The following is a 136,450-nucleotide window of genomic DNA, read 5'->3' on the forward strand; positions in this document are numbered from 1 at the left end:
TGGAAGAAGTGTAACTTAAGTATGGAAGTTACGTGACAAAAACTATTTAGTTAGGTTTAGGTGACAAAAGTACTTGGTTATGTTTAGGCAACAAATCTACCTAGTTAGGTTTAGGCAACAAAACTACTTAGTTAGGTTTAGGCAACAAAACTAGGTTCAGGAAAAGATGGTGGTTTGGGTTAAAATAACGATTTTAGCCCGTTTCTGGCCCAAATTTTGAGCCACACGACTCATTTTAGAGTAGGACTGAATTGCAGCTCTTTTGTATGGCGTGCAGTGTACAGGGGGGGACTGAGGACCGATTAACTCCTCCTGACATGTCAGAAATTTTGGTCGGCCGACCTGCATGACCTGCTACAATTACAGCTCACAATCTCCTCCAATGGCAAATAGACCACTTAACAGACATACCTCACATCACAATGAGCAAATTGGCCTTTGCATGCAAATTCAAAAGCATACCGGGAAATAAAATTGGCTTAAGTCACAGCAAATCAATTTGTGGTTTAATAATTTATTCGTCCATCCCTGAAGTAGTTAATAGTGTTAAATATTTGTCAAAGCCTCTGTACACAGGTGTCTTCAGTTAATCGAGGTGATAAGCCTTCTTCTCAGGACTGTGTATGTGTATGTATAAACTAATTGAGCTACATCCTCCTGAGTATCCTGTTAGCTACAGTCGATCCTGTTACACCTTTATCATTCTTATTGGTAGATGAAGATATGTGAATAAATTCCCATCAAAACTCGGGCCCACCTTCAATCTGAGCAGAGGTCTAACCAGCCAGAAGAACTGAAAACACCTGTGGGTGTTCAGAGTCTTTAAAGCTTTTAAAAATGTCTCTATCAGTATGATGCACATACAATAGTCTTCCTGTGGCACTAGCTGAAAAACAATATAGACAACTGATGTGACCGGGACCAAGTTGCATCAGTTCCAGTGGTCTGATTGAAGCTTTTTCCAATGTTTCCAATACATTTAAGTTGTTTCTACTTCTCTTTTAGTCCATCTTTACACAATTTATCCGACCAAAGACTATAATAAATAAAATCTGTGGGCAAAAAAATGCACTATTCAGAGTGTTAAAACAGACTTACATGTATTTCCATTGGCCAAGCTTTAATGATTACCATGCCTTTGTCATATTTATGGGTATTTATGTGGCCAAGGGAATCCTAATTTAATTCAAGCCTATTTGATTACAGTACCATAGCCTACATGCTGCATCATGAATGTCATTAACAGTTGGTGAAATTACTTTAATGCCTTCAAAGTACACTATTGATCGCAGTTGGTATGAAATCAGAAAGTCTCTGATGTCTTTTCAAAAATGCCTGCAAATGAAGAGTGCTTTGCTGATGTGGCAAATTTCCCATTTTGGTTCTAAAGAAATCCATGTGAACCTACTAATTTAGTTCCCTTCCAACGGCCCGTTTTCTTTTCAGACTCATTAAATCCATGTGTCTAATGAGCAGCCTGTGTAGGAGCTCTCTCTCTCTCTCTCTCTCTCTCTATCTCTCTCTGTATGTGCACATGTGTGTGTCATGTTAATTCTCTGTGTTTGAAACTTTAGTTTAGGCTCAAAGAAATAGTTTGCCATTTTGGGAAATAAGCTTATTTGCCGATTTGTACACTAAATATGTAGCTGGAGCCAGCAGCCGGTTAGCTTAGCTTAGCAGGGAGACTGGAAACAGATGGTAACAGCTAGCCTGGCTCTGTCCAAAGATAATAAACCTGCCCACCAGCACCTCTAAAGCTCACTAATTAGACGTTCTACTTTCTTTCCCGGCCATGAAATAGTCTGCCATGTAAAACGCAGTTTTTTTACACTTTGGTTTTTAATTAACGAGATATAACTTGTTAAATAGTGAGCTTTAGAGGTGCTGGTTGGTGGATTTTGTTGCACTAGAGAGCCATGCTAGATGTTCCCCCAGTCTTTTCCAGCCTGTTAGTAGCTAAGCTAAGCTAACTGGCTGCTGGCTACAGCTATATCATGGATGTATTATAAGAACTGCATACTGGTCCCCAAGATGGCGCTTATTCATTCCAATAAGAATTGCTCGCCTGGCGCATATGGCAAAAAGGTTTTCTAGCTTCCGGGTTTACTTCCCGGGTATGCGGCCCACTGAATATGAGCAGTAGTGTTTCTCCCGCTGGCCCCGCCCGCAGAGCTCCCGCTCGGCCCGTAGACTTTACATCGTGATGACGTCACAGATTTCGAATAGCTTTTCTCAGCTCGAGGAAAGTTTTACAAATATAAAACCTTCATGGATCAAAATAGAAAGAGTCATAATCAACCTTATTCGCAGGTCGAGGTGTCCTGTCAACAATTATACAGACCAGGGATGCTAATTTAAAAAAATGTCTTAACCAATAACCGACCCTCGTTAACCGATTATTAACCGTTAACCGACAAGATCTGTGCCTCGCATGCAGCGGTGTACCAGCTGCAGGAGCACAACAGATATTCGTTGACGGGATTCCCCAGTTCACCGTACGAGAGCGTTAGCTTAGCAGCTACGATGCTGCGTGTAGTGTCGCGGACATGCAGACACTTTTCCAGTAAAAGTCTCCACCGCACATTTAGTTTAGTTTTGCAGGTTGTCAGCTGTGTGTCTGTCCGGCGTAACGATACTTTGTCTGCCCGGCATAACTTTAGCGAGTGGTCAACAAACAGTGTGTGTATTTCTGCTACGTTAGCATTGCCGGAGGCTTTGTGCTCGCCGCCGCACACATAATCTGCGTAACTTTAGCGAGTTTCCAACAGAATGTGTGTGTGTTGGTGGTGAGTGTGAGGTTGTTGGTGGCATTCTAGCTGTGAACGTAGGTGTAGCAGTGTGTGTACAGTTTATTTGTCGGTGAATAAATGCTGCGAAACTACAACTCATCCGCTCCGCTCAAGCGAGCCAGAGACCGGAGCCAACTTCCTGTATCCTGCAACTCCGGCTTTGCCTCTTAAGGTGGGCTTTTAAGGTGGACCAGCTTTTTTCCTTAAAGAGAGGAGCCGCTCCTCTGAGCTTATTCGGTTAAAATGCTTAGTATCGGTTAATGGTTAAACGGTTAATTATGGACATCCCTAATACAGACGTCTCTTTTACAATGGTGGTCTATTGGGAAAATGCTTTTCGGGGGGATTTTTCACTGCAATATCGCAAGTGGCCACTGGAAAAAAATTGTAAGAAAGACTGAGTGGCGGTACCACATCAGGTCTTATTATACATCCATGAGCTACATATTTAGCATATAATGAGGGTGGTATCAATATTCTCATCTAACTCTTTGCAAGAAGCCTATTTCCCAAATTACTGAACTATTCCTTCAAGCGGAGTCATCAGTCTACCCCAAAAAGAAAATATGATATAATATCCATGGCGTTCGACATGCAAAGATAATGCTTTCACCACTTACTTTCCACTGCCAGCTTTAAGTATCTTTATGATGAATGGCATGGTATCAGATTTGTACAAGGAATATAAATTGGACCAAATGGGTCAGTTTTATGATATTTCATAGTTAAGTATTTCATTGAGCCAAAATTGCTGTATAAGTGTAAGCGAGCAAGAGACGGCGAGTGAGAAAAGTGGTGGAGAGAGGGGGGGGGGGGGGGGGGGGGCTGTTAGTTCATGAGCTGGTGGCCCATCTGGTTTAAGTTACTGAAACCCCCCCTTCTCAATTAGACTCAGCATGATGTCAATAAAACGTCAGACTGGAGGAGCTATCACTTAAATTGGGCCTGTCAAGTATTGTTCTTTCCTCAGCATTCCAGCAGGGACGATCAGTCTGAAATGATTTGTAGTTTGATTAAGGTTACCACAATGTGCCATTTCTGATTTGATATGGACACTTGGCTTGAAAACGTTGCCATAAAAGTTGGGATTAGTGGGGATATACAGTATATACACAGAGAAAACGCACTGAGGAAGGAAAACTAATGGTATTGAGTGAGAAAGTTCAACTTTGAACTGTTCTGACAATAATTTTCCATGTCTCCCCTCTCAACATTCCTCTTTTATTCAACCAATCCAAAGTTTTGCCATCTAACTCCCAGATTTATGCCTGAGTATTAAAGTTCATACCGGAGGGAGGTTTTGGAGAAACAGTGGTGACATTTATGTTTCTCCTCTCTCCTTATTGCAAAGCGAATTTATTAGGAGTTCCCTGGTTTTTAGCGACGGGAGTTTCCCCGACAAGACCGTCTCCTCTCTCCTACAAACCATGCATCATCCTGCGGCGCCCATTCGTGCTGATATCCACAATTATTAATGTCATTTTACATTTCTGAATGTTTGCACCGATTGCAGGCATGTTTCCACAGAGTCAATCCAGGGCCTGAAAAACGGCGATCCGTGGAAAAAAGGTCACACATTCCCAACCGCTCCCAGTGGGAAAACAGGAGAGTCCACACCTTCTCAGGAACGCAGAGGCCTATACTACCCTGAAATCTGACAACAATTACCACATGAATTTTGGCATATTATAATGACACTTTACTGCAAACCAATGGTGTTCAGCCAGTCTGGAGATCATGTGTAGGCTATTTGGTCGTTTTCACTGTAAAAGCAAAGTATTTAGGCTTCAGTTAAATGTATTGGAGAGCTCAAAATTCACATTACAGATGCTTAAAATTCCAAGTGCAATGATACGCAGGCTCAAAGCTCCGTAAATCACAAACTCCAGGCCACGCGTCTATGTCACCGAACCACCGAGCCTCTATCAACATTGCATCTCGAATTCCAACGAGCCTCACGAACATAAAGATTTAATCAAGTGTTGTGAAAATGTGACAGCCACGGTTTAACAGCAGCGCACTGAGAGCGTAGACGACCTACTCGCTGCCTCTGAATCGATGCCAGGGCGCTCTTGACGCTTTAAGAATGCTGGTGATTGCGGTAATTGCTGTGCAGCAGGGGCCTGATACTCGTACGGAGATATAAAAAAAGGTTCATACTCATATGTTTCTATAGGAACCTCTCTAACATTGTAAAGATGTGGTTTACTGACAGCCCATACACTTAGCTTTTATATTACAAGCGTGACTGAAACGGTTCGTGTTAAATTAGATTGTTCTGTAGCTCATGTTCCTCTGGAATATTCTTTATAAACCATAGATGCAGGGGTGGACAAAATAATGGAAACATTTTAAGATATGTCGCTTTATTGCTAACATGGCTACAGATGTTCAGCTGCTGATTAGCTGAACTGTGTGGAACAATGTGCTACATCAAATACTGTACTCCCTATTGCTTCAGCTTGTGAATGCGATACTTGCTTTCCGTTGCAGTTTGCACATGTTATGATTTCTGAGATTGTTCCTATTACATATTAATTTTCCCGCACCTGCACCTTAGGCACACAGATGACTTGGTTTCCATGGAGCTCGGTTAATCGTCTCCTATTGCGTTGAAACTTTGATATCAAAGAGCTGATTGCCAGATCTCTTTTATAGCCGACAGATGCGGCTGACTGGTATTCAAACCTTGATGACCTATTTTTGAAGCCGTGTGTTGTAAATGTGATTAAAGTACCGCAGGAATTAAGTTCTTTTTCCATGTTTACATTATGTTGTCTAGCACCCCGGGGATAGATAGTACACACAGTATCGCTTTTTATTAAGGACACTGCCTTGTTTATGCAGACGGCTCAACCATCGGGGCTGTGAGTCACTTTTAAATAAAACAATAAGTATAAAGCATGAAAAGATGAGGTAGAGAGGTTCAGTAATGTAATTCTCGGCTCATACATTTGAATAAATCCAAGATTACGAGAATTCACAATCTTTTGATTATTTTTCCATTCCTAAATCCTGCACGCAGCTAAGGTTGAAGTTATTTCACAATACGTACATTTGTTATTATTAGTAAGAGTTTTACAAAAGCATTATATTTCAGTCTGACATCCCATGGATTCAAAGATGCTATTTCCCTTGAGGCTTGCCCTGATTTGCACTTTATTTCATCATAAGGCTCAAAGATCTGCATCATCCCTAAATGTGAATTTCAATCACAGTTTAGATACACTTTTACACTGTTAGTATCATAGCAATGCACCACCTTTTGAGTGATTTCCACATCAAATATACTGCAAACAACAATCGAAATTTTCCCTGTTTGGGTCAATATAGCACTGACAAAGTACTGCTTTAATTTAACCCAGTACCCATGGAAAACCTGGGTAAAATATTACTGTTTTTACCTTAAAATCAAAGAACGTATATAGCCAAGAAGTGAAAGTCAATTGTTTGTTCCATTGCAACATCAGCGCCCAGCAGCAGAGCTACACCTCCGCCATTTTGGACTGAAATCGACTGCCGGATGCCAGTAAAACGTCCGACTAAAAAGTTCCATACAAAAGTAAAACAAAATGATTTCTATTCTATTGTCAAATTGTACCCAAATGGCCTGTGTTGAACAATAGAATATTTTAGATATATTAAGTGTCCAAAATGGCGGCTGTTGTAAAAAAAACACTGGAGTTTCGTCTCTTTGCTTCTATGCTCTTTGTTAAAACTGCCACAAATTAATTCTGAGTTGTTTAAAAGTGCAACACAATTATTAAAGGTACAGTGTGAAGGATTTGGCGACATCTAGTGGTGTGGTTGCAGATTGCAACCAACTGAGTTGGTTCACCTTGCTCAGAGGCCATCCTTACCATAATAACACTTCTTTAGGAGCAACAGAAGTCAGACAGCGGCTGGCGGTACCATGGTTTTGCACTCGGCGGCTCACGTTACCGCGGTTTCACAAGTGTGTCAGAGATCTACGGTGGCCTTCAGGTGACGTAAAAACATGAAAGTCTCTCTCTAGAGACAGTGTCTGGTTTGTCCGTTCTGGGCTACTGTAGAAACATGGCGGAGCAACATGGCGGACTCCGTGAAGAGGACCCGCTCCCTATGTAGATATATAGGGCTCATTCTAAGCTAACGAAAACACAATGATTCTTAGTTTCAGGTGATTATACACTAATGAAAACATAGTTATGAATATTATATTCCATTTCTGTTAAAGGGACTATTTGTAACTTTCAGAAATGCTTGTTAACAGCGACACTTTTGGCCGTTAAGTCAACGAAAGTCAGCGTCGGGCTCGCGCTTGTGCTCGCTCTACATAGACATGAACGAGCATCGCTCAAAACAGTGAGGAGACACACGTCAGCTAAAACCACAATATCACTCTATATTTCACCTGCTTGGCAGTAATGTTAGCTGACCAGATGAAGGTCTCTCCATGAACATGATTAAGATCTGGTCCTAGTGTTGGCTTTTCCTGCCTCAGCCTCCGGGGCTGAAGCAAGAAAAGCTGGAATATACTTTATAAGCTGCTGGAGCTGAAGTAGGAAGAGAAACGTTATCGCTTCCCGACCGCAGCCGCAGGGAGACACCGGAGTTTTGGTCGGAGACGATAACGTTTCTCTTTGCGGAGCCCCGTCACTTCACAAGACACGGGAAAACTCTGTTGGTCTGGAGGAGCTGCAGCCACATGCAAGCACGCATATGCGAGAGCGCATGGGACACCGACCCGGTAGAATTATACCTGTAAAAAGTTACAAACAGTCCCTTTAATATGATCCCTGAAATTTTACACACTGTTCCTTTTAAAGGTCCCATATCGTGCTCATTTTCAGGTTCATACTTGTATTTTGTGTTTCTAATAGAACATGTTTACATGCTGTAATGTTAAAAAAAACTTTATTTTCCTCATACTGTCTGCCTGAATATACCTGTATTTACCCTGTCTGAAACGCTCCGTTTTAGTGCATTTCAACGGAATTGCGATGGAATTGCGATGGAATTGCGATGGAATTGCAATGGAATTGCAATGGAATTGCGTTGCAAGGCAACAGATTGGGTCCATGTTTACTTCCTTGTTGTCAGCTGATGTTATTCACATACACTGCAACAGCAAATAAACTGGGACACATTTAGAATGTTTACGTTTAAAACCATGTAATGGTCTAAATATAGTATATTTGTGACATCACAAATGGACAGAAATCCTAACGGCTTGTTTCCAACGCACAATTTCTGAATACGGGCTGTGTGTATTTCTCCGTATATTGAGCGTTTTGATAGTTTAACAGTATTTATAAAATACTTAAACCTGCTATATAATATAAAAGACATGAAATCTCACTTTTTACAATATGGGACCTTTAACAATCGGTAACAAATAGTGACATTTAAGTTTTAAAGGAGCTCATAAGAGTTTGCAACCATATTTTTAGTGAGTGTTTATTAAACAAACATCCAATGGTTTCATGTGTATTTAAACTAAATCAAGGCTGACATTCTGCATGCTCTTCTATTTAACTAACATGTGTCAACTCTGGACGTGAAGCAGTACAAATCTGTCAAACATTACAGGCTATGACGTGAGGCATGTACTAATTTTGCTGGTAGTGAGGTTAGTGCAGATTGAGTCACGAACCATACCAAGTTCTCTGTATGTCAACAAGGTGAGCTCATGGGAAGTCCCTGATTCTCCCATGTCAGACAGACAGAGAAACACATTTTCTCTCCAGCTCTGGCAGCCCAGTCGCAGGCCCTTTTCTTTTTAGAGGCTTCTAATCCTGGCGGGTCCCTGGTCTGACGTCACAACCCCCCCCCACCCCTCCGTCTGCCGATGTGCCGTATACCCACGCTCTCATTTCCTCCGCAGCTCACGAACACCAATCTATGCTCTGGTCTTTTTGGCTTCTGACGTCTGAGCATCTGATTAAAACGGACTGCCTCATCTGGCCAGCTGAGAGGGGGTTAAGCTTCGGAGCAAGGCGGTGCTGAGTGGATATGTGGGCTGGCGTGGGTATGAGGCTCTACTCCCCTCATTCGCTCTTCCCCACTTCCCCTGTTGTATGTCTCTTAGAGCTGCATCATGTGACCAGGAAGTGTGGCTCCCCTCCATTTCCCCTCCTGACAGAAAGGAAATATTGTAACAGAGGGGGCCGGCGCTGGGCTCTGTTACGTCGCTGGTTAAAAATAACTGGCATATTTAAGGCTGCCGAGGAATCCCAGGGCAGGCAGAGGCTGGACAGCCTGCCGCCCGGCAGGAGCTCTCTCCTCCCTCTGTCTGTTCCTCGCTGACTTCTCCCTCTCGCCGCTTCCTCTTCTTAACCCATTTTAAGCCCTTGCAACATGACCACGACCACCACCCCGTATACCTCCACCACATTTTCCAACGTCTGCGGAAGCCCACCGCTGAATTATATGACGTGATGAAAGCTCAGTGTTGGTTGGTCGCATCCCAGCCTGACCGCAGCTCTGTCCAGCTATAGAGACTTGGCTGGGATTGTCCAAACAAACAGCCCCCACTGAGTCAGACCTCATCCATATGCATACCATCACACAGCTGGACTGTCAACCAGCCCCGTCTGTTAGGAAAAACAAACACAGAACTATTCTGTGACCAGAGGTAATTTCTTTCACTGTGATGATTTATATACAAGGCTCCACTTGCTGGTTGGATGTCTGGATCAAAGTAACAGGTGTGGTGAACTCTTTGGGCCTAAAAACTGTGTTGAGCTGAACACCCAGCCTGGTCTCACCAAATAGCATATAAATAACACAGCAATTTGTAAGTCATTTCACGTGCAATTACGACGCCGTTCTTGCTTTTGTCATTTCACGCCATGTAGTCTGTACTGACTGTGATGTAAACGCATCCGTGTGATTATGCTACGCTCAGAGCTAGTGATGTAGAATAAAAAGTGAGAAAGACTTCTCATGGTGGGCGGCTGGGGAGGTGAATGGGTCCAATAAACACAGGACTTTAAACCAGGAGGCCGATGTTCGTGTCCCAAAGTATTATTGAGTTATTTTGAAGTGACGTTAGTGACGTTTGTGACGTTTGTGACGTGTTTTCCATATGTCTGTTAAGTTGTTTACGTACGTATTTTACTTAGTTTACATACTTATTTTAAGCCCGACCATGACTTTTTTCCTAAACCTAATTAAGTGGTTTTGTTGCCTAAACCTAACTGCAGCCGTTACATGGTAACGACGTGATGTTAAATGACACGCAAAAAACTAAAATGCGTTATCATCATATCGTAAAAGGTAAAAGAAATATTAATAATTAATTAAAAAGCTGAGAAAAACTCAGAGGAGCGGCTTCTCTCTTTAAGGAGAAAAGCTGGTCAACCTTAAGAGGCGGAGCCGGAGTTGCAGGATACAAGAAGTTGTCTCTGGCTCGCTTGAAGGAAGGAGTTGTAGCCTCGTAGCATTTATCCACCGACAAATAAACTGTACACACACTGTCTGCTTCACCTATGTTCACAGCTGTAACACCTCCGACAAACCCACACACACGGTCTGTCGGACACTCGCAAAAGTTGCGCCGCAATGACAGAGCGGCGGCGAGCACAGAGCTACCAGCAGAGCTACAGATGCTAACGTAGCACAAAAACACACTCTGCTTGTCGGACAATAGCTGTAGTTGGACGTGGCTGCATGTCCGCGACACTACACGCAGCACCGTGGCTGCTAGGTTAACTATCCTGACGGTGAACTGGAGACTCAGTTGTCTGTTGTGCTCAAACAGTGCAGCTGGTACACCGCTGCATGCGAGGCACTAATCTTATCAGTTAACGGTTAATAATCGGTTAACAAGGGTCGGTTATCGGTTAAGAACTTTTTTTCAAAATTAGCACCCCTAATCAGGTGGTTTTAGATCACAGAGCATTTTAGATCATCATAAATGAAAAAGTTCTAAAATGTACTACTAGTAGGTATTACAAAACAAATCCAATGTCACTTATCAGAAAATGTTAACATGTAGTAGTTTTTAGAGCTAAAACAATTAATCAATTAGTCGATAGTTTGCAACCATTTTGATAAGCAATTAATACTTTTTTTTCAAGCATTCACTGGTTCCAGTTTCTCAAATGTGGTAATTTACTGCTTTTGTGCTGTTTTATATCGCTGTTATAATTGCATTTCTTTTTGGTTCTGGGCTGTTGTTAGGATAAAACAAGCACATCTGTCACCATGGGCTCTGGGAAATGCTGATGGACATTTTTGTACCTAAAACGTTTAATCAATTATAAAAAATAAAAAAAATGTATAATCACCCTTGAAATTTGTATCAGAATTTAAGGATAATCTGATCAACAGCATGGGGTTCTTTGTGAATTTGTCATGCCTGAATATTAGTGTATGATATTTGAACAGATATTGGTGTCAAATATGAAGGCAAAAGGAGGTGTTAAAGGGATAGTTCGGGTGTGAAGTGGGGTTGTATGAGGTACTGACCCATAGTCAGTGTATTACCTACAGTAGATGACAGTCGGCACGCCCACAGTTTGGAGAAACAGACAGGAGTTACCGACACGGGTGCAAAGCAATGTACTGCTGTGGACGGGGCCTGCAGCAAAACTTATTTTAGTCACCTCATAGAAAGGCCCGCCTAAAAAAATCAATATTAGTTTAAGTGTACGCTATATTTAGAATATTTTCACCGCTTTACCTTGCCGTGAGACAGCCTTTTCCGATGGGGAACTGAAACCGTTTTATCCACCAGACTCCATTGAAAAAAAACAGTAATTTCATCTCGCAGAACATGTGGAGTGCTGGTCTACCTCTGCCTATAACACTAACAAACTAACCAGCAACTCCCGTGTTCTTCGAAGTAAAATTACTGTTTTTAAACTGGCGAACATATTCCAAATATACTGATTTCTTTAGGTGGTTAAATTACGTTTTGCTGCCGGTCCAGTCCACAGCAGTGCATTGCTTTGCTTCCATGTCGGTAACTCCTGTCTGGTTCTCCGAACTGGAGGCGTGCTGACCGTCATCTATTGTAGGTAATACACGGACTATGGATCAGTTCCTCATACAACCCCACTTTAAAACAACTTCAAAACTTCAAATTATTTCTGAGATGAGGAATTATGACTTTGAACTAAAACAAAAAACTGTAGTACCAGAAGAAAAGATGATGAAAATTAGACCTGTAAGTCCTCGTTGCCTGAGCCGTTCAAAGGTTCCTTGGCTTTGCACTGACAGAAAGTTCCTACATCTATAATTACATTAAGGCTAATGTGAAGTGGAGTTGAGGGGGAAGTGCAGCACGGAGAATCAAAAAAAGCTTGACTCAGCTTTCAAGAATTAAGGAAAGAATGAAAGCTATTTTTTAATTACTGAACAGCATCTGGAAGAGAGCACTGAAAACCTCAATATCTGGAGTTATGATCCGCTGGTACTCATATTCACTTGGGTTCTTTCCAGGAGGGGGGAACTTAAACTGAGGGACACCAGTGGAAACCATGTCAGTCACATGCACACCAAGAGAGGGGGGGAAAAGCACTCGAGAGTTGTGCAGTCGAGTTACTTACACTCTTTTTGATATCAATATTCACAACCGTGTGACTGGATTATAGACTGTGTTTGATCTTGATTTTGAATATAACCACAGATTATGTCAGCTGCACGGTGACTGGTTTGAAAATATTCAACGCCTAAGCCAGGGGTCAGCAACCTGCGGTTACAGAGCCAAATGTGACTCTTTAGCTCTACTCCAGTGGCTCCCTATGGATATTTAAAAAAATGAGTGGAAATGAATAACTGTGTTTTTGTTTACATTTTCGTTCTTATTTATCATTGTTGTAGGTCTATGGTACGACGGTACGACGGAGTATCAGGGCCACATTGAGGGAAAAAAATTAATCTGAGATTTCAAAATAAAGTTATGACTTTATTTTCGTAACATTACGACTTTTTTCTCATAATATTATGACTTTATTCTGGAAATCTCCGTGCTCCGGGCCCTCACTGCATTAGACTTATATACTATATACTTACACAATAAACTGTGATACCTTCATCACAATGCTCAAATGTTTTGCAGCTCCAGACAGATTTTTTTTTGTTGTTTTTGCCTAAAATGGCTCTTTTGATAGTAAAGGTTGCTGACTCCTGGTCTAAGCAGTCGAAACTCTCAGCATTGCCAAGAACAACACCTCAGCTCACCTATAAAACACCAATTATTATCTGAAGGTGCTTCTTCGAGTAGGTGGCATATGACATCTACACTTGATCCACGCTGATAAGCTGAGAAACAACATGAGGACGCTCATTGAAGAGGAAAATATGACCTCTAAAGTGTTGAGTGATCCTTGTTTATACAACATTACCTCAATCTCTCCACATCCGAAACTTGCAGTGATGTCACCGACGGCGTTGATATCATGTCGATAACTGGAACTGTGTAACACTTGATATGATTCATTGTGGGCAGCTTTCATATTCTCAGCACTGCATCCAGTTAATACTGCAAATGTGAGGAAGATACACCTGTCTCCAGATTCGATACTATCACGATACTTGGGTGCCGATTCGATATATATTGCAATTTAATATTACGATTTATTGCGACTTTTTTTTTTTACATTTTTAACACTAGACCATGGGAAAAAGTTGAATCATACACTTCTAGGGACTTTTACTTTGGAAAATATCTAAATTGATACAGTAAAAATGTTTGATTTTCAGCATGTATGTAGTCAGAGATGTCCTGAAGTCAAATATATCAGTCATAGTCGGGAATTATTTATACATTTTTTTCCTGTAACCCAAAAATCAATGAATAAAGACATTTCACTCACAAAATGTGGTATTTTCTTTTTAATTTATAAGGGACGTGTAATGTTTTATACTTCTGGTAAATATAATCCAATCAATCTTATTTCCATAGATGTATTTTGTATATACAGTTCTCTTTGTTAACATCTTATTCTGAAAACCGGACGTAGTCCCACGTGTATACTTCCTCTAACTTCTCCAAGGTGGTCTCTAGCTCTCCCGTCAGCTCCGTTCTCTTTATCCATCCATGGTCAGCTCCATCAGGGCTGTTTGAATGCAGAGAACACAAATGTCAGTATCTGGGTGCTCTACAGTTGTAGCATCGGCCCATTTGACCACGGAGATGAGAGTGACGGCCGGCTCGACCGCCACGTTACCGCAATACGATAACATTTCCTGTCCGTGACAGAGTTAGCATGCAGCTTTAGCCGTGATGTCTAGCTCTGCTTTTCCTGCAATATGTGAAACCCAAAGTGTTTCCATCCTTTACTGGATGTGTAGTGTTTACCACGCTGGATTTAACATGGGAGGGTGCAGGTCGTATCCACGACGACCCTCCGACGTTTTATACTTTCTGGGGTTTGTTTTGGTTGACGGATACGGTCACGTTATTTTGACTACAACAATAAAAGCGTTAATTTCCTTCAACCTCCACATAAACTCAAATGAAGAAAATATATCTATTCTGGCATTAAAAAATCAATTTCAAAATCGTAAAAAAAAAAATTGTGATACATAGGCAAATCCAATTTTTTTTCCCACCCCCAGCAAATGTTGCATTAACATATCCCACACAAGGGTTTGGTGTGAGTTACTGAATTACCATGACTTCATTGTGTCAGGAAAAGCACACAGTGGTGTCATCTTCTCTTCCTTTATCTCCTTTCTCTACTCCTCATCTCTCCGTCATTATATGATGCAAAGCAACTCAGTTGTCAAAGTCAGGCCTTTGTTTTCCGGATCATTTTCAAAACCATTATCTCCCACCATAAAGAATATGGCTATAATGACACAGCTGCCATTGTGCTCCTATACGCGCTGTAGGAAGCAGGTCTTCAACAACAAGACACACAGTTCAAACATTGTCGGTTTGATCACTTCTAACCACGCAATTGGAGAAGACAATACACATATTACTGTTAATATAAGCAAATGATAAATAATGAGTCGCCCAACAGGATGCGCTTTCTATTTACAAAGTTCCATTGTATTTTCGCCCTACCACTGTTTGTTTGCCAACCCAAGAAACGTGCATTCGTGCAAATTTAAACCTGTGAATGAAGACACCAACAATACACCGACAGTAACCTGTTAAAGTGACGGCATGTTTGTTGACATGCCTAACGGACAAGATCCTGATGCAGCAGGATCAGTGGCAAGCTCTTTGTTTGCTCTGAACTCTTGAGTCAATGTGTCTAATTATGTTGGAGAGAGAGAGAGGTTTGTGTTAGCTCGCTAGCTCTGAGCAAACACTGCCTGAACCCAATTCAAACTCAACACTGAACACTTCTCAGCAGTTTAATGTTCCCAGGTCAGGTATGTTTCTTTATTTTTTCCCCATACATAATTTTCACAACTATACAGTTGTATTAAATTTAAGTCTTTTTTTGATAGTTGGCAAGAGTGTAATTGGCAAGGAAGGCCAATAAATATTGTTTAATAAAAATGTTTTTTTATAATATTGTTGTCTCAAACACCTGTTTCAAGAAACTAAGATGTAGACACACAGCACTGCAAGGTATAGATTATTATTCAGATTATATATATATATAATATTTGTTCAAAGAAAATAAAGACTAATTATGTTTGAGCATTTTGGCTATGCATAACTTAAATGTCTGCTATGTATATATGCATATACAGTTTGTCTATACATAAAAAAGAATAAGATGAAAATAAAAGGATATTATAATAATAATAATAGTGTTTTGATTTTGTCGACTAATCGATCAGTTGATTTAATCCACAGATCTGTGAAACCACAAAGAATCATACAAAAGCACCACTTTAAATCTGGTGTTTAACACAGATTTAATGTCCTTCTAATATGCCTAAATGCTTCAAAACTATTATTCTTTATTGATTTATTATTAATTATAGTCTTATTGTTTGTTTGATGTTGTTCAATTCTCCATGTAACATCCACACATGAGCCTAGGTTTTGTAACAGCAATAACATTGCAAGTGGTAAAATTACTGAACATTGGGTAGCACATTTAGCCGTGAGTGTTTCCTACATTAATTTTGGTGATTTTTTGGTCTTTTAACAGACTCTTCAGTGTCCCACATTTCGGACATGACTGTCCCACGTTAGAAAAATCAAGATTTGTCTGAGAAAACTAGGCATTAGAGTACTGATATGTCTACCATTTCTGTTATGAGTGTGATATCTGCATTTTCTTTTTTTTGGGAGGGGTTTGATTAGGACACATCCTGGGGATTTGGGAATGGTTTGGATTTAAAGGTCTCATATCATGCACATTTTCAGGTTCATACTTGTATTTTGTGTTTCTACTAGAACATGTTTACATGCTTTAATGTTAAAAAAAATATATATTTTCCTCATACTGTCGGCCTGAATATGCCTGTATTTACCCTCTGTCTGAAACGCTCCGTTTTAGCACATTTCGACAGAATTGCAACAGGATTGCTTTGCTAGGCGACAGCTTGGGTCCATGTGTACTTCCTTTCAGCTGATGACATTCACATACACTGTAACTGGAATTAAACTTGGACTAGAATGTTTACGTTTAAAACTGCGTAAAGGGTCTAAATATTTTATATTTGTGACATCACAAATGGACAGAAATCCAAACAGCTTGTTTCAAATGCAGAGTTTCTGAATACGGGCTGTGTGTATTTCCCTGTGGATTGAGCTTTTCGATGCTTTCACAGTATTTATAGAGGACTTAAGCCTGCTTTATAATAAAAAAACATGAAAATCTCAATTTTTTTTAATAATATGTCCCCTTTAATGTATTGGCTTCATATCACAAAATATTCCAGAAATCTGAAATGCAAAAAAATTGCCCACATTTGGCTAGTTCACCCTATAATGTAAACCCAAGGTGTACCCACAATACTTTGCATAATTACCTATAAGCTCCAGTGTAATCATCAAATTCAAATAAGCTTTATTGGCATGAATGTTCAGGTTTCATTATTGCCAAAGCGAAATTACATATTAATGAATGATTACATTTCACAAGAAATAATCACAAAATAATCACAATCACAATATACCAAATCTATTTTAAATATACATTCATTTACAGATGTAGTTAATCAGAAACATGTTTGGAGCTTGTAGCACCTCTCATTCTATGGCAACAGTCAACATATTTAGCAGCTAATATTGCACATTGATTTTTCTCCCCACATAAATATGATATTTTGTGAGGACCGGGGAGATGGATGAACACAGGATATGTGTTACTTATTATTTCAAAGAAAAATTGTCACTCAAGTGGAGTAAAGACAGGTGAATAACAAGGTGTTATTGTTTCACATGAGATTTATTTTTTATAATTATTATTATTAGTATTAATATTCTAAGTAGGCTAGCTAATGCACCAGGCTGAGGTCCACCCAGGTGACGCCCATGCGTCCAGGTGACATGGTTAAAATAGTCCGCACTGGTTGTCCCGGTCTCAGTCTGCGTGCAGCGGCTCCCAGATGCACATGTCTCCTTTAACCCACATGTCTACATGTCTCAGGGACAACAGCAGTAGAGGGTAAGCGCCCGTTGCTATGAATACAAACAAACCTCTCTCTCTCTCTCTCTCTCTCTCACTCTCACTCTCTCTCTCTCGCGCGCCCCAGCCTCCTCCCCCCACGTGCTCCCTCCCTCGCGTCGCGTTAATGTTTTTCCGCGCCTTGTTGCCGAGCAACGAGGGCGTGTCCAGCAGCAGCTCCAGTGATTTAAGGATACCTCTCTCACGCGGTTTAGTCTCAGTTCAGGCTGCCGGTCCCGGTCGCTGCATGGCAACAGGGCGTTGAGGGGTTCCCCCGTAACGAAGCCTCTCCTCTCCGCTCCTCTAGGCAGTCTTCCCCAGTTCAACACCGCTACAGCAGCGCCTCAGCGTTACAGTCCCGGTTAGTCCGCAGCACGGCAGCATGGACCGGATTACAGCATAACGCGCGACGCGGAGCAGAAAGTTTGGACCCGGTGGAGCCACGATCCGACAGGACTCCGATTCTCATAGATGAGGTGTGGATCTGGAGAAACTTTGAACAGTTTTTTTGCTCATCTTGTTTCTTGTGGACTATAACAGGATCCGCCTCCATAACCCGGATTTATATATCTATATTCTGTGTTTATTTTCAGGCAGCCTCCAAATGACGTCGAGATGGCTTTAGGTGGGACTCTGCTGCCCTCCATATCCACGTTCACCAGCGGCCCATCTATCAGTAAACCCATAGGAAGTGCCAATACAGTGAGTCTCCTCATCTTATTACAGTAGGAATCATCTGTAACGTGCTGTTTATTTACACTGTTTGTGTCCCATGTTATTATTATTATTATTATTATTATTATGGGCTTGACACCTCCATCTACTGGGGCGGTGCACCACACATGGGATCCTGCACCCCTCCTTAGAAAACGCCCTGATGGTTATTATTTGTATTATTATTATTAAGAATGGCTTGTTCAGTAGGCTACACATTGATTGCAAGATGATTGAAAGAAGAAGTGTACCTCTGCCACCACTAGTGTTGAGTGAGGAGAATCTGTATTCTAGGTAGTAGCTCTGTGCCAAGGACACTTGCTGCACCAGACTGAGCTGTCAAAATAATCACTCTCCTTTTCTCCTTGAAGCATTGACTTATATCTGATGTTCCTTATACATATTCAAAACAAGCACTCATTTCTAAGTGAGCTTTTCTCATCTATAAACAGTAACGTGACACGAGCAGCTTCTTATTAATGCTTCTGTAACTTTCCCCCAGAGATGGAAGGAGGAGTTGTCCCATCTTAAGAGACCCAGCGTGCCAACCGGAAGCAGCCGCTCTGACCCGGACCGTCCCACCACCACCGGCACAACGAGCCCCAGCATGTCCAAGAAAGACGCCGAGCCTGACCTGGACTTGGACTACGACTTTATTCTGTCTAACTCCATCCTGCAGCAGCAGCAGCAGCGGCAGCAGATGGAGGAGGAGGTGGCGATGGCGCGCAGCAGCTCTGCCCAGACCTTGTCCCCGTCCCCCAGCTCTTTCTCCTCATTTCACCCTCTCCCCTCCCCTCAGGGCGCCGCCAGCGAGCTCCTCTATACCATCCCAGACATAAGCGACGTCTCGCCTTCCGGAGGCTTCGTGGCGGAGCTCATGAGACCCGAGCTGGACCCCGCGTACCTCCACCCCACCAGCCTCCACGGCAAGTTCGTGGTAAAGACGACAATGGACATGGGAGAATACAGCCAAGGCGTGAACGTGAGCAAGGTCTGCGTTACCGCCGTGTCGGACCCGACTCCTTCTCGCGCCTCGCCCCCCTTTCCGTGCCACAGGATAAAGCAGGAGAACCCCAGTACCTGCACCATCTCGCAGCCCATGGACCTCCACCTGGCTGGGGGGAACTCCCAGGGCCGAGGGAGCCAGCAGCAGCGTCCGTGTCAGTTAGAGCTCCACGACTTCCAGGGAGGGAGGTCCATGTCGGGCGGCAGGTTATCCTCATCCTCCTCCCTCTCTCCGGACCATCCTCTGAGCCGGGAGCACCAGGTTCTGGGTCACCAGGGATACCACCACAGCTTCCCTCAGCCGTCCCCCCTGCACTACCAAGGTTAGAGCACGTTTTCTTCCTCTCATTATTCAGACCTACTTTTCTTGTAATCTCTCTCGTGGCTACTGAATGCAGTAATTTAAAAGTGGGAAAGAAATTTAACACAGAACAGATTAGACAACAGGAATATCGAGTCCGTGGAGTCTATTTAAATACATCTCATACAACCTTAAGGGATTTAATTATACCCCCAAAACCAGCAGTTCAAAAGGATTGAAACCTACATGCCCTGGCCTTGGGCAACAAACCCTCTTTTCATCATAAAGTTCTTTTAAACCGGCCGAAAAAAGATGCAAGACTTTACCAGATGTTTAACAAAACATGCAGTTATTTAGTTGTTTTCTTACGATCCGTATTCAGTGGCCATTGTTGTTTACTGTTATACTGTAGGACTTGGACATTCTTTGAAAATGTGGCTGCTTTTTTACAAGTTTTTTAAGAAGAATGTTGATGTTTTCTTTAGCAGTTCCTTCTGTGTATCGACCATCTGAAGTCTCTCTTTACAATATGATCTGCCATGAAAGCCACGAATGAGGACCTGTGACCTTTTCACACCGTGTTATATCTGATACACTGAATATTTTCTCGGTTGATGATGACCGTGATCTTTTGACCCCCCCCCACAGACCCCCTCATGATCTCCGGCGGGGACTGCTTGCCGGAGGAACCGAAGCCCAGGCGTGGTCGGCGCTCCTGGCCGAGGAAAAGAGTCGCCACGCACACGTGCGACTACGTCGGCTGTGGGAAAACGTACACGAAGAGCTCCCACCTCAAAGCACATCACCGCACGCACACAGGTATGTAGCGGTCAGCCGTTTATACCTTGTTTAGATGAAATGATGCCACTGTATTCTTACCAAGAGGCATATTTTTAGTTTTTATTTACTATTTAATCCAGTTGTTTTATCGTCAGTCAGAGCTGATTACTATCCTAAACAAACACGTCCCAGTGGATTATTCAGTCGTGATGGGGGTTAGATGAGTGGGGGATGGGGACTGGTTTGGCAGGTGCAGTGAAACAGGTTGATACTGATCCCTGCTCAAATACAAACCTCGGGCCGATTACCTCGGCCTTTTCCACACTAGCTGCAGGACAGGACCGACCTCTTTTTCCTTCTCAAGGTGGAGAAGGTTGGGCCAGTTTAACCTCAGGGCCGCTCACTAACCGCTCCATGTGTGCATTGTGTTTCCATCAAAGGGGAGAAGCCTTACCACTGCGACTGGGAGGGCTGCGGTTGGAAGTTTGCACGTTCGGACGAGCTCACACGCCACTACAGGAAACACACGGGCCACCGGCCGTTTCAGTGTTCGAAATGTGACCGGGCCTTCTCGAGGTCGGACCACCTTGCTCTCCATATGAAGAGACACTTATGAGACTTTTGGATGAAGGCTCCCAGAAAAAAAAGATGTCCGCAAGAAACCTTTGAACAAACTTGTGACCTACACTTTTTAAAACCATAATTTGCCTTCGAGCCGTTGTCAAGACAACAAGACAAGCTGTGGTGTTCACGGCAAAAAAAAAAAAAAAAACACCCTCAAGAGCCTAGAATTTCTCTCAAGACTGATCCCGTCTAGGTGACTTGAAAAGACCTCTCAGGCGGGGGTTGTAAACTTTTATGAAAGGGACCAAACTGGAATTTGTCTTATTTAACCGACAGAACTTGGAGGACCAGGTGCCAACAACTTTAAACTGGAAATGTATTTTTTGTCAGGGAAACCAGGAGCAACAGACAAACATCTCCAGAGGCCTTAAACACCAGCAACACGCCAACACAGGCTTTCTCCTATCAACTACACACTGTTCCAAATACTGTATTAATAAATACATCTATATTTATATACACATTTCACCTGCAATGCCATTAATTTCAGGTACAATGTTAATTTATACTGAATGGTGCTCTGAAGAAGGTTTTTCTCTTTATTGAAGAAAAGGTACCAAAGATTAAGGAAAAATATACAAAAAAAAAAAACTATGAAAAAGTGCCATATTTGTGTGTTTCTCGGAAACCTCTCTTCCACGATCTGACGTAAATCAGGTGAACACTTCACTTTATAAACGGTGATGGCAATCTTCAACGCACTGCAGTCGCAAAAGTGCAATAATTTATACGAGACATTCATATTTTTGTATGGAATGAGTAACTCTGAACAAAGATTTCTTTTTGTTTATAGCCAAAAAATATGTAATATAATCTTGAATTTTGTACATTTGTAAATAAAAATGCTTTGTTATTGTTTTGTATTTTACACTATAATAAAATAAAAATGTATTTGAAATAAGAAAGCTATAATGACCTCTTCTACTACATCTACATCATTATCTCATTGGTTTCCCAGCTAGTGTAATAGAGAAGCAGGTTTAAATGGCAGCAATAGCTCACACACAATAATCCCCCCCCTGATAATAGCCACATCGCTGCAGGCAAACTAACACAATGTTGCTGTTAAAAAGATTTTTAAAAAAAAGCTACACTCCTACAATGTCCTGTTTGCGTGGGTTTCTCTTTCCACCTGTCCGTGGAGAGAATGGGAAGGACAACCGAGTTCCTGGCTGACATTCAAGGGTGACACCGAATCTGGTGCCGGAGCCGAAGCTCTCAGGTGCACAATATGAATAAAACCCCATAAAGATGCTGCAGTGAGATAGATATGTCTCTGCTATATGGTTATGAATTACGTATGTAATGTATCCAGCTACATGTTTTTTCACAAAAAAGTTACATGACGATATTATGATCTTATGCTTTATGCTTCACTCATCAACTGAGTAACTTACACAACACTGAAAACAATATCTAAAGTTGATTTTAACACTGTAATAACAGCATATCCTTTAATGTATGTTAAAAGAAATATGGGTTTTCTTCCACAAAATTCTTTACAGTAAATATAACGATGTTCCAAAACATAGAGGTCATGATTGCAGTTTGTATATTATTCAATTATATAGTGAATCATTTCGTAAAAATAAGATTGCACTTCTTCTTTTTCATAAGTAATACTTTAAAAGTGATTAAAAATTGACCCAACAATGATCAGTTATGTATTCATTTAAAAAAATGACATTTTTATATCCATACACTTCTACTGTATTGTATGTTAACATCATAACACCACACAAAACATGTCTTAAAATTCATAAATGGTACAAACAAGCAACTAAAACAAAGAATTGCATTCTATTAATAGTGACGAGTGATTGAAACAACATAAGAGCCTACCGTATGTTTGATGTCATAAAATATGTATTTGTTTAAAGTCGCCTGGTAGAAGAGGTAAAACTAATAAGATGGCACTCCTTTTTGATAAGTAATACTTTATAAAAGTGGTTCAAATTTGATCCAACCTGTGAGCAAATGATCAGTTATGTATTCATTTAAAAAAAAAAAAAAGACATTTATCTCTATACAATTCTACTGTACTGTATGTATCATAACATCCCACAAAACATGTCTTAAAAAATTCATAAATAGTAAGTGACTAAAAGAAAGAATTGCAATCTATTAATAATGACTTAAACAACATAAGAGCCTACGACGGTATGTTTGATGGGAGTCATTTGTATTCATGAAAGGGCTGCGAGGTCTTTAAATATGTATTTCAACTGTGTTCCAAATCAGCAAAAGAGGGAAACACTATTGCACTAATGTACTTGAACTTCTTATTAATGCAAACAAAGTATTGTATTTCCTTCCTACACAGTAAAGAATAAGAAGCACGCTTCCGATATTCACTCACCTGGTATACAGGTCACACATCTTCAGACTGGCAAATAGAGCTGAGTGTTGATGGTGTTGGAAACATGTTGTGGTCTATGTTGCCCCCTATAGGTCAGTTCAGCTTTAAGCACACTCGGGGCTCTTGTTGTTCAACTGTTATTCCTGGATGGAGCATTGTGGGAAGTCCCTTTTGGGTCGTTAAAAATAATTCTACATTTTGGAGTTCAAGCCTGAGACATGATGACTCTGATGAAGCTCACATGAGGATTTATTCTCTGTACTGTCTTTAAAACTTACTTACTTAACACTTTTTTGTGTTAGTAATTACATGTATGTATTACAGTATGAATTGATCCTGGTTACAGTATAGTGTTCATTTGCCACATATGTTGTTTGCCTTTTTGTTGCCTTATTATTTTGGGGTGTGGTGAATCAGGAAAAGACAGATTTCAATTTCTTTTGGGGGGGGGGGGGGTCTGGTGGATAAAATTAGTGGATTTTCTGTGAAAAACATTTTTTATCTGTCAAAATATATACCTTTTAAAGGAAGATTTGTCAACATGGCAGTGGTCATATGCTGCTTTATGCAAATATATGTATATATTTATTATTGGAAATCAATTAACAACACAAAACAAAGACAGATATTGTCCAGAAACCCTCACAGGTACTGCATTTAGCATACAACATGGCAAACTGCAGCCCAACAGGCAACAACAGCTGTCAGTGTGTCAGTGTGCTGACTTGACTATGACTTGCCCCAAACTGCATGTGATTATCATAAAGTGGGCATGTCTGTAAAGGGGAGACTCGTGGGTACCCATAGAACCCATTTACATTCACATATCTTGAGGTCAGAGGTCAAGGGCCCCCTTTGAAAATGGCCATGACAGTTTAGCTAAAAATGTAGCTAAAGTCTGGAGCGTTATTTAACCTCCTTCTTGACAAGCTAGTATAACATGGTTGCTACCGATGGATTCCTTAGGTTTTCTAGTTTCATATGATACCAGTATTTTTACTCTTTTTTCAACATACTATACTGTGTTTTTTTTTATTTTTTCGGCATACTATACTATGTATTTTTTTCATGTTTTCGAGAGACTAAAGTCTTTTTTTGACAGACTATACTATTACTTTTTTAAAAGATGTCGACATACTATACTATGACTTTTTTATTTTTTCAACACACTATACTATGACCTTTTGTTTTTCGACATACTATACTATGACTTTTTTTCGACATACTATACTATGACCTTTTTATTTTTTTTTACATACTATACTATGACCTTTTTTATTTTTTCGGCAAACTATGACTTTTTTATTACTTACTATTCTGACCTTTTTTTATTTATTCAACATACTATACTATGACTTTTAAAGATATTTTCGACATACAATACTAGGACTTTTTTTTTACATACTATACTATGACTTTTATTCAACATACTTTACTGTGATTTTATATTTTTGAACAGACTATACTAAGTCTTTTTTTGACATACTATACTCTTACTTTTTTAAAAGATGTCGACATGCTATACTATGACTTTTTTTTAATTTTTTCGACATATACTAGGATTCTTTTAATTTTTTCGACATATTAAATTATGACCTTTTTTATATTTACGGCATACTTTACTATGACTTTTTTTTGACATACTACACTATGATTTTTTTTGACATACTATACTATGACCTTTTTTTGACATACTATACTATGACCTTTTTTTACTTTTCCGACATACAATAATATGACCTTTTTAATTTTTTCTGCATACTATACTATGACTTTTATTCAACATACTTTACTATGATTTTATACTTTTTGAACAGACTATAGTCTTTTTTTTACATACTATACTATTACTTTTTTAAACGATGTTGACATACTATATGTCTTTTTTTTATTTTTCGACATATTAAACTATGACTTTTGTTATTTTTTTCGGCATACAATACTATGACTTTTTTTAGACATACTATACTATGACCTTTTATTTATTCAACATACTATACTATGACCTTTTTAAATTTGTTTGGCATGCTATACTATGACTTTTTTATGACTTACTATTCTATGACCTTTTTTTTATTTTCTCGACATACTATACTATGACTTTATTTCGACAACCTCCGAAACATTGAATAGCGGCCAGGCAGATTGTTAAGCGGCCAATTAAAAATAGCAAATTGTGTTAAAGAAGTTCAAACAAATTTGCCTTTGACAGTCCGGAGACTGTACACTCAATTTACTACACAAAAAAAGGTGCATTTAGTGTTAAGTTACTCTTTAAAAGCAGAGTACTTACATTCAGATGTTTGCAGTCACACACCATGTAAACACAACACAATAGGCTGTTTTCACTTAGTTTTGAAAACTTAATTTTTCTGTAAAAATGACGTCATTGCAACTAAACCCTACCACATGTATATCAACTATATACATATTCAAATGCCTTCACATATTAGTTCAAAGCTCCTGCACACACACCTGTTGATTTGCATGCAGATGAGGGATGTTAAATGATAGAAAAAGAATCATACATGATGCTTGTTTGTTGTGCACAACTTTAATTTTCTCCATAACTTGTCAACTTAGAAAAACAGAATAAGAGTGCATGAATACTGTCAGATCTAGTCTGAACAAACCTCACCTATAATGTGACACATACTGCAAACCATAAACTGAAGTATTAAAAAAAATAATCAATAGCACACAGGTGATTTCTGATGCAAAGTTATTGTACTTTAATTGTTCCTCCATTTCGAACTGATCACAAACAACAGCCTGTCCTCGTACACCGGCTGATAATGATCCAGTGTTATTAAGAAAGGTAAATGTGGAAGTGGTGAATAAAACTTCTTTTTTTTTTGGAAATGTAAAAGGCTTGTTGTACACATATATTTAGCAATCAAAAGTAGAGGAAGAAATAAGAAAAAAAAAAAAAAGTCGAAATGACAATTTAATCATCGTCAAAGTTCTGTTGTAAAAGGAAGTTGGCGGCCAAGTTCTCGTTCTTCTCACAAGCGAAGTAGGCTTGTATAACGAGTCCCTCTGGAAATCCTAAAGCTTTTAGCTGCAAGTAGAGAGAGAGAGAGAGGAGTTGCACATTAGCCAAACGATACTTTAATAAGCAAATGATCATTTGTGCTTCATGTTTAACAGTCTCGACTGTGATGTCGTTTAGTTTTTATCTTTTACAGAGTTCATAGAGAACATCATAATCCAACACTTCTGGTGAAGCTGGACTGAACAGCGGACTGAGAAGAAAAGGTTAGTGATGGCGTTGTACCCTCTCAATGGCCTCTTTCTCCTGTGGCGTGACCTGGATGTAGCTCATGTGACTCCCGCCGGCCGTATCACCTGCCGCCACTCCTCCAGCTCCCCCTCCTCCTCCTCCACCTCCTCCTCCTCCCGCTCCACCTCCAGCGGGCACTGCCTCTGGATTGGGTTCATTCAGCATCTGGATGAACTGCTCTTGGTGGCTGCTGATCTCCTACAGTGGTAAATGAACATTTTAAAAGACTGTGGAGGCATAGAAACTGTTCCTTGGCACTTAAAACCTCTGAAGTAGTGCAAAAATGTATTGAACAAATAATAATAATTGCCTTTTATATATTTGATTTTCCTATACATTTTTGGGACTCACAAAAGAAAATGGTCAAAGTCCTGACTAACTTTCTAGTATTGGTCAAACTCAAAAACACTGGATCCCACAATTCCCATAATCCCACAATGCAACTCAATACATCAGACCGGCACATATGTGTACTTCGCAAAAACTCAAGGCCGGGGGATAGGAAACAGAAGATCCCATAGACTTCAATGCAATTTAACGTGTGTTTGGATCGGAATTTTGACAAGTTCATACGCATTCATCTCTGGTCTATAGCTTGGAGCCATAAAGCCATGCTGGTCTGGTCTATAGCTTGGAGCCATGAAGCCATGCTGGTCTGGTCTATAGCTTGGAGCCATGACACCATGCTGGTCTGGTCTATCGCTTGGAGCCATGACGCCATGCTGGTCTGGTCTATTGCTTGGAGCCATAAACACCATGCTGGTCTGGTCTATAGCTTGGAGCCATAAACACCATGCTGGTCTGGTCTATAGCTTGGAGCCATAAAGCTCCTCTATTAGATCTTTTTTAGGACATGGCAGGGGAACAAATCAGAGATCATTGTTTTGGATTTATTGTTGGTGCAACCAACTACACAGCAACTCTTCAGCGTAGCGTTATTATTATGACCGGTTTATAGAAGTTGTAGAAGTTTGGAGACATGTTTCAACTTCTTCTCTTTACTCTGTTACCGTCTATGACGGACACGGGATTGGTTTCCCCCAAAAGGGGGCGTGGTCATGCAAGCCTACTCTGGAGGACGTATTGCCGGTCTGATGTATACCAGCCTCTTAAATCCCCTCGTCTTTCAAACCCCACACCTCCAGTTTGTAACGTTGGCGTGTTAAAACTTTTAAATCCAAACTGAGACTGAGAACTGTTTACAAAGATTGAGTAGTACTCCTCGTGACGTAAACTGAACTCCATGCGTAAAATCGGTGGCGTGCCCCTTTAAGTGAACTGTGACTGTGACAATGCTTAAACCATGAACTAATTTATCAGGACTGTGTCCCCCCCCCCCCCCCCCCCCCCCCCCCCACCTGCAGCAGCTCAGGGTTTTCCCTGCCGATCTCCTGCAGCAGGGCAGGAAGCAGGGCGGCGTTCTGCTGGATCAGCTGTCGCATCACGTGGAACTGGGGCTGACTTCTCAGGAAACTCAGGGGGTTGCCTGAAAGGATAAGTCAGAAAGAAAGACACACGGAAGGATGATAACGGAAACAAACATTTGCTCATTGAAGCTGCTGGAATATGCAGAATAGTACGGGCCACTTACCTCCGCTTGGTGAAGAGCCAGTGTTAGCGGGAAGGCTAATACCGCCTATAGGTGCAGAGTGAACTCCACTCACTGGAGGCACCACCGCATCGAGCCCTGCTGCAGGGCCAGAATCTCTACCTGGAATACCCTGAAAGAAAATACAACGATTAATACAAATAAAAATAAATCCCATCATAAACATAGTATATGGGTGTCACTGAGGACTGTTCTTACTGTGAGCAGGTACTCCACAGCTCGGTCTGGGTTGTTGAAGCTCGCTCTCAGAGCTGCTACCACCTGCTCCCTCTCGTAGCCCATCAGCATCATCTCGTTTACCATGGCGTCATATGATGCGCCCGTCACTAAAGGAACACACACACACACACCAAGACTAATCAGTAGTGGGACTAAAGAGCTTCATAGTTGGTCAACAGCACTGTGGCTGCGGTCGAAAAGTCCTTTTTCTTAGGAAGGTTCCTAACGGAGTGAAATGACCCAGAAGTATCTCAGTAGCAGCCGTGATGAGAGCCGTTTGAATCCTCTAAATGTTAAGGAAAGGTGCTTCAATGCTTCCTTTATTATCTCCTTTAGCATAGGATACACTAGAGCATCCTTTGCCAAAGGAAAGGAGATAATGCCGCCCCACAATTCCTTGCAGCCGAAACTTTTAAAGCGACGCACCATTCTACCGTTCATAATAACAAACGATATGCTTATCTTGCATAATATTTTCATACAGTCATATACTTATTGGGATTCATGTTGATAAATTTGAGTCGTTTCACTTTATTTCTATTTATTTATTTCGAACAAGTAACAAATAAGTCAAAAACAAGAATAACTAATAAAATGAACAGTAAACAAAGCAAACAAATAATCAACATAAATAAATATTACATCCGAAAAGGAAGAAATTTACATTTAATGGTTCTACTTCTTCACCAGGACTCAAAAAATAACTCAATATTTATTATATAAACTTTGTGGTAGCCTGTAGGTTATTCCTTTTTTATTTCAGTTCCAACCTTGGTAATGGTTTGTAACGTTAGGTCAGATGATCTTTTATTATATGTTGATAGAGTGTTCCAGCAGCAGGGGGATCTGTGGTATCTCTCTTTAACACACTGCGGATGAAGCAGCTCAGCACTGAAGGAGTTATTTAAGAACGCACGGGGAGGAAGCAGCCCCTTTTGTACTCCATCTTCACAACATTGTAGTTTCACCACGTCAATAAAATCCGCCGCTGTCGCATCATAATTACGGAGCCTAGTGTAAGAGCAGTCAGATTCTCATCACACCACGGTTGTCTTTTCCTAACTCCTTATGAATTCTCCTTCACGTCATTCCTTGACCTCATGACGTTTTCCATCGAGGTCGAGGAAAAGTGGTTAGGAAAAGACGTTAGGACGTCATTTTTGGCTTTTCGACCGCAGCCTATGATTGGTCACTAGGGGTGGGAATCACCAGAGGCCCCACGGTACGATATTATCACAATATTTAAGTCATGATACGGTCTTATTGCGATTTTAAACAGTTTGCGATTTATTACCTTTTTTCAACTGCAAATTCTGCAGCTTGTCAACATCTGTTTTATTTCATAATATACAGTTTTCACTCTGTTCATCTCAAGAGTTTATATTCACATATGAATTTAATTAAAAATGGCCATGCCCATTTTCCTCGCCAAAATTTAGCACAACTTTTGAGGCGTCATTTAGCATTCTTCAAGCTAGTATGACATGGTTGGTACCAAGCGATTCTTTAGGTTTTGTAGTTTCATATGATACCAGTATCTTCACTCCAGCAGAACAGATCGATACTTGACGTCCGTTTATCGATAAAATATTTCAACGCAGAGTATCGCGATACGACGCTGTACCCCTATTGTCCACATTTCAGAAAATTAGTTGAAGCCTAATCACTTTTGATTGTTAATGACCCAATATTTGCAGTACTCAGTGTAAAAATGTGCAAATGGTCATTTAATTTAAAACATGGGGGTCAAACTGTCAAGGCCACCACAGAGGTAGACATTAACATATGTTTTAGTTTGAAGAAAACTCCTAATCTCATTCATTAACATGGCACTCAGCATGCTGATGTTTTATATGTCATTACATTCTGTCTGAAGACATGCTGCTCAAAGAAAACAACTAAAATGTAATACTATGACGGCATAATAAACAAAACCAAGCATCAGTCGAGCTTTAACTTTAATGCTTAACAAGGGAAGAGCATTTTGGGAGTTTGCAGCATACATAAAGATCAATTTCTCTACGGTGTCCCATAAAAACACTGAAAATCCACATCAATGACTACACGAGTCAGAATAATTAAGACCTACAGGATTTGCTCTAAGCAAAGCAGTATTTGTGAAGCTGAGAGCATGAGGCTGTGGGGAACTGTGGGATTAGTATCCAGCTGCTTATTGATCAAGGAACATCTATGTCTGTCAGCATGATATGGATATCCACAAGAAATAAGGGGGACCAAAATGGGCCACAGATTTATTACATATATGATACAGCTTAAAGGCCACGACACGCCAAGCCGACGGTCGGACAGTTTGGGGCCGTCGATGAGCGTCTGTCGGCATAGTTTTTGACTGTCAGCTCTAGTCTGCACGTGTCGGAGGCTTTTCGGCCGATTCAGCATGTTGAATCAGTGTTGGCGCCCGTCGGTGAGAGAAATCACTCTCATTGGCTGTTCAGCTTAAACGAATCAGTACACGAGAAGAGAAACGGAAAGCAACGAGTAAAGTCAAGAGGAAAAACACAGAAGGCTCTTTTTTTCATCGTCATCTCATCTGATCGTTCCAATACACGGATATTTTCGACATGGCCATCTGGAATGAAGCTAAGTGGAGAGTGAGAGTGGAGAGTGAGAGTGGTGAGTGAGAGTGGAGAGTGAGAGTGGTGAGTGAGAGTGGAGAGTGAGAGTGGAGAGTGAGAGTGGTGAGTGAGAGTGGTGAGTGAGAGTGGAGAGTGAGAGTGGAGAGTGAGAGTGGTGAGTGAGAGTGGAGAGTGAGAGTGGAGAGTGAGAGTGGTGAGTGAGAGTGGAGAGTGAGAGTGGTGAGTGAGAGTGGAGAGTGAGAGTGGAGAGTGAGAGTGGTGAGTGAGAGTGGAGAGTGAGAGTGGTGAGTGAGAGTGGAGAGTGAGAGTGGAGAGTGAGAGTGGTGAGTGAGAGTGGAGAGTGAGAGTGGAGAGTGAGAGTGGTGAGTGAGAGTGGTGAGTGAGAGTGGTGTGAAAATGGTCGACAGGCGCTGCTTTATTTCATGAACGTATGTACGGCTTGTATATCCGCCGTCCTCGGTCTTCCGGTTTCCCTTTTTGAATGGTGAATACAGACTACCGCCGCCTGCTGGTTGGGGAGAGCTATTTCCTCTCACGCAGGTGTAAAATGTACGTGCTAACTGGCCGTCGGCTGTCGTCTTTGCGGTGTGTTCAAATGCAACTTGTCGTCCAAGACAAAGGGCGACGTGAGGCGCTAGTTCTTTGATGCCGACTTGGTGTGTCGGGGCCTTAAAGGCATCGAGGCAAAAAGTCATTTTTATCTAACAAATGGTGCGGGATTTGTGACAAGGTTCTTATACGGCTGACAAATTATGTTTACAAATGCAGCCTTACCCAGATTTGAAACTGCCTCATCAATCAGGTTTGTGTTCGTCGAAGCCTCGGAGCTTCTGCAAAGAGAAAACAGAGCTTGGGTGAGGCGTGATCTGCACGTCATATCTCAAAATGAAGATGCACTGAAACTAGTTAGTCAGTTAAAGACAAACATCTAGCCATCTTTACCCAACGGAGGTGGAAGCTGGTTCAGCGGTCGGAGACTGTGTCTCCTCTGGCTTGTCGTCTGAAGAGGAGCGTTCTGAAGTGTTCTCAGAGCTGGAAGACGAGGCAGCAGGTGCTGCGGGAGCTGCAGTGCTGGGAGCTGGAGTGGCAGGTGAAGGCTGCGGGGCGGCTGAGGCTGCTTTAGCCTGCGAGATCATTTTAAAAAATATAATATGTTACTTCTTCGATATCACTTGATGGTCACAATGGGTCAGTTGACATAAGTGGTTGGCGGCGGAACAATAGGGTTAAAAAAATCAAATTATTGTTAGCTCATATTTCTAACATTCACAAGCTCACTGCCATTTACTGAAGCAATTTCTAATTCACAAACCTTTGTCACCATGACGACCACAAAGTTCTTCTCAGTGATTTTGTATTCTTTGAGCGCTGCGTCATCGCTGAGGACTTTACCTGTGAAGAGACGGAAAAATGAGACACAATTTTCTATCGGCTTTACCCGGCGTGAACTCAGAAACAACAGGCAGGGATGGAACAATAGATGGTATCACATTTTAGCATGAATGGAGGGTTGTTGAGTGGATAAATCTGGTTCTTTTTGTTATATTGTTTTTGATTGTGTTATGTGTCTGAGGAAGCCGCTTTAAGTAGGTCACACAAAACCTCACCGTCTAAAATGCTACAATATGCTCCACAGTGACTACAACACGTATTCAGCCTCCCTCTGCGTTTGTCATGTTTGACTTAGGGATGCACCGATGGGCCGATACTGAATCAAATAGGTGGATCAGGTATCGGTGACAATGGGGCCGATCTATTCAATACAATTCTATGTTTATATACTATATACATTATAGACTGGAATTTGAATTCCTGTTTAAAGGTCCCATATAGTGCTCATTTTCAGGTTAATACTTGTATTTTGTGTTTCTACTAGAACATGTTTACATGCTGTAATGTTAAAAAAAACTTTATTTTCTTCATACTGTCTGCCTGAATATACCTGTATTCACCCTCTGTCTGAAACACTCCGTTTTAGTGCATTTCAATGGAATTGCAATGGAATTACGTTGCTAGGCAACAGCTTTGGTCTGTGTTTACCTCCTGTCAGCTGATGTTATTCACATACACTGCAACAGGGAAGAAACTGTGACACATTTAGAATGTTTATGTTTAAAACCGTGTAAATATCGTATATTTGTGACATCACAAATGGACAGAAATCCTAATGGCTTCTTTCAAACGCACAATTTCTGAATATGGGCTGTGTGTACTTCTCCGTATATTGAGCGTTTTGATAGTTTAACAGTATTTATAAAGCACTTAAACCTGCTTTAAAATATAAAAAGACATGAAAATCTCACTTTTTACAATATGGGACCTTTAGGTTTTGACCAATGTGTTGCCTTAAAAAGTTTTACACTTGAAATGTAATCTCTTCTGTACGCTTTATTATTTTAATAATAAATAACAATTCAGTTAATTTATATCCATGTATTTATTTGTTACATTTTGTTTACAAAGTTAGGAAAACATTGTTGCCCATGTCATTTATTTGGCCATATCTGTTTTTTACAATGCCACTATTTTATCATTTTTGTAAAATTGTAATGGCGTGCTATTTGTCAAGTTTCTCTCGAAAGAGATACTAATCTCAAGAGACTTCCTGATTAAATAAAGGTTAAATACAATAAAATGTTTAAGTCAAGCCTGATGTTGCCTTACACATAAAATAATAATCCAAGTCACTTCCACACAGTGAGACAAACAGCTTATTAATTAAACGCTGGTATCGAATCAGTACTCCGCATTGGCCGATTAACCAAAGCCCAGGTATCACTATCGGGACTGAAAAAGTCGATTCGGTGCATCCCTAGTTTGACTGTTTGAAAACACAAAGTACAGTGGTGTAATTGGGAAATTTTAGTCTGACAAAAATCCTAATTACTACCCGGTTTTCCCCAAGTTTTATCTATCTTTTGAAAGACAGATGACTGCAACACTTGTTTAAATAATGAAGGTAGGGATGATATGAAAGGCTTGCTTAACCAGGCTGCATCCTTTGCAGGTATCTGGCTAACTTTTTCATTTGTTTGACAGACTGGCGTGCTCTTTGGCTGGTTTCCTTGCTTTAGGCTTTCCACGCTATTGGCAACAGGAGAATAAACCAGCCCTTGTAACTTTAATGCATCAGCTTAACCTGCTACAGAAACGAAACTGCAGGCCTTCGGCACCTATTAACCAGCTCTACAGCAATACATTTGTATGACCTTCAGTAATATTGTGCATATTACTGAAGGTCTAGAATGACATGGATAAAATAAAGTAATTTAGACCTCTCAATGCAAAAGTAAAACAAATCCAATGTGTGGACCTTTGCATAACAATGCACCAGCTGTAATAGATGTGGAAACAGATTCTTACTTATAGTTAAATTACTGTAAGTTCTATTACAACAAACCAAAATTTGACATAAAATGATTGAGAGGGAAGCAAAGAGTTGGGCAACTTCTGTCTAAATGAAAGACATTTAAAAGGTTACAAATTGAGTCATCAGACAACATTAAAAAGTAAATCTAATAGTGATATTTTCCTCATCCTATTTGAGACTTGTTTATAGGGCTGCAACTAACGATTCATTTCATTGTCGATGAATCTGTCAATTATTTTCTCGAGGAATCGATTAGTTGTTTGGTCTATAAAATATCAGAAAATGGTGAGAAATGTCAATGAGTGTGTTTCACAAAGTCAAAGATGACATCCTCAAATGTCTTGTTTTGTTGCACAACTCAAAAATAGTCAGTTTACTGTCAAAGAGGAGTAAAGAAACCAGAAAATATTCACATTTAAGAAGCTGGAATCAGAGAATTTTTACTTTGTTTTTTCTTAAAAAATTACTCAAACAGATTAATCGATTATCAAAATAGTTGGTGATTAATTTAATAGTTGACAGCTAATCGACTAATCGTTGCAGCTCTACTTGTTTACAAAAAACAAACATGCATTTTAACTTTTCATGCTGGATTATGAAGAGATTCTTTCAAAAATTGACGTTTATCCCACACTGGTTAAAGAGTCACTCTCCCCTCTCCATTTATAGTATACAAAATGCTATAGGATATGTTACAGTCAACCATTAAAGGAAAACTGTGATGCACTCAGGCCACTTCGGGCTTCAAGAGCACTCAAATCTACTAACTTGGCAGATCTGTTAGCTTTTATGAGAAATGTACGCTCCCTGCGACCGTACAGGATGCAACATACAGTCAAGATAAACGTGGATCCTGGTATGAATCAGGAGAAACCACTAGCATGAAGGCAAACTGTTAAAGGCAGCTTGGTAATACAGATCTACATCCACTCATCAAGGTGAACACCATTTAATAGCTACGCTTGATTATCCGGAATTAACATTAGAGATATCCACAATTGCAATTTTACTAGTCGTAATTATGTTGTGACTAGTCAGAATTCTTATTGCAGATATCTATAACGTCATTCTGAATAGGGATGTCACGAGAACCGATACTCCGGTACCAAGTCGATGCCAAAATTCAAAAAACGTTAAGGTACTCTTTTTCTACTCTCTTCCTTACGATGCCTGTAATGGTCATTGGTAGTGATGTGACAGTGAGGAAAATTTTCCAACCGGTTAATAAACCTGTGAATATACCGGTGTTACCGATTACACCGGACATTTTACAAGAAATGATGATGGTCAACATGTGCAGAGCGCTGACTCTGATCTTTACCGTTGGGTGGCGGTGTGTCTGGCCTCTCCGGTAGTGCTTTTGCTGCGGGGCTCCGCTGCGGGGGTCCACCTCACGGTGATTACCTCATTAACGTTATGGTTTCCTTATAGCATTGGGATTAAACGTGAAATATTGCCAAATAGGTGCGTTTGCTTTTCAATTCGACAATAAATCCTCTGCCTGATGCTCCTGCTCCTGCTACTCTGAGCTGACGGACCAGATGCATTCATGGTCAGTATGTAGCGTCCGTCATCTGACTATTGATTGATAACATGCTGGTGATACGCCAAAATGAACAAAATGGGTCAATTCTTTTTATTTATTACTTAAAGGCTACATGCCTCTGTTTATTGTAATGTTCAAATAAAGATGTTTTTAATAAGAGTATGTGTTGAATTACATGGGATTTATTGTTGTTATTTTATTTTTTACCGTGGTATCAGATTGGTATCGAGAATCGTGGAAATTCACTGGTATAGGTATCGACTATTAGATTTCTGGTATCGTGACATCCCTAATTCTGACTAGTCAAACCGCCAGTTAGAGATATCTGTAATTCAGTTCTGACTATCCTAAATAACAGGTACAGATATCTCAAACGTCATTATGACCAGTCAGAATTGTTGTGCGTGACGTTGCTCATCAAGGGTTCCCATTGGATAAAAAGCATCTGAACAGTGTCAGCAGAAGCTTTTGCCGACTTGGATAGTTCGGTAAAGTTGGAAAGATATTCAGAGATTCAAACTTCCCGGATCTATAACTAATAAGAGAAACATAGTTAAGAGACCAACGAGGGCTCTAGCTAACCGTAGTGAGGTAAACAACGAGCTACAACCTTATTTTAATCACAACGAGCCTTTAGTCCTTCGAGCTGGACACATAACATCTGTCCCTACATGCAGCCGGGTGTGAGACGAGCGGTCGGGGACCGTTGTGGATAAAATAGTTAGAAAATGCCATGAAATATAAAGAGCTCATCATAGAGGAATTTGTGGCAAACGAGAGCTTTGTTCACTAGAGATATATGGTAGAAATTTACAGCGTGTCGTAGATTTACTGTCTCCAGACACACTTTATAAACCCCTACCGCTGCAGCGCAGCAGCCATAGTATGTTTGAATAGCTTCACCTCCCACTTGCCGTAGCTGCTTACATAATTACAAATATCTGCAACGTCATTTGGCCTAGTCAGAACTCTAACTCTAGATATGTGTAATTACATTCTGACTCTCCGTAACTCCAGTTTGAGATATCTACGACGTCATTCTGACTAGTCACAATTTAATTTTAGATATCTAAAAAGGACAATGTAGATAACTATAATTGAGGGGAATTAAAGATATCTTGAACTGGAATTATGACTAGTCATAATTAAACTGTACATATCTGAAACTGGAATTACGGATATCCGTAATTCACATTGCAGATATCCGTAATGACAAACCCCACACACATGAATGGCAAAAGTCATTTGAATCCTACTAGTCAAAATGTAATTACGAATATCTAAAATTAGAGTTTTGCCTAGTCAAAATAGAATTAGGGATATCTTGAATTCGAGTTTTGACTAGGCAAAATGACATTGCAGATATCTCTAATGAATATCCTGTCTAGCTATTAAATGTTAAAGCGGCTTTTTATACACCAAGAGAACACACTGGAAAGTGAGAATGGACATCCATCTCAACAATGAAAACTGTGTGTGCTTCCTGAATCACTGTCATCACTAAACAGTGTAATGACTTGCAGCACACAATACAGAAATACAACAAAGCATAAGGCAGCTTTTTGGAGGAATGTGTGTTTTTTTATCAAGAAATGTGAGGACTTAAGAAGGTTTTAACAAGCAGCCTGGAACATACCAGCATAGATCAGCTTCAGTCCAGCTACTGGGAAATGGTCCTTTCCTTTCTCCTCTTCAATCTTCTCTTTTATCTTCTCTTTTAATATCTTCACCTGTGGGGGGGACAAAAAGACACTTTTTATGAATCTTGTATAATATTATAATAACATAAACTTAATCAGCTTTCCCGCCACCGTTTGGCCCAACCCTGAACCCTAACTAACTATAGCACGAGTTAGTAACTAACTATAGCACGAGTTAGTAACTAACTATAGCACGAGTTAGTAACTAACTATAGCACGAGTTAGTAACTAACTATAGCACGAGTTAGAATAGAAAGTCCAAAGTGTGCTTCATAAAACTGGAGTTGAACTCATCAAGAAATCATGTTGAACTAACAGACCGATAGCACAACGAAGTTTAACATTTAAAACAAAGTGCATAAACGTCAGTGTGCATTAATAGAGTGTAACATTAACTATGGTGTCTGTAACCAACGAGGCTAATATCTCCCTCTGTACCATGAGAGGGCTACGGCTAAATGCTGACAACACAAACTCCTCTCCTCACTAGTATTCAATAAATCACGTGACTCTGTCTCAAACCCCACGTCCGACACAAGCCGAACTAACCCGAACAGTTGCTCCATCTGAAACATACATGTGGTGTTTACGCAGACTCATCTATCGATGGTTTTAATTTGAAATAGTCAAAAACTAAAGTCCTCGGTTCCAGGACATAGCCATCCCCCACTCCACCCCCCTCACACATGCATGTCTTCCTCTCTCACCGTCTCCTCTTCATCGATGTCGATCTTGAACGTCTGCTGTTGTAAGGTTTTCAACGTTATCTGCATCTTGTCGTCAGAGTTTGTCTCCCTGGCTCTAGTTTAAACGGTGTAGATCCAAAGCAAGAAGCTTCTCTGTGTTTGTTGGCTCATTACTAACTGTCAGCCGCCATGACTCTTCTCCTTTCTTCTTCTTCTGAGTCACATATTTAAGCTGCAGCGCCCCCAGCGGGCTGAGGTCAGCATCGGTACTGCAACGACAATACACAATGTTACAGTGGTGCTTTATTTCCTATTAGCAGTTTAGTTAGTAGTATTCTCATAATATCTTTAACTTAGATGAGTCGCAATACTTCAATTTGAAAATACTCCATAACAAGGAAAAGTCCTGCTTTCAACATTGTTCTTAAAGGTCCCATGTTGAAAAAAAGCGAGATTTTCATGTCTTTTATATTATAAAGCAGGTTTAAGTGCTATAAATACTGTAAAACGCTCAATATACGGAGAAATACACACAGCCCGTATTCAGAAATTGTGCGTTTGAAACAAGCCGTTAGAATTTCTGTCCATTTGTGAGGTCACAAATATACAATATTTAGACCATAAACATTCTAAATGTGTCCCAGTTTATTTCCTGTTGCAGTGAATGTAAGTAACATCAGCTGACAGGATGTAAACATGGACCCAAACTGTTGCCTAGCAACATAATTCCGTTGCAATTCCGTTGAAATGCACTAAAACAGAGCGTTTCAGACAGAGGGTGAGTCAGGCTGAGGAAAATAAAGTTTTTTTTAACATTACAGCATGTAAACATGTTCTAGTAGAAACACAAAATACAAGTATGAACCTGAAAATGAGCACGATATGGGACCTTTAAAGCCTCAGTAGCAAAAATTCTATAATAACCTTTCAGCATATTGTAATTCAAGTGTTCTGGGAGATAACTAGACTTCTGCTCCTCCTCATGGCTCTGTTTTACTGGCTTTAAAAAATCTAGCCTGTGAGGGGAGACTTTGGCCAATCACAGGTCATTTTAGAGAGAGAGCGTTCCTATTGGCTTTCTCATTTCACAGCTGAACAGTACACTACAGAGAGTAATGGGCATTACAGTAACAGCATATTAATTAATATTTGATCATCGCTGCCTAGTTTGACTGTTTGATCACCGCGAGTGATTGACAGCTGCTCAGAGACACGGCAGACTCCAGCTAAGCTCTGATTGGTTGTTTTCTTCCGGTCTGTGAAATCTTGCAGATGCCATTAGGAGCACCAGTCCAGCCTCTCTCACCCTCTTCTCACCCAACCTTACCCTTTCTTCATCATATTTTCCACAGTGCGTTATTACATGTTCAGCATTTTCAACTTTATTACAATGCACACATAGGCTACTTGTAAATTTACTTTTCCCCAATAGAAATAGTGTCTTATTTATAACTGTGTGTGTGTGTGATCAAACCTTTATCTTTGTAGAACCTCTTCTCTTCTCTTTCTTCCTTTAACACTCTAAACTGTCTTTTGTACTTTAGGTTCTGCCTTTACTCTCCTAATCCCACTTTTTGTGCCAAAATTCTGATATTTTCTTTTTGATTAGTGCTTTATATATTCCCCTTTACCAAATGCCATGCCCATTAAATGCCTCATATTTAGTGATCTTTAGTGTAATTAAGTAAAAAGTGCAATTCCTGCCTCTGAAATGGAGTGTAGTACAGGTGTGACATAACAGAAAATAAAAAATACTCAAGTAAAGTAATGTCACTTACTTACTTTCCACCATTGCTTTGAGTTGACTTGATTAATTCAATCCATTGACTTGACAAAAGTCAATTTGAGTGGGTGCTGGAAAATACTGTAAAAATACATTATTAAAATGTATTGATTGATTAAGATGTTTTATATATATTTACTTGTTTAGATATTTGCATTTTATAGTACAATTTCTCTGCAACCCTTCCACTTAAAAAAAAGAATAAAGACAAATACCTCCAACACTATAAATACTTGTAATATTGAACAACAGCATAAAATATATATTTTTTCATTTAGCCCTGTCCACCCCAAAGAGCCCCTTATGAGTTGAATTCTTAAAAAGCATTTTATTGTCAGTTATTTTCATAATACAGCACATGGCAAGGGAGGTCAGGTTATAATAAGAGTAGAGAAACATACTGTAATAGTGAACAATAATGTTATTTTATCCTACTGGGATAACATTACAAATATAGCCTGAATTCATCAGGCTATATTTGTAATATTATCCCATTCCCTCTCTTACTGTAGGCCTACAGTATAAGAAGCAGACAGACCAAAGACTCAGTCCCTCAAGCAGATACATTGCTAACTGGCTAATTGTAATTTCTGCTTGAATACATGGATACATACGATTTTTTGGTGCTTTTCATCATGCTCCTCTCAAGACTGACATTGGTGGAATAACCTTGCGTCCCTTATTGAACTTGAGTTGCTGTTATCAGAACCCCAGGTCCTTCAAGCACGGAGGAATTTCAATATTATCCACCCAGCACTCAGTATTCAGAGGCTTTATTGACTTCTGTCTCACATGCTGCACAGCCCTGACTCTGAGAGGACTGTTAAGTGCGAGAGATATTATGCTGGAACTCAATGGGGTCTCTTCTCCAGGCCACTTCTCATCACTGTATGTGTTAAAACCCGTTTTTTGTCTTTTTTAGGGGGGCCGAGGGGTCTTTAGGGGGAGATAGCAGGTTAACAGTAGAAGTCACATAGAAGTGGTGTACATCATCTGAAAGCTGGGAACCTGAAGATTAATTTGAGATGCAGCTCAGCACTGTGTCTCAAGTTCTTCTAGTCATAAATCAGAAATAAACATGAATAATTCATTAATGAATTATTTATTTATTTAAATAAGTTGGCACAGCAATTTTTGGGTTGATACCATTTGTTACACAGATTTGGTGCTAAATTTAACCATTTTTTTTCCACTGGAGAATTGATAAAAATGATCAATAATCCCTCCAAAATACCACATTAACACACCAAGACCTTGAGGAACACCATAGAAAAAGCCATGCTGTGATTTGGGATAGAAAACTTTTGACATTTGGAGATTTCTGCAAGAATTTCTTTTTTCGGCGATTGGATGGCGAGCACTTCTGTTGTGTAAACTACTCAGAAACCCCCTTGTTGTCAGTCTACCTAAGAAAGCCATCCATCCTCTGAATGCTCTAGGTCTCTAGTTTTGTGGCTGTAAAGTTTCACGAGGCTGTGATAATCCTAGAGGTCACCACAGGTAATTTTATACAGTGAGGTCAAGTTTATTAAAAAAATGGTCTCACTACAATGAAATGTCTCCTATGGGGACTAACATCATCACACATGAATACAGTTGAGCTCATTGGATCCACAAGAGTCTCTGTCTCTCCCTGTTCTACTCCTCTTCTATCCTGACTTTCCCTTCAATCTCTCCGCCCCTTCTCTCTTGTCATCCAGTTGTTACGACAGGATCAGCGTCCTTGCTTGCCTTGGCCCTAGCGTAGGCTCATCAGGCATTCCTTATGTTGCTCCACTCAGCAGCAGCAGCAGCAGCAGCAGCAGCAGCAGTGTCCTCCTTTCCCCTCTCCTCACTGTGGCTGTGCCTCTTGCTCCTGTCTCCAGGGGTCGTCAGTCTGCCATCGGCCCCCCTCTGAAGTGGCGAGCCACAGAGATTACAGTCTAATCCCTAGCGACTTGGAGATATTTTTAAGAGATGATGTTAGACATGTGAAATAAAGACTTGGCCCCCTCTAAAACAGGCAGGAGAGGAAATGCAGAGGACATGTGTCAAATTGAGACTTCCAATAGAAAGACACTACAGATCCTCTAAGTGCTGTTTTTTCTTTAGAGAGATGTTGGGAAAATAAAAACAATGAAATATAAAGCGGAAGCATATCCTGCTGATCTCCATGACTCGTGGTATTTAGGGCACAAGAGCTACAGCATTTCATGCATGTGCATCGCACACACACACACACACACACACACACACACGACCAGCATTTGCAGGGTTTGCGGTTTTGGTCAGCAGAGCTCTTGCTGAGTGTGGAGTGGAGTAGAGTAGAGAGAGAGAGAGAGGAACAGAAGGGTGTGACACAGAGTGAAGGCCACTGAGATGCCTTCTCAGCCCGAAGCTATTTCCTGTGGACGAGCTGCCGGGACTATTATTGGTTGTTCCAAGAGGGGCTCTGTGGACATGTTACAGAGGAAATCCTATATGTCACTGGAAATGGGAAACATGTTGCACAAAAGCTAGAATGGATAACCATTTTTAGACATTTTACCAAACAAACAAGTAGGGCTGCAACTAACGATTATTTTCATTATCTATTAATCGTTAAGTGTATGAATTGTCAAAAAAATACCCTCCACAACTGCCCAGAGCCCAAGGTGATGTCATGTCTTCTTTAGTTGAACCAAAAGTCCAAAATGATATGACAAAGAAAAGCCAGCCTATTAGACTGTTGTCAGGCTAATAAATAGTCGTTATCAGTCGCTATAAGCCCCATAGATCTGGGTTAAAAGGGGCCTACTACACCCACTAGTAGGTTTTATCATCTATTCACATGGTAGATAAACAAAAGAACATGACAGCGACCTCTAGAGACAGTAGAAATTATGACCGGAGCAGAAGCAGAAGTCGGGTGCTATAATATAGACAGTGTGATACAGTGTGATGGTCGGGGATTGGGCACAAAACACAGGGCTTTCACCCAGGAAACCTGAGGTGGCATCCTGTGTGAAACCAACAATACTTGTCCTTGTGTTTGTATTAATTTTAACCCAAAACACAATGTTTTTCCCGATACTTAACTAAGTGTTTTTTTTTTGCCTAAACCTAAAGTAGTCCGACGGCGGCTGGTTTTGCACTCTGTGGCTCACGTTGCCGCAGTCTCACAAGCGTGTCGGAGAACTACGGTGGCCTTCAGGTGATGTAAAAACACAAAAGTCTCTCTCTGGAGCCAGTGTTAGGTTTGTCCGTTCTGCTAATGCCTCATGGACCCTGGTTATACCCTGCTAATGCTACATAGATACTTTTCTTCACTTCCCTGAAGTCAACAAGTACCAGCGGATAGCCCACAGGAACAGTGCCACTCTGCTAATGCAACTCAAATTATCATCATTGTCAGTTTTTGCCATACTAACTTACAACACTAATAACTGTTTCCACTGGCAAAGTAACTGCTAAGCCGGTGTTGCGTGGACAATTATACAATTCTACACCCATAACATCTTAGTGCTACTATTAAGAAAGGAAAAGTCCCATAATTTAATTTATATGACAAAGTCTGTACAAAGAGGAAACCAACACGACTTAACCGTTATCTGATAACTTTATTATCAAGTTAAAAAAAGACAATGAATTACAATATTTACAGAATATCCAGAGATAAATGGAATAAAATTGTAAACAATCATTCTAGGCAACATCACAACCCACCATCAGGTAATCAGATTTATATGGGAAGAAAGGCAAGAAGGAGAGATTCTAGTGTCAAACTATGGAGACAACAGTCTGAAAAGAGAAATGCATCAGAAACAAACTAAACATATATACAAGTAATCCAGTGTGTTGTCAGCAGGGGCTTAACTTTGGGTAAACCGGGAATATTACAGTCTAGAGACTGCACACAGTGAGGGATTCATAGTCATTTTCTATTAAAATGATCACAGAAACAACAAACAATTTTGGGTTGACAGCTTCATTACCCAGATTGTCCCATTTCATCATCTGGTTTACATCATGTGGGCTTTCAAGCTGGGCAACAAGCTGCCGTACAAAGCTTATTTCTACAACAACAGTTTCACTTTCAAAAAAACTACAAGCTGGTCCTTTGAGATTCAGCACCAACTGAACAGGTTTTTAAGGTGTCACAAGGACTGAGGAGCATAGGAGGGCTGCTACATTCCCACCTCTTGTTGACTGGATAGACTACATGCACGGGCAGGCCTACTAGTGAGTCCTTACTGGTCATTGGTAGAAGATACTGGAGTGTCAGATGTTGGATTGGACATGAGTCAGCTAGATCTCAGAGGGATCTATACCCCAAAAAAGGACCAAGCAGTTTAGGTAAATGCCCCCAAAGTAACTTTTTTCTCTTACTTTGTCATGTTTTTTTCACAATAAAAGCCCTGGCCATTAATCAGAAGACAATTGCATCATTTTCCTTCACGTGTTTAAATATTGTACAACCACACTGCTCTTCCCATTACAGTACAAAAAAAGGAGATATTTTTCATTGTAACCAGACATTGTACAACAGCGTAATAATGTTGGGTTGGGGGACTCAAAAAGCCCCTAAGGGTTAGCTATCATCTGTTAAATTTCTTTTTTTTTTCTTCTTTTTTTTAAAATGAGAACACCTAAAGGAAAAAAGGGGTTAAAGTATCCTTTCTGAAACACCACGGTTCAAACACTTAACGAGTAGTTTTGTTTTCTATACATGGCTGCAAACATCTGGTTCGCCATGGGTTACAAACCCAAATTTCCATCAATGGTTCAATGCTCAGGAAAAGACAATCACAGCAGCAAACACAGCGGGCTTGGTAAATATTTTGGTACCAAGAACACAATTAACATTAATTGTGCTCCTCCTATAAATTTGATATTGTAGTTATCAGCCATTTTATTTCACCTAGTTTAAACCTTGCTTATTGGTCTTATTGGAATTGGACATAAATTTGACTTAATTGCGATTTATCATCTTTAATAAGGCTTTAGGGCATTCAAGCAGCAACTTCCAACAAATACAATCTCTGCCTTTTGTCAGTATGAACAATAACATGACAACTTTGTCTAAAAAGAAGCACACATATGCAGACTATGACAGTTGTGCCGTACAGAATTTAAAGGGGTTTAAGTTGGGGGGATTTGACACCCTTTTTAAAAATCTTTAACATACCGTCCCAGTGGCAAACAATCTCTATATACGTTGAAACAAATGCTTTTAGGGGCTTTCTGAGCTGGTTACACTTGTCTTTTCAGTGTATCACATCACATCAAAACTAAACCACAGACTGGAGATGGCTTATGGCTGCTCTGTGGCATCAGCCATAAGTTTCTGAAGGGATATCTCAAAGCCAAGTTTGAGGTTAATGCTTAATGCCAGCCTGTCAGTCATTTGGAGCCATAAATTCAGAATTTGGGGCGATGTGGATGGAGCTGAGGTAATCACCAGGGCTGACTGTGAAAGGCAGAGACATCTGTCCATCAAGCAAACATGGCTCCAAACATACCCAACTTGGCATGGAATTTCATTAACGGCGCTCACGGCATTAAAAAGCACACGCTGGGTACACAATCAAGAATCAAGCCAATTTTGGGCCCGATTCCCCCCCTCCCGATAATATTCCTGTGGTGTGATGTATGTTAAGAGTGTTTTTTTACATCACCCTATCTGCTTGGCAGTCCATCCTTGCCACACCGATTTCAAATTGTAAATATTAAACATGTTTAATATGTGTGGATGTGTGTGGGGAACCCCGAGGACAGCCGATGATGCAGCCAATGATGCATTCACATGGGAAAGAACGATAGCCAATAGAGAACCAAGTTGACGGAAGAACAACCTCCGCTGCCATGGCAGCCGCGGGTAACGCATGAGCTAATGCAATACGCGAAGCATAACGTAGTAGTAAGATGGAGCTCAGAAATGAAGGACCAACTTGTTGAGTTGTGGCAACAACACAAGTGTTTATTTAACGTATCTCCATGACTGCATCCATCCATCCATCCTTTGTGAATTTTCAGTAAAAAGTAGTGCAAAAACGAACTAAATCTTCCTGCCAGTCGTCCGCCATGTTTGTTTACATTCAAGTCACGTTTGTTCTCGAGGGATTTTGCGAGTTTTTTTTAGCCGGGACTCTGGTTGTTCATGAATGGAATCTCTTAGTGTGTGGTGTGCTGTTTTGCTCTCCACATACTACAGGAACAAAACTTTTAAATTTAACAGAACATGTCGTTATGTGTGGGATCTCTCATATTTTCAAAAATCTGTTAAAGGGACTATTTGTAACTTTCAGAAATGCTTGTTAACAGCGACACCTCTGGCCGTTAAATCAACGAAAGTCAGCGTCGGGCTCGCGCTTGCTCGCTTTAAATATACCTGAACGAGCATCAATCAAAACAGTGAGGAGACACACGTCAGCTAAAACCACAATATCACTCTATATTTCAGCTGCTTGGCAGTAATGTTAGCTGACCAGACGAAGGTCTCTCCATGAACATGATTTAGATCTGATCCTAGTGTTGCTTTTCCTGCCTCAGGAGAGAACAGGGAGACACCCGCACCCGGTCGGTAACAAGACGATAACGTTTCTCTCTGCGGAGCCCCGTCACTTCACAAGACACGGGAAACCTCTGTTGGTCTGGAGGAGCTGCAGCAGTTATTTCTGCACAAACGTCCACTCTACATTCACTAGATATTCTCAGAGCTAAACTAACTCTCCTGCAGTGTGGAGTGAGCGCGCGTTCACAACTAGAGGTGGAGCGAGCTGAGCGAGAACGCGCACGCTGTCTGAGTGAAGGCGAGCAGGCAGAGGAGGAGAGGCAGCGGCTACACGCGAACGCGCATATGCGAGCGCGCATGTGTCCCGACCCGGTACATTTACACGCTTAAAAAGTTACAAACAGTCCCTTTAACATTTTAAACATCTTTTAGTGTGGGCAGCATTTTGTTTTTTGCTATAAACATCATCGCATTTCACTCCGGATAATATAGTAGAACACACTATCAGCAGTTTTCATAGGAACTATTTATTTGGTAGAAAGCGTTTCCAATGAAAACTGCTCAATTTTCTTTAATGCTGTGAGCATAACAAATTAAATTCCACCCACTTCCATTGGATCAGCAGAAATCTGAGAGACGATATCTCAAGACGTTGGCAAATAAACCAGAGCTAACTGCGTGGCTAAATACGACAAGAGGTTGATGAGAATATATATAATTTTTTGTAATCTGGTCGAACCTACACTTTAAGCCTCAACATCCTTACACCAGGTCCGATGCTACTGGCACTCACTCAATTGCAATAAAGTTGAATCTAATTCAATCTAATCTGATCTTATTTAAACAATGACTGTCAAAATTGCACCTTGGGCACACATTAGAAGAAGTGAAAGTAGCTGTTGAGGCCATAAATTCTTGTGGAAAAGAACATTTTGAGAGAGAGAGATTGGAGGGTGATTTCCTGGCTACTTCAAACTCTTTTTTAAAGCAATTAAAGCCATTTAGTGGCCATTAGAGGAACTGCATTTTAAGGCACTTACGCACTGGCTTCAACACTCAGCCGTGGTGGTCAGCCTCCTCAAAACTTTGCATTAAATTGTGATTTTGTGGATGATTCTGGCACATCCAATTATTAATTTGGCACTGAAAAGACAAGTGTGATCTCTGTCTATCTGATCATGATGACAAATATTATGCCACTGTTATAAAAACCTGTAGTTATGTTCCAAGCTCAGCTTAACGGATTTCATAATGGATACAGTCATGACACATTAAACATATCTCTGTTGTTGTATTGATCTTCCGAGTGCACAGGATATCGTTTAACCTGGACTACAAACAACACGTTATCTTACAGGGGACGGGAGAAATAAACTAATCCCATTATTTTCTATGATTTCATCAGTGAAATTACCGGACAATAAAATAGTACAGTCAGAACGCGAAGGGTGCCACAGGCTGAAGGCTTATACGTAGTATAATATTCAGGGACCTAAAATGTAGCAATTTGCTACAAACATTTGGGGGTAAATTGTCGAAGAAAAACATGATTGGTGGTTTTTACTAAAATAGATAAGGTGCGACTCTTTCTCAAGGAATACTTCTACACATTTAACACAAGGCTAAGATGAAAAAAGTCTCAGATTTTCAACAAGAAAAGGTAGCTCTACAGTGGGCCACGGTTTTAAATGCTTTCATATCTCGCTTGTTCCTTTTGGGTAAATTTACAGTACCCCCTGTTTTAGGGGAGTGTAAAAGGTGCTTCAAATAATAAAATACTAAATTTAGTTCATCATTTTTGGACAACATTCTTTATAAATAGTTTTATCTAGGTGGGATCTTTCACTGTAGATTTGACCAGAATGTCAGCAATAAAGAGTTCTGTTCACTATTGGTTACCAATATATTAAGATCTGTCCTAGGGGGACTGCCCATTTAGAGAGCTCAGCCGTTTTTATGCAGCACAATCTAATACTTAAATATGTAACACCTAAAAATCTAGTAATGTGCCAACTCATAAGAAGTCACTTTTTTTCAATCTTTTTGTTTCCTTTGATGTCCTATTTTAAGATCCAACTCAGTGCTCATCCTACCCAATGCTATCAGTTTCTAGCACAATATCCCAAGAGGCCACAATCAGTTCAGCCAAACTGTTGATCCTTTTTGGTGTCGAGCATTTCTTTGTCTTCCACATACTGGCTTGGACTTCTCAGTGATAGATCGGCGGGGTTCTCTTCCTCGTTGATGTAGCTGGACAGGTCCAATCCTGTGTCCATCAAGACGGAGGAGCCAGTAGAAGATGAAGCTGAGGCCTCCATTGCGGAGGTGGTGCTGGTGTCTATTTGACTGTTGTTAACCGTCCTAACAAATGAGGGAGGGAGCAAAAAGAAGTGCCTTTAACATGTGGAAAGATATGAACAAAGAATAAAATAAGACTTAGAGATGCACCGATTGCAATTTTCTTTGCCGATTCCGATTTTTTTAAAAGTCTGACCGAATTTTGCATATTGTCTTTCTAATGCTGCGTAAGCACATAGCGCAAAGCGACCTTTTCATGCGGCGCAATTACATTTAAAGTCAATGCAAAGAGGCGAATAGATGAGAGTTCGCACCAGGCGACGCGAATGGCGCAAAGGATGGAAAAAACTCCATTCAGAAATCAAGCATTTTAAAAGTTGTTTGCTTGTCGTCTCACGGACAGACCTGACAAAGCATGAATTCATACTTTTTACAAATAATTACTTTTAAGACATAATTACGTAGTTATTTTGGCATCATTTTGATCCATTTTATTATAAATAAATCACCGCACAATCTGTTTATTTTGGGTTCATACCACTGTAGCGACGTGTGGCTTGCTAGATACAGTCAGTACAATGGCACTGTATGCGAATACAGCTCAGTGAAATTCACTGAGCACTGCCGGGTAACGTTATGAACCCAGACACGACTGCGTTTGTTTTTCCTGACATATCTGGGACTTCTACAACATATACAAAGCAGCAACAGTGTTTTTTTCTTCCATGGTTGATGGTGTGGTGATGTGAACTGTGGAAAGAAAAATTGTTGGTATCTACGGAGACAAGCCCCCTCCTCCTCTCGGGGCGCATCTGGCGCAAGGGACGCGAATGAACACAAATGATCGCGGCGGTCCAACTCGTGCAAGTAAAGCAAGGCTAAAATTCCGCTTCACGCTTAGTGTGAACGCAACATAAGAACTTTAATTGATAGCGAAGCGAAAAATTATTTCAACCGTCCCGAAGTCAGTGTAAACCGTCAAATATGTTTCTTATTCCTTTACTTTGTTATTGTCATCTATAGTGGTTATTTGCATAAAAACACACAATTCAAATGATTAGGAAATAAATGATTGTATTTTTTTTTATATTTGCTTTGATTAAAAAAAATCTAGGCATTAGTAGTTTAATTATATATTATAAGTTGCTTAGAGATAGTGTTAGGAAGTTAAACAGGTCATATTTCCCTCTCTATTATCTATTTTATATTTCTGTGAAAACATCTCCCTTAAACATCTGGATTTATTCAAGTTTCTTGCCAAAAACTACATTTTACAAGATTACATTTGAACCTTACCTCAGCCCAATACTAATTTTTACTGAAAAGCATCATAATGTACACCTCCCGTGTTCAAGCCGGAAAGCAACACTGTCCTGCACGGAGCTAATTTTTACTGAGTAGAGTTTGAAGGTATCATACTGCAAGTTAAAACAACGTCCGTTAACGTTAGCTGTCTTCTTCACTGAAGTACTTCCACACCGACGACATGTGCTAACATGTTCACAATGACAATGTTTACATGCTGTTGTTTGGCAGGTATGTTTACCTTCTTAGTTTAGCATGCCAATGTTTGCTAATTATTAGCACTAAACACAAAGAACTGCTGAGGCTGATGGTGATGTCATTAGTCCGTATTGTTTGCACAGAAACCAGAAAGATGGGTAAACAGGAAAGTACACAAGCTCACACACTAAAATGAGAGTAGAGAAGAAGAGAAATAGTAAAAAATACTAACATGCCGTGTCGAAGGACATGACGTTCCCACTCGAGGCTGTTGGTGAAGCAGCGGCCACAGAACTCACAGGGAAGACGCTTCTCTGCACCGCTCGGCGCAGAGTTGCTGCTGCTGCTGCTGCTGGTGGGAGATGCAAGGATATCTGGGAAATAGAGTGATTGGTTAGTCTCCGAATAATTTCATAAGCGGTCATTTCCTATTTATTATAATATTTGAAAACAATAGAAAGATTTATTGCTATAGTTTATTTATTATCAGGCGAATGAGTATTCCATAATAAGTATACTTAAAGGTCCCATCGTACTCATTTTCAGGTTCATACTTGTATTTTGTGTTTCTACTAGAACATGTTTACATGCTGTAATGTTAAAAAAAAACTTTATTTTCCTCATACTGTCTGCCTGTATATACCTGTATTTACCCTCTGTCTGAAACGCTCCGTTTTAGTGGATTTCAATGGAATTGCAACGGAATTGCGTTACTAGGCAACGGCTTGGGTCCATGTTTACATCCTATCAGCTGATGTTATTTATATACACTGCAACCGGAAATAAACTGGGACACATTTAGAATGTTTACGTTTCAAACCGTGTAATGGTCTAAATATTGTATATTTGTGACATCACAAATGGACAGAAATCCTAACGGCTTGTTTCAAATGCAAAATTTCTGCATACGGGCTGTGTGTATTTCTCCATATATTGAGCGTTTTGATAGTTTAACAGTATTTATATGGCACTTAAACCTGCTTTATAATATAAAAGACATGAAAATCTCACTTTTTACAATATGGGACCTTTAAGTCACAAAGTGAAAATGCTTAATGTATTAGAAATGAATGGCTTCCCTGTAGACTAGGGTTAATCGGTATATATTTTGGTATGAAATCTACTTTTTCCTTGAATAAACTATGGGGCTACTAAGGGGCATGGGAAAAAAATGTATACAGCATAGTGTGATCACTTTGGGTGGCGATATCGTATTGATACACGGATGTCAAGTATCGATCTTTTATTATACAAACTATTAACCTCTCAATCAAACAATCCAACTGGTAGGCCCGGCCGCTATTCTGTCTTTAAGAGGTTATAGCGGGCTCAGCTTTAAAGCTAGGATGAAGATATTGGTATCATATGAAACTAGAAAAAACCTATGAAATCGATTGGTACCAACCATGGTAGCTTGTCGGGAAGTATGCTAAATGGAAGGAAAAACTGTCACTGCCATTGAATAAAAACTCTGAGATGAACAGAGTGAAAACTGTATCTTATTAGATAAAACAAATGTTGACAAGCTGCATAATGTGCAGTTGAAAAAGGTAATAAATCACAATATATCTTATACGCAATACTCTGCATATCGCAAAATGTTTAAAATCGCAATAAATTTGTATTGTGATAATCTTAATCTCTGGTGATTCCCACCCCTAGTGAACTACCAGTCAAGTATACTGAATAATAAGATAGAAGAATGAAATGCAAAAAATCTATTCAGAATTACAAGACTGTAGCTATTTTGGGGGGAAAAAAACACTGCTCATGACATTTAAAAAGCATATGTATGCTATGGGACTTGCAATATTCTAGCAGTATGATTGCTTTCTTACTTATGGGCCCATTTATTTGGCTTGAAATGAGACACAGGAGATTTTTCACACAGACCACAATTTGATATAAAAATTACTGAGAACACGACAGAAAATTGCTTTTCAGCAGGTGCTCGTTTATATTGTAATCCCAAAAGGTTTTATACAGAAATGTGTTATGCGATATTTGTTCTTTCAGCAAACATCAGTGGTTGTGTTTAAAGCAAATTGTCCTTTAGATATGGACAGGATGAATATGAGTAGATAATACGTAACATAGGAGAGCAACATCATCTGTATTTACCTTGTAGGCCAGGCTTCTCCTCCTCCACCCCCCGGAATTCCTCTTCATCTTCTTCCTCCTCCTCTTCTTCCTCTTTGATGCTGTCCTCCATCTCTTCATCATCCATCTCTCTCTGTTCCTCCACTATGTTCTGCATAATCTGCATTCCTCCGTCGTCGTCGTCGTCCTCCTCTGCAGGTACTTTTCCATCTCCGACCATCGCCATGATTTCTCTTTCTTCTTCCTCCTCGGCGCTGCTCCCTTGTTCCTTTATCATCTCCAGCTGGTCCAGGTTGACGCGGCCCATCAGCTCGAAGTTCCGGATAACCTGATCAGAAACAGGCAGTATTTATCAGTTTGGTATAGCGGGCTCTGAGCAGTATTTATCTCACATAACCCCCTTTCTATGTGGGACTTTTCTTTCTTTCATCACCAAGTGAAAGGGTTGACACTATATTTGCGCAATGCGTTACATTTATGTGTGCTTATGTCTTCAGATTTCTTTTTCATTAAGTGAATTTCAACTAAAAAGTTGATACATTAAAAAAAACTACCAGATATTTAGTAGTCGATACCAATACCAGTGAAATTCCACGATTCTCGATACCAATTTTGATACCACAGTAATAATAAAAAAATAAAACAAAACTTCAACATACATTCCTCTATTACTGTTTGCATACTGGTTTTTGTCAGGAAGTTAAACAGGTCATTATTCCCTCTCTATTATCTATTTTATATTGCTGTGAAAACAACTGGATTTATTCAAGTTTCTCACCAAAAACAATATTTTACATTTGAGCTTATCATGATAGAATTAGCTTCGCCTAATTCCTTTCATTCAGTTTTTACTGAACAGTGCCTGAACACACCATAATGTAAATCAATGGCATCTCCTGTGTTGAAATCTGCAGGAGAGCTACTTAGCGTTAGCTGTTAGCAGCTGGAAAGCAGCACAGTCAAGTCAAGTCAATTTTATTTGTATAGCCCAGGGGTCAGCAACCCTTACTCTTAAAAGAGCCATTTTAGATGAAGGTAACACAGTTTATAGTCTAAGTATATAGTATATAAGTCTAATGCAGTGAGGGCCAAAGTGCAATTGTACTGCGGAATATTAGGGCCACATTGAAGGAAAAAAAATCTGAGATTTCGAGAATAAAGTCATAATTTTACGAGCAAAAAGTCGTAATTTTATGAAAATAAAGTATTAACTTTATGAGAAAAAAGTCGTAATATTACGAGAATAAAGTCATAACTTTATGAGAAAAAATGAAATAACGCGTAAAATTACTACTTTATAATATTATGACTTTATTCTCATAATACTACGACTTTTTTTCTCGTAAACCTATGACTTTATTCACATAATATTATGGCTTTATTCTCGAAATCTCAGATTTATTTTTTTTCCTCAATGTGGCCCTAATACTCCGTCGTACCGTCGTACCATAGACCTACAACAATGATAAATAAAAATGAAAATGTAAACAAAAAACAGTTATTCATTTCCACCAATTTTTTTAAAAATCCACAGGGAGCCACTGGAGAGGAGCTAAAGAGTCGCAATCTGTCCTCGACAGTGCATCCCTTACATCGGATAACGAAAAACGTAACCAAAAAAAAAACCCTTTTAACAAGGAGAAAAAATGGAAGAAACCTCAGGAAGAGCAACAGAGGAGGGATCCCCCTTCCAGGATGGACAGACGTTGCAATAGAGTCTTGCACGGAGCTAACAGCTGATGTTAACTAGCTCTCGTCCTGACGATTTCAACACGGATTTGTTGTTTGCAATGTAGCATTATCAAGGAACAAATAGGGTGCTATTACTATCAACGTGTAGGTTTACTGCATCCCAAACACATTTTCTATCATCCCGGGATGACGGGACGCCATTAATAATGAGCCCTGACGATACCAACGGTAAAAACAACAGTCACGTTTTCAGAATTTTGGCATTGACTTGGTACCGGAGTATCAAGACAAGTCATAAGATGACGAGTAACCTAAAATATAACAAAGAAGGTGAAATATTTTGATGACAGAACCATCTCATTTCATTGCTTCTTGCATCTTGTTGCAAATGATGTCACTACTTTCTGAGCAATTCCCTCCTCCCACATTCCCTGAGGACTGCAACATCCTTCCCATGTCTGTTCTTCCTCTCCTCCTACCATGAATAAGCTCTCTGTCTCACCCAGGAGGAGCCCTTCTCTCTCTTTCTTCCTTTAAACTGCATGTTTTCCAAGATTGAGGCATATATTTACATAACCCTTATGGCAAAGAAATCTCTGTTTTCTCGTTGCCATCATTGCTTTCTGGACCTTTTTTGACCTTCAGCTGCATGTGAAAGGACCAAAAAGCTCCTGCACACTGTGAATCACTTGTACTCACTTTATTCATGATGTTTGGTCCTCATACCTCAAATAAAATTCATATAGACAAACAGCATTGGTATCATATATGTAAGCATAACCGGGGAAAGATAGTGCCAGCAGTATGGTTTTTATATATATATATATATATATATATATATGGTACTAGTGCTGTTTGTCTGGTGATTGACAGTGATTGACAGCGTGCTTGATTCACACTCTCACTCATCTTCAACCGCTTATCCGGGGTCGGGTCGCGGGGGCAACAGCTCCAGCAGGGGACCCCAAACTTCCCTTTTTCCGGGCCACATTAACCAGCTCTGACTGGGGGATCCCGAGGCGTTCCCAGGCCAGTGTGGAGATATAATCTCTCAACTTAAGTCATGTATTTAACACTCTTATCAACATGGGAGTGGCCAAATATGCTGCTTTATGCAAATGTATATATATATTTATTATTGGAAATCAATTAACAACACAAAACAATGACAGATATTGTCCAGCAACCCTCACAGGTACTGCATTTAGCATAAAACTATATGCTCAAATCATAACATAGCAAACTGCAGCCCAACAGGCAACAACAGCTGTCAGTGTGTCAGTGTGCTGACTTGACTATGACTTGCCCCAAACTGCATGTGATTATCATAAAATGGGCATGTCTGTAAAGGGGAGACTCGTGGGTAAAAATGAATAACTGTTTTTTGTTTACATTTTCATTTTTATTTATCATTGTTGTAGGTCTATGGTACGACGGTACGACGGAGTATTAGCGCCAAATCGAGGAAAAAAAAAAAAATCGGAGATTTCGAGAATAAAGTCATAATATTATGAAAATAAAGTCGTCGGTTTACAAGAAAAAAGTCGTAATATTATAAAGTAGTAATTTTATGTGTTATTTTCTTTTTTCTCGTAAAGTTATGACTTTATTCTCGTAATATTACGACTTTTTACTCGTAAAGTTCTGACTTTATTCTTGTAATATTATGACTTTTTTTCACGTAAAGTTATGACTTTATTCTCGTAATATTACTATTTTTTTTCTCGTAAAGTTATGACTTTATTCTCGTAATATTATGACTTTATTCTGGAAATCTCCGATGTTTTTCCCTCAATGTGGCCCTAATACTCTGTAGTACATTTGCTCTTTGGCCCTCACTGCATTAGACTTATATACTTTGTACTTAGACTATAAGCTGTGTTACCTTCATCACAATGCTCAAATGTTTTGCGGCTCCAGACAGAATTTTATTTATTTTTTTTGCCTAAAATGTCTCTTTTGATAGTAAAGATTGCTGACTCCTGCTCTAGCAGAACCATGTACGTTCAAATATGAACTTGAAAATGAGCATGATGTGTCCCCTTTAAAACATGTTCTTATGCGTAAACCAATAACACTCTCCATCGGAGATAAGCCAGAAGGTCACTTATTATATTATATTGTAGAAATCAGATATGTAGGGTATATCGATTTAAATTTAAAGTTGCATGATACATGGCCTCCTACTGACCTTGTGCTCAAGGCGTAGATGCTCCTCTAGCTGGCTCCGTTGACTGCTGTCGTAGTAACAGAGCTGGCACTGGTAGGGTTTGATCTCGGCGTGCTTCTGCAAGTGCAGCTGCAGGGCCTGGTCACTGGAGCATGTGAAGGTGCATTTGTGGCAACGGAATATGAGGCCCTGCAGGTGGCGCGACAGCTTGGAGCGGCTGACCTCCAGCGGAGCCACACGCTCCTCTAGAAGGTGGAGGAAGAGAAGAGGGAGAGCGAGGTGGATTATTAGGTTGGAGAAAGAGAGAGTGAGAAAAGCAGCGGCGAGGGTGGATGGGGAAGAAGAGATGTGGGGGAGCAGGAGAGAGATCAAATGACACACACACACACACACACACAGTAGCTGTTATAGTTTGGTGGTTTTGACAGTTTCAACACAAACACTTCCTCTAGATAACTGAAGATAGTCTCATATAAAAACTATCCCTCTGTATTTGCTTTTAAATCTTTCAACTTATCTGTTTCCGTTCTCATGAATGTTCTCAAATAATGCCGTAATGATTCAGTAAAGCAATAGCTTCAGTTACAGTTTATATTACTTGTTGACTTTGTTTGAATTATGTTTACATTTTTTATCACGGAATACAAGGTGCATGTCTGCTGGTTAACTGGCAACCTTGTGGTGATGACAAGACTCCAGGAAGTAGGGGTGGGGGAAAAAATCAACACAGCATAGTATCGAAATATTTTTTCCGTAGCAATATTGTGTCGATACGCCGACGTCAAGTATCGATCTTTTATTATATAAACTATTAACCTCTTAACAATCCAACGGCTGCTATTCTGTTTTTCAGAGGTTGTAGCGAGCTCAACCTAAGGAATCCATTCGTACTAACCATCATGTTAGTTTGTCAACAAGAACTCTAAATAACGTTCCAAAGTTACGCTAAATTTTGGCGACTTGGTAATCATGGTTTTAAAGGTCCCATATCATGCTCATTGTCAGGTTCATACTTCTATTTTGAGTTTCTACTAGAACAAGTTTACATGCTTTAATGTTAAAAAAAAACTCTATATTTTCCTCATACTGTCTGCCTGAATATACCTGTATTTAGCCTCTGTCTGAAACGCTCCGTTTTAGCGCATTGCAACGGAATTGCGTTGCTAGGCAATGGTTTGGGTCCATGTTAACTTCCTGTCAGCTGATGTTATTTACATCCACTGCAACAGGAAACAATCTGGGACACATTTAGAATGTGTACGTTTAAAACCGTGTAATGGTCTAAATATTGTATATTTGTGACATCACAAATGGACAGAAATCCTAACGGCTTGTTTCAAACGCATTTCTGAATACGGGCTGTGTGTTTCTCCGTATACTGAGCGTTTTGATAGTTTAACAGTATTTATATATCACTTAAACCTGTTTTATAATATAAAAGACATGAAAATCACACTTTTTACAATATGGGACCTTTAAGTATTGTGATAATATCGTATCGTGGGGCCTCTGGTGATTCCCACCCGAACCAGGAAGTCACTATACTTGGCCAAAAAAATAGTAGCCATTTCCCTATTTCCAGTTTTTAAACTCCATCACCTCATCTGCAGTAACTCTCGGCAAGAAAGTAAAAAAGCGCATTTCCCAAAAATGTTGAACTATTCCTTTAAAAGTAAAGTTTACTAGGTCTGGTTCCACTTTGCATGCTGCGTACCTCTGTGCAGGACGATGTGGTCGATCATATTACTCTTGTGTTTAGTGTGGTAGAGGCAGAGAGGGCAACGCAGGTCTTTAGGGAGGTTGTCGGGTGCATTGTTGTTGTGACCGGCCTCCACATGCATGGTGAAGGTATTCCTGAGATAGATTCAGAGACAGAGAGAGGGATCATTAATTCATTGAGGGGATTTATCCTTTATCCTATCCCAGGGGGTCAGCAACCTCTATTATCAAAAGAGCCATTTTAGGCAAAAAAATTAAAAAAAATCTGTCTTGAGCCGCAAAACATTTGAGCATTGTGATGAAGGTAACACAGTTTACAGTCTAAGTATATAGTTTATAAGTCTAATGCAGTGAGGCCCAAAGAGCAAATGTATTACAGAGTATTAGGGCCACATTGAGGGGAAAAAAATCAGAGATTTCACATCACAGGGAGCCACTGGATAGGGGCTACAGAGCTGCATGTGGCTCCGGAGCTGCAGGTTGCTGACCCCTGTCCTATCCTTTATGCTGGATACGACTATCTAGTATCATAGTACATAGTTTATGCACTTTGCCTAAAGTTTGCATATACTGTATGTCAGCCATGCTCCTGTTTTTCCCTGCTGAAGCGTTCCTTACTTGTAGCAGGTGAAAAAGGAGCAGTCTTTGCACTTGAAGAGCTTCTTGCCACCGTGGCGGTCCCTGTAGTGGCGACGCAGGCTCTGCATGTATCCAGAGCTGAACTCACAGAACTCACAAGTGAGGACGCTGTCTGGTCGATGATCAGCCACTGTTGAGCCACCAGGTGTTGAGCTGGAAGACATATGACTGCGGGAGGCCAGCTGGTAATGACTAAGCTGCTGACGAACATCCGCTGGCTCTAGGTATGACGGATCTGAGAGAGAAAATTAGAGAAACACGCTGTTTATTATATTGTAACAAACACTTTTTTTATTCAAGTGTAAATGGAACAGCTTAGAAAATACAACGCATTGTTATAGATTAAAACAGTGGTTTCCAACCTTTTTGGCTTGTGGCCTCTTAACCAAAAAAGCAGTGTCTAGTCGGGGCTCCATGCCACGTTTCAGATGTTTATAAATTGTTAGCAGTTCCCCTAAAGAGACACTTCCCCTCTAAACTTCTCACATGGTTTCATTTAAAGAACTTTACGAGGCCCATCGAGGTAAAACTCTCCAATATTTCACAAAAAAAGCAAAGATTAAAGAAAAGTTCATGCAGATTTATGTAGCAGAACTGTCTTCTTTCTTCTTTTGTTACCCATTAATCATCTCATGACCCCTCAGATTTATCTCGTCATCCTTCGAAGGGGGGCCAACCCTGGACTAAACCAGCAAACTGTACATAAACCAGCTCCACTTCCACCCACCACAACAGTACAATACTACTTTAAAGGGGACATATCATGCTCATTTTCAGGTTCATACTTGTATTTTGAGTTTCTACTAGAACATGTTTACATGCTGTAATGTTAAAAAAACTTTATTTTCATTATACTGTATTTACCCTCTGTCTGAAACTCTCCGTTTTAGCTCATTTCAATGCAATTGCAACAGAATTGCGTTGCTAGGCAACAGCTTGGGTCCATTTTTACTTCCTGTCAGCTGATGTTATTTACATACACTGCAACCAGGAATAAACTGGGACACATTTAGAATGTTTACGTTTAAAACTGTGTAATGGTCTAAATATTGTATATTTGTGACATCACAAATGGACAGAAATCCTGACAGCTTGTTTTCAAATGCAGAGTTTCTGAATACGGGCTGTGTGTATTTCCCTGTGGATTGAGCGTTTAAATACTTTCACAGTATTATATAGGACTTAAGCCTGCTTTATAATAAAAAAACATGAAAATCTCCCCTTTTTTTAATATGGGACCTTTAACATGCGTCCTCAGTGATCGGATCACAAGTGGGACAGCTCAAAGTACAGGTGTAAACGCACTCAAGACACATTGAGGACGCACTGAGATCCCATCGCTCAGATCACATTCAGAGGTGATCTGGGCCACATATGGACACATTCTTTTAGCAGTGTGTGCGTGATTGTGTCCTGGGCCACATTAAGGAATGCCTACTCTACTGACGCTTGGCTTTGCGGGTCTCTACGTCCTCATGATAATAGACAGGCAGACGCCAGCGCTTTATGGAAAAGGCTTCTGTGCACTTTAGAATCTTGCTGGTATGACTGTATTTTCTTTATAGGCTATAGCAATATATTCAAATATATCTTATCTATAGGCTATCACATTAGGCACGGGAAGTGCATTATTATCATACTGTCAGTGTTTTGTTCCGGTGTTTGGCTGACGCTACGACTGTAGAGCACCCATATACTGACATTTATGTTAAAGGGACTGTTTGTAAGAATCATAAATGTCTTGTTAACAGCGACAACTGTGGCCGTTAAGTCAACGAAAGTCAGCGTCCTGTTGCTTGCGCTCGCGCTTGTGCTCGCTCTACATAGACATGAACGAGCATCGCTGAAAACAGTGAGGCGACACATGTCAGCTAAAACACAATATCACTCTATATTTCAGCTGCTGACTGATATATTTGACTTCAGGACATCTCTGACTATATACATGCTGAAAATCAAACATTCTTACAGGATTAATTTAGATATTTTCCAAAGTAAAAGTCCCTAGAAGTGTATGATTCGACTTTTTCCCATGGTCTAGTGTTAAAAAAATTACTTGCAATACTTGTAGAATCACAATAATTAAAAATCGCAATACATATCAAATTGGCACCCAAGTATCGTGAAAGTATTGAATCGGGAGGTGGGTGTAGTGTATCGTCCCAGCCCTATATTCCAATGCACATTTTTTGCAGTTTAACCTACTTAATGTATCTAGATTCAACTTCCTGATTCTTCAAAAAAGGGAATATTCTGTACATATACTAATATTTAATGAAAGGCTATCTGCAGATAGAGGTTGATCCTTTCCTCTCCTTTCCTTTTCCTATCGGGAACTAAAAATGTCACATCCCCCCTCACAGATAGAGAGTGGAACTATGACTGTCATCATTTGTCCCCTACCTCTTTCCCTCCTCATTCCCCATCTCAAGAGTCTATAATATCAGTGAGCAAGCTCATCTTCTCGCCCTACTTGGAGCCTCCAACACATCAATAAATAAACCACAGTGACACTAATAGAATATCTATCCTTGTGAAAAATGCCTCATTCAGCACTCAGAGTACAAGAAAGCAAGAAAAAGCACAACTTTTCTTTTAAACTTCTACTTTTATAAAATGCTTGAGATCCAATTTCTCACTTTTGCAAGAAGAGGCAGAGGAATTCACACAAATCAAACAATGCCGCAGCTGATTCATGCTTTTAATATCCTCTCTGCATTGTGGAGATGTATGGAGATGAGATAGCAGATGGAGAGCAAACTCTGTCGGTGATGTGTCTTCTTGAATGGATTAAGGGCCAAAACTGTCTATTGAATCGCATAAATGAGAGGTGGAATACGTCTGTGAGGAGTTGGAGAAGACAAGGGGAGGAGGACAGCTTAAATATATATTAAGGATAACCTTAAAGGGACTGTTTGTAAGAATCAGAAATGCTTGTTAACAACGACACCTGTGGCCGTTAAGTCAACGAAAGTCAGCGTCCTGTTGCTCGCGCTAGTGCTCACTCTATATAGACATGAACGAGCATCGCTCAAAACAGTGAGGCGACACACGTCAGCTAAAAGCACAATATCACTCTATATTTCAGCTGCTTGGCAGTAATGTTAGCTGACCAGACGGAGGTCTCTCCATGAATCACTGCTGATCCTAGTGTTGGCTTTTCCTGCCTCAGCCTCCCGACCGCGGCCGGAGGGAACAGGGGAGACACCGGAGTTTTGGTCGGAGACGATAACGTTTCTCTCTGCGGAGCCCCGTCACTTCACAAGACACGGGAAACCTCTGTTGGTCTGGAGGAGCTGCAGCATTTAGTTCTGCACAAACGTCCACTGTACATTCACTAGATATTCTCAGAGTTACGAAGTCTTCTGCAGTGTGGAGTGTGCGCTCATGCACGTGAGAGTGGAGCAAAGGACCAAGAACACCGCGGTGTGTGAGTGAAGGCAAGCAGGCAGAGGAGCAGAGGAGCAGAGTACAGCAGAGACTCCGGTCCTGGAGACCAAAGCTACGGTCTCCCCCGCGTCCTCCGACCGCGGCCAACACTGTTTAACAGACGGGCTTCACTAGATACAACTTTGCGGTTTTTGGTGCTTCCGTGTAGTTTGTGTTGGAGTCTGAGTCTGAACAGCGTAGCCACACGCGAGCGCGCATGGGTCACCGACACGCATTGATTTATACGTGTAAGAAGTTACAAACAGTCCCTTTAAAGCAGTGTTAAAAAGTAAGGGTGGTGTTGGAGTTTAAAGAACGTGGGTCTTAAAATGATAGTTTTAGAGCCAATCGAATGTTAATCTTTTCAAAACAAACCCCTCTATTCCACTTCAAATATCAGACATTGGACTGAAGGTAGCTAGTTTGGCACGGCAGAGACATTCAATATGCCAGCTCTGCTCTTTCTCAATGCTTCACTTGTCCTGGTAGGGCACAGCTGACAGTGGTGGTTGGTGCATTGAGGAATGCTGCCCTGCTTCAGCTCCGGGGAAGATTCCACAGCTCCAGCAGCAAGGTGACAGCTGCTGCCAAGAACAGTCTGCAAGCTGTGCAATGCACAGCCACTAAAAACACCTAAAACATGGCATCACATCAAGGAGATAACCTTCTGCACCGAGCTACAGTTAAGGTGCCTCTGTGATAGGAAATATTCTGTAGGCTGGGGGGAGTCAAATCTCAGCAGTCAAACTCCTAAATTCTCATATTATTTATTCAACCCCTTTTCCAAACACTAGGACCCTAACTGCTGATTTTCCATATTTATAGCAAATTTAATGTTTTACATTCATAGTAAATGGACTTGGACTCATATAGCGCTTTTCTAGTCTTCCGACTACTCAAAGCTCTTTACACTACATGTCAGCATTCACCCATTCACACACTGATGACAGAGGCTGCTAAGGTGCCAACTTTGGCCATCAGGATCTAATTTAAATACTCATTCACACACCGATGGCTATGCCTTCGGGAGCAGTTTGGGGTTAAGCGTTTGCTCAAGGACACATCGACGTCTGATCCGGAACAGCCGGGGATCGAACCACCGACCTTCCGATTGGTGGACAACCTGCTCTACCCTCTGAGCCACAGCCGCCGCGCATAGTATAAAACAACCTTGGATCAAAAGATCCACCAGAAAATGTTGAATTTTTTAGTCCAAATGTTGCCTTTCAAGATCAGGATGTGAATAAGTTTTAGTTGATTACATTTCTTATGATACTTTTTTTAATTTTCAAGAGCATGATAAGGCTGAACGATTCTGTTAAAATATCTACATGATATTAGAGGGAATGATAATTATCAAATCGTTAAATTGAAAAATTAAATTAAAGTGATTAATTAGTGGTGTGAGTTTTGTGGGGACCTGAACCAAACAGAGAGGTTTTCTTAAGTCTGTAGATTATGATGTGATTTTACCTTTAACAAATATTACGACTTTCTCCTCATCCTGATATTTGAATATTGCAGCAGGTCGTATTGTGATTTTGATTAAATTTCGATTTGGATAATGATAGGTGAATTTCTTTGAGTAAAATTATATAAGATATTTGAATACATCTCCTGGGCTGTGGGGAAATTATAGCGCACATTGTTCTATTCTATTTTATGATATTTAATAAATCTAATTATTGCATAGATCAAAATAAAATTATATTCATAATATCAATACAACAAAAGTTAGTCGCTAGTTGCAAGGAGATATGTTAAAAATGTTCCAACCGGCCACTGTCAGCCCAACAACCTTTGATTGCCGATATATTTTCGCAGGTGTGTGTGTGTGTGTGTGTGTGTGTGTGTGTGTGCGTGCGTGCGTGCGTGCAGTGTGGTGCGCACCCCTACTCTCCCTCCCCTTCCCCCCCGCCGCCATAGTTTCAGCTGTTCTAGCGGCGGAGCATCATAAAACATTCAAACTCGAAAGAAACAAAATAGAATTCACCAAAACCGTTTTGGTTAGTCTTTCTAACAATCACCAACTCTGGTTTGGTCCAAATAAATAACTTATTTATCTGAGTTAGATGTGAAAATATGCCATTCCCCCCCCCCCCCGCTGTATCTCTATCTGTCCACTGAGCAGCAGCTGAGCGGCTCTCACTCTTCGGAGGCAGACCATTAAATGAGCAAAGAAAACTGTACAAAGTACTGAGCTGTACTTACCAATAGCTGATATATTCATCCAATCGTCAAACCCTAATATATACAGTATATACACACATATTATATAGCTTACATAGACAAGATGATATAGGCCTATTTCTATAAAGATATAATTATTATTATTTTATTAAACCCCACTAGGCTCCAAATTTAAGAAACTCATTTTTAAGGATTTCTGGATTCTGCTTTGATGCTCAATTGAGATTTTCCAAATGTGGCCTGACAAGCCCGTCATAAGATCTATTAAATTGACATTATGCAGGATCTCATACCATCCGGGGCGAAGGAAGTCTGCTCTGTGTTACCGGCCAGCCGCGAGGGCCTGAGGGCGCCATGAGCAGCCTGGGTAGCGGCCCGCAGTTTGGGGAGCGTCAGGGCCTCACCGTGGTCTCTCAGAGAGTGCTCCTTCAGCTGGCTGATGGTCATAGAGGAGAAGGGGCATGACAAGCACTGGTATGTGTGCTGCTCACCTGGAGGGGGAATAGAAAAACAGAATGTTGACTAATGTATGAAATTCACTGTACAAAGGCAGCACTAGATGAGGATCTACAGTGATAATCAACATCCACAAAGCTATTCCCCTCTGAGCCAACAAATATGTCACTTAGTGCTCCTCTTGGACTAATTACTGTAATTTCAATAGAAAAACTATCGAGCTGCAATGTTTATTAGAGATGTCTGGAGGTATCACACATAAACATGATCCACATTTCAACTCCTCACCGTACACTTTCCTTGGAGGCAATTTTGAAGTTGTATGTGAGAAACACAACTACTATTATTTGAGTTGACTACGTATAAAAGGCTTTGAATGTAAACATAGATATACTGTAGTCTCACACTGCCAGAGGGAGGCGAGTAGAGCTGCAACAATTAATCGATTAGTTGTCAACTATTTTGATATTCGATTAGAGTTATTTTTAAAGAAAAAAAAAGTCCAAATTCTCTGATTCCAGCTTGTTAAATGTGAATATTTTCTGGTTTCTATCTTTGAGTTGTGGACAAAACAAGACATTTGAGGACGTCATCTTGAGCTTTGGGAAACACTGATCCACATTTTTCACCGTTTTATAGATCAAACAAATCGATTAATCGAGAAAATAAACCACAGATTAATCAACAATGAATATGATGGTTAGTTGCAGCCCTAGAACGGGAGGCAAAATGTTATCGAGGAACTTTTTTTCAATAATTAGCATGAAGCTTGTTAGCTTAAAGGGGACATATCATGCTCATTTTCAGGTTCATGTTTGTATTTTGGATTTCTACTAGAACATGTTTACATGCTTTAATGTTCAAAAAACACATTATTTTCCTCATACTGTCTGTCTGAATATACCTGTATTCACCCTCTGTCTGAAACGCTCCGTTTTAGTACATTTCAATGGAATTGAAATGGAATTGAAATGGAATTGAAATGGAATTGCGTTGCTAGGAAACAGCTTAGGTCCATGTTTACATCCTATCAGCTGATGTCATTTACATACACTGCAACAGGAAATAAACTGGGACACATATAGAATGTTTATATTTAAAACCGTGTAATGGTCTAAATATTGTATATTTGTTACATCACAAATGGACAGAAATCCTAATGGCTTGTTTCAAATGCACAATTTCTGAATACGGGCTGTGTGTATTTCTCCGTATATTGAGTGTTTTGATAGTTTAACAGTATTTATATAGCACCTAAACCTGCTTTACAATATGGGACCTTTAAATAAAGTTGTGTGCAGGTTGGTGAGCCATGCACACAAATTACAGTCATATGAACACTTTTCTTTGCTTTATGCCGTTACAGTATACGACTGTACTGGTGCTGCTTTGGCTACTGTGTGTGTTTCTGGCAGCTTTGGTAGAGTTTTGAATGTACCCCATGGGGGGCTTTATAGCATCTTGCTTCTTTTAGATGTTGAATATATTTGCTTAAAGCTCGGGTGGGCAACAATGTTTTTGGCATCATTGGGCAAAAATCCCATAATAACCTTTCAGCATATTGTAATTCAAGTGTTCTGGGAGACTTCTGCTCCTCCTCATGGCTCAGTTTTCAGGCTTTAAAGACTTTGACCAATCACAGGTCATTTCAGAGAGAAAGCGTTCCTATTGGCTGTGCTCTGGCTGGTGAGCGGTGCTTGGTATTTCCTCAACTCTTCTCAACATGGCTGCCGGGTCACAAACTTTCTAATTTTTACAGCTAATCCGTGCACTACAAGATGATTCTGACAACATTTGACGAGAGAAATAGGCATTACAGTAACATAATATCGATTCATATTTGATCAGCGCTGCCTAGTTTGAACGTTTGATCAGAGTTCACGAGTGATTGACATCTGGACATCACCGGAGGACACCGGAGGACACAGAGGGACATGATTTATTGGATTTTATAAAAATAACCTCTTTTAATCATATTTGCTCCATTTCTACCCACTGCAGCTTGAACAACCTCAATGCAAGCAGCATCCAGAGGAGTGACGCCATTACAACCAAATCTAATCTGAGAGTATTCTTACCAGAAGTGGTTTAATAAGGAAACTACTTCCTGATTGAACTGTTTCTGGTAAGAACCAGGCCCCCAGGAAGTGCGCCGGTCGTCGATCCCGACTTTCGTAGTGCAACTTCCTTGTCAGTCACCTGATGCCATTGCCAAAAATACTTTTCCCCATAGACTTACATTGGGAAAGAGACGTCTGTAACTCAGCGGATAATTTTTTTTTAGGTGAATCAACTTCCCAGTACGAACATTCTAATAGTCCTAAAATAAGTTTTTTAAGTTGTAAAACACACTAACAGCTGAATCCAGAGTTATTTCCCTTCCTCCGTTCATGTGAGTGAGACCCAGACCGAGGCTGGAGCGCAAGCCGTGACGACGGCGTGACGTTAGGACCCCGTGACCGAGTCATGTGACCGAGCGGACGCTACTCCGCCAATCATCTCGGACGCTACTCGACCAAGATCCGGGTACTTTTCCAGACGGAAGTCGAGCCATTTAGGCTTCATGCGCCAATGAGCAGCTCTCATAGGAATGACCAGATCCCCGCTTCCAACACTGTATCCAGTTCTTTTAATACATCCATGGTAAGAACATGTTTGGAATAAACCAGCCTCTGAATGTGGAAGTATCAATGGACACGAAGGAGAAGCACCGAGCCACAATGATGACAAAATTCAGTGCTGATTGTTTTCACAAAATCTACAAAAATGACCAGACTCCACTTTCAAATGTAATCGTAACCCTAAATTGGTTTGTGCCAATTACCCACAGCAGTTGTTAACTCTTAGTTTCTTGTTCTCTCCAATCACAGTCGAGAGCACTGAAAAGCCTTTTCAAAATTGGCTTCTCTGGTTTCTTTTGCTCACGTATTGATTTCTCAGGTTTTTACATTTGCTTGAACGTCTATGACTTTGTCTGCCGTCTGGCTCCCTCAACAACAAAAAGACGATCGCAGGCGCAGAATCACATCTAACTAAAGACACCTGTAGGCATTCACCTTTCATCACCATATTCCCAAATAAACAATATCATATCTTCTTTGGGGATGTGCTTAATTAGGCGTATCTAATGTACTCTGTGAATGGCGAAGCTGCTCCTCCAGCTAGTCCATTGGTTACACTGTGCAGGATGAGCTAAATCGAGCGCAGCATCTTTATGTGGAAGATGATAAACAGGAGGCTGCTATTCTGGCCCCGGGAATACCTTGTTAGTCATGGCTACAGCTGTAAGGTGTGACTTAATGTATGTGTGTGCGTGTGTGTTTTTTTACCTGTGTGCGCCTTATGCAGGTGGCTCTTCAAGCGGCTCACGTAGGCAGATTTAAAGGGGCAGAGTTTGCACTTGAAGGGCTTGTGGTGGCCGTGGTGAGACTGTACGTGTCTGTCCAGACTGGTGATAACACAAAATATACAACAAATTAGGGAGGATATGAGATAAAAGATGAGAAAGAATAGATAGAATGAGGACAAACAGGATAACAGATCAAGAGAGAAAGTGACAAGAATAGAGGAAAGAAGGAGAGAGAGAGCATCCACTTTGATGATTTCAACAGCAGGTTTTTTTTCAGCAGCATCTAAAGCGCTCGATTCTGTTTACCTCACAAACAACAAGCCGCACATTTCCAATGACTACAGAACAAGGAGCCGTGGGGTGAACTCATCTACCCACAATCCCTTGGTGGGAGCGAACGTGTGAGCGCCTGTGGGGACGGTGGCTGTGTTTTTAATGCCAGCCTCCTAGGTGGCATGGGAATGCGGCTTCTTTCTGGGTCAGGGCACATACAGTACAGAGGGATTACACCTGGGAGCTCAGAGGAGATGAGGACTCTCTCTTCCCCTCTCGCTCCGTGTCTCTGTGATGGATAAAACAAATCGCGCTACCAAAAATGTCTGTCTTGCTGTAATGTTTGTCTTGCTCTCCGAGGAGGCAGGAAATCTTGGAGGAAGATTGAGGATTCAAAGGGATCATGATAGGGTAAACAGAGTAAGGTGTAAAATTGGGCTCTGTACAAAATGAGTTTAACATCCAGTTGATTTGCCGAACAGCTGATGCAAGACTGGTAAGGTATATAAGGGTGAGAACTAAGGGCGTAAGAAAATATCTATACACTTGCGATATTGTGTTTTGTGATACTGTATCGATTCTCAAAAGCACTTTAGTTTACATGCAAACATTTGTGGCAGACAGTGGCTTAGATTGCACAAAAAGTGGTGCTAAGATGTTGGATGTTACACTCAGATTTTATGCATATGGCAGTGTTTTCTTTATGCTAGGACAGTTTTCTTAAAATTAGTTTGTGGTTTTAGCTGACGTGTGTCGCCTCACTGTGTTGACCGATGCTCGTTCATGTCTATGTAGAGCGAGCACAAGCGCGAGCGCGGGCAACAGGACGCTGACTTTTGTTGATTTCGCGGCCACAGGTGTCGCTGTTAACAAGCAATTTCTGATTCTTTCAAACAGTCCCCTTAAAGGTCCCATATTATGCTCATTTTCAGGTTCATACTTGTTTATTGTGTGTTTTACTAGAACATGTTTACATGCTGTTATGTTAAAAAAAACTTTATTTTCCTAATACTGTCGGCCTGAATATGCCTGTATTTACCCTCTGTCTGAAACGCTCCGTTTTAGCGCATTTTGACGGAATTGCAACAGAATTGCGTTGCTAGGCAACAGCTTGGGTCCATGTGTACTTCCTGTCAGCTGATGTTATTTACATACACTGCAACCAGGAATAAACTGGGACACATTTAGACTGTTTAAAATTGTGTAAAGGGTCTATATATTGTATATTTGTGACATCACGAATAGGCAGAAATCCTGACGGCTTGTTTCAAATGCAGAGTTTCTGAATACGGGCTGTGTGTATTTCCCTGTAGATTGAGTGTTTCGATACTTTCACAGTATTTATATAGGACTTAAGCCTGCTACATGAATAAAAAACATGAAAATCTCACTTTTTTATGATATGGGACCTTTAAGTTACTTTAGGTACATGTTGTGGAGATTTATGTAACTAGCAGCTACACAAGTTAGACACCATCAGTTGGTATTGATGTTACAATAGTTGTTTGTACTATTTGAATATATATTCAAATTGAGAATAGACAGCCCTACAGGGGACTCTACTGTTGAAACAGTGTTAAAGGTGTCGTTCATAGACTCTGCTCCTCCCTACTTACTTGTGTCTGAAGGGCGAGACGAACTGGCAGTACTGGCAGCTGTATTTGTCTTCTCTGCTGAACAGCGCCATGGCTGAGTGGCTCCTCTCATGGGACCTCAGTCCCTGCATGGACATGAAGACTCGGTCGCACTGGGCACACGGGTGACCCCCCGCTGCTAAGCGCTGCTTCAGTTCGCTTTCCAACACCACGGCCCTCGCCGCAGCCACGAGGGCCGCCGCCCTTCCTTCGATGGCCTCCGTTTCTGGTTCCAGTGTCTCAGCGGCGATAACAGGAACACCATCAGAAACCGAGGGCGGACCCATCATCGGGGCCGCGGGTCCCTCGAGGCCGTCGACTGCTTCAGCTGCTTCATCCCCCTCGAGGTCGCCATTAGTCAGGGTCTCTGAAGGCATGGTCAGGGGGACCTCGCTGACTTCCTGCTGCAAAACAAAACGGAGAAGATGTTCAGTATAGCTTCTCTGTGCCGGTTGAATTTGTCTGTCGCAGCCTTTTTGTTATGCGGATGCACAACGCTGCAATAAAAGGAGAAAGATTAAGGGTGACAATTTATTTGGATAGTCCAATGTTGACACTCAATCAGCTACCAGATGACAAAAAGAGCTGTTCACTGAAGTATCACTTAGAGTCTGGCACCTCTAACGGTTTTCCCTAAATCAGGCAAATCATGTTAACGGCACATAAGCAACAGTTAAACATCTGTCTAACACCTCTGCTTCTGTCTGTGCTGTATCGGTGCAATCATTTTCAGTTAAGTGTTGGTTACAGCTCTCTCTCTCTTGGATACATTTGTGCTGAGGATCAGCATGTGGGTATATCAGTGACCTGAAAGCCTTTCTATGCAACACGTTTTCAGCCAAAACAACTGTCCAAAATACTTTAAGCTGCAGCTGAGCCTGTAAATGAAAGCGTTTCTGGTTCAAGAACGACATATGAACGACTGCAAAACATGACTGGGTCTAGTCCAGCGCAGGAGAGCCTTAAAGAGATAGCTCAGGTGTTTTGAAGTGGTGTTGTATGAGGTACTGATCCATGGTCAGTGTATTACCTACAGTAGAGGACGGTCAGCACGCCCCCAGTTTGGAGAAGCAGACAGGAGTTACCGACATGGGAGCAAAGCAATGTACTGCTGTGGACAGGGTCGGTAGCAAAACGTATTTTAGACACCTGGAAGAAAGGTCCGACTATACAGTCTATGTTTCCGACTGTGTTATTGTGTGACTTTGGTTAGTTTGGATTCACCAAAGTCACACAATAACACCAACAATTTAACCGATTGAGGCGGCAGTAGACCAGCAACCGCCGTATTCTGCAAGGTTAAATTACAGTTTTTTCAGTGGTCTGGTGGCTTTGGCCAGACTATAGATGGGTACAACGTCTTCAGTTCCTCTTCGGAAAGGGCTGTCTCATGGCAAGGTAAACGGCAAAAATATTCTAAATATAGCGTACACTTAAACTGATATTGATTTTTTTAGGTGGCTAAAAATCCATTTTGCTGCCGGCCCCCGTCCACAGCAGTACATTGCTTTGCTTCCGTGTCGGTAACTCCTGTCTGCTTCTCCAAGCTGGGGGCGTGCCAACCGTCATCCACTGTAGGTAATACACTGACTATGGATCAGTACCTCATACAACCCCACTTCAAAACACTGAACTATCCCTTTAATAGTAACCTTAGATCAACTCCTACCCTGACTCTGAAACTCTGTAGTCTGCCGGTATTTACTGACACGCCATACTTAGTTGATATTGAGTTGATTGCACTATCCAAAAGGAATGTGACGTGAAAATTTGAGTCCAACCTCTTTGAATCTGCCCCGGAGCTTTATTACATATCATTCCCAACTCGCCTCCATCTTTCTTTATATATATATCTCAACTGTATCACTCGAAGAATAAGAATAAGTGCAATCAAATTCATCTTAACAAAGTCAATCCCAAAATGCATCTTGTCCTATGATTAACAACCAGTATTACTAGCTGCTGCTGATGCTAAATCACCCAGAAAAGAATACAAAACTAGTCAGACAACAAAACAGATAAAGAGCTAAAACAGACGCACATTTGCACATCTACCAACAACAACTGCAAAACATAAAACTCCAGCATCCATTTCCTCTTCCTTCATCTGCTGGAGTGCTGGCTGGTTTCTGTAGTCGTCACAAGCAGACAGACAATCACCGTGACTTTTTTATTGCCTCGAGGAAGCTCATTCTTTCTGTGGAAGGACCTGACCCTGCACTTCATGCAGCCATAAATAAGATGTGGCATCCACAGGCCCAACCTTGCCATCCAGTCTGCCCTGACTGCACTGTCAGCCTGTTCTTCATCCAACTGTATCAGAAATCATTGCAGTTCTAGAGTTGGAAACCGTATTCATGATACTATAAAAATTATTTTTTACTTTCTGCAATGTGTAAAACATACAGTAAATTCCATCTGTTAGAGATGTTGTAGGGCCATAAAACGTGCAGTTCACCCATAACCCTGGCATGTGCCATTAGCTTTAAATGCTATCCCATATACTGAATATACCTACGGGTCAAACTAAAATTTTTTGTAGTAGGCCTCAGTTGCCAAAGTGAATACTGTACATCTTAAATACATAAAAGACAGACTGAGTGTCTGACGGAAGAACCAGGCCGAGGCGTTGGATCCTTTAGGCCTGTTCCCCTCACTGGCAGCATCAGTGGAATACTAATGTTCGAATGGTTGCCCGCCGCTGCCCTAAAAGTTATGGCTCACAACTCTGCCCTACACTAACCCAAACCCCCCCTCCACACTTCCCTCTCCACTGCAATGGGACAGCGTTGCTTGTTTTCTCTGGGGGACGCTAACAGACTGCCTACCCAGAAGCCACCGTCAGTAATAAACAAAATAGGAAACAGAACCAAAGTCCAGTAAAACGGATCACTGCAGAGCTCGGAGGATGAGGAGTTAGTTAACGAGACAGAAACACCAAGGACTGCCAAAGTTTAAAGTATTGCTAAAGTAAAATAAACTGGGGAAAAAAAGTTCGGAAACTTGTGTTTGGTGGATTGTTTCTCTGTTGTTACAATGCTAATTGGCATTGTATTTTACATGGTTGGAAAGCCTGTTTATTTACCTTCACAATGATGTCCAACTTGTAAGGATCATGCATTTGTGGGATGAGCAGCACAGCTGATTATGTGGGGAGCGCCCAAGAAAAATTTGCCAAAATGCTCTGCATTGAGTTAATTATTAACATTTCTTTGAACTGTTTTAAGCGAAAGCGTTAATCGGTTAAAATGCTTAACGTCGGTTAATGATTAAACGGTTAATTATGGACCTCCCTACATACTATACATTTGCTTGATCTCTGAAGTAGTAGCTGCACGATTGGTTGACATCTTGGGAAATACGCTTATTGGTTTTCTTGCCGAGAGTTATGGTGCCTACAAATGGGGTCGTGTTTACCGTGTTTACGAGTCGGGCCCATATGAACGCCCCCTCATGTTGTATTCACGACCGATGGACTCCTTCAGAATTCTAGTTTTATATAAGGCTATCTTCACTTTATCTTTAAAACTGAGCTTGCTATATCCTAAAAATCGGAAGTTACGTTAATGAAATTAGTGGCGTTGAAACAAATTTGCGTTACCACACTATTATCGCGTTAACTTTGACAGCCCTAGTTTTAACATTGATGTGTGTAGTTAAGAAGAAAACATTTCCGACTTAATGGTAACCCCAGTTAAATAAGACAAACACTATAAGGGCATAAAATACATTTCAAAATAAATCCAACTCTATATTTACCTTGACATGTCCCTCTTTGACCTCTCCGTACTGGACGTGCTTCCTAAGGTGGTTGCAGATGGCTCGGAGGGTGGGGTGCATCTCTATGCAGAAGTTACACCTGAATCCTACGGGAGTGTTATTTACAGGGCTTTCCTGTTCACAGAAAAAGAGTGACAAAAACAACCAGTTTTATTCACAGTTTTTTGTTTTCTTTCTGTTTGACATCTTTTAAAAATGCATTTGGGATGAAGATGTATATTTTTAAAGGATATTATTCAACCTTTAAAGGATAATAATGGTGTATAATCTAAACCAACCGATGGATTTTGCCACAGTCAGAAGATACTACTATTCATTTTTCTATTCTCCGTGAAGTTAGAGGCAGCCACTGTTCTCAAATACACATTAAATGTAGAGCTGTAACGATTTAAGGTTCCATATTGTAAAAAGTGAGATTTTCATGTCTTTTATATTATAAAGCAGGTTTAAGTGATATATAAATACTGTTAAACTATCAAAACGCTCAATATACCGAGAAACACACACAGCCCGTATAAAGAAATTGTGCTTTTGAAACAAGCCGTTAGGATTTCTGTCCATTTGTGATGTCACAAATATACAATATTTAGACCATTACACGGTTTTAAACGTAAACATTCTAAATGTGTCCCAGTTTATTTATTGTTGGGTATATTCAGGCAGACAGTATGGGGAAAATAATGTGTTTTTTGAACAATACAGCATGTAAACATGTTCTATTAGAAACACTAAATAATATGGTATATAAGTATGAACCTGAAAATGAGCACTATATGGGACCTTTAATGGATTAGTTGTCAACTATTTTGATAATTGATTAATTGGTTTGAGTGATTTTCTAAGAAAAAAGTCAAAATTCTCTGATTCCAGCTTCTTAAATGTGAATACTTTCTGGTTTCTTTCCTCCTCTATGACACTAAACTGAATATCTCTGAGTTGTGGACAAAAAAAGACATTTGAGGACATCGTCTTGGGCTTTGGGAAACACTGATCGACATTTTCTGGCATTTTATAGACCAATCAACTAATCGATCAGTCAAGAAAATAATCAACAGATAAATCAACAATGAAAATAATTGTTAGTTGCAGCCCTCATTAAATGAGATCAATGGTATTTTAATGAACTTGTTATGAAACTAACTAATCACACATCATTATCACTGTTATATATTCCTGGTGACAGTGAAGGGGGAATTTGAAACACATAATTATCTCTTTAATTCGGTTTGGCAGAATATGACTACTTTGTGTACAACTGCGATGGTTTTGGGTTTATAAAGTGATGCTATGACAAATTAACAATCCTCTCAGTGATACATGATGTCTCTATGAGCTGTTTTCCAAAACCATGGAAGTCTATGCCTCTGGGGAGTTAAAGAGCCGCTGTAGTATGATAGACAGTACCAGCTTACAGCATCAGAAGAGTTATTGTATGCTGTCTAGGGCTGTCACGAATTTAGATTTTCACTAAACGATTATCGTGGCCGAAATAATTCAAAATAGAGTGTATGGAGATTACAGTCTGTAACCATAAATGTATATATAAAATTATTTATGAGGCGCTGGATTATTCACACAATATTATCGTATGTGTATTATTAACATGATATCAATATTTCATTTTTTAAATATCATGGTTATAGTCAATACCGGTGTATCACGACACCCCTAATGCTGTCAGATACTAATGGTAAATTGTATTCTTTCATTTATAAGCTTTAAAGGTCCCATATCGTGCTCATTTTCAGGTTCATAGTTGTATTTTGTGTTTCTACTAGAACATGTTTACATGCTGTAATGTTAAAAAAACAACTTTATTTTCCTCATACTGTCTGCCTGAATATACCTGTATTTACCCTCTATCTGAAACGCTCCGTTTTAGAGGAATTGCAACAGAACTGCATTGCTAGGCAACAGTTTGGGTCCATGTTTACTTCCTGTCAGCTGATGTTATTGACATCCAGTGCAACAGGAAATAAACTGGGACACATTTAGAACTTTCATGTTTAAAACTGTGTGAGGATCTACATAATTGTGTATTTGTGACATCACAAATGGACAGAAATCCTAACAACTTGTTTCAAACGCACAATTTCTGAATACAGGCTCTGTGTATTTCTCCGTATATTGAGTGTTTTGATAGTTTAACAGTAATTTATAAAGCACTTGAACCTGCTTTATAATATAAAAGACATGAAAATCTCACTTTTTACAATATGGGACCTTTAAGGGAGACTCGTATCTCCGCTCACCTTCTCAGTTTTGATCTCGGCTGGTTCCACTGTTTTCTGTTTGCTGAGCAGCTGCCTCCTCCTCTCCTGCCTCATGGCCCGCTTCTGAAACTCCTCGTTGTGGTTCAACAGATGTTTGGCCAGAATCGGGAGAGCCAGGAACTTCAGCTCACAGTGAGAACAATTGTACAACTCAGAGTCCTCGTCCCCAGGATGGGGCGATACCTCAAAGTCCCTCTTCAGGTCGTTGCTGTGGTGGTCGTTGTAGTGCATAGAGAGCAGCTGGCCTGTGCTGAAGGACAACTGGAAGCATTTTAGACACTTGAATGGCAGCCATTCGACCTCTCCGTCCCGCTCCGGTTCAAGCTGAACCTCCAGCGCTTCCTTGTCGTCCTCTGCCATCGCACTGACAGCAGTCTTCTCTGGTTCTTTGGCATAGATAACGGTAAAGTAGCGACCGAGCTTGCTAGCGTGCTGCTTCTTGGGGAAGACACCTGGGTGGCGTTTAATGTAGTGCGAGACGATGCTCTTCCTGCTGAAGGCCTGGAAGGCGCAAAGGGAACACTTTCGTCTCTCCACGGCCAAACGCAAGTCTTCGCTCATCTCTGAATTGTCCCCTTCTGATGGTGGCTGTGCAATCACTTTTTCGGGCTTTTCGGTCATTGTCTTGGAAGCAGCCAGACAATGGGTATAATAGGCATCTATATCATGCCGCTTCTGGTAGTGTGCTGCCAGACCTTTGCGTATAGGGTTTGTGTACGGACACAGAGCACATTTGAAGACGTTGTTTTTACCCTCTGGCTGAGCACGGACGTTGTTGTGCTTGATACGGTAGTGGCGAGCGATGCCTTTCCGGGTGGAGCAGAAGTATTTGCAGAGCTGACACTTGAATATAGCATGCTTCTCTGTCTTATTGATGGGTAACTGGGAGAGGGCAAGGTCCAATTCACTGACCTGCTGGACTTTTGCTGCGCTTGATATATTACCAGCGCTGCATTCGGCTACTGGCTCTGTGTCTTTATCGGTTGAGAAATATGTCAGAGAGGGAGAAAACATTTCAGAGGCCGACTGATTGTGATATTTCTCATAATGGATTTTGAGTTTCTCCAGAGTGCCGTGCGTGTACGGGCACAGTTTGCATCTGTACGCGCCATAGCCTTGCCTTTGAGTTTTGCACTTGTCGTCTCCTTCGTTTGGGTCGGGTATTTGCTCTATATCATCTGCAAAGTCTTCCGCGGTGACTTTCACTAACGGGTGTCTCTTCTGATAGTGAGTTAGGACGCCGTGGATTCGGGAGTTTACATACGGACAGTGGCGACATTTATAGACAGAACTGGGGTTGATGTCGGCCTCCTGCGCAAAATCGGCAGCTTTTACTTTCATGCCCGGGTGCTTCTTTCCATAGTGAGTGAGGAGGCCATGGAGACTGTTGTACTCTGACAGACATACAGTGCACTGATAAGTATTGTTAGAGATGGAAAGACGTGGGTGGGGAGGATGTGGATTGATTTCTTGAGGTGTGCTGACAATGACCAGCGCTCCATCATCTTCAACAGACTGGCAATTGAAAGACACATGTTCTTTGGCAACCTGCTGGTGGATCTTTTCAACTGAGCCATTTCCTTTGATGATATCCAAAAGCACAGATTCGTCCCCTTTAATGACCCAAGGGTGGACTGCCTGATAGTGACTAGTGATGTCCCATATTGTACAAGCCTCAAAGGCACAGTCTCTGCATTTGTAATGTTTAGTTTCCGCATTGCCTCCTTGCTGGGTGGTCTCCGGACCAGCCCATAGCTTGCTGGCCATGTATGTGTAATCGACATTGTGCTCAGGGTGGCGTCTTTGGTAATGGAGCAGCAGGCCTTGGGGTTCGGCGTGGGAGTAAATGCACCACTCACAGTGGTAGCCAGCCTCCAGAATGCCATCTTGGTAAGCCCAGTGTAAAATGGTCATGGCTGTGGCTTTCACAGTGGGGTGCTCTTTCTTCAGATGCTTCTTCAGGGCATAGACGTAGGGGGACGTGTAGGAACAGTGTCTGCACTTCAGGGAGCGCAGAGGTGTAGTGTTTTCGGGGTCCGGAGGGGCCGGGATCGAGGCAGAAGAGACGCTGCTCGACTGGACCATCTGTGCACGCTCGCGCTGACTGCGGACAACCGCGGTGTGACGACGTACAAGGTCAGCGTTGGCCTTGGTATCCTTGTGCTTCTTCTGGTAATGAATAAGCACTCCTTTTACAGTGCGGTTGCCATAATCACAGTGCTGACAAAAGAACAGCTCATCCTCACCTTTCTCACCACTTCCCGGTTTAGGGCTCGTGTTGTTAGATCCATCGTGACCGTTGTTCTGAAACTGCTTCATAAACTGCTTGGGAGCGGCAATTTGCAATTCATCCATTAATTTCATCAAACCGGGGGTGGGGGCGCCATGTTTGATATATTTTGCTGTCACTTTTACTTCTGGGTGTCTCTTTTGATAGTGGACCAACACGCCAACAACAGATCTGTTGCTGTACACGCAATGTTTACAGTAGTACATTTCTTCATCTGATCCATACAGCGCCGCGCTTGATTGTTTCGGAGACGTAGCCATGTTGAGGTTATATGAGGAGTTTGCAACAGGCTGTGACTGATCCACCGAGATGACCTTCATGGTTTTCTGTATACGGAAATAAGACGCCTTTTGCTCCGGGTGTTTCTTCTGATAATGGACCAAAACGGAGTGCATGTTGGGGCTGGCGAAAGAACACACATCACAATCATAGACAACAACATTGCCGCCAATAGATTCTTTGAGAGGGTCTGTCTCAGCACTGGCTTCGGGGGTCTTGGGGACTGTTTTCGGCGTCGGGCTGGAGGAGGACCTGGGGGTCGACGAGGGTGAGTTCAAATTCTTGGGGCCAGAGTTTAATATTTCCCTCAGGGTTTGCGATTCGCCCGTTTTGTGGGACTGCTCCACTATGTAGCTAGAGAAGATCATGGCGTTGTTGATTTTCACTGTGGGGTGCATTCTTTGGTAATGGGGCATCAGGCTTCTGACGTTGGGACTCGTGTACGAACAAAAGCGGCACATGTATACCAGATTTGGTTGGTTGAAGTTGAGCACGTTGCTTGCTTCGGGGTGGTGATCCATGTAGTGTTGGTGCAGATCGTTGTAATTTGTGTATTCGATGTAGCACTCTAAGCAGCGGAAGACCGCGCTCTGGTCCTCGGGGTCCAGGATGTACTTAAAGCTGAACTTAATGTACGGGTGCATCCTCTGGTAATGGGTGCTGACGCTACGAGCCGACTTGTTGTGGTAATCACAGTGTTTACAGTAGAAACGCGCAATTCCTGCTTCCTCTGAATATTCAGCGTTCTCTTGGATAGCACCGTCACTGGGGTCAGCAGAGATGTTTTCGCTATCATCCGAGAGAGTCAGCGATATAGGAATGTTTCTAGGTTTCGACTTGGGGTTGCTTTTTCTTTTCCCTATTCTGCCTCCCTCGTTGGAGCTCATCGAATCTCTTGCGTGAAGCTGTTGCGTGTTATAAGCGAAGACGGGGTTTTTATTGTCATGGTTTCTACCCTCTTTATCAGCGCCGGCGTGATTTTCTCCTGCATCTTCATCATCCATGTCATCTAGGTTTATGATCATGTCCTGTTGGCTTTGGTTTATCTTACTTTGAAGGTTACTGGCAATTTCATCGATTCTAGTTCTCTTCTTAACCGAGGACAAATCCAGAGGCAAGTCGTTGATGGACTTCCTGGCTCTTTTCCCTGTTACTAAGGGCTTTTTGGTGGCAAGTCCTAAAATGGAGGTCTGGGTTTTTTGTAGAAAGATCGGAGAAGCGTCCACATCAGAGTCCGGCTGGTCGGTCAGCTGGCTTTCAAAGACAGTGGGATCTAGGTCATCACAGTAGGAATGCTTATGCTGCTGGTGAACCCTCAGACCTTTTAGAGTGGTGGTAGAGAAGCTGCAGAGCGTGCAGCGATGAGGGTTCGGCTGGTCGTTTGCTGTGCTGGTTATCTTCTTCCCGTTGACTTTGGAACTTACATTACCCCCGTTAACTGGCTCTGCGGCACTGTCATTGTGAGGATCTGGACTATCACTTGTTAGGTCCATGGTGTCTAAATCTGAGGATATGTGGCTCTGTTTGTGCGTGCCTAATTTAAGAGGGCTAGTGCAAATAAACGGGCATTCGTCACATTTATACACGGTGGTTTTACCGGAGAGGTGAATGTTTTCAATGTGGCGGGAGATGCTTCGCCTGTGAATGGTGAGGAAGGAGCAGAAGGGGCACTGGAAACGGTTCATGTACTTTCTAAATGGGATTCCTTTAGTCTCCAGTAATTTATTGTCCTCATCAGTTAAAAGCAGCTTCGCATCTGCTGACAGGGTCCCAGTGTAGCTGGGATCGTCTATATCGCCCAACTCTTCTTCATCGTCATCCTCTAAGCTGCTCCTAGAGTCTTCCTCGTTGAGTAAGTTGCCATCCATCTCAACGGCACTCTGGGAGACGTCAGAAGAAGTGAACCTCTTGGACAAAATGGAGGAACCTGTGCTGTTGGGTGTTACTGCACTAATCTGCGCGTATTGAAAGGATGGGATCTCTGGGACGGACTTCTCCAACGTATTTTCTGTTGGTTTTCCTACCAGCTCTTCGTTTCCTTGAACGTCAGCGAGACTCATCGTTGATCTAGTCGGGCTTCGGGAAGCGGAGGGAGAATCCGGTTTGGGTGAGCTCGCACTCGCCTCTCCTTCCAGCTCCGCAATGCCGGAAACTATCTTGACCTTGTCGCTGTGTTCTTTCACCACGTGATCAGTCCAGCTGTCCTTCTGGTCGGTCTGATAGTCACACCATTCACAGGCAAATGTTCCCTTCACTAGTCTGCTGGCTGAGTCCGACTCCTCTCCGGTCTCGGCGTATTCGGAAGGTTCTCCGGTGCTCTCCGAGGGAACCTTGTTGTGGTACATTAGTTGGTGTTTCATCATCCTTGCTTTGCGTGGAGACTTGTATGTGCAATACTGACAGATATACACTTTCGAATGGTCATTGCGCATTATAACAGTGTAGCTGGGCTGCTCGGCTGTCTGCGAGGAGATGCTCGCATCGGAATCGTCCTCTACAACGTTATGCACTTTTTTGGTGTGGTTTCTTAAGAATGACTTGGATCTGAAGTAACGGACACAGAACTTGCACTGGTAAAACTGCAGGTGGGTTTCAGCCGTCTGCTTTTGTGGTGTTTGGTTGGAGTTGTCAGTAGAGTTGGGGCCTAAAAAAGATGAGAAAGTACGTGAGATGTCTGCTGGAAATAGTAAATGAGTAACATTTTGCTATTATTTAAACTTTCTGTTGTTTCAGTCGATAACATATAGAGTGAAATTAGTCTCAAAATGGTCACAAATGTGTAATACATGACCCACAACTGAAAAATAAGATTTACAAATGTGTATGTGTGAACGATTTGTGCATCATTTTGGGTACTCCCAAATTTGTGTTCCAATCAACACATAAATAGCAATCAATTTGAACACAGCCCACATCACAACCTGTATAAATATTTATATTTTTACGAACAGATTTTTAGCTTCAACTTCACAGATCTGATCATTTCACTTTTGAAAGGCTTCCTGTTGACGCTCGGATTGCCCAATACGCATGGAACAGGTTACATTTGCGTGAGACTATTTTCCCGTCTCCAGCTCAAACAGATCCACAAATGCCTGCTGCGTTCAAGTGCTGCTGAAAAACTGGAACATCTGGGGCTTTTGGTGAAATTGTGTGTAATTTCAAAGTCACCCCCTCGATTAAAACACATACATTTACGACTATATACTCAATACAGTAGCCTATAAATGTAAATATATGGTTTAAATAAGCTACTGATAGGTGGTGGATGTGTTCTTCTGCTGGGAAAACAGCAACTCGGCAAATACATACCACCACTGTTTGAGCTGGAGACCGTCTCAAAGCTCCACACGCAAATATAACCTGATTAGAGATGCACCGGTCCAACTTTTTCAGTCCCTATAACGATACTTGGACTTCGGGTATCGACTGATACCGAATTCTGATCCGACACCAGTGTCAGTGGTGGCCTAAAGGTTAGAGACCGGAGAGTCGTGGTTCAATCCCCCGAACTGGCAGGATAAATTTGGGTGGGGAACTTCCTCATTACCACCACTGATGTGCCATTGAGCAAGGCACTTAACCCCAACCGGTCCAGCTCAGTAGCCAGAAGATCAGACTGTGGTTGTACTGCGCAACTTCCAGGTGTGAATGTGTAACTGTGATCAGGGCGTTCCTGAGAAAGAGAACTCAGAGAACCTCCCCCTGAATAAATACATGTTGAAAAAAAAAAAAATTGTTTAATTAATAATATGTATGCCTCACTGTGTGGAAGTGACTGGGATCATTCTTTTATGTGTAAGGCAACAATCAAGTTTGACTTAAATATTGCTTTCGTAACAAATAAATACATAGATATACATTTACTGAATTGTTATTTATTATAATAACCTGTACACTGGCAATTTGGTAAAAAAATCTTCAAAATGATCAGGAATTACAATTCAAATGTAAACCTTTTCAATGCAGCAACAATAGGTCAAAACTTAAACAGGAATTAAAATTCCCGTATATAATATATGTAGTATATAAACATAGAATTGAATTTAGTAGATGGGCTCCAATGTCACCGATACCCAATCCAGCTATTTGAGTCAATATCGGCCCGATATCCGATCCGGTACCGGAGCATCCCTAAACCTGATCTGTGCGTATCAAGTAGGGATGCTCATTTAAAAAAAATGTATTATAACCGACCCTCGTTAACCGATTATTATAACTGACAAGATTTGTGCTTCGCATGCAGTGGTGTACCAGCTGCAGCAGCACAACAGATATTCATTGACGGGAGTCTCCAGTTCACCGTCCGGGAGCGTTAACTTAGCAGCTACAATGCTGCGTGTAGTGTCGCGGACATGGAGACACTTTCCCAGTAAAAGTCTCCACCGCACATTTAGTTTAGTTTAGCAGGTTGTCAGCTTTGTGTCTGCCCGGCATAACTTTAGCGAGTGGCCAACAGTGTGTGTATTTGTGCTACGTTAGCAGCTCTAGCATTGCCGGAGGCTTCGTGCTCGCCGCCATACACACAGTCTACGTAACTTTAGCGAGTTTCCAACAGACCGTGTGTGTGTGTGTTGGTGGTGAGTGTGAGGTTGTTGGTGGCGTTCTAGCTGTGAACGTAGGTGTAGCAGTGTGTGTACAGTTTATTTGTCGGTGAATAAATGCTACGAAACTACAACTCCTCCGCTCCGCTCAAGCGAGCCAGAGACCGGAGCCAACTTCCTGTATCCTGCAGCTCCGGCTCCGCCTCTTAAGGTGGGTTGTTAAGGTGGACCAGCTTTTCTCCTTAAAGAGACGAGCTGCTCCTCTGAGCTGCTCAGCTTTTGAATTAATTATTAACATTTCTTTTAACCGTTTTAACCGATAGCGTTAATCGGTTAAAATGCTTAATGTCGGTTAACGGTTAAACGGTTAATTATGGATGTCCCTAGTATCAAGTGATCCGTACGCACCCAGGAAGCTTTTCAAAGGCAAAAATGTGAAGTTGAGGCTAAAAATCTGTACGTAAAATATAAATATCTATTCAAGTTGTAATCTGTGCATTTGTTCAAATTAATTTGTATTTGTGTGCAGATTGGAACGCATTTGTGAGAACCCAAAATTACGCACAAATTGTTGTACACATTTGTAAATCTTATTTTTCATTCGTAGATCACCTCACGCACATTTGTGACCATTTGGAGACTAATTTCACTCCATAATAAAACCAGCAACGACTCATACATTTTGTGCTTCCTAAATAAAATATAAAATCATCCTACTATGAAGTTATTTGAAGCAAAAAAAAGAAGCATTTCCTAATCCTCCACAAATGAAACTGTAACATTGATTCAATGTGGTGGACATACTCATTCCAGCTTTAGGAGGCGTATAATCCTTGCCCTCCTTGTCCTCACATTCCTCCTCCTCCTCCTCGTCTTCATCCTCGCCTTTCAGAGAGTCAGACTCGTCTGCATCTGCAGGCTGCAGGAAAGCGGTGTGCACTTCCTGAATGTGGGTCTTCAAGTCGTCATATGACTCGGCACGGAAGTCACAGCCGTCACACTGCAATACCTCCATCACTGAAAAGAGGGAGCACTCCCTGGAAAATCAGGGAAACCTGCAAAGAGAGAAAAAAAAGAAACATGAGGACATGCAGCATTTTTCCAATGAGTACACAGCTATAACACATGTCTAATTAAGTGGGTGTGATAGAAAATAAAAGTCATTTATGAGAATCGTGTTCAATTATTCATAGGAAGCCATTTACAGCGCACGTTAACGTGTATTTACTGTTGCACAAAGACTCGTATGTACAGAGCTATTACAAAGCAGGAATAATATTATTCTGTAACGCTTCAATATTCAGTGTAGTGAACATGCCCCTTCCATAAAAATGAGCTCGGTGATGATCTAGTATGATTACCAATGGCAATCCCTGCTGTGAACAAAGAATAATCAAGTGCAGGATGGAAGACGCTTGCTTTCCACAGAACAAGTAAGACAACAGCCAGCAAAAGATATAATGCTTTCAAATGATGATGATTGTGTGTTCAGAAGATATCCTTCTAAAGCAGAGTCTCATCTGCTATAGCTTTATAGAGATCTCTTCAAGTTACATTTGCACGAACCGGACTGGAGGGCAACATGTTTTTTGACTGTGACAGGTAGGGATGCACTGATACCGATACCAGTATTGGGTATCGGGTACGATACTGTGCTCATGTACTCGTACTCGCAAAATGGCTCCTATACAACGACAGCGATACCACTTTACAGCAGCGCAACGTCAACCGTCGTCACCATCTTTCGGGTCTTCACGCTCCACCTCCCCAACGGTGCGGGCGAGACGGGCCGGTGGTGCGCCCGACCCTGCTGGGCAGGGATCCCACCTCAGCCGGCGCGCACCGGCCCTCACTTTCATTGCACCACAGGGTTTTGCCTGCACCCTCTGACTCGCGCGTGCGTTAGACTCTTTGGTCCATGTTCAAGACGGGTCAGGTGGGTTGACGACATCGCCACAGACCTCTGGCTTTTACGTGGGCCGCGGCACGACGCGGTCGGGGCGCACTGAGGACAGTCGGCCCCGGTCGACAGTCCCACCGGGAGCAGGTAGCCCCGTCACGGTGCGGCGAGGAGCGGGCGGGGAGCGCTGTAAAGCTGCGGCCGCGAGCCACCTTCGACCCGAGCCTTTCCAAGCCAACCTAGAGCCGGTTGCGGTACACCGCCTCGTATGTGGGACTCCCCAGCCTGCCATGTGTCGCTCACACCCTCCAGCTGGCTGTTAACGAGGGTCTTTTGGCACAGAGAAGTACTCGTATCGGTACTCGGTATCGGCGAGTACCCAAATGTAAGTACTTGTACTCGGTCTGAAAAAAAGTGGTACCGGTGCATCCCTAGTGACAGGATGAATTAAGACTAGGGCTGTCAATCGATTAAGTGATGAGATGGTAAAATAAAAGCTGAAATTCTAATAAAAAAGTCTAAACCATTATGATCCTTCAAGTCCGCATCAAATGTATCACTGAAATACTGAAGTACTGCAAAATAATATTCTAAAAAAATGTAATATAGACGAAACGTTTATTAATTTATGCAAAACTGTAACAAATTTCTGTCATCTCATTATGAAGACAAAACCACGCAGATAAAGAGTCACAAATTCATATAAAAATTAAGATTGTTTTCATTTCCAAAACGACTGTCCAAAAATTCTGATAGACAAAACATGACAGAGAGGAGAAATGATGAGCAGATGCTGATGTTATTCAGAATACTAAGAAGGTCCCATTCTTGAGCGTAGCATCGTTCTAAGAACAATGGAGGGACTGAGGAGGGATTATGGGCTGATTTGTCCCGTTTTTATTACCTTGGGATAAGCAACAGCTGGAGAGCAGCTCCACAGCTCAGTATTTAGAGCAGACTATTCCATCAGATTGTATCAACCGCTCTGAAATAAGATTGAATGAATCAAACGGAGAGATGAAGGTTTTATGTCTTTGGGGCTTCTCTGCGGTTTTGGACTTGGCCAGAGAAATGGAAGTTGATGATGTGGCCGTCGTTTCGCAGCTCTTTCATCATCGCTCTCTGATCAATTCTCATTTTGTCTCGCAAAACTATATAATAATATCACAGATAGCGTTTGTAGCTCGCTCTGGTTCTGAGATAGGTAGTTAAAAGGAACACTTTACAACCTTGAAATCAAAATCTAAAAATCAAAACCTCAAATCAAAACTTAATCAATATGTTTATTAACACACATGAAAAGTTACTGATTTCTGTGAACACATTATGTTTGCTTTAGGGCTGTCAATCCATTAAGATAGTTAATCGTAATTAATCGCAAATTAATTGCACATTTTTTCTGTTCAAAACGTACCTTAAAGGGAGATGTGTCAAGTATTTAATACTCTTATCAACATGGGAGTGGACAAATATGCTGCTTTATGAATATGTATGTATATATTTATTACTGGAAATCAATTATCAATAAAAACAATGACAGATATTGTTCAGAAACCCTCACAGGTACTGCATTTAGTATAAAACAATATGCTCAAATCATAACATGGCAAACTGCAGCCCAACAGGCAACAACAGCTGTCAGTGTGTCAGTGTGCTGACTTGACTATGACTTGCCCCAAACTGCATGTGATTATCATAAAGTGTCTGTAAAGGGGAAACTCGTGGGTACCCATAGAACCCATTTACACCCCTTTGAAAATGGCCAGCCAGTTTTTCCTCAACAAAATTTTGCATAAGTTTGGAGCGTTATTTAACCGCCTTTGCGATAAGCTAGTATGACATGGTTGGTATCAATGGACTCCTTAGGTTTTTTACTTTCATATGATACCAGTATCTTCACTCTAGCTTTAAAACCTTGAGCCCGCTACAACCTAAAAATCACAAGTTGCGTTAACCGTTAAAGAAATTAGTGGCGTTAAAACTAATTTGTGCGTTATTACGTCAACTTTGACAGCCCTAGTTTGCTTAAGACAATAGGTATAGGACATATAATAGGACAATAACATATTGAAGATGTTTTAGACAAAGTTACTCCAACAACACAAGTTCTACTTTTAAATGTAAAGTAATAATATTGTTAGTGAAGTACTTTAATCGCTATTACTGCTGCATGACTACTAATTATACTATAAGTTTTAGTGTGTCAAGGATCAAAAAGGTAACCTAAAGTAGCTTAAAGATCCTATATCGTGCTCATTTTCAGGTACATACTTGTATTTTGTGTTTTCTACTAGAACATGTTTACATGCTGTAATGTTTAAAAAACAACCTTTACTTTCCTCATACTGTCTGCCTGAATATACCTGTATTTACCCTCTGTCGGTAACGCTCCGTTTTAGTGCATTTCAACGGAATTGCAATGGAATTGCGTTGCTAGGCAACAGTTTGGGTTCATGTTTACTTTCTGTCAGCTGATGTTATTTACATACACTGCAACAGGACATAAACTGGGATACATTTAGAATGTTTATGTTTAAAACTGTGTGATGGTCTAAATATTGTATATTTATGACATCACAAATGGACAGAAATCCTAACGGCTTGTTTCAAAAGCTCAGTTTCTGAATACGGGCTGTGCGTGTTTCTCCGTATATTGAGCGTTTTGATAGTTTAACAGTATTTATAAAGCACTTAAACCTGCTTTATAATATAAAAGAAATGAAAATCTCACTTGTTACAATATGAGACCTTTAAAGAAAATTAAAGAAATGAACGCTTGACAGGAATTGAATCAGCGCCTCTCTGACTCACTGTGCACAAGAACCCGATGAAGTTTCACAAAGCTGATATTTGTAACAAGGCTCCCATTCATATCCAAGGCCCGTGCACAAAGACACAACTAACATGGAGGATCTGTAATGGTATGGGTATGACTATAGTGGGATTCATTGGGTCTGTTGATTGCTCTCCATAGATGCATTATGGCCTTTCAGTATGAGGCCATTTTACAAGACCAAGTGCACCCTTTGGTACAATACATGTTTCCACCTGTTAAGGTGATCATATCCCCAATCTTGGAGTGGAAAGGTAAACACAAAATTCAGGCTGTACCTCGGTTTTGGGGTCACGGTTCGGTGTGTTTTCGGTATAGCAGGGAAAACAAAGATAATAATAATTAATCTATATTTTTTAAATGTATTTTAAAAATGTAAACATTCAACACGATAAGTCATAATTATTCATAATTCTTGCTGTAGCAGTTAAGGCATTCAAGCGCTGGTATATTGGTAATAAGAAAAAAAATAAGAAAAATAAATATCACAAATGTCCAAATGTGCTCCATCCTAGGGCTTTAAGTCTGTGTTGTGTTAGATCGAGTGTGGTCGCATATGCAGCGATGACTGTTTTCGATAAACTGCACTGACTTATTTTCAACATACTATGACATGTTTTACTTTTTTTTCATCATACTATACTATGACTTTTTTTTCCGATATACTATACTATGACCTTTTATTATTTTTTTGACATACTATACTACGACTTTTTTTTTTTCGATAAACGGTCTGAATCTGCAGTGAGAGGCTCCCTGAATGAAGACTGAGGGGAGATGGACTCGCCGTCCACTCTGTCATTGTCTCATTCCGCTAATCGCCACATTTGGGTGATGTTGCCGCAAATTAAATGTTTGAGGTGTATCCACAGATCTACCCGACTTCAGTTGAACAATGTTAGCATACAGTTTGACACAAATCATAGTCCGTTGAGCTTGACTAACCGGGCTAACTGGGCTAAACTGAGCAGGATTCAACAGCGCTGCTAGAGGTGGCCATTCTCCTCATTACTCTCTTTGATATAATGGCAGGTGTTTTCTTTATTTTGTCCATCCCTGCATGTCAATGTCAGCTGGAGAAAAACTTGAAATACAAGACTAAAACAACAATGAAGTGAACACATGGAAAGTTGTGTGCACACTAGCGTAAACACACACAGTGTGTGTATACTGCACATCAGATCAGTTTGTACAGATGCCGCAGCATGCAACATCTTTTTAGTGTTTTTCTTTTGTGCCAAACTCCTTTGTGCACTGACAAAGTTATAGACCTTTTGGTATAGGGGGGAATGCAAAGGAAAAATAATGCATAAATAACTACATACATTTAATAATGTATAAATACATTTAAAATTAGATTAAAAATACATTTTAAATAAATGCAAAAATAAATAAATACATATAATAAATATATAAAACTAAATAATTAAATAAATAAAAGGGAAAATGAAATAGAAAAGTAGATGGATACGGGAATTAATACAAATATAAATAAATAAAGAAGCAAATTAAAACAGAAATATCAATTTACAGAACAATTTAGTCACATTTTTATCAATCAATTAATGCCTACATTTATTTTCTATTATTTTTGGTACATTTAATAGAGTATTTATTTATTCATCGAGTCATTCATTCATTTTGGACTTTTGGCAGGTTCCGTCTTCCGTACATGCTGACATACAAGGAAGACAACTTCCATTTAAATGAAATGAAATGTAAATGTATGAAAATACTAACGCACTGATGGACACACACTTTTTGTTGAAAGCTGAGAGACATATTTCTACAATACTATTTCTTTATAACGAGTATTAATTTGTGTATTCTATTAGGCAAAGACAGATATTTTGCATGTATTCAAAGAGGATTAATGGTTCCCACTGGGGACATGACCCTTTGTCGAATAATGAAAAAAGTCTACATCACAATACGCCATGATTCGTTTGTGTCTATAATCCAACTAAATCCAATCTATAAGCATCAGTTCTCCGTTTATTGTTTCTGAAATGCCAGAAAATGAGGAGGTTTCATCAATGGATGATAAAATCATAATCAATACCATTCTATAACACTATCATAATCAACACTCGCTGCTTTGATTTAGGTCTCTTAAAATATGGGGATGGAATCATCCTAATTAAGTAACATTCATACAACAGCAGCATTATGAAGCTGCTTTAGAGCGAGAGTGGCATTAACACAGCTACACTATGTGTTCTTCATTAAACGCTTTAAAGACAACACATTCATTTTATTCAGCCTGATGTTGCGTTTCACACAGGCCAGTAGGCCAGAACATTTTTTTTAAATGTTAGTGCTCGATATTTGTAATTATTATATATTTCTGATATAATTCCAAGTCAATAAGGAGGTTGATAAAGTAGGTGGTAAGGTTGTGATTTAATAGGAAATAAACTCTGTAGTTACAATGCTACGCCGTTGCTACGTCAACGCTGGCTGACCTGCAACGACTCCTGGTTGAGGAACGGAACGCCATCCCACAGCAACGTGTGACCAGGTTGGTGACCAGCATGAGGAGGAGGTGCCAGGCTGTTGTGGCTGCGTATGGATCTTCCACCGCTACTGAGGATCCTGACGGTGTATTAAATGAATAAAGTGTAAAATAGCCAATATGCTTTGTTTGTTCCTTGTTACTGATAGAGAGTTCAATAATCCAATCCACCAAACAACTCAAAACAAGAGTCAACACCAACAGGAGAATACACTGTTTACCATTGGCAGACAATTTTGGCAAATTTCCCTTGGGCGCTCCCCACATAATGAGCTGTGCTGCTCATCCCACAAATGCATGATCCTTACAAGTTGGACATCATTGTGAAGGTAAATAAACAGGCTTTCCAACCACATAAAATACAATGCACATTAGCATTGTAACAACAGAGAAATAATCCACCAAACACAAGTTACCCAACTTTTTTTTCTGGGTTTATTTAACACACCATATAGGCCTTTTTAAATTGAATGTGACGCATATGCTGATACAGCTATTCCAAACATAAGGTGGAACTGAGCCGATTTAACACTTAAAAAATGTCTACAGGTCTATGTATGTATATCTGTGGGTGATGTAGGTGCCATGTTTTGACAAGGAAGGAGAATGTGTGGAATAAAAAGGTGATGTCTCTGGTTCTGCTACATCGATTTTGATCTTTATTTTTTAAGCTGTCCATCCTGTCAATGTTATAAGAGTGCAAAGCTAAATCTGTGTAGTTTTCTTTTAATGTTTTCAATTCTGGCCATATAGTAGACAGACATTTAAACATTTGCCCTTGCAGTGTCCTAACTGTGGCCACACAGTTTTTTGAGCTGGCACAGGTTTGTTACTTAAAGGTGCTCTATATGATATTCAGAGCATAAATATAGCAGCAAACAACTACTTGCTATGTAAAGACATAGAGGGGTAATGTCTACCTGAGCTTAGTTGACATAGCTGGGCCAGCCGCGGGTGCCTTTCTGTGCATGTGAGCGTGCCCCACACGGCTACAGCTGATGTCGCCGTCTTGACTGACGCACTTAGCGTTGCGGAAGCGTATAGCACCCACCCTCCGGTTCACCCTCAGGTTAACACTGTTAGCTCTGTTACCATTGTTTTCACTGTTAGCGCTGTTAGCACCGTTAGCTGCGAGCCGCCAGTTTTAACCGTCGCCAAGTCGAGAGCCATGTGGAGGCAATAGAAATGCTCCCGATCTCGCATCTAGCACCTTTTAAGCGTACCACGTTAGCTTGAAACGAAATCGCTACTGTATTCAACATAAAATTCCAAAGTTATAGAACATTTGTTAGCATGTAATATTTTGCAAAGTAGCTCCAAATGTGACGTGTTGACATAGATCTAACTAATTAGCCATGAGTTTAAAGAGTTTATTTTGAGAAAAAAAACAAATACTTGTTTGTAAATATGTTTAAAGGTGCAGTGCGTAGGATCTGGCGGCATCTAGAGGTGATGTTTCAGATTGCAACCAACTGAAACTACTCTAAAGCGTGTAAGAGAACTATGGTGGCCGACGCAAAAAAATGTGAACGGCCCTATCTCGAGCCAGTGTTTGGTTTGTCTGTTCTGGGCTACTGTAGAAACATGGCGGCCCGCTCCGTGAAGAAGACCTGCTCCCTATGTAGATATACACGACTCATTCTAAACGAAAACACAACCATTCTTATTTTCAGGTGATTATACACTAAAGAAAACATACTTATTAATATTATATTCCATTTCTGCTGCACACTGTTCCTTTATGGAAACAAGAAAACATATTTTACAGCTCCAGTGTAATTTATTTCCACTACAAAAAAAACAGTGAACCAATATTGTTGTGTGATGTTGATTCCAGCAGAGATACAGTGAAATGTAGCTTTAATACCGGGATCAAATTCAGTCCACTGATCTGGATACTGCAAAGAAGAAATTTCAAGTGAGATCCAGCCAGAGACAGTTGGGAATCCCGCCCTGCTTCCCACACCCAACTGGCGAGCCAGTGGAGAGCTCCATGTGAGCCGGCCAAGCTGCCAGTATGTCCCTGAGCAACCAGGGGATCCATTGTTGTTCAGGGTCAGGTTACAGCCTCACCACGGGGCCCCACCCTGCTCTCTTGGCAGTTCACTGCTGTTTTGAACAAAGTTGCCTCCTAATGCCAGGTTCCTTGACATGGATATCAAGAGAATCCTTTAGGAGAGAAGGGGAGAGGAATGCCCGGGGAGGAGAAGGAGGAGGAGGAAAAAAAAGCCTCCTACACAACCACCATCTGCCTTAGAGTTGGTTGTGTCTTTTCAGCCAGTCGGTCCCAGCGCCACACCAAAGTTAATGGGTGAGATTGTGTAACTGCTTTCATCTAGTCAGCTGGGGCTCTAACAGGCAGCGACTGAGCTGCTCAGATCCTCCTCTGAGCCGAGCTTCAAGGGCAGCCATTTTAGGAGCTGACTATGTGCGCTTAGGTGTTCAGCCAGCACACAACATGGACCCACAGATCTGATCCTCTTCCTCAAAGGCAGGAGCCGCCTGACACTGGAGAGCTGCTGACAGAAATCTATCTGCCAGATGTACAGGCACTGTACCCAAGCCCCGTGCCCACACGGCTCAGCAGAAAACATCTCGCACTCGTGCCAGGCTGACTTTGCCTGGTCCTTTTTCATTTCTCAGGGACATTATCTCTCACATGAAGGGATTTCCAAGCGTTCCAAAATAAAGACAGAATAGGTCAGGGAGAGTGAGCGGCACGCACCGACACTTTATGGAGAAAAAAAAACTGCCAACCGTGTTCCACGAGGGGGTCTAAAAATGTGAGGTATGCCTGAACTTCTTTATCTCCCGAGCTCTGAAACCCTGAGGAGAAGAAGAGGGGAGAGAGAGGAGCAGGAGGGGGAGAGCAGGCCTGAAGGGGAAGGGTGGGAGGAGAAGGGAGGCAGTGAGCGAGAGAGCATGACAGAGCCACCTGGAATACCTTCAGCAACCGAGGACAAAGCCCGGGCTCCCCAGATTCCAAAGTCTACTGACATTTGTTAATCACCAACCGGTCTCTCTGCATCGGCGAGCTCTGCCAGCAGTCACACCCTCTACTCAAACTGGCTGACAGCAGCTGCTCTGTCTGAAAGAGGGCCTTTGAATAAGCCAGCATTAAGCTGATTAGGAGTACAGAGGTTTTGTCCTTAACTGTTGGTGAGCGCTACCATCTCATGCCATCGGGGGGCAGAGAAAATATTATTATCCAGATGATTCATCTGGCAAACAAGACGGGATGTTGCATCTTGTCAACCTGCACGCCCTCAATAATTAATGACCCATTGATTAGAAATGACAGCCTACTTTTTAAAGGAAAAAATACAGTGGAAATAACAGCAGGTAGCCAGGGCCATGGTAATTGATTTTTGCAGAGATGAGATGACAACATCAGAAAAATCAATACATTTTAGTTTGGAGAAAGAGGAGCAAATGTAAAGGTATAATAATGCTTCAAACTCTGATCTCTTTGGCCCACATTCTCCACCAGCAGAGAAAGATCTCAGAGCAGAAGAAGTGCAGAAACCGGTACGTCACAGACAGGACCGGCGAGAATCTGGCCTCTTGCACAAACAGGAGATAAAGAGCTGGGAGATCAAGATGGCTACTCCCCATCCTCTGATGTCATCAGCCCAGGAGAAACTCAACACACCAGATCTGATAGTGTGCTTAACAGTTGCTGATACACAAATAACACACTGTCTAATATAATGGCAGATGCCATTAGCTCCCCTGTGTCAATAATACTATTTGCGACCGTCCCGGGCATACGTTAGAAACTGTATGTGTATATTAGGGCTGTCAATCCATTAAATATTTAATCACAAATTAATCGTACATTCAAAACTATAAAATAAAGTAAATCTATAAATTGTACTTTAAAAGAAGATTTATCAAGTAGCTATCAGTACTCATCAACATGGGAGTGGGCAAATGTTGCTTTATGCAAATGTATGTATATATATTTATTATTGGAAATCAATTAACAACACAAAACAATGACAAATATTGTCCAGAAACCAGCTGTCAGTGTGTCAGTGTGCTGATTTGACTATGACTTGACCCAAACTGCATGTGATTATCATAAAGTGGGCATCACTGTAAAGGGGAGACTCGTGGGTACCCATAGAACCCATTTACATTCACATATCTGGAGGTCAGAGGTCAAGGGACCCCTTTGAAAATGGCCATGACAGTTTTTCCTTGCCAAAGTTTAGTGTAAGTTTGGAGCGTTATTTTACGGTCCTATATTGTAAAAAGTGAGTTTTTCATGTCTTTTTTATTATAAAGCAGATTTAAGTGCTATATAAATACTGTTTAATTATCAAAATGCTCAATATACGGAGAAATACACAAAGCCCGTATTCAGAAATTGTGCATTTCAAACAAGCCGTTAGGATTTCTGTCCATTTGTGATGTCATAAACGTTCTAAATGTGTCCCAGTTTATTTCCTGTTGCAGTGTATGTAAATAACATCAGCTGACAGGAAGTAAGCATGGACCCAAGCTGTTGCCTAGCATCGCAATTCTGTTGAAATTCCGTAGAAATATACTAAAACAGAGTGTTTCAGACAGAAGGTAAATACAGGTATATTCAGACAGACAGTATGAGGAAAATAAAGTTTTTTTTTTTTTTACATTACAGCATGTAAACATGTTCTAGTAGAAACACAAAATACAAGTATGAACCTAAAAATGAGCACGATATGGGATCGCGACAAGTTGGCATGACATGGTTGGCAACAATGGATTCCTTATGTTCATATGATACCGGTATCTTCACTCTAGCTTTAAAACTGTGCCCGAGACAACCTCCGAAAGATCGATTGTGTTAATGCATTAAAGAAATGCCATTAAAACAAATTTGTGTTAACGCGTTATTATGACAGCCCTAGCTGTCAAAGTTAACTGGATAATAACGTGCTTACACAGTGTATATATTGAGTGTATATATATGTATATTTTTCCTTAACCTAACCAAATAGTTTTGTTGCTTAAACCTAACCAAACTGCAACTGAAAATAATTTAAAAAACAAAATAATAAGTCAACTAAGAAAAAAAAGGCATCTCATGGGACTCGAACACCAGTGTCCAGGGTGGAAGTCCTAAAGTTTGACCCATTCATCCACCACAACCTACTCCTTGCTTGTACTTTGTCGGTCTTTATATTACTACTACTATTATCAGGTGTAAATAGACGAATAGCTGCTGTGTGATTATTCTCACCCGGGTGCAAATAGATACACGGTATTATATAATAGAATAGAATACACCACAAACCAGGGCATTGGATGTACATTGAAATGATCAAAGAGTTGAAATAGCACCTCTCTAACAAGAGTCTTAACAAAAGTATCAAGGCTATTGTACTCCATTGGTATTTGCACAGGTGCTCGTCTGTCTATCTGCTCTTTATAGACAAATATGAGACAAAATAAACGTGAACAAATATAAAAATATCATTAAAAATGTGTTATAAAGCAGCTAATTTATGGTGTACTAAACACATGATTTTTTTCATCCAAACCACATTCTAAACATTTAGCTCACATGATGATCATATTCATCAAGAATGCTCCATAAACTAAAAACAGAAAATGTTATTAATGATTAACGGGAAGGCGTATAAATAGCACAACATTACACAGACATTCCGCGTGTCATGAGGACGCATTTTAGCCTTTTTGCGTGTCATTTACGCCACACAACAAAACTACGGTAACGTCCGCAGTTAGTTTTACGCACGGGACACACCAGGAAAGTCAGGAGCGCGTGGCGGCTGCGTGGCGTGGTGGCTGCGTGATTCACGCGTCGGGCGTTCACACCAGCTGCGTAGCAGCTGCGTGTCTGCTGCGTTTCTGCTGCTGCTGTCAGCCCTTTCTTTCTACATAGAGTTTGGCTTTTAATGGCCATTTCATTTCATTATAAATATCATTTATGATTATTTTAGACAGAGAAAGGTTCAGAAACGTGTGGTAATTTTTAAATAATAGTAATAATCCACAATTAAAACTCTGTACTATATTCATTCATGGAGCTCTCCAAGTCACTGCATGTTCTAGAACACTGTCCGGCACATATTTCAGAATAAAAGCCTTGTGTTAACAAATGAAGGAATTCTGTCCACAGGAAAAACGCTTGAGGGCTTTTATTTTTAAATGAAAGCAGGAAGTGTTGATTTAAAAATAAATCTTTACTTTAATTCATCTCTGTAACATATTCTACAGATAGACATCGAAACTGTAGTAATGTAGCTGATATGATGTCAATATGCAGTCAGTAGATCACCTTCACTGTCTGTAACATATTCTACAGATGTCTAGACATGTAAACTGTAGTAATGTAGCTGACATGATGTTAATATACAGTCAATAGATCACTTTCACTGTCTGTTGTTGTTGTGAAACGCGCGCGGCACACGTAAAAAATAGGCGAGACCTCTATTCTCTAGAAGAGACGCAGCTGAGACGCGTGTGTGACGTGCGTGAGATGCGCGTCTCACGCGGGCAGTGTGGCTGCTCTAACCTGTTAACACGGACGCTGAAATAAAAAACAACAGGTAACGCAGCCGCCACGCGCTCCTGACGTTCCTGGTGTGTCCCGGGCTTTAGGCAACAAAAACACTTAATTAGGTTTCGGAAAAATATCATGGTTGGGCTTCAAATAAGTACGTAAACTAAGTAAAATAAGTACGATAACAACGTAGCAGAACTACGGAAAACACGTCACAAATGTCATTATCAACATGTGACAAACATCACTAACGTAACTTACAAAACAAAACACCCGTCTCCTGCATGGTTGAAAGTTTGCTGGATGCATCCACGTCGCCTCCCACCCGCCATAAGCGGTCTTTCTTGTTTTATTCTACGTCACTAGCTCTGAGCGTTGCTTATTCACGCTGATTATTACTTATTCATGCGCGAACGGGCTGGATGATTAGTTTAAATCTGGCTCAGAAACCATGCCAAACTGTCACCATCTCTGTTTAACCACACTACAACTGTAAATGTTAGAAGGTAATATCCAAAACAGTGAAAACTTGGCTTCAAGGTCTAAAAAAAATTGGCTTCAAAATCAAGTATTGAGTACACCCGACCTCACTTGGTGAGATTTGTTGACATGAATTCAGCTTTTGCAGCTCTTTGCTGTGATTATTTAATCATGCGTTCATAAGCAGGCACAATAAGTTTGAGGCACACCACTGTGGCAAAGCAAACCGCTCAATAACCAGCAGCTTCTGCATTCTGGCACTCTGCGCAAATAACTAATATTCGGATTTTATAACAATCTCTTCAATGAAAAATCTGTGCATTTCCCTTTTCTCACTATTCCCCCCAGTGAGAATGTGCACCTGTCATTTGGACCCATTATTCCACTTTAAAGTACTTTCTGCTATGAAATATGCCAACTTGTGACAGGATGCTGCTATAGAAGAATTCACTCAGTAGTATAATACATCTGGTCAAAAAGAGAGAGAGAGTATGACAATGAGCAGTTAAATGCATAATGCATACGTTTTATAATAAGAGAAAGTAGCTCTTAAAGAGCTTACAGCATCAGGTGCATTTGTGTAAAGATTTATGGAGAAACTTTAAATTTAAAAGAGGTTCAATAGTGGCAGCAATGAAAGGCTTTTTACTGTGAAGCAGCTGCTGGTATGTCATGTAGCAAATGTTTGCTTTTTCAATCAATCTGTTGATTTTGTCATTCAGTTTACTAGCAATTCCTCACATTTGAGAAGGTGGGACCATTAATTATTTGGTAATTATGCTTGAAAAACGACTTAAGGGTCCCATATCGTGCTCATTTTCATGTTTCTATTAGAATATGTTTACATGCTGTAATGTAAACATGTTCAGCCTGAATATACATGTATTCACCCTCTGTCGGAAAAGCTCTGTTTTAGTGCATTTCAACGGAATTGCAACAGAATTGCGTTGCTAGGCAACAGCTTGCGTCCATGTTTACTTCCTGTCAGCTGATGTTATTTACATACACTGCAACCAGGAAATAAACTGGGACACATTTAGAATGTTTACATTTAACACCGTGTAATGGTCTAAATATCGTATATTTGTGACATCACAAATGGACAGAAATCCTAACGGCTTCCTTCAAACGCACAATTTCTGACTACGGGCTGTGTGTATTTCTCCGTATATTGAGTGTTTTGATAGTTTAACAGTATTTATAAAGCACTTAAACCTGCTTTTTAATATAAAAGACATGAAAATCTGACAATATGGGACCTTTAAACGACAAATCTGATTATGAAATTTTCTGTCCATAAACTCATCGATTAATTATTTCAGCTATGTTTACTCGTCACCTTTGTGTCATCAGACCAAACCGAAGCGAGGGAGGAAGTAACATGTATGTTTTTTTATGCATAGTAATATTTATATCATGGCAATATCATATTCCATTGCAAATCAATGCACATAACCAACAAAACACTTCACCTCTTAATTAGAATTAGTTTTAAAAAATGGATAGAACACGAAAAAATGTTAAGCTCAAGTAGTTTTTTCTCAGTTTTTATTTTGACTTCCTTATTGTACTTATGAAGGTTTTTAACACCTTTGTTTTTAGTTTGAATTCTACATTATGTAAAAAAAAGAGGCAGACGTTTTTGGACTGTTACACACATCACAACAGACACGTCACAGTTGTAATGCATTTGAACTACGAGGCAATTCCATTAGCGAAGATGTTGTGGACAAGCACTAGTGCAAAGTAAGCCTGTTGCTCAGTTTAATTGTACTTTATGTATTGGTCAGTTCATCCTTTAATATCATCTTCCCATGTTATGTGCGAGCCAGCCCACCCACCCTTGTTATCACACTTTTTGTTTTAAGTTTACTAAACATGTAACTCTACAACATGCTTTTCCTGAATGTGAAAAATGAAAAAAAAAAAATGAAAAACTGTGTCTCTGAATCTATGCAGTTTACACACAAAGTAATATTCAGTCAAAAATTATGATAGTCTAGATATGTATCTCTAACTCTGACCCCTGAATAAAGAAAACTCTATTTAAATCTAGTTGTGATTCAAAAAAACTACTAGGGATGCACCGATCTGACTTTTTCAGTCCCGATACCGATAGCGATACCTGGGCATTGGGTATCGGCCGATACCGAGTACCGATCCGATACCAGTGATTAATTAATAATCTATGCCTCACTGTGTGGAAGTGACTGGGATCGTTCCTTTATGGGTTACGGAAACATCTCGTTATTAACTTTGTAAAAGAAAATGTAAGAAATAAATAAATAGATATAAATTTACTGAATTGTTATCTATTATTAAAATAATAAATCACCAACAACTTAGCAAAAAAATCTGCAAAATGAACAGGAAATATAATTCAGGTGTAAACCCTTTAAATGCAGCAACAAATTGGTCAAAACTTAAACAGGAGTTCAAATTCCAGTATATAATGTATATGGTATATAAATATAGAAATGAATGTAATAGATCGGCTCCATTGTCACCGATATCCGATCCAGCTATTTGAGTCAGTATCAGCCCAAAAGCTGATCCGGTATCGGTACATCCCTAAAAATGACCACCATTAGCATACTCCAATTTCAAATATGTCTTCCCATTATATTATTGTATTATTAACATTTTTGTGGTCATACACCATATTTTTTTTGTTAAAAAAAATCAGTTATTTTCTTTTCAAACTAAATAACTCACTGCCTTTGTGAAGGAAATAGAAGTGAGTTGAATAATGAATATTGATTTAATATGATAATTTAGTTAAATTCCTGAGGTGTCAAAGAAATGTTATATCTTCTACAGTGTGCAAAATACAACCTAATATCTTTATTGACACTTGAGACCCCCTGAAAGCCTCAACAGCAAAATCTTAAAAAAAATTATTTGTCACTTTCAATTGTCAAAAAATGTCTCTTTTAAAGCTTACTATGACCAGCAGTGTTCAGTATTACAATTGTAATCTTATATTGTCATTGAATACCCGGTTGTTTCTGGTAATGCCTTCTGCCATGTGTGGCCCTAATGGTCCGCAATGCAAAAGTTGTTACCCCTACAACCTGGAAAGCAGTAGACTTTTACAAATCGACATCATAATGTCGTTATTTCGGCATTTTTGATTCGTTTATTGTATTATTATTATTATTATTTTAGGTTCATAGCGCAGTAGCGACATGTGGCTTGCTCCCCAGAAAACGTAAACACAGAACTGGTCTCCGCCTTTTCATTTTGAAAGAACAACGGCCAATGAGGAAACTCCAACAGTCGGCCGACCAAACCTGTAATTTCATCACTCACTCACTCACTCACTCACTCACTCACTCACTCACTCACTCACTCACTCACTCACTCACTCACTCACTCTGTCACTGAATTGTGACAGACCTGCTTTGCAGGAGGTGAAAAGTTGTACAACGAGAGAGGCCGGTGTGCTGTGTGGATTCTGTTGCAGGGAATAGTTGTTACGTGGTAGTGTAGTTTTGTGAGTGGCGTTACTTTTAGCGATATTAGCCTTGGTGATGTGTGTGCAAAGAGTGTATAAAGTTGATTGCTTTGCCTTGCATTATTGAAATCTTATATATTGAGTCTGTGTAAGACTTCCGTATAGCCGTAGCACTATGAACCACCGCGTATCTCGCACACTGATTTTCTGTTATTTTGTAAAAGTATTACATTGCTCTTGATGCATTTACATCAAATACCACTACTAAAACACCTCTTGACTGTTTTGCAACGAGACCTGTCTTTATCACAGTATGACAGCCTTTCTGTAGCTATGTATCTGAAGGCTCAAATCATCATCCTGAAATCCAACATCTGCTGATGCAAGTATGGGCCAAGTCGAGCAGCAGCAAGAAATATTTATTTTGGCACCAACCCTTTAATCATTCCCTTTACCAGATACAACTGAGGGACTTTGAAACCAGACAAACTGAGGTAAGGCTTTTGGTTTCAAAGTAAAAGTTTTTCTCATCCGACACCTGGTGACTGCATCATTAGGTGTGAGATTTAGAATGATGATTAGAGCCGACACTCGATGAGATCATTCACAACCGCGCTGGCTTATATTTAACTTGCAATATTATAGTTACAGTGTTATAATATTACAGCGTTTTGTAGACCGACAGTAGTGATAGGACAGACTTCATTTGGGGCCTAATGTGGTGATGGAGGAGTTGATTAATCGATTAGTCGATTGACAGAAAATTAATTGGCAACTGTAATTTTTCAAGCTTCAAGTTCAGCTTCTCAATTGTGAGAATTATTTTCTTTCTCTGACGAGCTAGAAAACTGAATATTTTGGAACAAGCAATTTGAGGACATCACCTCTGGTTTTAGTAAATTGTAGTTATTTTGTGACCTTCACACACCGGGGGTGTGACGAATAAACAACATAAATACTCACCTGCGAATAATATCTGTCTAGGGCTTTTATTGTAAAAGGTAGGAGTGGATCTGGTCTGCGCTGCCTTTGTCAAGGCTGAAAGGAGTAATAAAGTTTGCCGTCTTGGCTCGGAGCCTACTGAGCCTCCGTGTTTTTGTTTCATGAATAAAGGCCCAACTGGACCCGTTCCGCAAAACATGACTGGTTGATATCTTTATTCTGCAATACGAAAGCTAATTTTGAGCCGAAAATATAACCCGTTGCTTTTTTGCCGCGTAATATTGGCTTTCTGTGTGAAAGTAGTCATGACAATAACAACAGTTTGAAAAAACAATAAGAATGTCGCCTGTGTGTAACGGCCTTAAAGGTCCCATATTGTAAAAAGTGAGGTTTTCATGTTTTTTACATTATAAAGCAGTTTTAAGTGCTATAAAAATACTGTTAAACTATCAAAATGATCAATATACGGAGAAATACACACAGCCCATATTCAGAAATTGTGCGTTTGAAACAAGCCGTTAGAATTTCTGCCCATTTGTGATATCACAAATATACAATATTTAGACCATTACACGGTTTTAAACATAAACATTCTAAATGTGTCCCAGTTTATTTCCTGTTGCAGTGTATGTCAATAACATCAACTGACAGGAAGTAAACACAGACCCAAACTGTTGCCTAGCAACGCAATTCCATTGAAATGCACTAAAACGGAGCGTTTCAGACAGAGGATAAATACAGGTATATTCAGGCAGACAATATGAAGAAAATAATGTGTTGTTTGAACATTACAGCATGTAAACATGTTCTAGTAGAAACACAAAATACAAGTGTGAACCTGAAAATGAGCATTATATGGGACCTTTAATGGATGACAAAGATAATTTTTAGTTGCAGCTCTAGACCAGCCTACTGATATGTATGTTCTCTGCCTGAAAACACACACAAACGTATTTCAACTTCAGAAGTAGATTCATTCACGTGCAGCACTTAGAGTTAATCAGAAAATATTTTTCTGTCTTTTTAGAGCTCCTTCAGTACCATTTTCTCCACAAGCTTTTCATTTTGACTGTAAAAGACACCGAAACGATGTGCAAATATCCCGAGTAAAAATCAAGAAAATCCCAACATGCTGAAGGGAGTGCTAAATCTGTTCAAAGAGGACAGTATGTGGGACTAGACTTGACAGGGTTATAACTATATTAACTCCTAAAAACAGATTAAAAACAGGCTTACTCGGATGGAACACCGAAACAGTTCAGACTGCCACTACCATCCCAGCTGCAATGAGCTGCAAATACAGCCACCAGAGACACTGACTAGAGGGTCAGGACAACTGAGTCATTCCTTCCACATCTGTGAGAAATCTTAACACGCCATTTCTGTATGAGCTGTAACGAACTCACTTAACCTTTTACATCCTTTTTACCCACAAAAAAGTTTGATCTGCAACGACTGCACAGTCAGTGCTTAAGTTATTCTTAAATTAAAGGTCCCGTATTGTAAAAAGTGAGATTTTCATGTCTTTTTTATTGTAAAGTAAGTTTAAGTGCTATATAAATTCTGTGACAGTATCGAAATGTTCAATCCATGGAGAGATACACACAGTCCGTCTTCAGAAACTGTGCCTTTGAAACAAGCTGTCAGGATTTCTGTCCATTTGTGATGTCACAAATCTGCAATAAAAAGACCATTTCACAGCTTTTAACGTAAACATTGTACATGTTTCCCAGTTTAGTTCTGGTTGCAGTGTATGGTTGCGTCCAAAATTCCACACTAACATGCTGTTTAAGGCTGGACACTACGGCAGCCTAAATATCCCACAATGCAATGCAGTAATGACGACGTTCATTACGGACAGACAGCTCTGTAACATCAATAACGCTTCAATTTAAATGTAAGTATATGATTTCACTTTGCTAGGCGTAATATATATTTTAAATTAATTCAGAATTTGATTCTCACAAACCGTCGTTTTGGTCACAATAGGTTGGCACGGGTTACCATGGTTACACGTCTCCAACCGGCAAGGAGGCTCTCAGGAAGTGACGACGTAAATTACTGCTCAGTGCGTCCGAAAACATACATACTACTGTTTATTCACACAAAAGTATGTTGAACGATAGTACACCTGTTGAGTATGTAGTGCATAGTATGCGATTTCGGACGAAGTCTATGTGAATGACACCAGCTCACAGGAAGTAAACATGGACCCAAGCTGTTGCCTAGCAACGCAATTCCTTTGCAATTCCGTTGAAATGTGCTAAAACAGAGCGTTTCAGACAGGGTAAATACAGGCGTATTCAGAGAGTATGTGGAAAATAAAGTTTTTTTTTAACATTACAGGATGTTAACATGTTCTAGTAGAAACATAAAATAAACTCGGAATTTTTTTTTTGGAAATTTGTATTGGTGGATTATTTCTCTGTTGTTACAATGCTAATTGGCATTGTATTTTACATCGTTGGAAAGCCTGTTTATTTACCTTCACAATGAAGGATCATGCATTTGTGGGATGAGCAGCACAGCTGATTATGTGGGTAGTGCCCAAGAAAAATTTGCCAAAATTCTCTGCCAATGCTAAACAGGGTATTCCCCTGCTATGCTGATTGTTGCACCGATGGAGTAACAGCTTTTGGTGTGGGCAGTGTCATGGTGGGGGGGCGGCAGCTCCCTCACTGGCAAAACAAGGCTTGTCATCATTGAAGGCCATCTCAATGCAGTGAGATATCGGGATGAGATTCTGCAGCCAGTGGCGATCCCATATCTCCACAATCTAACTAACCTAACTTCATCCTCCAAGATGACAACGCTCGCCCCCACAGAGCCAGGGTTATCACAGACTACCTCCACAATGTGGGAGTAGAGAGAATGGAACGGCCTGCCAAGAGTCCAGACTTCAACCCAATTCAACACTTGTGGAATCAGCTTGGGCGTGACCAACACAACCACGCTGGCTGACCTGCAACGAATCCTGGTTGAGGAATGGAATGCCATCCCACAGCAACGTGTGACCAGGTTGCGTATGGATCTTCCACCCGCTACTGAGGCTCCTGACGGTGTATTAAATGAATAAAGTGTAAAATTTACAAAATGTCTTGTTTGTTTCTTGTTACTGATAGAGAGTTCAATCATCCAATCCACCAAACAACTCACAACAAGAGTCAATACCAACAGGAGAATACACTGTTTACCATTGACGGAGCATTTTGGCAAATTTTTCTTGGGCGCTACCCACATAACCAGTTGTGCTGCTCATCCCACAAATGCATGATTCTTACAAGTTGGACATCATTGTGAAGGTAAATAAACAGGCTTTCCAACAATGTAAAATGCATTGCCAATTAGCATTGATACAACAGAGAAATAACCCACCAAACACAAATTTCCAAACGTTTTTTTCCGAATGTACAAGTATGAACCTGAAAATGAGCATAATATGGGACCTTTAGGCATAAAATGACACACCACATTAGTGTAAATTTGTTCCCATCTATTATTGCAACTAACAATGATTTGTTTCGTCTTTAAAATGTACAAAAATGGTGCCTATTATATTTTTCCAGAGCCCCAGGTGGCAACTTAAAATTATGTTTTATCAGACCATTGATCCAAAACCCAAAGATAAACTGGTAACTATTTTATGTCAAAGAAAATCAGCTAATTTTCATATTTGAGAAGCTGAAAGGACAGCCAAACAGATAAAGTTTGGCATTTTCTATTTAAAAAACAAACAAATCTAAAATAAAATGAAATAAGATGACATCGTTAACAGTGTTATGGGTCCAGACACATTTATGACATAATTCCAGGCACATGCCTGCTGTATTATTTATGGTGAACAGACACAGGACTGCTACAGGCACTGAAACCACAGCTAAAGGGTAACCAGGAAGCATAATTAACGTTTGGACTGTCGGCTAACATGCAACCATATGTGCATGTGCTTACATTCTCTTAGCCAAGCATCGACAACATTCATAAGAGAAAGCAAAATACACAGTTAACTGGCTCAAATACACACAAAGGTCTGAATTCCAGTGCCAAATTGTCTTGGATTTTTCATAGCTTTGCCTCACCTGAAAGTCTCAAAACACACATTAAAGTCATGAATATGTCACACAGCATTATTCCCTAAAAAAGGATGCCCCAAAGAATGTCTTTGCTTTGGAAGTTATTTTGGTTCAGATTAGAAACGGAGCCCTCAAATGCAAGCCAGCCAAAAAAAAGCAGCTTCTGGTTTGCAGCAATTCTTTGGCCTGCATGCAGCTCACACTCGTTGGCTCGCAGTTGGCTTTTATCTGTCGGCACTGTAGCAGATAACAACATTGGTTCAGAAGAGAAAAGCTGGTCCGACCTGAATGACCTTCATATTCCAATACTGGTGCTGCTGCCTAATCCCTACACAGAAGAATAACATATTGACGGATACAACCACAACATTGCACAGGAGGTCTATCATTGTGTTAGTAAGCATGTAAAGTGGAGACACTGTAGGTAAATGCTGTGCTTTTGCTCGTCGCTTTTCAGGTTTTACAGATTTTTCATGAAAAGCAGATTGAAAGAAACTGTTATGTCCCCTTGCACTCAGAAGTGTTGGGCTTCCTGCTACAAGAAGACACCAAAGTTTACAGTAAACAAAGTCTTCATGCTAAAAGGAGAGTTCAGGTAATGAAGAGTTGGGAGGGAAAGTGAACAGGTGAAGAGAAAACTAATAGAAAAAAAACATAGTGACAAATGCCAGTCTCAGTTTTTAAGACCTCAATGTGATGTCTTCAAAATGACATGTTTTGAAAAGCAGCAAATCCTCAACATTTGAGGAGCTGAAACTGGAAAATGTTTGGCATTTGAGACCATGGTCAGTCAATTACTTTGGTCCAGACTGCAATATCTCAACAACTATTGTGTGGATCAGGCTGTTCTCATTCAGCTTCCGTAGCTATACCTACAAAACAGTAATAAAATTTGTATAAATATCCCACAAAATCATTTTGTATTTAAAGGTCCCATATTGTAAAAAGTATGATTTTCATATTTTTTATATAATAAAGTGTGTTTAAGTGATATATAAATACTGTGAAACTATCTAAATGCTCAATATACGGAGGAATACACACAACTCATTTTCAGAAATTGTGCGTTTGCCTATATCACCCAACTTTCCTGGCTGGAACCCCATATGACTTTAAAGGTCCAATACTGTAGAAAGGGACATTCTTTTTGTTATTATAAAGCAGCTCTAGGTGCTATATGAATACTGTGAAAATATCAAAATGCTAAATCCCCGCAGAAATGCACGTGTAATGCATGTATTCAGAAACTGTGCCTTTAAATGAGCTGCCAGGACTTCTGTAACGTTGTGATGTCACAACTATACAGTCTACGGTATAAGCGCCGCTAAACTCAGTGTAAGGTGACACAACCAGCGAGTCCCTGGCTGCAGTGACGCTGTGAAGACGGCGACAGGGCAGACACGGTAGACCGGAAATGCTGACCAATCAGAGCAGACTGGGCTTTTTTTGGAGGGGGGCTTAAAAAGACAGGCGCTAAAACGGAGCGTTTCAGACAGAGGGTGAATACAGGTACATTTATACAGACAGCATGAGGAAAATAATGTGTTTTTTTTAACATTAAAGCATGTAAACACGTTGTAGTAGAAACCCAAAATACAACTATGAACCTAAAAATGAGCATGATATGTCCCCTTTAACTAGCAATGTTAGCTGTCCTATACCTTGATTATTGTATATACATGTAAACATGTAATAATAATCCACTTTAATCTAATAGATTTTGACATTGGAATTAATTTACAACACCACAATCTAACCACCTGAATGTGACAGATAGATATCTTGTTACTGTAGTCTTGATGAGCATATCTGTTTCATTACAGCAGCCTTTCAGTGATAAGAACAACAGTGAGCTGGACAGTGACCTCACCCCTCCCTGCCTGTGATCAGAGCAGTCAGCTTCCTTAAAATGATGTGATCACATGCTGCTGCTTATTTGAGAAAGTCTGAATACACAGAGATGAGACATCGATCCCACCTGGCCGATCAATGGGCCGGGCCTTTTCAGAGGAGATGTGAGGAATCAATAATGTTCAGTATAAACGTTTTGTCATAACATTCATCAGACATCTGCTGGAATGGAATGAAAGGGTGGGGACTGGCATGAAATACAACAGAGAAAAAGGAGAATAGAGCTGGAAAAATAACAGTAACGCCATCACACACATCCCTGTAAACTGTTGGCAAACATTTTAACTTCCAATATTTTGATTTTAATTATTTTTAAGCTTAAATTATGTCCAAACTTTAGGGTATTTTCCAACTCTGAGGATCGTTTTTTATAGAGTCTGTTTTAGTTTTTTTTATTCTCCGAGGTCAATATGCTGAATAAAAATGGCAGATTGAGCGGCAACATTAAAGGTCCCATATTTTAAAAAGTTAAATTTTGAATTCTTTTATATTATAAAGCAGGTTTAAGTTCTATATAAATACTGTGAAGTAGTACTGTATTGAAACGCTAAATCCACAGAGAAACACAAACACAGCCCCTATTCAGAAATTGAGCTTTTGAAATAAGCCGTCAGGATTTCTGTCCATTTGTGATGTCACAAATCTACAATATTTAGACCATTTCAAAGTTTTAAACGTAAACATTCTAAATGGGTCCCAGTTTATTTCCATTTGCAGTGTATGTGAATGACATCAGCTGACAGGAAGTAAACATGGACCCAAGCTGTTGCCTAGCAACGCAATTCTGTTACAATTCCATTGAAATATACTAAAACGGAGTGATTCAGATGGAGGGTAAATAAAGGTATATTCAAGCAGACAGCATGAGGAAAATAAAGTTTTTTTTAAACATTAAAGTATGTAAACATGTTCAAGTAGAAACCCAAAATACAAGTATGAACCTGAAAATGAGCACGATATGTCTCCTTTAAGATAAATCACCAGCTATGCAGCTAATACTGAGACCACATCATGTTAATAATGACTCAACCAGGCCTAAAGTCACTGAGAGTGGCCAAAATCATCAAGACAGTCATAAAATATTATCAGCCACCTGACTAAAAACACTGGTGTTAATCTGACCACAAATCTGTTTCAGGAAGCATATGGCGTCAAAAAAGTAGGTCAACCATTCACCAGCTAACACAAGCTAACACAAGCAAAATAATTGTCATTGAAGCTCTTACAAATGTAAAGGTGAATTCATAAGAAATGAAACACACCCTTGCTCAGTTCAACACACCTTATTTGGTCTGGTATGAACAGTAGCTTATGGTGGCTAATAGGGATGTCCATAATTAACCGTTTAACCGTTAACCGACATTAAGCATTTTAACCGATTAACGCCATCGGTTAAAACGGTTAAAAGAAATGTTAATAATTAACTCAAAAGCTGAGCGGCTCGGAGGTGTGGCTCGTCCTCCGGCAATGCTAGAGCAGCTAGCGTAGCACAAATGCACACACTGTTTGTTGGCCACTCGCTAAAGTTCCGCTGGGCAGACACGCAGCTGACAACCTGCTAATCTAAACTAAATATGCGGTGGAGACTTTTACTGGGAAAGTGGCTGCATGTCCGCGACACTACACGCAGCATCATAGCTGCTAAGTAAATGCTCCCGGACGATGAACTGGGGACTCCCGTCAACGTAATCTGTTGCGCTCCTGCAGCTGGTACACCGCTGCATACGAGGCACAAATCTTTACGGTTAACAATTAATAATCGGTTAACGAGAGTCGGTTATCGGTTAAGAACATTTTTTAAAATGAGCATCCCTAGTAGGCATTGTTTGACCTGTACTCGATGTGCCGTTGCTCTATATTTAGATCACAACATTCAATAAGTTCCATTTCCTGTCACGGGAATGAACCGCACACATGCAGAATTCACACGTGGTTTTTGGTGAGGCGTAGTCCTCCCACTCTGCTCAGAAGTGTTAAGAACACATTGGACTCTTGCTAAGCATGTTGTGGATAGACTCATGCTATACAGTCGTTCAGTTATTTTTAGTTTGCTGTTGGCCTCTTGGTAGTTTTTCCTTTAGAGCTTCCTCTTTACATGACTATCCATCATAGCAAGATGACCTGATCTAGATAAGGTCCTCATGGTGCCATAATACCTCCCAAGTCTTCAAGTTTCTCTTCACTGTGTTACAGGAAAAAAAATTAAAGGATCTTAAATTTGATTTAATGTCTTAATCTTTCTGCAGTATTTCAAAAATGTTGCGTTTGCTCCTTGCTGTCCACGCATGTACACTTTGACTTTCACTGATAATATTTTCATTGATCTAATTGGAATCACTTCTTGATTTCCAATGCAACTAACCTTGAGTTAATGAGTTATACGCATACTTGCGCAAAGGGACTGCAAACCTCTTGTGTTTAACTTTCCTTTACTGTTTACTGTAGCTGAATGATTGAGATTTTTTTGATGAACATTCAGGAAAGCAGCTCCAGTTATCCCCGATTGTCTCGGAGGACTGGTAAATACAGGTGCAGAGGCTTTCACACGCTGCAACCCAGCAAGCTTTGCTGATCTCGATCTGTCTGCAGCCTGACCTTCACTGGTGTCACATTCAGAGGGCGTTACAAAGAAACACCTCAGGTCCAGGCGACCCTTAACGATTCTTGTGTAAAGGAAAAGATCATGTAGGCTTACCACCATCCTATTAAATCCACTGAATGCAGGTCCAATGGAACAAAATTAATCTTTTTTGATGTTTTTTTTTATTAGGGCTGTCAATCAATTCAAATATTTAATCGCGATTAATTGCATGATTGTCCATAGTTAAAAGTGATTAATAGCAAATTAGTCGGATATTTTTTATCTGTTCAATATGAACCTTAAAGGGAGATTTGTCAAGTATTTAATACTCTTATCAACATGGAAGTGGAAGATGCTTGCTTTATGCTAATGTATGTATATATTTATTACTGAAAATCGATTAACAACACAAAACAATGACAAATATTGTCCAGAAACCTACATGGGTACTGCATTTAGCATAAAAGTATATGCTCAAATCATACATAACAACATGGCAAACTCAAGCCGTGACGACGAGCCCCGAGTTGCAAGCCCCGAGCCTCGAACCGCGAGCCCCGAGCGGATCTCTCTCCATCCATTCCCCGGCGGGGTCCGAGTCCTGCCGCTGCCGCATGCCCTCTGGCAACCCCAACCCTCGCTCAGCTGTCCGGGCTGACCCACAGCGGGATACGGTGGCGTTCAGCGGGGCGACAAACCGCTGCACCGGGTCCTTCAGGGCTGCTACAACAAGCTAACTGCTGCGTTAGCTAACGCTAGTAGCTAGCTACAATAAAAAGGACTAAATAAAACGTATTTGTTTCGTCATGTGTTTAAAAGTAGTTCACAATTTGAACGTTATAATTCATTTCCTGGTGAGCTGCTGTGTGATAGTTTACTGCCAGTTCATCAGGACCATACAGCGGTAGAGACTGGAGAGGACATTTGGACATCAACATTGGACCAACGTGCTGTCAATCATGTATTCATCTATCCTCTAATCCTATTCAAGAATCCGATGGATTCTTTAGGTTTTCTGGTTTCATATGATAACAGTATCTTCACTCTAGCTTTCAAACTGAGCCGCTACAACCTAAAAATCACAAGTTGCGTTAATAATCACAAGTTGCGGGTCGGTGTCCCATGCGCGCTCATGTGTGACTACGCTGTTCAGACTCAGTCTCCAACACAAACTACACGGAAGCACCAAAACCTCTTGGTTGTATCTAGTGAAGCCCGTCTGTTAAACAGTGTTGGCCGCGGCCGGAGGACTTGGGGGAGACCGTAGGTTTGGTCTCCAGGACTGGAGTCTCTGCTGTACTCTGCTCCTCTGCCTGCTTGCCTTCACTCACACACCACACTCGTTCTCGCTCTTTCGCTCCACTCTCACGTGCATGCGCGCACACTCCACACTGCAGAAGAGTTAGTTTAACTCTGAGAATATCTAGTGGACGTTTGTGCAGAAATAACTGCTGCAGCTCCTCCAGACCAACAGAGGTTTCCCGTGTCTTGTGAAGTGACGGGGCTCCGCAGAGAGAAACGTTATCGTCTTCGACCAAAACTCTGATTCATGGAGAGACCTTCGTCTGGTCAGCTAACATTACTGCCAAGCAGCTGAAATATAGAGTGATATTGTGTTTTAGCTGACGTGTGTCGCCTCACTGTTTTCAGCGATGCTCGTTCATGTCTATGTAGAGCGAGCACAAGCACAAACAAATTTGTGTTAACGCGTTATTATCGCGTTAACTTAGACAGCCATAGTGTTTACACGATATTGCTGCCCTTTAAAAATTGTATCATTATCACGCTTAGGGATATCATCTGTTTCAACATCAAAGTTAATGCATCACATGATACGTGAACATGCACCACCTCAGTCTTAAAGGACGAGCACAGTCTAGGGGGATTGAAGGATTTTGATCTCGGGGACCTCAAAGTATTCTGCTGACTGAGGCCTTCAAGCAAGGCCTCACATCAAACAGAGAGACGGTGGAAGAAGCTGAAAGAGAGAGGGAGGAATGCCGTATTAGTATGGCCAGTCGCAAATACACTATACTAATCCCAGGAAGAGATGATAGTTCTCCAGTTTATGTCGGCGTCGCCCATACTGCAAGGTCAGACTGTCAGTCTGTCGCTCTCTGACAGATGGTTACCTGACATCACCCACCCAGTCAGACGGCCTTTAATACTTAATATCGCTGCATTCGCTCCCCTCTTTATACTTGCAAACCAAGACGGCTCCTTTCTCGATTAAAAGACATCCGACTTGCTAGTTTGCTACATGTTTCTCTCTAAAAGCTGCACCCAAGAAAAAGAAAAAAGAAAGAAGCTGGCCATCGTGGTACAAGTAACCTTGCTCCAAGGGTAGCCTTTGTGTTCAGCAAAGGGCTCCTTCTGAGAAAGGGGACGGCTGCAAACACAGAGCGCTCGGTAGCAACATTTGCCCTCTTTTTGCACAGAAGATAATGACCAAGCAGATTAAGAGGAGACAAGCATTAATGGCCATCTCTTGTGTGTGGCGACTGTCTTCAGGTTGTCATGGTGAAAACTCACCGTATAAAAAAAAAATACTACTCCATTCAAACCGCTTACAGTCTTTTACATCTCCTGCATTTACCTTTAATCATCAGAGATATTTATGTGACCTTCAAGCCTGGAAATGTTCACAAAGCAACAAAAACAGAGGGCTGGTAAATCCCTCGGCTAAAGCCTGCTAGGTGTGAAGGTTAGATAATGAATACCCTTACATAGCCCCTCTCTTCATTCCCGTTACCAAACCAAAAAATGAATCTTTTCATCTAAAGCTGGTCCTTTTTTTTTCTAGTTCAATGCAAAAAGCACCAAACACAGTTAATAACAGAAGTCAGAACCCAGGAAATCAAGTAGTTTGAGTGAGGGGGGATAGTAGGTGGAAGCAAGCAGACGTGTACGGTTTGAGATCTCTGGAAGCTCAACCTTCTTTTAGTGCAGTCACCTCACTTGGCTTCCTCTCCCTCTCCCTCTCTCTCGGGGGCTGACAGAATTATCTTCTGCATCAGAGCTGAGGCTGGGCCAAACGCTCCACACAGAGAGGACTCCATTTCACGCAGCCGGCCCCACCGTGGCCAAGGAGACACTGCCAATCACGGGCTGGAGTATCAGTGGCACGGGCCATCCACCATTTTGTGCTCCTCAAGGTCTTTGACTGTCCTGCAGCTCAGCTGAGAGGAGCCGCTGCTGCCTCCTCTCTGCTCGCTCCGCTATCTCGTTACACAGATGGAAGTGTTTAACTTTAAAGAGCACAAGACCTGAGCGAGCAGCTTCCCCTCCTGTCTGTCTGTCTGCCTGTTCCTCTGCTGACTGTCGTGGCCGTCAGCGAAAGCAGAAGTGAGATGTGTGGTTTTATTGTTCGCTGCAAAAAGATGGCCACCTAGAGTGCGACTCTGGTGCTCATCACAAGCCGGAGACAACGTCCTAGAGAGATCTGAGGATCGTGCCTCTAAATGCGGAGCTTTCAATCATACGAAACTTTCAGAAGCTGTGTAAGCTTCAGTTACATGACATCAACCACAGGTGACCCAACACAGTAAACATGTGTTCTATTAGAGAGGTAAAAAATCCTTGTTTTCTAGACTGAAAAGCACAAAAGATGAAACATGGGGCAACCCTCAGCAACATGATTAAATATTCCATCCAAAAAATGATTAAGTGCACAATTTAATTAATAGCCTCAGGCGTGATTATTTTTACAATTTCATATTGGAAGGAATAGGTAGATATATTTGGTTTTCTCAAGAGGTTCCTTCCCTCGAGCCTGAAGAGGAAAAATTCTCAGAAAACGAATTCTATCAAGTACTGTACACAAGTAGGCTACGGCAAAAAAAAAACTAATTTATTTGCTGCTCCGGCGTCGCACACGCAATCCATAAACCCTACATGTCCACAGTCAGACATATGAGGCTGAAAACAGGCTTCGTTCAGATGGCCTCAAACTGAAACACACACAGGCTAAATAAACAACCCCGCTGAAGAGCCGGGCAAGTGAAGGATGTCCAAGGACAGATCTTGGAGAGAAACCAGGAAGTGTTTTTCCACCAAGACAATCACTCCAGGAAACCTTACATTCCACACGGCTTTGTAGTCCATCTCTCCTCGGAAAACGTTTCCTGGCGTAAATCAATCTGCTGCTGTCTCAAATATAGATCTGTATCATCTCCAACAACATATATGGATAACTGGGAACACGGACTAAGGTCAGCTCTCGACCCAAACTCCAATCCAGTAAAGTATATTATTTGTATCATGTGACCAGTGAGAAACCTTCTGGGTCTGAGAAGTGAAGCCAATGCTGAAGCGCCTTAAACTTGCATTTTTTCTACCAGCCAGCAGGGGGCGACTCCTCTGGTTGTATAGAAGTCTATGAGAAAATGAGCCTGCTCCTCTCTTGATTTATTACCTCAGTAAACATTGTAAACATGAGTTTATGGTCTCAGTCGCTAGTTTCAAGTCTTCTTCAATACAGCATGATGTTCATTTAGTAAATGATGGTCCCATTTAGAATCAAATAGAACATAAAGCAGGGGATGCTTTAGGGCGGGGCTACCTTGTGATTGACAGGTCGCTACCACGGCGTTGTCTGGTCTGGGAGTTGTCCATGTTTTCGTCTAACAACTTTAACCCTTTCACAGTGTGTTTTCACTTCATGAAAGTTAATTCTAACCTTTTTGGTCCCCTAAAAATATCTTATGCAGCGTTCGGTTGTACTTAGGTTGTACCACCCTCTTGTGTCACTTCTGGTTGCGGAAAAAAAAAAGACGGCGACGGACAAAAAACCAAGATGGCGACGGACAAAATGCTGAACTCCACTTCTTCTATACAGTCTACGGATGTAACTGTGACATCCTTCTTGCTGTAACGAGCAAAACCATCTTCCACCAAGGGCCTTTCCCCTCATCTCATCTCTCATCTCAATCAAAAATCTAAAACATCCTCTCTATTAAAATGCCTTCAGCAGTATCCAATTCCACCAATTCACCATAAAAAAGAAAAAAGATTCCAAGAAAAGGCTGCGAGATGCACTGAAGGGTTTCTTGTAAGTGGGACTCAGTGGACAACTGCCAGAAAACACTGCAATGCTGACTTCCTTATAAGCCTGACATGGCAGTTACTACAGTTACAGGGAGTGGGTGAGGTTACAAGCTAGTCAGGATGGAGGATTTCAGAGTGACCAAAAGAGGACACAGGAAGCAATAAAGAAAAAAGAGCAGAAAAATCAAACTGAGTCTGGTCGGCTCGCAGGAACGTTGGAGGAAAGATTTTTTTTGGACCGCTTTTTTGGTAAGTTTATCTAAGAAGAAGGTGAGGTTCCTCTCAAGGTTTTCGTCAAACCGACCTCTCGAGGCAGCTCAACAAGTTTGAGAAGGGGAAAGATGAGAGACCCATCAATATTAACTTACCACCGAGACCTCCTTTCCAAGCTCTTAAATATTTAATCGTCCTTGGACAGCTCTGTTGCTTCGTAGGCCGAGCCAGTGTGGATCCCTTCTACAAGACCACTCCTGTTCCTGCTCAATGAAGGCCTTGTCCGGTGGCACCACACTGCCCAAGGAACGGGCGTCTCCAAAGAATTCAGGATTTTTTTTTTTTCCACCACATGCAGCTCGAAGGCTGACAGAGTTGGTTCACTGTGTCTTATACGAGAAGGGCACAAATCCTGAATTTAGGCCGGAAACCTGAGTAGATGGCTTCATTTATCTCAGCGGACAAACTGCCTCTTCTTCAAGTCTTCATTTTCTATAAAGCTAGCCCCCTCAATAGACTAGCAACTGTGAGCTATACTGAGCTACAAGCATTTCTCTTTCCAGGAGGGGTAAGGTGACGTTGAACTGTTGATGTTCTGATGGAAAGCAGAGAGGAGGAACCAGTTCTGCAGCAGTGTAACGTGGCAACTGACAACAGAAACTGGAATGACACCTCCAGCAAGCCACTTCCTTGTTCCATTTAAACCCCCGAGTAAACGTGATATTGCCTTTTTAGCTTCTCAAACAAGCCTGTACCTAGTTACACAGCATCAAATTATTCAAAGAATCCTGGCAGGTTTTTACGTGCTTCCATATCTAAATCAAGAATCTAAATCATGACAACAGAAATGTGTTTTATGGAGTGAAGAAGGTCAGTAAGTAGTGAGGGTTTTTTAGCTGTGCTGTAATGGCTATAGTGTTGTGGATCTGGGGCCTGTGTGTTTCAGCACACTTTACAAGTGTAGCAGCAGGGCCCGGCTGCATCTCATGAGCCATGCATCATGTCAAGAAAGCACTCACTGGAGCATTTCAATTTGCTTTTGTGCGTCTCCCTGGCCTTCTTCACTGCCCCAGGTAGAGAAGAATGGAGGAGTGCATCGCCCAATGTGAGTGAGTGAATGAGGGAGAGGGGAGGGGGGGGAGTGTGTGTGTGAGTGTGTGTGTGTGTGTTTGTGTGTGTGTGTGTGCGCAAGAGACACAAAAAGAGTATCAGGGTGAGTGATGAGCTTCACAACCACTTCCTTCCAGCGTTCAAACCATCACAGGAGTCTCTCTCTTGTTTAATCCTCTGTCCTCACTGTCAAGCTTTTTAAGCGTAATCCTGAAATACCTTGCAAAAAATCCAGTTATGTAATTCTTTTTTTCTAAAAGTATCTATAGTTCAGTTCTGCCCTGTCACCTTAAAGCTGAACTGCAGTAAAAAAAATTTTAAAAAGTCTTATGTGGATGTAAAATTGAACCACTTTGACCCGGAGATCTCCAGATATGATACAAATATTTCCCAAATGTCAGCTGTATAATTAAAGCTACATGGGTCAATATTAAAAAAAATGGCCATATCTTATAGCAAGTTGCAAGATGCTATGTTATCTATTTAATAAATCAATGTTGTGTACACATTATAAATGGAACAACTTTAGAAATATGAAGATGTTGGCTGGATAAAGTTCAAGAAAGCAACCAGTATTTATACTCTGGAAAACAAAGCCCCATGTTAGCTGTTAAATTGATTAAACACAATTTTTTTTTAAAGATATGCATCATGTATGCAGAATATTAACTAAAATATCAAATCCAATTTACTAGGGCAGCAATTTATGATTATTTTCTCAATTTAATTTCCCACAGCCCAAGGCCACATATTCACGTTTCATCTGATTAACAGTCTAAAATCCAAAGATATTCAATTTACTAACATATTTTATGACAAAGAAAAGCTTACAATTATATTAGTTATATCTAGTGGGCAACTCCGGGGTCTGAGAAGTGAAGCCAATGCTGAAGTGCCTTAAACCTGCATTTTTTCTACCAGCCAGCAGGGGGCGACTCCTCTGGTTGTATAGAAGTCTATGAGAAAATGAGCCTACTTCTCTCTTGATTTATTACCTCAGTAAACATTGTAAACATGAGTTTATGATCTCAATCTCTAGTTTCAAGTCTTCTTCAACACAGCATGATGTTCATTTAGTAAATTATTAATCATTTAGAGTCAAATAGACCATAAAGCAGGGGATGCTTTAGGGCGGGACTACCTTGTGATTGACAGGTTGTTACCACGGCGTTGTCCGGTCTGGGAGTTGTCCGTGTTTTCGTCTTACAACTTTAACCCTTTCACTGTGTGTTTTCACTTCATGAAAAGTAATTGTAATATTTTTGGTTGCCTAAAAATGTCTTATTCAGCATTCGGTTGTACTTAGCTCCACCCTCTCGTGTCACTTCTGGTTGCTAAAAACCAAGATGGCGACGGCAGAAATGTCAAACTCAAGGCTTCAAAACAGCAGTCCACAAACCAATGGGTGACGTCACGGCAACTACGTCCACTTCTTATACAGAGTCTACGGCGAGTTTGTCTTCTGATGTTACTTTGATATCTGTCGCAATGATATTTAATTTTTTCTAAGCAACGTGAGGCTGCTAACAGTGTTACGGTGTTACAGCACGACAAAGTGTCTACAAACACAACAGTGGCTCTGTAAGGCTGTGGTGCTTTGAGCTAAATGCTAACATCTGCATGCTAACATGCTCTCAGTGACTATGATAAAATGTTCACCATCTTAGCCTGTTAGCATGCTAACATTTGCTAATTATTGAATAGTTATCGTGATAATTCATTCGGTTGTATTTAGCTCCACCCTCTCGTGTCATTTCTGGTTGCAAAAGACAAACGTGGCGACGGCCAAAAACCAAGATGGCGACGGCCAAACTCGAGGTTTTGAAACCATAGCCCACAAACCAACGGGTGACGTCACGGTGACTACGTCCACTTCTTATATATACAGTATATTGTTTTATCAGAGAAAAGAAGCAAATCCTCATTTGAATAATTGACTCATCATTTCAGCTTAGACCATCTATAAGACAGACGGGGCCTCAGGATCAGTTTAAAAACACAGGAGCCACCGTTCGGCCCTGAGCTTTTCATTTTTTAAATACTTCAGTGGTGTATAGTACCATGTGTAATTAATGTAATTACAACTAAATAATTGCCACACAGAGAACCTGGGGACTTTGGGGGCCTCTGAGAGTCTGGGGGGCCCCGGCAGCAGTTCCCTATACTGTTAGTAATCCAGCCTCTACTATAAAACTAGCAATACCTTCTCTGCTAGAGCAAAAGCAAACAGCCCTGACCCCCATGACCTTAGCTGGTGAGTTGAACTGAAAACCTGAGCTCACAGATTAGTTCATAGCGCAGCAGCACGAATGAGCTTCAGAAAGAGTCCAGAATGTGTTGCAGGTGTGTGAAAGTTACTAGAGGAACTCTATAATAGACGGCATGATGGCATCAGCACCCCCAGAAAGAAACCTCACAATCCCATCCAGAGTTTATATCACTGGGCTCATTCGCAGAAACATCCATCCACTGTCACCACCAGACTGTATCCATCGCCACCCATCTGCGAGACCAAATGTGTCGACGGCAGCAGATTCCTGTCCTCTACATCACCCTCCTTCCTCCTCGAGAACCTGTTTGCCCTGCTGCCACGCCAGGGAGAAGGAGCATCGCCACCATTTTGATTGCTCTTCTCTGCCCCGGCATTGTCGCAGCACAGTGTGTCAAGCTCGCAGTCTCCTTGTCAGCAAGATTTCACACAGTGGCCAGGGGGAACTGCAGAGCGTCGCACACAGCCACACACACAGGAACACACTATATACAGCTTGCAAACACACCTCCTTCTCTGTCCTGATGGGCTGGTCAACAGACACCTTTAGGATATAACGTGTGAAAAGTCACCCTAAAGGTGCACAGTGGACATAGGGTTCATTACAACACGGGGCTTGCACTGTAATAAATCCATAACTTTTAAAGTATTTGAATATACTTGAAACAAGTAAGACAAATAAGTCAGGTGTGTGTCACCCAACGAAACAGCTTTGCAAATAATTAGACTATATAAACACTTCAATTTAAAGCCATCAAAGAGTGTGTAGATAACAGATCATTTCACCCCCAAAACTCATCCAAAACTAAAATCATCTGGAGAACTTCCTCTAAGATCTGCAGCCATTACTTCACCCTCAGACACACACACAGACGGAGAAGAAGAAGAAGAAGAAAGAGAGTTTTGAGAGCACTTCGTTGAACATTAACTACTTGCACGGCCAAAAAAAAACACTGCATTATTCAGCATTGAAATTCCTGTCTCATCCACGTGTCCCTCAGCCATCACAATCACAAAGCCTGCATGTCCCTAAAAGTGTCATCTGCTAAATCTCACACACAAAAAAATATCTACCTACAGTACGAGCCACATTGTGTTTAAATCATGCAAAATGAAAGTTAACCTTGAAAGTCCCCACTAAAGGACCTCACTTCAGAGTTCTTCTGCTTCCTGTAGCAACTTCCGAGCTGAAAAAAGCAGAAGAAGAAGAAGAAGAAGAAGAAGGAGAAGAAGAAGGAGAAGACTGTGGCCATGTCATGTATGAACACAACCTTTGTTCCTGCCTGTCTGTCTGACTCCTCCAGGGCTCTCCTTGGAGAGCTCTCCTCCATTTTATGGTGAAGCCCTTCTACTAGCAGCTCTCTGACATACCTGACTTGAGACCAGTGACAGCAAATAACATCCAAACAGAGCAGGAGGGGGCAATAAGAGGATAAATGAAGTCACCATTTCCACCATCAGGACACCTCCAACACTGAGGACTCCTAATGTTTAAATAGAGAGCAGCAGCAGGAGGAGGAGGAGGAGGAGAGACATATAGCTTCCTCCTCACACTGGACATGGCTCTCATAGTGTGTGCGTGCGTGCGTGTGTGTGTGTGACTGGACTATGTCAGCTCCTCTAGCTGTGTCGCTAATGGAGGCTGTGTTGGGAGAGGAGAGCAATCCGTGCAATGGCTTCTCCATGAAGCTAACGCGCAACAACACGCACGGCCGGAGAGAGAGAGAGAGACAGAGAGACAGAGAGAGAGAGGTAGGACGCACAGCCAGCAGCCAGCCGACCAGCCGGATCAGACATGTCAGAATAACACAACAGTCCAGCTCCGGTGCAGCCAGAAACACGCACGGCGACCCTCTCTGTGTCTCTGTCTCTCTCGGTGTCTCGGTGCACCGCCGCGTCCATTTCCTTCTTGTGTCACTTTGACAACAAACCGAAAGGCGACACAGAAAGCGGCTCGGTTATTAACCGGGCTGAAGCGAGAAGACCCACTTGACTTTGGCTGCCATGGAGCCACTGAAAATCTAGCCCCGGCTTCCTCTCCTAAAGTCGGCTGGACTGAGAGGAGAAAGGTGGTGGAGGTGTTGGTGGAGGAAGAAGAGAGGAAGAGAGATCAGCTCTTTCCAGGTCATTCACGAGGCTCTCCCATGATCTACCATACCTAACGTTCTCGCAGACCTTGAGAGACCCAGACGACAATCTGTGGCGAAACTGTGGAAATCTAGTAGCAAAGATGATGAAAAAACTCACTGGTACAATCTTCTCCTCAAGCGATCCTCCCAAAAGTTGTCCTCGTATCTCATGCGTGCGCCCGGTCGGTCTAATGGATGATCGCCATCTTTCCTGCTTCTCCTTCGCTGCAGCTGCAGATGACCTGAGATCCGTCTGTCTCTGAATAATGAGCAACCACCACACAGACAAGGAAGACAATCTGCAAAGCGGGCTACACAAAGAAGTTTGGGAGACTAGCAAGCACCAGAGGGTGCACAAGAGTTTACCACGACGACGAGACGAGCAGGGAGCATCAGCAGCAGCAGGATGGACAACGTCTGCGTGTGAGAAGCTCATCCTTCATCTATCCAGACTGAAGTCAGATCAGCTGCTAAAGCCCTTATCAGCGGCTCAGACCACCAGCAGATACATGATGCCGGCTCCGGCTATTTTATATATGGCTTTCCATACTGTGTGCGTGTGCGTGTGCCACGTCATGGGGTTATCTGCAGTTCACTTTGGTGGTGATGATGATGCTGCTTCACACTTCTAACCAGACAACAACACACATAGATAGATAGATAGATAGATAGATACATAGATAGATGTGTTAATACAAAGTTGTTACACATCCCAATTTGATTAACACAAATATATATATCAAAATACATTCATAATAAAATAAATAAATATATCAAAATACATTCATAATAAAATAAATATATCCAAATACATTCACAATAAAATAAATAAATAAATATAAAAATAATAATAAGCACCAGTCCTATTCAGCACTACCTCCATCTCCATCTCCATCTCCATCCAATTATCATAATTACACTCCCCCCCATATTTATTCAAATAAAAATCCAAACAATACATTTTTACATAAGAACATAAATATATTGACTGTGTCCCTCATTGAGAAAATAAAAATGGCCGCAGTATGTTGTCATTACTGTAAAGTAGACATGCTGCTGCTGCTGCTGCAGGCTGCTGCTCTGTCCACCAGCTGCTAACAAAGAGGGAGCCCAAGACAAAAGGTGCATGGTCCTGCACAGATGTATGTCAGTGTGAGGATGGGTGGGAGGTGGGTGATGGTGGGTTGGTGGGGGTTGAGCGGCTAAGAAGAAGAAGAAGGGCACACATGGGAGGGTGGGCAGCCAGCGAGGAGGAACCTTGCATGATTGAGCGACTATAATGTCATCTGAGAACATCTGATGGCTTTTGTTGGAAAGAATGTAACACGTGTTGGTTATGCTTATTGCCATGGCATGATGCACTTCATATATATTCAGATTATTATGTGTTCTTGTCACATTACTGCACTGTAAGACATATTTTGATATGATGTCAATTTCATGAGTTCTTTTGTCTTCATACACTCAAACTATTCTTTTTTAAAAGATTTTTTCTTTTGGGTATTTTTTTTGCATTTATTATTTATTGTTTTTATTCATAACTGACCTTATGTTTAATCTTTAATTCTTGCAGCTGAATGCATGATTTTAAGTTCACAATAAAGCTCATTGAAAGTTATACTGGGCCTATACTGTATTTATTTGTCTTGCAGAATTATGGGAAAGGAATAATAAAACACATAGTAATACATAATAATATATTTATCTAAATGCCAGTATGGTTATTAGGACTGCAGCGAATGATTATTTTCTTTGTCGATTATTTTCTTGATTAATCGATTAGTTATTTTGGTCTATAAAATGTCAGAAAATGGTGAAAAGTCAGTGTTCCCCAAAGTCGAAGATGATATCCTCAAATGTCTTGTTTTGTCCACAACTCAAAGATATTCAGTTTACTGTCATAGAGGAGGAAAGAAACCAGAAAATATGCATATTTAAGAAGCTGCAATCAGAGAATTTAGACTTCAGAGTTCAGCGATTTATCAAGAAGAAAATATACAAATTAAAATAATAAAAGTTAATTGCAGCCCTATTCCTGATTGACAGAAGAATTTGTGAAATTGCAGTACAGTATTTGTCTCTACTACAGTAGGGCTGCAACTAACGATTATTTTCATTGTCGATCAATATGTCGATTATTTTCTTGATTAATCGATTAGTTGTTTGGTCTATAAAATGACAGAAATGGCAAAAAATCTGTTTCCCAAAGTCCAAGATGACGCCCTCAAATGACTTGTTTTGATATATTCAGTTAACTGTCGTAGGGGAAGAAAGAAACCAGAAAACATTCACATTTAAGAAGCTGGAATCAGAGACTTTTTTTCTTAAAAAATTACTCAAACCGATTAATCGATTATCAAAATAGTTGGTGATTAATTTGATAGTTGATTAATCGTTGCAGCTCTAATTTCATTGAAAGTTACATTGGGCTTAGGATGTATTTATTTGTCTTGCAGAAATATGGGGAAAGATAATAAAACACATACTAATACATAACATTATATTTATCTAAATGTTAGTATGTTTATTTCTTAAAGGTCCCATATCGTGCTCATTTTCAGGTTCATATTTGTATTTTGTGTTTCTACTAGAACATGTTTATATGCTGTAATGTTAAAAAAAATATTATTTTCCTCATACTGTCTGCCTGAATATACCTGTATTCACCCTCTGTCTGAAACGCTCCGTTTTAGTGCATTTCAACGGAATTGCAACATAATTGCGTTGCCTGGCAACAGTTTGGGTCCATGTTTTGCTTCCTGTAAGCTGATGTTATATACATACACTGCAACAGGAATAGACTGGGACACATTTAGAATGTTTACGTTTAAAACCATGTAATGGTCTAAATATTGTATATTTGTGACATCACAAATGGACAGAAATCCTAACGGCTTGTTTCAAACGCACAATTTCTGAATACGGGCTGTGTGTGTTTCTCCGTATATTGAGCGTTTTGATAATTTAACAGTATTTATATAGCACCTAAACCTGCTTTATGATATAAAAGACATGAAAATCTCACTTTTTAAAATATGGGACCTTTAATACTTCATAGTAATGACGGTGATCTGTGTGATGTACACTGCTGTGTGAGTGAAATGTTTTTCTGTTGTCTTTTGCAGACAGTAGATGGCAATAACAACATCTGCCCTCATTAGAACAAAAAAGCATGTGAGCTGTTCTGCACAGTTTTCACTTAAACAGCAAGTTTTTATTCATTCAGAAATGTTTGAATCACAGATTTAAAATACATTTTTTTACCTGATAATCCCGTCTGTGACACCTGAAAAAACCTCAGTCACAAATCTTGTGAGCAGGCTCACTGGTGATTGTTCTCTGATTTACAGGCAGAGACACAGAGAGGAATTAAATTTGTGTAAGATACAGACGTAGTTAATCATGTTTGACAAGTGTTGGTGTGTTGTCTCTTGCGAGATTCAGTTATGAATTATGGATTGTGGGATGCATTTTTTTTGTGTGGAATTTAATAGAAAGCCTCACATAAGAAATGATATCCAGTCGCTCTTTGTATCACCGACCTCGTATCCGCATCACTAGTGCTAATGCAAGGGCTACTGTAGATCCTCAACAATGCTGTTAAACAGTGTCTATAATATGTGAAACCTAATGTGAGAATATGAAATATATAATGTGCTGTTAAGCATAAGGTGACAGATGGAAACAGGAATGAGCTTTTTTTTTAAATGCAGGTCCATAGTGCCAGTTCTCCTGTTGCAGTGACGTACGTAGCCCCATGTTTTTCCAAATGATCACTTGGCCCAAAAATGACTTCCTCCTCCTTCAGGGTCGCCTCTGATGCCCTTTTCTTCAGCCATGCTTTTTTTTTTATTTACTCAGAGCACCTTCAAGAAAATTAAAAACACACAAAAATACATGTAATATTGATGCCAATTACATTTTTTTGATGTCTCAACAGATCTTTGAAGGAATGTCTCGTGTGAAATACACACACAGTGTTGACAGTGCGTCCTGTGGGTGCCAGGTATAGCAGCCGGGGGTTTATCACGCTGCTTGGACATATGGCTGCTGCGGCAAATCTGATTAATATGGGATGGCCGGGAGTCCAGCGTTACAGCAGAGGACAGACTGCACCAGGACATCCCCACTGGTCCGGCCTCCCCCGCACACCGTGCCAGGCCTCCATCCATCCAGCGCGGCTAAAAACAGACCAGTCGTCAGGGATTCAGATGGTCTGAGCGGTGGGTGGGAGAGCGGGAGCGGTGGGGGGTGCTGTACAGATTTAGAAGGTGGCCAGTGACTTTTTTGGATGCATTAATATTCATGTGTCACCATTCCACGGTGAAAATTATATTCCTAATTAACAACAGGCATCTTCAGTTAACTATTTCTTTAGATGTTCGTGTATAAAAATTAGGGCTGTCAATCGATTAAAATATTTAATCGTGATTAATCGCATGATTGTCCATAGTTCAAGTGGCAGTGGGCAGAATATTTTTGGCATCATTGGGCAAAAATTCCATAATAACCTTTCAGCATACTGTATTTCAAATGTTCTGAGAGAAAACTAGACTTCTGCTCCTCCTCATGGTTCTGTTTTCAGGCTTTAGAAAATCTAGCCCGTGACCTGAGACTTTGACCAATCACAGGTCATTTCATTGAGAGAGCGTTCCTATTGGCTGTGCTCCGGTCATGTGACCAGAACTTGGCGTTCCTTCACCAGATTTCACAATGGCGGCGGCGGCGTCACAAACTTTCTCATTTTACAGCTAAACAGTACACTACAAGATGATTCTGAAAACATTTGAGGAGAGAAATAGGCATTAACGTAACATAATATTGTTTCATATTGCCATTAGGAGCAAAGGAGGACACCGGAGGACACCGGAGGACACAGAGGCACATGATTTTACCTGTTTCATGTACTACTGTCACGATATAGCGAATGTTTTATAAAAAATGTATTCATATTTGCTCCAATCTCGCCTACTTCAGCTTTAATCGTGATTAATCGCAAATTAATCGCACATTTTTAATCTGTTCAAAATGTACCTTGAAGGGAGATTTTTCAACTATTTAATACCCTTATCAACATGGGAGTGGACAAATATGCTGCTTTATGCAAATATATGTATATATTTATTATTGGAAATCAATTAACAACACAAAACAATGACAGATATTGTCCAGAAACCCTCACAGGTACTGCAGTTAGCATTAAAAATGCTTAAATGCTCAAATCTCAACATGGCAAACTGCAGCCCAACAGGCAACAACAGCTGTCAGTGTGTCAGTGTGCTGACTTGACTATGACTTGCCCCAAACTGCATGTGATTATCATAAAGTGGGCATGTCTGTAAAGGGGAGACTCGTGGGTACCCATAGAACCCATTTACATTCACATATCTTCAGGTCAGAGGTCAAGGGACCCCTTTGAAAATGGCCATGACAGTTTTTCCTCCCCAAAATGTAGCGTAAGTGTGGAGTGTTATTTAGCCTCCTTCTAGACAAGGAGCAACATGGCAGACTCAGCGAAGAGGACCCGCTCCCTATGTAGATACGAAGGGCTCATTCTAAGCTAATGAAAACACAACAATTCTTAGCTTCAGGTGATTACACACTAATGAAAATATAGTCATGAATATTATATTCCATTTCCGCAAATAGATCACACACAAAATATTACACACTGGCCTTTTTTAAATGAGTGGCACCTGAGAGGTTAATTAAAATGTGGACCTTCTTATACTGCAGATATTTTCCTGTGGTGCTGGTGAGAACTCAAATGCACCTTCTTGAAAAGTTCCCAAGATTGGAATTGAGACACAGCAGAGTCCCGTACGGGTCAGCGAACATTACAAGAGGTCCACCAGTGTGCCAGCGGAGAGATGGGACAGAGGAGAAACAAGGATATAAAATGATCGTCGCCCTGATAGTGTGAGTTTTCATGGACAACCATCGTCACCTACAAGGTGTGATCGTGCTGCAAGTTGTCTGTTTTTTTTTTATCTCTTTGTCTTTTCTCCCTCATAAAACACAGACAACCCCATACATACACAATAAGATTTCAGCTCTAGTGTGTTTTTATACTATCAGGTAAGACAGACAGCAGCACGAAGGCATTCCTTCAATAGTTAGACAGACTTTGACGTGTCTTCTTAATTGAAATTGATTTTTTTTTCTCTCTGAGATTATGATGAAAGAAATGGCAATACATATTATTGTTTCTTTCATCAGTATCTACACCATCTCCCCAGAATTGCCTTTTCTCCCAAAAATTACATTGTGTGAGAGATCACTTGAATTACAAAACACAAGTATAACAATGTGCATAAAAAAATGGGAATATAAAACCGGTGGCGGCGGCTGTCTGCGAGGACTTTCAGACTGGAGATGTTACATCCAGCAAATTGTCATGGCATGTGCCTAAATGGAGAAATGATCATGAATTATTAATGCTTCAATTACTATTTCATTTAGATAAGCCCCTTTAACTCGTCAGAAATGCTTCAAAAATGTCCACGTCTTTATGGATTACCAGAAAATGGTTGCTCGGGCGTCTGAAACAGACTTGGATCTGACCATGTGTGTGAAATTTGATTGTTTGCATTAGGGATGTCCATAATTAACCGTTTAACTGTTAACCGACATTAAGCATTTTAACCGATTAACGCTATCGGTTAAAACGGTTAAAAGAAATGTTAATAATTAACTCAAAAGCTGAGCGGCTCAGAGGAGCGACTCATCTAATTAAGGAGAAAAGCTGGTCCACCTTAAGAGGCGGAGCCGGAGTTGCAGGATACAGGAAGTCGGCTCCGGTCTCTGGTTCTCTTGAGCGGAGTGGAGGAGTTGTAGTTTCGGAGCATTTATTCACCGACAAATAAACTGTCCACACACTGCTACACCTACGATCACAGCTAGAACGCCACCAACAACCCCACACTCACCATCAACACACACACACGGTCTGTTGGAAACTCACTAAAGTTACTCAGACTACGTGTGCGGCGGCGAGCACGAAACCTCGGGCAATGCTAGAGCTGCTAACGTAGCACAAACACACACACTGTTTATTGGTCACTCGCTAAAGTTATGCCAGGCAGACAAAGTATCGTTACGCTGGGCAGACACACAGCTGACAACCTGCTAAACTAAACTAAATGTGCGGTGGAGACTTTCACTGGGAAAGTGGCTGCATGTCTGCGACACTACACGCAGCATCGTGGCTGCTAAGTTAACGCTCCCGGACGATGAACTGGGGACTCCCGTCAACGAATATCTGTTGTGCTCCTGCAGCTGGTACACCGCTGCATGCGAGGCATCAATCTTGACAGTTAACGGTTCAGAACATTTTTCAAAATGAGCATCCCTAGTTTGCATGTTCTTCTTGTGCTTACGTGGCTTTCCTCCGTGTGTTCAACTGTCTTCCGGATGCAAATCAGGTGAATTTGAGGCCTTAAGTTGCCCACAGGTGAGTAGGCCTATATGTTTGTTTACCCTGCAGACTAGAGAGACCTGCATAGCATGTTTCCCTGCCGTCTTCACAATGCATGCTGGGTTCAGCTCCCCCACAACTCCAAACAGGAATATGCAAATATGGACAAAGATGATCTACAACAAGTAATGACAGGACCTATGAGCAGAATCCGAGCTGTCTAAAGTGAAAACAGTCATTCAGGTTGTCTCTGAGCCTTTATTTAGTTGGATTTTTGTAAGTTTGAAGTGACAAAATCAAAAGAGAACAGGCAGTACAGTCATTACAGTGCACTTACAGTACATATCAAAATAGCACAATGAACAATACATATACCTGCTGTGTAATCTGAAAGCATTTTCAGCAATCTAAGCTTTAAATGGGAGCACTTTATATATTTTGTGGAACACAACAATTCGTGATGGCAGACAAAAACAAGCAACTGAGAGTGAGCATTTCTTATTTTTACTCTCAAGATTTAAAAACGCTGCCGTTTCCCCTTCAAATATGAATACTCAAAATGTTCCTAATCATCCTATTTATAGAGCATCTTTAGTTATTAAGAGCAACTTGTTATATATTGTTTTATCAGACGACAACTAAAAAACATTTTATGACATTACAATTCATTTCCACTGACCTTCAGGGAAAAAAACAGTTGACAAATATGCATTTTCGCTCACTTCAATCAGCACCTAACAAATGCAACACATACACATCAAGGTAGCTAAAAGTTATTTTAACATTTGAACCTTCGATGCAGTCTTGTATAGAAATGTTAAAGGTCCCATATTGTGCTCATTTTCAGGTTCATGCTTGTATTTTATGTATGTTTCAACTAGAACATGTTTACATACTTAAATGTAAAAAAACCCAAAAAACTTTATTTTCCTCATACTGGCTGCCTGAATATACCTGTATTCACGCCTTGTCTGGAACGCTCCGTTTTAGTGCATTTCAACAGAATTGCAACTGAATTGTGTTGCTAGGTAACAGTTTGGGTCCATGTTTACTTCCTGTCAGCTGACGTTATTCACAAACACTGCAACCGGAAATAAACTGGGACACATTTAGAATGTTTACGTTTACAACTTTGAAATGATCTAAATATTGTAGATTTGTGACATCACAAATAGACAGAAATCCTGACGGCTTGTTTCAAAGGCACCGTTTCTGAATACGGGCTGTGTGTATTTCTCCATGGATTGAGCGTTTTGATACTTTAACAGAATTTATATAGCACTGAAACCTGCTTTATGATATAAAAGACGTGAAAATCTCACTTCTTACAATATGGGACCTTTAAAGAAATGGCCCAGACATGACAGAACCAACGTGGCTTTAGGCTGCCCAGTGATTTGCGTATATGCAGTCAACAGCTCATTTAGCCATCATATTGAAATCCGTAGATGTTTTCACTGGGTGTATCACCTTTCTAAAGGGCTGAGGGATTGCTCTGCCACTCCTGCTTATGTCTCGTCTCCCTCAAGGTTGACTGACTGTGACTGCTTCTCTGGGGCTGATGGTGCTGATGGTTGTGGAGGAGCGAGCTGGACACCTGGGCTGTTTACAGACAAATGGGTCCGTCTAAATACTTTTTATTCTTCTCAGATCACCAACAAGTCAACTCTTGATATGATTATTTTACTCTCAAAGTGCACCATATTGATACATTCAACTTTAAAATGTAGCTGACAAAAGGGGTAAGGTGAATATTCCTGTATTTTTTCACGTTGCAATATACAGTATAGCAGAAAGAAATATTGCAATGTCAGTTTTTTTCTTACATTGTGCATAGGAATAGGAATGAACAGGAGCCTGCCTCAACGCTGTATCCAGTTCTCTTTATACATCTATGGTGAACATGTGTGAGAGGTGTGAATGGCAGGAAGTATGAGAAATAAACTACAGGCCTAAGCATGCTAAAGAATCTTCTTCCTGACTGAACTTAACGCTCATGCTTCATTATGCTTACATTTTCCAATTAGCATTAAATACAAAGTAGAGCTGAAGCTGATGGGAATGTCTGTAGTTTTGCAGGTATTTGGTCATAAACCAAAGTATTGCATTTCCGAAGGGAGACGTGAACGTCTCTACCAAATGTCATGGCAATCTATCCAATAGTTGTCAAGATATTTCATTCAAAACCACAAATTTCAACTTCATGGTGACTTTATGAAATCATTAGGATTCATGGGAACCATGAATATCTGTACAAAATCGTGTGCCAATCCATCTTGTAGATGTTGAGATATTGAAAACTTTGACCTGCAGGTGATGCAAGATAAAAAGTCACGGGATGACCAAACTCATTAGAATTCATTCTCTGGGAACCACGAACGTCTGTACAACATTTCATAGCAGAGTAGTCGTTTAGATATTTCTATGTGGACCAAAGTGGTGGACTGACTGGCCGAATGAGTAGCACTTTATGTCTTTTATCTGCTGTATTCACTTTCCTGCAGTTGACAATATGTTCAACATGTAACGACACTGTTCTCTGCAGATCTAATTCATTACAAAGTGCTTTGCCATGTGTTTTTGCACAATAGAAATACCATTGCGTGTGCATGTGTGTGTTCCTGTGTGTCTGTGCCGGCGGATAATTTCTCATCGTGGGGGAATTTTATTGCTTTCAAGTCCTCATTCCCTGACCTCAGTGAAGTGATTGCCTCTGATAATGCCATTAACCACTGCCCTGCAATTCTCTGGGGCGCAGTCAAGAGACTGAGAATAGAAAATACTTTTTATTTCCAAGAGAGGTGTGGATGTTTCTCACCCCTGATTTATCAAAGGGCAGAAATTGACCACATTTTATTTGCTTCTAACTAACTGAATCATACATCGATCACTCCCCACCTACTACGCCTTTCATTTGTATGCCAGTGGCTGCGGTAGAGAAAGATGGTCAAATGAACGGGCAGTAACAAATGGCACTCTTTTGTTAAAAATGTTAAGGCCTTCTTTTCTATGTTTATTGTTGTAAACTGCAATAGAATAGGGCCTGATAATGATCGGAGCCTTTTGTGTTTGGTATAATAGAAAGAAGAGATGATGTCATGATACAGGTTTTCTCAAACTGCAGTTTATCATTTGATATTGTGATGTTTCTTCTCTGTCGATATAGGATTTATCAACTCTGAGTTTTGCACATAAAGCGGTAACATCATTTGTTTAGTTTGTGTACAACTATTTATTCAGTTTTCATGTTTAGCCATGCTAGCATCTGGGGATGGCAATGTCAGTCTGTCGGCCCTCCGTGTTGTTCAGGTTGAAATATCTCAAGAATTATTGGATGGATTGCCGTGAAATTTGGTAGAGACATTCATGTTTCCCTCAGGATGAATTGTAATAACTTATATGATTCCCCGGACCTTTCATCCAGCACCACCATAAGACAATAAGTTATATAGTTGTTTATAACTTTGTTTTTATCCTGTTCTACTGTTGCTGTCACTGGAAATGAACAAAAGTCATTTTGTTGTACACCTAGAATGACAATAAAGTGTCTTGAGATTGTGAGGTCTTGATATCTTGAACCATCAGGTCAAAATTTAAAAAACTAGTGACGTTCCCATTAGCCTTAGCCACTTTGTATTCAGTGATCATGAGCAAATGTTAGCATGCTAAGACGCAAAACTAAGATGGTGAACATTCAGCCATTCATCCATCCATCCATCCATTTTCTTCCGTATATCCGGGGCCGGGTCGAAGAAGCAGCAGGCTTAGCAGGGCATTCCAGATGTCCCTCTCCTCATCAAGCTGGACGTGCCCGGAAAACCTCCAAAGGGAGGCGTTCAGGAGGCATCCTGATCAGATGCCTGGACCACCTCAGCTGGCCCCTTTCGTTGTGAAGGAGCAGCGGCTCTACTCCGAGCTCCCTCCGGATGTCTGAGCTCCTCACCCTCTCTCTCTAAGGCTGAGCCCAGCCACCCTACAGAGGAAGCTCATTTTGGCCGCTTGTATCCGTGATCTCATTCTTTCGGTCACTACCCAAAGCTCATGACCATAGGTGAGGGTTGGAACGTAGATGGACTGGTAAATCGAAAGCTTTGCCTTCGGCTCAGCTCCTTCTTCATCACAACGGTACTGTACAGAGCCCGCATAACTGCAGATGCCGCACCGAACTGCCTGTCCATATCTCGCTAGCTTTACCCTCACTCGTGAAGAAGACCCCGAAATACTTGAACTCCCTCGCTTGGGGCAAAGACTCACTTCCCACCCAGAGGGCACAGTCCACTGTTTTCCGGCACAGAACCATGGCCTCAGACTCAGAGGTACTGACTCTCATCCCGACCGCTTCACACCCACCAAACCGCCCCAGTGTGTGCTGAAGGTCACGCTCTGATGAAGCCAACAGAACCACATCATCTGCAAAGAGCAGCGATGCAATTCTGAGGTCCCCAAACCGGAACACTCTCTCCCCACTCGGCTGCGCCTTGAGATCCTGTCTATGAAAATCACAAACAGAATCGGTGACAACATGTAAAACATTATACCTGCTTAGCATCAACATGTTAGCGTTGTCATGTTAGCATTTAGCTCAAAGCACCTTTGCATGGCTGTAGACCAGGGGTCTGTAGATTAGGGGTCACCAAGTTGTACTGTATATTGCCAGTAGCGGACATAATTTATGTCTTACTTTTATGTTTTTTTAATAATGTTTAAGCCACCGCAGTCATCGCCTCTATTACAATCGCCATAAACAGAGGGCTTTTTGTGTTTTCTTTAGGATGTACGTCACTAAACGAAGCCTCTGTTGCTACGTTGGCCGTCTTCGTTTGTTTGGTAAACAGAGACTGTTGACTTTTAAGCGTTGTTTTCAGCTCCTTTACCTTCTCTGTTTGCAGACTGCTACCAGCCGGAAAGTCCCGTGAAAGGTTGCTGTAGACTTTGGTGAAGTGGTGCTTGACGTTACATCTTCTGCGGTCATTGTCAAATCTGGTGTGCGCTTGCTAGCCTGCTAACATCTCCTAATGTTACTTTGTCACTGCAGCCTAACTCCTTTAATTCACAGCTGACTGGCAAATAATAATTTTGTGTCAGAAGGGGGCGGGATATCCGTGACTTTGATTGGATAGAAATTCAAGCAGATTTACAAAGTGACTGTGTTATCAAATGTATGTACATGGAGACCCCTGGAGACCCCTGGAGACCCCTGCTTGGTCTTGTTAAATGCTGTTTTATGTGGAGCACTTTGAGCTACATCTTATGAATAAAAGGTGTTGTGTCAAGCTTACGTATTTGAATTTGTTATTCATAGTTTCTACTGAACCATCTGATTCTCCTCTTTCTCCGTCTCTCCCTCCGTCGTTTTATCTACGTTTCTGTCTGAGGGCGGTGTCCAAGGTGCCCAGACTTTATCCCCATCTGTGTAACAATAAATCTGCCCTGCCACAGGAACTAAAAAGTCCCCCAGGTGAGGGCTGTGTGCGAGGAGGTCCTCCTATCAGGGAACAGCCAAGCATACAGTGGACAGTGGCATCTCTAGGATTAAAAACTGCTGCATCCACCCGTTCCCCTGGCCCATTGACGGATGGATAAAGCCTTGGACTTCACCTTATTGAAAGAAGGAGAGAGCGCCCGGGGAGCCATGAAATCCATAGACCCTTCTTTAAATGGGTTTGTAAGAGGCTTCCGCCTAGCAAACCACGGCTGAAAGAGCCCATTAAATAAAGCCCAGCTCCCCAGCAAGGAGCTGGGGCAGATTCATCAGAGAGGAGAAGGCAAAGATAATGATAGCTCATGGCCAGATGTGAGACGTTGGCTCCACTTGCATGCCATGTGGGACCATGTCAATAACAACAGACAAACAAACAGTCTTCTCTCCCTTTCTTCTGCCATTTCTCTTTGGGGATTGTGTCTTTCAAAAAGCAGCGTCAACACATAATGTCCACACAAGTTTGGGAAAGAAAACAAGGTGGACCATTTTCTTACTTAAGCAGCCTCACAATCTTTTAATCTTATTTCATCACAGATCTTATAGGTCATAGTGGGCTGCTGCAGAGCACCACCTGCAGCATGTGCTCTGTCATTTTCATATGTCTAGCTGTGGATTAAGAATCAGGGTGGGGACATTAGCCCACCTTCTTTCTCTCTTGCTGGTTTGGCGAGACCTTCACAGCGAGAGAAGGTGGAATGCAGCCTGGGCAGATTTGAATATCAATGTGGTCAGATAGGATGCTGGAAGGGAGGAAGGAAGGAAGCAAGGAAGCGAGGAAGGCTGAGGAGGGCCTCTGGCAGGACAGTGGGAGAGATGGAGGGAGAGAGATTTGTCATTTGCTCTCTGTTCCACCTGCTCCCCTGTCATGCATCCTGCCGGGGGGGAAATACACCCTGATGTCTGAGGGAGACAGTGGGAAAGGGATGAGTGAGGGTTGGCGGGGTGGAGGGGTGGGTGAAAGCAAATAGAGGAGGGGAAAAGATGGACAGGATTGAGAAGGAGACAAAGGAAGGCGAGATGGAAAAAAGAGAGAGACACAGTTCTATAAAAAAAGGAAGAAAATATATGCATACCGTTGCGTATTTGAGGTGCCAAGTCCTGAAATGCAGGAGCTAACTACAGGGGCTGGCAGGTATGCAAATAGGAGGATGTACCAGTGTGCCTCCAGATTACTTTTCCTGCATTTGCTATTCATATATTTGCAAGGTGACTCACTTCAGACAAAGCAGGTGATCAAGAGCTCTTTCCCCTTTTCTCCTTCTCTCTTCCACCACATCTGAATAGGAGCAGAGGAGAGCAGAGAAAGCCATGATGGATCCATAGCCTCAGCAGAAGTCATAAGCCTCGCAAATGCCGCAGCCCACAATTGCATGCCCGCAGATTTGATATGTATTCCGTCAGCAAGCCCCATTTAATCCATTTTGCTGTCAGCCCCCCCTTAAAAGCATCTCGACTAATACGGGGAGAGTTTAGAGTGCAGGAGAGAGACAAACAAGACACCAACATGCATAGCTAACAATCACACCTGAATCACAGGGAAACATTTGCATCTTTTCACTTTGCTTCTCCGGACCGATTCGCCTCAAATCGCCCTCTCTTTGCTGTCGTTATCTATCAGAGATTCACGCTCGCACATAAAGGGCTGACTTTCCCAAAAGCACATAAGTTCCGACATATCCAGTGACTGATTGCACGGAGTTGAAATTTGGACTAAAATGCTTTCGGCGACTAAAGCCCAGGTTACTAATGGATGTGCTCGACTTTGAGAACATACTTGAAAATGTTGACCTGCCTCCTGCTGTTTGCTAAATCTAGTGAAGCAGAGCCCAGCTGTCTCTGCATACAAATATATATATATAAAAAACAAATTTATATTAGAAATTATCTTTCTAATGCTTAGTTTTCTACTAGTAGTTTGAGGGTTCTGCGCTCTGTTTCTAAATTTATGCTTTTCCTTGACAGTGATTTTGAAAGATGTTCTCTTGAAACCATTATCCAAACATTGAGGTCCTGGCCCCAAGTGCCCCCCATCATCACTGGGACCACTTCGGTCTTTCCAAACCCTCTCTAGGTCCTGTCTCAGCCCCTGTTATTCCTCCAGCTTCACATACTCTTCTCTTCTTGCTGCCACCTGGGAACACTACACATGTATTTCCACTGCTGTATTTTCCTCCTTGTCCATTACTGCGCTGACCGGTTGTGTGGCCACTACTCATTACTCTTACCGGACCCTGGAAGTCCCACAGGATCCAAGCTATGCAAACCCTTTGTGGTGTCTCTCTCATGACACCTTTACAGATACAGCTACAAGAGCACGTCATAATAATCTGGTCGTATTATGTTAGTGCATGGGCAACCTCCGGTTCTGAGAAGTGTAGCCAATGCTGAAGTGCCTTAAACTTGCATTCTTTCTAATAGCCAGCAGGGGGCGACTCCTCTGGTTGTATAGAAGTCTATGAGAAAATGACCCTACTTCTTATCTGATTTATTACCTCAGTAAACATTGTAAACATGAGTTTATGGTCTCAATCGCTAGTTTCAAGTCTTCTTCAATACAGCATGATGTTCATTTAGTAAATTATGGTCCCATTTAGAGTCAAGGTCACA

At 40.9% G+C, this 136,450-nt stretch overlaps 3 protein-coding genes across 5 annotated transcripts; 1 reads left to right on the forward strand and 2 right to left on the reverse strand.

Moving 5' to 3' along the window:
* Window positions 1-17,429: 17,429 nt before the first annotated feature.
* klf4 (Kruppel-like factor 4) lies at window positions 17,430-26,411 on the forward strand. Of its 2 annotated transcripts, none has more exons than XM_037752085.1 (5): window positions 17,430-17,781; window positions 17,899-18,007; window positions 18,522-19,347; window positions 19,974-20,144; window positions 26,277-26,411. In XM_037752085.1, exons 1-5 carry the CDS (start codon window positions 17,777-17,779, stop codon window positions 26,312-26,314), a joined length of 1,149 nt encoding a protein of 382 aa, XP_037608013.1. In that variant the 5' UTR covers window positions 17,430-17,776; the 3' UTR covers window positions 26,315-26,411. The 2 variants fall into 2 exon arrangements, with proteins under 2 accessions (XP_037608013.1, XP_037608012.1); XM_037752084.1 differs by lacking the exon at window positions 26,277-26,411 and adding an exon at window positions 20,546-20,910 and having other exon boundaries at window positions 17,441-17,781.
* Window positions 25,623-38,330, reverse strand: rad23b (RAD23 homolog B, nucleotide excision repair protein). The gene is made up of 10 exons (XM_037752086.1): window positions 38,120-38,330; window positions 37,349-37,442; window positions 32,109-32,188; window positions 31,739-31,920; window positions 31,571-31,626; window positions 28,179-28,306; window positions 27,963-28,092; window positions 27,730-27,857; window positions 26,366-26,569; window positions 25,623-26,149 (listed from the first exon to the last, which is right to left on the reverse strand). The coding sequence occupies exons 1-10, from the start codon at window positions 38,183-38,185 to the stop codon at window positions 26,036-26,038; spliced, it is 1,182 nt and encodes a 393-aa protein (XP_037608014.1). The 5' UTR covers window positions 38,186-38,330; the 3' UTR covers window positions 25,623-26,035.
* A 9,972-nt stretch (window positions 38,331-48,302) lies between these two features.
* znf462 (zinc finger protein 462) lies at window positions 48,303-121,434 on the reverse strand. Of its 2 annotated transcripts, XM_037752028.1 has the most exons (13): window positions 121,063-121,434; window positions 83,776-84,026; window positions 75,838-81,071; window positions 73,565-73,699; window positions 69,788-70,209; window positions 67,879-67,997; window positions 64,387-64,584; window positions 58,454-58,709; window positions 57,831-57,970; window positions 56,138-56,361; window positions 52,276-52,582; window positions 50,387-50,528; window positions 48,495-48,714 (listed from the first exon to the last, which is right to left on the reverse strand). In XM_037752028.1, the coding sequence occupies exons 2-13, from the start codon at window positions 83,984-83,986 to the stop codon at window positions 48,495-48,497; spliced, it is 7,608 nt and encodes a 2,535-aa protein (XP_037607956.1). In that variant the 5' UTR covers window positions 83,987-84,026; window positions 121,063-121,434. The 2 variants fall into 2 exon arrangements, with proteins under 2 accessions (XP_037607957.1, XP_037607956.1); XM_037752029.1 differs by lacking the exon at window positions 121,063-121,434 and having other exon boundaries at window positions 48,303-48,714; window positions 83,776-83,986.
* Between the last annotated feature and the right edge of the window lie 15,016 nt (window positions 121,435-136,450).

The sequence above is a fragment of the Sebastes umbrosus genome, chromosome 19 (genome assembly GCF_015220745.1).
Source record: "Sebastes umbrosus isolate fSebUmb1 chromosome 19, fSebUmb1.pri, whole genome shotgun sequence".
NCBI lineage: Eukaryota > Metazoa > Chordata > Actinopteri > Perciformes > Sebastidae > Sebastes > Sebastes umbrosus.

Coding starts and splice junctions, on each gene's coding strand:
- klf4 (XM_037752084.1), top strand. Junction 18,008..18,521: donor CCATAGGAAGTGCCAATACA/GTGAGTCTCCTC, acceptor ACTTTCCCCCAG/AGATGGAAGGAGGAGTTGTC. Junction 19,348..19,973: donor GTCCCCCCTGCACTACCAAG/GTTAGAGCACGT, acceptor CCCCCCCCACAG/ACCCCCTCATGATCTCCGGC.
- rad23b (XM_037752086.1), bottom strand. CDS start 38,185: ATGCAGATAACGTTGAAAACCTTACAACAGCAGACGTTCAAGATCGAC. Junction 32,189..37,348: donor ACTGAAGCTGATCTATGCTG/GTATGTTCCAGG, acceptor GTCTCTTCACAG/GTAAAGTCCTCAGCGATGAC. Junction 28,307..31,570: donor TGAGGCAGTTTCAAATCTGG/GTAAGGCTGCAT, acceptor GTGTTCCTTTAG/TGACGGGCGCATCATATGAC.
- znf462 (XM_037752029.1), bottom strand. CDS start 83,986: ATGGAGGTATTGCAGTGTGACGGCTGTGACTTCCGTGCCGAGTCATAT. Junction 67,998..69,787: donor GTCTCGCCCTTCAGACACAA/GTAAGTAGGGAG, acceptor TGTTATCACCAG/TCTGGACAGACACGTACAGT. Junction 58,710..64,386: donor GACTTCCTTCGCCCCGGATG/GTATGAGATCCT, acceptor TTTCTCTCTCAG/ATCCGTCATACCTAGAGCCA.